A 128087-nucleotide genomic window follows, 5' to 3' on the forward strand; every position below is an offset into this window, starting at 1 on the left:
AAATACATGATAAATAAGAGAGTTGAATTGTTTATTTAAGATTTTAAAAAATAAATAAATTTAATATTTGACTAAACTTAAGTTAAAAATATATATTGTCTATTCAAATTGTTTTTCTTGACATATGTTAATAAGATAAAAGGGTTAAATATTTTTTTTGTATGTATAAATGGTCCTTGTTCAAAATTTTTATTCTACTTTGAAAAGTAATGACTTTAGTTTTTCATTTTCACGTGGCAAATGGTGTCCACTTAAGTATATATCCTACTTACACGTCGAGTGGCACGTGTTTGTAATTTGTTGAATATTATATTTTGAATGAAAATTAAACGTTATAAAATACAACACATTTTAACGTTTTAATTAAAACAAACCATGTTAAGCAAATAGAATGAATGGTGAAATGGAAAGATTATATTGAAATTGAAAAAGAGTTTTTATGTGAAATCAAAAGATTTGGGTTTTTTGGTGTTACAAACATAGGGATTTTTTTTTTGGGAATTAGGGTTTTATAGTGTTGAATACATGAGAAAGGAGTTCCTGAGGTGTCGTCATCCTCATTTTCAGATATAGGTGTTAAAATAAGATTGTCTAAAAAGAATAGAATGTTTAGCATTTCGAGTTTTGAAGTTTAATAAACAATATTTAACGAAATATTATTTAGTGAAATATAGTGTATGGACAAAATGCATTTTTATTAAACACTTATAAGATAAATCATGACGTGTCACTTATAAAAGGTTAAACAATATTTGACAAAACATGTCTAGAAGAAAGAAGTAGTAAATACTATATATCTTATCAAATGTCATTAGTTTGAAAAGGCTTAGACTCGTACTAAATGCTTATATTACGAATCATGATTCAATACTCTATCAACGTATAAATTATTAAATGCATGTACATACTGCACGTGGATCAAAAAGGTGGTGTGAAATAGAAAGACATTCCTGTAATGTTTCCTAAAGCTTTATGTCCTACCATAGTTGTACAAGCTCTTACTACAAAAGTGATTATGTTCTTCCTAAGATGTAGAAAAGTACATATCTTCAAACGAGAAGCCACCAACTCTTAAGAAGGTCAACTCTCTTTGAGTAACAATCATCTCTCGAAGAAAGCTATATAAGAAGGATTCACACGAAAGAAAAAAAGAACTTTTGCTATCACTATATCGTTACATTATTATTCTCTCTATAAGTTTACATCGTCTGAGTCTCTTCATAAAACAAAAGAAAACTTTCAAGTTAGCAGATTTCATTGTATTGCACTTATTGTCTCATTGAGAGTTACTCAAATATGACTTGTAAACAAACATTGATTGTGTTTGGATATTCTGAAGAGAATTAGAACACTTGTATTGTTTAGCTCGGGAGAGTTAGACATTATAGATGGTTGTCTAGGGTTGATCATAATACTTAGATACCAGGAGTGGTTAAACACGGACTAGTCAGGATTGGCTATGGAAATCAAGAGTGGTTAATAATACTCGGTGTATACCAGGAGGGTTTGTACTCGTTTGTAATCCTGGATGAGATTAGTGGAACCTCTCAAGAGTTCTTGAGGGATACTAGACATGGATCAGGATTGAGTGAACCAATATAAAATACTTATGTTATTTTTTTCCCTATTTAGAACGTTTTCCTAAACGCTTGCTTGAAAACACAAGCATTTAATAACACTACGGTTTAACTAGAGTTATTAAACATTGTCTTTGCGAAAAGTTTTGAAACAGTATTCAACCCCCCAACCCTTTCTAGTCTTTTCTTGTGATTTCAATTGGTATTAGAAATAATCTTAAGGGTTAGTTATTTTCCAAACTTGAGGAAGGGGGAAGTTCGACTATTGGAAACGAGATGAGACTATTATGTTCACCAAAACAAAAACATTATTAATGTATTGTTTCTTTCTTTGCTCCAACATAAAATAATATCAATTTTTTTAGAGTTAGTGAATCTTTGTGTTGGATTAGCATGACTCATTATTTATCATGTGGATAATTGCTTGATATTTTACATAAAAATATAATCTATATGTAAACGTGTTTATTATAGCTTTAAGTTTGAGACAAGAGTTCGGTCATGGTCATGGTTTGCAATCCTAAATAATTGTTTAAATAGGCTTATGCTAAGCATCATTTTCATTATATAAAATTTTATTAATAAAAAAGAAAAAGAATAGGAAAAATATGGAGGGACCACGTCAAATTCATGATAAAATTACATTATACACACACGCAAAATACCTATTATGAAAAAAAAAACTAAGTAAATACATTTATGGAAAATAGTAAACTTATGTAACTATGGGTGGCAAAATGGGCCAACCAAACTCGTTTTAGCTTGACGCGCTGTTGACACGTCAAAAACGAGCTAGGCTAGGCTGGCCCACAATTCAAAAGCGGGTTGAATCGTAGGACCCGTCCCACAACAAGACGAGTTGACGAGTTGGCCCACCAGTTTTTATTTTTTTTATGTAGTCCTACACATATCAAAGAGAATAGACAACTTGCATATAAGATGATAAAGGAGGAGGAATATCTAAGAATGCTATGAGCAATAATACAATGCAGAAAGATAATAAGAAAAATCAGTACAACTCAACTCAATTAGGACAAACATAAAAAAAATTAGGGCTAAATCAAGACAAAATGTTGGAATCATAGCTGTTGTGGAAACATTGTTGTTGTGAGTCTCCTCTTCTGATCTCACTCTCCCTCGTGTTGAGGTGGTGGTCCTTGTCATTGTTCGCCTCCTCTGTGAGCCTTCATCCCAATCTTGTTGTCCCTCGCGTCATGGTGGTGGTCACTACTCTAAGTGGTGGTCATTGCTAGTGGTGGTGGTGGCTCACAATTTCTGTGTTTTGTTTACCCTATTTGACTATGTGAGAGGGTGTGGGTTTTGCCTTTATTTAAGTTAACAAACCCTACCCACCAGTCCATTGTGCAATAAATGAGTTTGTTATTTATTTAAAACCAAACTTTGAGTTGACCTCGCTTAACCCGTAGGCTGGCCCAATGGGTTGGCGAGTCAGGTTGTTCAGGGCTGACAGGTTAAAATGGATGATCCGACCCAATTTTTTTTTATTGGGTTAACAAGCTAACTTGTCGGGTCAGACCCATTTTGCTACCCATAAATGTAAGTCCAACTAGCTTAATAATCAAAATCATGAACATATCACAAGATTTATCATTAGCTAATTTTCTCAATTTCCAAAAAGCCTTTAAAACTCATCATTTCCTTTTAGAAGTCCTTCCTTTGATAGGTTTAGTATTAGTTTTCTTTGGCTTATCCCTACCAGATTTTTTTATAGTTTAAAGTGACTTGTCATTATCTTCAATATTAGAATCATTCCTCTCATCAAGGACCTTAGCCTATTTAAAAGCTAATTTCAATTTTACAAAATGAGTTTTCTTAGAAGTGAAAGAATCATGATCAATCAAAAAATTAATATAAGATGAATCAAGATGTTGTAAATCATACAAACTATTCACAATGACACCATTCAAAAAAGATATATTAGTCAAAGAATCAAAATTCATTACACCACTAGAAGTAAAATCATCTAGACTTTTAAAAATAATTTTTTTTTCTGCCAAGATAAATATTATCATGATTTCAAAAATTCGATTTAATTAACTTCTTTACGTTCTTAATGTCGAAAAATTAACTAAACTTTTTTCTATCAATTTTTATTGCATGATTTTCCACGAAGCACACTTCAATTCTAGCTGGCAAACATTTTCCCTCAATACACCGCAATCTTACGGCTTGCGTACGTTTCCCGCACCGGAGGCAAACAATAAGTTCCTTTAACCTTTTCATTTATTTGGATCAAATAATTGCTACATTTAAATCACCCAACTATAAATTTTACTAAAACATTTTATTATAAAGCTTCATAAAATAAAAATTTACATAATAATTCAATAAATTTATCAATGAAGGTAAGGGTAAAGTTATAAATATCTCTATTCAAAATTAGTCTTTGCAAAAGTTGTGTTTCCATATTGTTTTGTTTGAATTGGTCTTTTTTTTTGTTCCATAATATTTTTTCAATTTTAAATCAATATCCTTGAAAATTTATTCGATGGAAACTAAAAAATATATTTGTATATTGCAAGATCATAAATTAAATAAATTAATATTTTACATAAATTAAAGCTATATATAATATATTATAATGATAAAAGAAAAAAAATCATATTTTAGAGAGAAAAAATATGACTATATTTGAATGACAACAAAAATTTAAGTATACCAAATATTAGTAAATTGTTTTAAATATTACTAAAAATTGGATTAACGAATTGCTGGTTTTAATTACTTCACAAAAATAATGTCACGCTAAAGATGTCTCTACTGAATTATAGAAATATTAACTAAATATAAGGAAAAAAACATTATTTAATATATTTCCCTAAAACTTATAAAATTCATATTATTTAAAATCAAATGTTATTTATAAACATTGTCCCTTTATAACCAATTAAAATATATTTTTCTTATAACAGAATCGTATAATCATAAAATCCAAATCAGATAATATCTCCAATAAAATAATAATATGACGGTGTTAGAAAACTTAAGGTATTGACCATAATGTCTTATGAAGGTATTGACCATAATGTCATAGAAGCATTTTTTTTACCTATTTTTTTGTTAGAAAATCCATCACTATCAAATATTAAGTCAGACAATATTTCATACGTAACTGAAAAAATTCAAACATGATTTAAATATAAAGACTTTAATGTATTAAATTTTTTTATTTAATATTTTATGTATAGCTCATTAGTAAAATTTAATAAGTTTAGTTTAATATTATCTTTAGATTTTTAAATTTATGTGAGATTATATATTTAATAAATGATTAAATAGTGCTTTGATGGCTTGTGATGCTTATATTTAATAAAAAAACAAATTTTACTAAAATAAAATTTAAATGATACTAATATAATTTTAAAAAATTTAATATATAATTAAATTTTACAAAACTAAATGGTAAAATATGATATTTTCGTCAACTTTATATTTGTTTTATTTAAAGTCAATATGAGATCTTTAACAAACAGGAAAAAGACATTAAACATAAAAATTAAGAAAAATCTCATAACTATAATCAATGACATAATAAATTTAATTTATTTTAATTAAAATGAACTTTTAGTTACTTTTATATAAGATAATATATCTAATTCTTATTTAATTTTACAAAATAAATTTTAATATATATTATAATTTATTTATTTTTTTCACAAAGTTATATCTTTTGTTCCTATTTTATGTTTTTATGTGAGTCTGTCCGCGTTTATTCCGCGTTTGGTTATGACTTTAATAACTGTCACTATATAAGTAATTAAGTAACTTAATTCTCTAATGTGAAACTCATTTTGTCTATTAGGTAGTTCTTCTATTTATATTATTTATCTTTTAAAGATTAGGATGCTTCACTTAAATAATGTATATGATGTAAGACCCTTGATATTTAGTAAAAGATAATTTCTCACATCCTCACCATTAATGCACGCCACATCATTTCTCAGCCAGTAAAACCCACTACCTAATCTGATCCTCTCCCTCTCTGTCGTACACGGAAAAGCCGCGTCCATCATTTCTCTGAAACATTAAAAACGTACCAAACACTGCATGCACACACGCAACCTGTCGCGGGAGAAGCTTCCCATTTCAGAGTTCGGTGTGCAGGTGTCAACTTGGGAGACGTTCGTCGACCGAACGTGAGTTGACACAACTAGAACTTTTGAAAATTTCCTCTCTCACCTGCACCATTCATCTTCTTCTTCAGAACCCAACCTTTCGTTTCCTCCAACTTCTCTCTAGAAACCTTCACCTTCTCTCAGTAACTCATCACCTTCTTCTCCGACCACGTTTCAGAACCGTAGGAACGTTCCTGGTGTCGTGAGCTTCGTTTTGAACCGATCACCTCAACGTTCTGATACTGGTAAGTCTCTCTTCCTCGTCGAACGTTTTCTATCTCATGCAAAGCCAAATCCTGGTTGCATGAAGGGTTGAGTTCTTAGTATTTCTTGGTTTTTATGGTTAGATCGGGTTGGAAGAATTAAGTGATCCTGTGTGAGTAGAGAACTGTTAGCGGACGAACCAAACACCTTGAGTTAGGACGTTCACTTCTGATCCAGGTAAGGGAAGCTTATTAAATTTAATTCGTATGTTTGTCTTGTATTGTATGAACATTATGTGTGTCGCATGAAGTATGAACTGTGTTATTTGATTTTTGGTATATGATCATAAGTATGAAGTGTATATTGGTTGAGTATGCATTGTCGTACGTTGTTGTACTGCATGAGCATAGTATATGTTGGTTGAAATGTATGATATGAGTGATATGTGTGAATATGAAATATACATGCTTAGAAGTAGTGAACGTAAGTGAAACTTGAATATCAAATTCCCTATGATAATGTGTGTCCGACATTAAACGGTTCTCGACCGTTTGGTGTTCCAGTAAACTTCTTTGAATTGGAATACTTTCATTTGGGAAGGATTCTGGTCGAGTATGAGTTATGTAGATCTTTTCCTTAAAGCTCAAAATGAGCAGTGTCGATCTTACACATAGTAATCGTATTGGGTAGTGCTCGGTCTTACACCAAGCGCTCTTACTCTTTTCTTGAAAAATCCTTGAAATACAAATCCTTCATCTGTGTCGACCGACAGTGTCGAGCACCCTTGATAATACAGATCATCCATCTGTATCGACGACAATGTCGAGCACCCTTCGTAATACAGATCATTCATCTGTGTCGACCGTCAATGTCGAGCACCCTTCGTAATACAGATCATTCATCTGTGTCGACCGTCAATGTCGAGCACCCTTCGTAATACAGATCATTCATCTGTGTCGACCGTCAATGTCGAGCACCCTTCGTAATACAGATCATTCATCTGTGTCGACCGTCAATGTCGAGCACCCTTCGTAATACAGATCATTCATCTGTGTCGACCGTCAATGTCAAGCACCCTTCGTAATACAGATCATTCATCTGTGTCGACCGTCAATGTCGAGCACCCTTCGTAATACAGATCATTCATCTGTGTCGACCGTCAATGTCGAGTACCCGTACTCGATCGTCCTCGTTATAAAGAGGGCTGAAAGTTCAATATTTACGTACTCGGACTGAAAGACAAAAGTGAGAATAAAAGTGAAAGGTTTTGAATGACGAACATTATATGAGATGATTAAATGTTTATGATTGTTGTACGAGCGTTCCAGGGAGGAACGACTCACATATGTTGAATGTGGAATTTGGTAAAGTATGACTGTGGGCATGCTAATGCTGGCTTGGTCCATCCTGATATTCCGTGACACTCGTCTTCATGTAGAGGAGAGTGGTTCATGTGTGGGAATGGCAGGAGGTCCTTAGTCCATAAGTTAACATGGGCGACGTAAGAAACGGACTAACCTCGAGTGGCAGCTGTCGAGTGTAATACAGTTACTACACCACTCGGGTGCAAGGACGCCTGTAGCTACACAGATTCATACAGTCCGGACGGTCAGTCTAGTATCAGGAATTGATTTGAGTTAAGGGATTGATTTAATTATATGTTGTGAAATATTTGATATGTTGATGTACTATGAAATGAATGATTTTACTTGAATTAAATTCAATAAGCTTACCCTGTGTTCTCTTCTTTGTGTTGTCGATTGTCTTTGTATGTCCGTCTTGTCCTTGCGATGATCATCCATGTGGATGGGAGCAGATGAAAGTGAGCTGCTGGAAGAGGCGCTGGCAGAAGAAATTTCGGAAGATGTCGATCCGGTTGAAGTAGGGATTAAGGTCGAGCCCTAGAGTGCTCGACATGTGGTAGCTGTTAGTATTTTTGTTTAGTCTTAGAATTTGGATACCGTCGGCTACATTACATTTTGTATCTTAAGCCGCTCGACGTTTTGGACCTCGTATTTTCTTTGTAAAGACTACACTGTTTTAATGATTAATGTAATTAATTCTGATTATGGTTATCACTATATTTTGGAATGTTACAATATGTTAGATGAAAAAGAAACTTCGTGACGAAGGGAAACTTCTCTATTATTTTATCGATGATACTGGAAATAAAACACACAAAAAAAATTCACAAATTTTTAAATAATTGTTTTATTTTAAATTTTTAAATATCTCCTAAACTTGGTTGTATCTAATTAAAAATATTTACATTTTATTAAATGTGTAACTTTTTTTTATATTTTGTGTAAGCATCGTGATTTACTGTATTGTTATATTTTACTAAAAAAATATCTAAATAATGACTAATTTGAATGATAAAAAATAATTAGTTTATACTAATTTATAACTTTAAAATTATTAATAATTAAAATAGTTTTTAAATTAGTCATTATAGTAAATGGGTTTTTAAATTAATTACTAATATTATTATCAAGATTTTAGCTTCAAAGAAATTGGTTTTTAAATTTGTCTTAATTAAAGACCAATTTGTTTGGTTAGTGATAGTAAACAATTTTAAACTATTTTAGTTATCAATAATATAAATTAATCACGTGACCAATTACTTTTTATTATTACAATTGATCATTATTTAAATATTTTCTCAGTAGTGTATGATTTCTTATCTTGACCCACTAACTAATATATTAATTTTTTTTTATTTTTTCTAACTCGTTTGTCAATTTGTTCTTGAACGAAGAGCAAGTTAATTGAAAAGTATAAAAATATTAGAAAGAAATTAATAAATGGGTTGGAGATGTAAACATAGTCGTATCCTTGACAAAAAGTATTGTAAATCCTACATTAATTAGAAAGAACACGGGTTTACAGTATTTGCAAACATTCTCTTACAAACCAACTTTATAGAGTTGAGTTAGATTTAAAATCCTCTTTTAATATAATATCATAGTAATTTATTATTTGTTAGACATATTGTATCATTACTATTGAACCACTCATTAATATATAATCTCACACTATATATATATATATTTGAATATAATGAAGATTTGATATGTATGAAAAAATTTTGGTGCTAAATTCTTTTCATATTCAAATTAGGGATGTAGGATGATTTCATTCACGAACATAGTATGATATATTTCATGTGTTAATTAGCTTAAAATGAATATTAATGGTACAACTATATGTAGTCCTGATTTAATTACAAATATTGGTATTTTTAGATGAAGTTGAGATAAATATGTGAATATTTTTTCAGCTATTTTAGGAGTGCATACTTATATTTATATGCTAAGTCATTTACGCTTTGAAAAAACCTTGGAACGAGTACTTTCAAAGACTTTAATCAGAAAATGGTTCTATTTTAGTCTATCATTATTTATAAGATTAACAAATAATTCTTTAAAATCTTAAAAGAAAATAACGTGAATGCTTGTATTTTTTTAAACATATATAATTCAAAATTTCAGGAAATCATTGTACCACTTAACTAATTTTGTTTTTATTCATAAAAAAACCATATATATATATATATATATATATATATATATATATATATATATATATATATATATATATTTTAATGTTTTATTTCGTATTTATTTATATATTTTTATAATAGATATAATTAGTATATATTTGATTATTTGTAATTTTGTATAATAAATTTGGTGTGATATCTTATGCTTTTTATTTTTTTATTTAATAACTTTTATGTAATGGTAAATAATTGATAAGTCATATGTCAAAGTTCATATACGTATAAAACAATTTATACAATTTTCCTCACATATAAAAACTTATTCAATAAATTCAATCAAAATATCGCAAATGAAATAAATGTTTTACTTGGTAGGAAAGAAAAAAGGGCAATGTGATGAAGAATCATGTCAGAAAACTTAAATTATTTCTTCAAATTCCCACTCAAAATTCTTGAGTTTTTGTTTCATGGCATATATAAGTCCACATTGTCGTGCATGTTTCCACAGCTAGTTGCATATCTCAAGCCCACAGTTTTTTTCACATCTCTTATATCTCATGGCTCTCAATAGAATTTAAGAATCTATGTTTAAATTTTAATAACTTTTCATTTCTTAAAGTTTTATCACTATTATTATAATTTTTTATATTTTGTAGGATTTTTTTAATTCTTTTATAAATATTCACATGAAAAATTTCATTAATTACAAAGTAACTATTTCATATAGAATAACAATAATTATAGTTATTAATATATTATTTTGGAAAAGTAAATCATCATTCTAAAAATGAATAAACTCTAATGTTGGCATTCTCTTATATTTTGATCCGTGATTTTAGTTCTATGGTCAACTTTAGACTTTGTGTATGTTTTTTTTATATTTTTTTTTATATTTAGCTATTTCATATTAATATCTTCAATGAAGATACTATATTTATGACACTTTACTAAAAACAATTAAATTTATGATTCAATTGAAAAAAAAAATTGAATAAATAAGGTATTTGAGAAATTGATGGTTTGACTAAAACTATATTAATATAACATTATAATATTTACTACAACTAAATTTTTGTTTTCAAAATTAATACAATATTATCTTCATAAATGTTTTACAGTCTTACTCATAAAAACTAGTAATATATCACATAATAATGACATGTATCACATATAATAATAATAAAAATATTATTTAAAATGACTTTGAAATTGTTGCAGGGTTCTAGAAGTGAAGTCAAAGAGAAAAATAAAAAATAATCAACAAAACCAAACCATCGACATCATGTGATGTAGGAAGATAACTTTCCACACCAGTCACGTTTGCAAAATTGATATTTTTAGCATTCTAGTTTTATAACAATTGTAATGAGAAATAATGTATGCATTGCTTGATAGTATGCACACATAATTATTAATAATAATTTAGTTTGCCTCTTAAAAAAATGATTGATATCTCATTTATAACATTAATTTAAGATGTTTCTTTTTCAAGTTTATGTTATTGTAGTGTAACATCCTCCATTCAATATAGGCTTCTTTTCTCTTGTTGCACTTGTTTGTCTTTATACCCATACTCTTTCCTCCTTCAATTTTACCAATAGTTCTCACATTTCTATATCATCTACAATTATTATATGTAACCACTAGTATATGTTCACCTTATACAAAACAACAAAGGCTACAAATTAAAAAAGAAAAGAAACATAAATGACTAAAAAAAAACTGAAAATCAAAACTAAAAATAGAAGAAGACAAAACAAAATTCAAAAGATAAGACGAGACTCCAATACATGTTAAACGATACATAACACTAAACAATAGATGATACATAAGACACTAGACTATACAAAACACTAGACATTAAATGAAAACACTACTAGATTATACAATAGACATTAGATGATACAAAACTCTAGACATTAAACAAAGACACTATATACTAGATTAAACAAAAATAACTAACTTAGACTATATTAGACTTCCCTCAAGTTGAGAACACAAGATAAGAAGATTTGTTGGAAATGCATAGGAAAAAAATTGTTATACTAATGAATTTTTAACATTTTCTATACATTTTTGACCATTAATAATAGCTGTTTTTTTTTTGTTACACAAATACATATATGTCTATACTATTTGTGTTGGAAATCCAAATGTGAGTCTAAGTTCTACATTGGATAGAAATAAGAAAGTAGACCAATATATAAAGGTGAAAGACCCATTAACTCATTGCCTTAAGGTTTTGGATAGAGAGTAATGTCAATCCTCTATATGGTTGGACTCATATCTCATTGGTGTTTGTGTCTCTCCGGTAAATTTCCTCCTTGATGACCCAACAATTTGATGAGTGTCTTGTTAAATGGTTTTCCAAAAATAAATAATTTGGAACTAAAGATATAGTAAGTGAATATACATGTATATTTTATTAATACCAATTATAGTATTAAGGTCAATTATGATTATATTACTAAGTAAATAAATATATTAAGAAAAGAAAATATTTTGACTTTAATAAATAATCTAAATCAAATCGATTAATATATCAATTAGTAAGACATTGAATAAGGTCTTTGTGTCAAACTTTATATATTAGATGGAAAGAATTACTCTAATATAGAAGTTGAGGTTAGATTATCAATACTTATGATGGGCTAGGTGCCACTTTTTTATTATCATATTAAACCTACAGAATTAATACCTATCCCATTAGAAACACTTTTGATGATATAATATCTACCTATTATACAAAATTTGAGACAAGAACCTTCTTTTCTCTAAATTTATGCATAAAATAATTCTAATTTAGGAAAAAATCTTTCATTCTTTTAAAATTTGATGGAAAATTTAATTCAAACACTTAAACATAAGTTTGAAAGAGTATTTTAGAAAAACTAGTAATTCTAAAATTAACTTTTTTAAGTAATAAATATAAATTGTTAATATGCTACTTTCTTTGTGTTTAGTGGAGATTCGAATAGTATTATTTGCATCGTGCAATGGTTACCCGATGGAATTGACCGAACACATTATTGAATAAATGATGCTATGATACATCAGCCAGATTAATAATTCAAGTGTACATAAAGTATTTTGAATTATAAGCACCATCATTTAACAAACAGTTATAATATGAATATAAAAAACCTACTTTAATTTATTAAAAAAAAATCAACATCATAATATTCATATTCAAATACTATATTTAAAATAAAAGGCAACAAAATTTCACTAATTAAGTGAAACAACATTTGTTTTTGGTTTATTTTCCAATTAATTCATTTTTTTAAAGCAGCACAGGTCCTACATTTTCTTAAGAGAGAAATTTGATACGTTTACCAACTAATGACATTTAAAAATAAAAGCAACTTTTAACTTTTAAATGTGTCTACCCACTAACAAACCTAATATTCTAACCTAATCTCTTATAAGATAGAATATTATGATTAAATTATTACTATAAATATGGGATAAAATTATTATTAAGCTTTAAATTATCTTACACAAACATAAAAATTATTATTTGTGTTTTTCTAATTAATGCACAGCAAATTTATTATGTTTACAAGAATTATCTTGAAAAAAATAAATCACAACAAATTTCTATCGATCAATGATACAAAATTATACTGAAAATACATAAAAAAAACAGCTTGTATCGTTTATTTATTTGTCTATTTAGATATATAATCTTACTCTAATTATAAAATATAACATGAATTTGGATTCTCATCGCTGAAAAGTTGTGGTGCATAGACATAGTGAATGATGTAAGGAACATTATCCTTAACCTTAACCTCATCTTTTGGGTGTCCTTCACGAGTTTCTATTATTTTGGTTGTTTCACCACCTTTTTCCTTGGTTGATTCACCAGATTTTTTAATACTATTATCTTCACCATCTTTTTTCTTGGTCGATTCACCATGATCCTTCTCTTTGCCCTTCTTTTCTTCCTTTTTCACTTCCTTTATGGAAACAATCTCCACATTCTTGTGAACCCTCTTTCTCAAAAAAGACTTCAGTTTCTCCACTTCAATGGTGCCTTCCACTGTTACATTCTGTGCTTTCTGATCCGTTTTCACATCGAAAATACCTTCATTAATCAAATCAAAAACCTTAACCTTAGCTTCTATGGTTACATGGATTCATTCAAATGTTATAATAATTAATACCTTTGTGCTTTATTAATCTCCTTTTTAGGTCAGCTTCACATTTGTCACAATGCATGTGAACTTTCACCGAGATGATGCGGATCATTGGCTTGAAACCACACATGAAATATGTTCAATTAATTTAGTAGCCAAGTAGTCCCAAAAGTATTTCAACTATGAATTGAATAGTAGATTGTTTTGCTATTCTTTTTATTAATGGCTATTTTTGTTTGACTACTACTAGTAGTTTAGAAGAATTTGATTAGATGGTATTACCGGTGTAATTTTTTTATTTCTTTTTACATTGCAAATTGTCATACATAATAATTTTGTTAAATTTTTCAATAATAACTACCTAAATAATAGTTTTGTTATGTAAGTCATGGTTGAATTATCGTTTGAAAATTAGACTTATTCAGATTGATGACAAATAACCAACTTGAATAATAAAGTCATTAGAGTGATTTAAAATGTAAGATCATGATATTTCACTTGAGAGTTGGAAGAAAAGATTAAAAAAAATTTACTATTGAAAAAAATGTAAAACATGTTCCTTATGTCATTCCTCTTATTTTCTTCTTTGTGAAGTATGTGTCTTTGTGTATCATTATTTCTTATATTCCATCTCTCTAAGATTTGGAGATTATTATCATTATTTTCTGAACCAAAATGTATTAGTGAGATTATGACAAAGTGAAAATCAATTCTAAGAACTACAACCAAAGTTTGCATGTATAAGATTTTGTAGCTATATGTGATATCTAAGTTAAGTAGATTAATATATAGTAATCTTGATATGTAATTTGGTTTATGAATAAGGGAGATTTTACTAACTTTGCATAGTTTTTGGATAATTTATTTGATGAGCACAAGAAAAAGAATCAAGGAAGCTATCTTTGGAATATTATATTATTATACTTTGAATCTATTTGGGAAGTGACTAACTAGTGCAATAATATCTCATCAAGATTAGATGCAATGTTCAAGCTAGAAATTCTTATTCAAATTAGAAATTCAAACATAAATCAAATTTATTTTCTTTCATTTAATTTTACTTAGGTGAAAATTCATATATTTTAAAGTTAAAAAATGTCATATATATATATATATATATATATATATATATATATATATATATATATATATATATATATATATATATATATATATATATATATATATATATATATATATATATATAAGTATGTCAAATGCTTTGAAGATATTATTGATTAATGAACTGATATTGAATATATGAATTTAAAATTACATATTTGATTGAATTGATATATGATATGATTGATTAGATGATTTGTTGAGTTATGTATTTATGAATGATTTGTTAACCTTGGTTTAATATTAATTAAAGAAACATACAATAGAATAGATATCATAGTTTTACTAAATGTCTAAACAACACATTAGTATCTTAAGTGGTATAAAGTTGAGGAAAAGCTTATGACACATTTTAGATTTTATCTGAGAAAAATATTTTTTTTAATTTTCTAGAACTTATAATTAAAATATTCAGTTTATACCATTTCCTAAAAAACAGATAATAAAATTATAAAGAAAATACTATGCAAATCAAATAACAGAACTTGTCAATGTGATATACCGAAATCTAATCATAGGTTAGACGAGTAGATATTTATATAATATGATTATAAGTTGGACGAGTAGATATTTACACAGATGCCGTTTTCATATAATTTTATAATTCTTTTTCATACAAGAATAAAGAAAATAAAGAATGATGAACCTTAATCTATGAAAGGACCATATAATGAAAAGTTACGGTGAACATAGTCAACACGATAAGAAATTTGATGATGAGAATAATAATAATAATATTTTTTTCAATAATGATGATAATAAATATTATTAGACCTATTTAAATAGGTTTGGTTTCACATATCAGTTTTAAAAACTCGCAAAATGATTTAGATTAAGTTAAAAAAATATGTTTTGAATTGAACGGAACTATTTGATCAACCCATTCTATAAAATAATAGATTTTTGTAAAAACAAATAAAAGTAATGTTAATTTTTTTTTTCAAATACATGGATCTGTTATGATTTTGATTTTTAAATTAAGAGAAAATAATTAGATAGGACTGAACTCCAATTTATTCTATGTCTCAATCAATCCATATTTTGATTTTTAAATATACGACAAAATAGTTAATTGTATTGTATTAATGACATAGCACATCATTTTCCAAATCATTATATAAGCGATGCATGAGAACCGTCAATAATTTATCGTGAATGAAATGAGAGAAAAAGAAATGAAAGTGGAGAATTTGGTGAATGGAAAATTATATTGATAAGTTAAATATGCTTTAAGTTTTAATATTTTACATAAAATTATATTTGATTTATGTCTTTAATTTTGATATATTTTTTTATTCTCAAACTTTAAAAATATTGGATATAATTCTTTTAATTTAATTATTTTAATGTTTTAATTGTATTTTGCAACTGATATGAAAATTATATTAAATGATATAAATAACTTAGATACTAATATGAGATGTATCAATTGTTATAATATGTCAAAAGGCTTAAACAACTTAAATATTAACATAACATTTGATTCGTCAAAAAATTTAATGTAATTAAGTTAAATAAATTATATCTATTCTGTTTTTAAGTTCAAGATCAAAACCTATTAAAGTTTAAGGCATAAAAAAATTCCAATTTTACATTAAGATTAAGAAACTAAACATATTTATTTCATTCATAGTTAAAAAAAAAATAAATGTGGGCATCACAAACTTTACGAAATCATAATTTGTCTATTTATATGAAATAATTAAATGACTCAATCATTTATATTACTTCATATTTTATTGAAAAATGAACTATGATTATAATATTAAAAGTGAATTATAAATGTTTAAGTAAATCACGCTTTTTTTTTATGAAAGTACAATATTAAAAGTAAACTGTTAAATGGAAATATTGGAATAATATTAAAAAAATTTAAATCTTTGTTGATAATATTTTTAAAATTAAATATAATTTATACCTTATCTTATTTGTATAAAAAAATATTTAAATACCAAAAAATAATGCAAATAATTTAATTTAAAATATATATTTAATTTAATTTAATTATGCTAAATAATATTTCCTAATTTTAGCGCTAAGCAAAATAAATACTTAAATAAGAGTCAGAACCTACTTTTTAAAGACAAAAGAAATATTACTAATATATCATATTTATTTTTGTGAGAACTTAATATACATTTAAAACTTGACTATACTTTATATATTCTTTCATTTGTTGAATGACTTGTGGTATAGATAATTTCTTTTATAAATTATATCCTAACAATGTATTTTAGAACGTGATGTTTAAGTTGTATATGAAAATTGATTACGGAATTTATAATACTTGATCATTTAAGTATAACTATTTCTTCTGTTTAACATATATAACTGTAAATTTTCTACAACAACTTTATTTTTTTAATATTTTTTACATTAAACATATAAAAATAGAATTTAAAATATATGTAATTTTTATTACTTTATCATTTTTAATTTAATATGTAAAAATAATTCAAATTATTTTTCAAAATTTTGAGATACGATTGTCACAACCTTCTTAAAATAAGTTAAATTTAACTATTGACTTTGAAATATTAATTTCTTTCTTTGTCTCACTCTCTATTTTCATTTACAAACCTTTAAACTCCTTTCACCACGCCTAAATTAATAAGATAAAAATTATTTCTAGTAGTTTAAACACGCAAACCTTGAATATGAAAAAAAGGAAAAAAGAAAAACAAAAATTTCCAGAATGACTATGATTGAACGCATATTATAAGTAAAGAATTTTATACAATTTTAGTTTATAGGTGTTATCTGAATATATATATATATATATATATATATATATATATGGAAAATTTGCCATCTGAAAGATTCTCCATATGAAAAGTCAGCCGTGAATTTTTTCACACGTGCAAGCATTCACATTTTGGGGAGTTCAGATTAGATTTTAAGAACCAATTAATATTATTAGTTGAATTGATGTAGATTTTTAATTATGTTTACCAATTTAAACTAAATCAATTTCATCGAGGATGAGTGAATTCAATTAGGATTAATAGATTTTGATTAAAGAAAGAGATAGAATATGATATTTGACCATATGAAGTCAATGAATGTTGGTTTTCATTTTTTATTTTTTAATGGACATTTTTTATATTTTATTTAATGATCTTTTACTTATAATATGTTTTTATACGTTTAATAGTTTTATATTGTTTAAGAATAAAGCTGTGTAAAGTAATTTAATTTTTTTTCTATATATTTAAGAATAAAACTATAAAAAAGTTTCAACTTTAAAGTGAATAATATTTCAAAAGTAATGATTATCTAAGGATAACATTTTTAAAGTTAAAATATGTAAATCATTAAATTTAATTCAAGTCAAAATTTTCAAATTTTAATTATTTTTGTTCTTCTGTATTGTTTAATTAAGTTATCATTATGCAAAGAAATGTTAAAAATTCAATGTATTTTTATAAATACGAGTTAAAAATTTGGCTATATATATGTATATTTTTTTATACGAATTACTCTACTTAACTTTCACGCGTATGTATTATTATTATACAATTACTTTACGAAATTTAATTTTGAGTAATAAATTTATTTTTCATCAAATTATTAAAAAGAGAAAGAATTAAGCGTAATTAAAAATAAAAAATAGTATTATTTTAAGTTTATATTGCAATTGTAACAATCTAACAAAACATTGTGTTATTTTGCCTTTCGTCTTTGCTGAATAATGGGCTCCGAGCCCAAATGATAAAAGATAATCAACAAAGAAATTCTGATCTCAACAAGGAAACAAAATTAAAAAGAAAAAGAAAAGTACATACATGAAATATTATAAATATTGTTGATATTATATTTAAAATTAAGTATAAACTTTTTTATCTCAATAAAATGTGATGATATTAATAAGATTATTCACTATACATATTATAATTCTTAAAAATAATACCTACAAGTGTTTAAGTTTCATGAAAAGAAGAAAAAAAAATTCTTATTTTTACATGATGCTTATTTATTCAATTTTTTTTTATTTTCTCATCAAATAAAATTTTATTTACACATCTTAAAAGGAAAAAAGAAAACTTACTTGTTTGATTTCCTTTGGCTTTTTTTCCATAGTAATGATCTCCTTAGGTTTGACTTTTGGTGATATTAATTCAACCTTTTTCTTGCTTTTCTTCTCTATAAGTTTCAAGATTTTCAAAGGCTCTATTTTCCCTTTTGCTCTAACTTCTCCTTTCTCAATTTCTATTTCCACACTTTGCACCCCTGTTCGATAATCACCATAGAATAAAATTATTATCTCTCATATCATTAATGCAATAATATTTCTAATATAAGTGAGTTTGTCAAAACCTCTTTTAAATTTTTATTTAGTACATATAAAAGATAGTTATTATTTAAATAAATTCATTTTTTTCTTCTATTCTTGGGAAAATTCATTATACTTTAATGCTGATCTATATTTTTCAGACATTAAATGAATTCATTTATTCATTTATTTAATATTTTAAAGTAAAAAGTAGGGAATTGTAGGAGGATTACCCCAGAAGATAATCTTTCAATCTTTTTTGAGGGTCTGATTTATTTATTTTTTAAAATTTTATTTCAGTTTATTTAATTGTAGTTGTAATTTTTGAAGTTAAAGATACATGAATAGTTTTTTTATTGAATATACTATTATTTTTTACATAGTTTATCCGTTCTGGTAGTATAATCTTTTAAAAACAAATCAAATTGTTGAAATTCTTAATTCCAATGAAGTATTACTTATTTATTTTCTAACTTTCCCCAAATCATTAATATTTGCATTTACATCAAATAAAAAATAATTCATTTATTCAGTGAGTTAAGTTATTTCTATAAAAACTCAGTAAGAAAAAATAAGTTATTTTAGTAAGATTATTTTAATAAGTGACACGTGTATTTTTTTGTATAAGAAAATATTAATTGTAATTATTATGATATGAAATGATAAGCATTAACTAAATTAAACACGTGTATTTATCCTGGAGGGAAAACAGTAGTGGAATAGAAAACTTCAGAATTAGAATTTTTTATTGATTTATTTTTATTGTTCATCTGTTTCATTTTTAAAATATAATGATAAATACTGATATTTCTGTTTTAAAATATATTGAAAAAATCAATATAACAACTGTGTATTTTGAAAGCTAAAAGGAAATAGTATCAATAAACTAGAAAAAAAAACTACATGGTATTTTTCATTAAAAAGGATACCATATTTTTTAAATAAAATAAAAAACAAACTTTTGAGACAAATTAAAAAGGAAGAAAGAGTAAAACATTAGTGAAATAAAAAATCATGAAACTAAATTAATTTAAACATAAACAAAATTAGTGTAGAGGTAAAATATGTTTTAGGATATGTTAATTACCTTGGGTGATCATGAGATGTTTCTTGATCTTGTTTCCACATTCCTTACAGTGAAGATTAACTTTGTAAATTGCAGTGATCTCTTCTTCCTCTTCTTTCTTCTTTTCTTCTTTTCCTGCTGCCATTTTCTTTTCTGCAAAATGAAGGGTTGCAGAGAATCAAAGAAACCCTAATTAAGAAGAAAAAGTGGATCAAGATCACTTCAATGTTACATATATTAAAATTATTCAAATCTGAAATCACAAGTTTTCTTAACATTTTTTTGCAGGTTTAGTTAATGGTAGCTCACCAATTTCTTGAAACTTGTTACATGGTTTCACCCAATTTTGCAATTGGTAGTTGAGAATATTCAAAGTTTCAGTAGTTGAAATAGTTGTATAAATATTATTAAAAATATACCAATTATACAAATTTTCTTGTTAGCTTAAACAAATTACACTTTATATTTAAAAAAAGAAGCTAATTAGATGTAGACACATTAAAGTATATACACTATCAAATTAAACACTATGGAATAAACATTCAATTGTATATAAAAATATCAGGCAATTGCTTCCTCACCTCATTAATTTTCAAAAATGAACATTTTATCTTTGTAAAAGTGACTTTCAGATTATTAATTCTAACAAATTTTTCTGGAACAAAATTTCCAAAACATAATTTTCGAAACAAAATTTTTTATGTAAAATGTTTTAGACTCGTGAAATATATTCTGGAATACAATTTTTCAAATACTTCCCGAACAAAACTTTTCGGAATGAATCGCAAAAGAAATTTTTCTAACAATTTTTTTACAACTTTTTACGTAAAAGAAAAATGTTCTTTTCACAATTTTTTTTTACAATTTTTTTACAACACTCACGTAATGACTCATTATTTGTCCATTTTAAATTCTTTTTTAAAAATAAATTCAAATAAATAAATAAAATAGTGACACATGATCTATTGTGAAAAACTTGTTATGAAAAAGTTGTTATCACATCTAATCGTACATAAAATATGTTTTGGAAAGAGTCCAGAACAAATGAAATATTTTTCGAAAAAAGCATTCCAAAATGAGCTCTTTAAGCATTTTCTCTCTTCTTATCCTCTGCAGTAATGGTCCGGTGGAATAGTGTGGTACAATGGTAAAAGGTATTTAAGCATTTTCCTTGTATTGTGGGGTGCGGCAAAAAATTTGATGGGGTGCAAGATGCAATTGCCAAAATATTATAATCCAAGATATAAACTTAATAAAACATTCCAAAGACTCACCCTATTCATACAACTTCATCACTTGAGTGATGAACTTGTTTTGAGTTACAAATTATGCAGACAATTTAAATATAATTTCATTAAAATGGAACTGAATAAAACCCTTGTTCATGCACTATAAATGAGGTATTTAAATATTGAAGTCATGTCTCAAATATTGCAAGTCTCGATTGTTGATTCAAAAGAACTTATATAACATGCATTAACTCAAGGATTCTACACTTATTACCTATCTAAATTTGGTACCTTTTTCTACCAAGTTCTATGGTCACAAACACAAGCTCACTTCATCAAATCTTCAGAGATTCATTCTAGGCACCACACAATGTGGCATTCATTTGGCAACTGTTCCTCTATTCCTAGCTTCCACGGTAAGTGCTGAATGAGAATGGAGCAAGCAGAAGAGGAACATGAAAATGTTCCCTTTTTTGTGAATCCTTGATTTCAAACACTATAGACACATAAGGAAAGAAACCATTTGGGATGTACTTCCCAGTGTTGAAACTTATCCTGTATATTCCTGGATTCACATCGTCAACTATGCTCAGCAGTTGACCGCTTCGGCCGTCTTGATCCGTCGTCGATGACCCCTGAAACACCCAATTGCCTCCGCCTGTGGCCCCAAATGTCGGCCGAGGCTGAACACCCCTCCACAGCTCCAGAAGCACCTCAATACCGGCGGCCGGAGAGCCCCGCGACACATCCAACACATGAGTGGTAATTGGAGGGCGAGTTCTTGCAGGATGTTGAATTGGTTTACCTGATGAACTCTCTGAAGCAGCAGTCACATGACTACTGATGATGCTAATGCGATCTTCTAGCATTGGAAAATTAGAAACCAAGATTGGTAACTTGTTGTAAACATCATGATGTAAGAGTTGCAGAGTTTTGAAAATTCAGACCACAACATTTTATAAACAATAAAGGAGGAGGGTTTTGTTAAGCACTCAGAAACCAATTTACCATCCACAGATACCACATGCATCACAGTTAGAAATATAAGAAATATCTTAGGAGAAAGTTACTTTGATTTTAACAAATATATATATATATATATATATATATATATATATATATATATATATATATATATATATATATATATATATAGTCTTTGTGTTGCATCTCTTTTAGAATGATGACAAATGATTGTTGAACGGGGTGTCAGCCTAGCAGAGAGATGTCATAGTTCAAAATGGTTAATAACAGGCCACAATCGCATGATTCTGACACCAGTTAATAGTTAACATTAAATCACTAGTATCCATGATTTGAATATTGTAGAACTCAACTTTTAATGCACTGAAAGAATGAATGAATGAAAAACTCAAATATTTGATCATTCTACTTCTGCACAAAAAGTCATGACTAGTGATGAATGGCTGATGATATGCTACATTTCAATTAATGAATACATACAGCAATAAGCAAAACCAAATTGAATAGTTGAAGGGTTGTCGGGGAAACACAGTGAACACAGTTATATCTTTCCTATGCAGATTTGAATATCAAAAGGGGTTCTTAAACTGTAACCAAACATAAATCAGGAAAGAATATGGAAGTACCTTCTGCCTTTTTAGCAGTGGAATAATTGCCAATTTTAGAAGAAATGTCTTCTGTACTTGAAAAGAGCTTTGCAAGGCGTAGTTCTGTAATTTTCATTTGCTCTTGAGCAGCAATCTCAAACTCAACAATGGGCCGGTTTGTATATCGTCTCTGCAAAGTGTAAAATGAATTAATTTAAATTTAAATGAAAAGTCTTATATCAACATTTCATAATAATTTGGGTTCCTAACCAATGTAGGAAATTGGAATGATTGAATTTGGCACATAAGAGACAACAAAAGAAGGAATATTCCCCACCCGTTGAATAAGAAGCTCACAAGAACTATCATGCTCAACCTTCTAAAAGTAATTAATCCACAGTGTAACCTTAAACAAATCTATGTTCATAACATAATAGCTCAACAAAAATTCACCCAAATAGACATTAATCAAGAATAGAAGTTAAATAAATAAAAAGTATTGCCAACAATAAACTTTAAATTCAAATTTACCTTCAGCTCAGCAAGTATCTCATCAGTGGTTCTGCCAGATGCACAAATGAGAAAAACAAACCCAAACTTTTCCCTGTACCGAGCATTCCATTGAGATAGTTCCTGAAAAATGACATGCAGATAATTAACTTCAATTTATTAACAGTTAACATTGCAGTTGAGGTCCCCCTCTAACCATAAATTTGCAGCCACATCCAAAACCAAGTTCTGTTAATGAATGCCTAATTTCCACCACAATAATAATAAAAGCAATAGTAAACCACGATGCAGATTCCACAATGAAGGATGCTAACCGTGTGAAATATTAGCAAAGAAATTAAAACTCTTCGAAAGAAGGTGCTTTTCAATTCAATATATTAGACATGGTATGTTCAGTATTATGATAGCAGACCGTAGATCGATCAGGTTCCAACCATATATTTCGTAGTACAACAAAAAGCACTAAAATATTAGTAATATTTTGAGTAGCAGCAGCAAGCAAACCTGTAAGCTGGAACCAGTTGCAGTAGATAAAGCAGTTGATTGCTCTCCCTTACTCCAACTGCATAAAACAGTTCCTTATTATTTCTAACTAGCAAATAGGATATACATTTCTTTACCCTTCTCATTGCGTAAATCACAGCTGAAGCCACAGACAAACACCACCCAGATGAAGGGAAATTCACAACATTCACTCAAGGTTCTCACATCAATGTAAAATGGAGAGAAAGCAACCCAGATGGTTAAAAACAGGAACAAAATTGATGGACTGAATAACCGAACTGACAAACTCCATAACTAACTTAAAACTCAACCTTTTTGCATCTAATTCATTTGTTTCGCATCAAAACACAAAACAGAATGCATCCAAACAGGAGCAAAATAGCAGGAATAACTGAACTAAACTGACAACTCCACACGTAACTTAAAATCCCAGATACAGATTTCCCGTAGTCAGGGATTTAGAACATTCACTCTATCACACAATTACAACTTTTCGATGAGCATTGGTCGCCTCATATTTTATCTAAGTAGATCAGACTTGAAATATGCATCTCAGATTGAGTAGTCCAAAATTCATCCAACATTCCAACCTGAAGTCCTGATTGCAGGGAATCCATTACCTAACACATGCACCCACTCAGAGAAAACCACAATCATACCTAACTCGTTAGTTTCACGAGTTGAATTCCTATGGTAAGTATGAATTTCCACAATATCAATCAATCAGAAATCATAGAAGTATGCGATTTTGAAGATAGCATAAAAGTAAACTATTAACCATACATGATGATTTATAACTGAATGATAATGTAAAATCTCTGTCATGTCAGTCCATAGACTATATACGCTCGGCTTCATCCCATACACAAAATAGACCACCCAAGTGATTAAAAAAGAGAGTAAATAGTCTATATCCTAACTATCGTGTATTAGAAATTCTCTAACTTTTACATTAACCACTTCAAAAGTCATGCTAAATTTCTGATCGGAAGGGATCAATAACTGAACGTGAACTGACAAATCCCAAGTGAAGACCCAAAGAACCACCAACCCACAAAGACAAAAACACACCCTTTGCACTAAAAAATCAAATCTTTCACAGCAAAACACAAAAAGTAGAGTGACCCAGATGGAAAAAAGAGATTAATTCAAGTACTGAACTGAGCACTGGCTTCAGAGGCAACAGATGGAGCATGGGTATTCCCGATCTGAGGGTGGGCAGAGAAGGCCTGAAGCCAACCGTTGACATCAACGTTGTTGAACCAAACATCCCTCGCCACAGAAACAGCGTGCTGCAATGAACTGAAAGGAGAAGCCAAAACCATGTCCTTGGCGAATTTGGTGCTTCCACAGCACGATACGAAGTCTTTCTCGTCGAAACTGAACTCCATTCTTCAAACACTAATCACTCTGTTCGCTTGTGTTTTTGACAATTATATTGGAATTGGACTGTTTTTATGATTTGTTTGTGGGAAGAGAAGAGAAGAGAAGAGAAGAGGATGTGACGCTGTGTCAGCACTTTAGTCTTGTTCTTGCGATGCAAACAAAAAGCCACGTAGAAATGTTCTTTTGGCCAGCACAAGGGGAAAGTGGTAGTGACACAAATTCTTTTTCTAATGCGGTGATTTTGAAGTTAAAAATTATCTTTTTTTCTTTTATTTTTCTTAATTTAGTTTCTCACTTTTTAAGTTTAATCCTTATTCTATTGTGGCATGGTTTTTAATATTAAAAATCTTTTGAATTGACATTTTTTTATTAGAGCTGAATGGGAAATTTAGTCTTTATAAGTTTTTGTCGATTTTGAATCTAATCCTTTTAATATTTATTAAATGGTTTAAATGCATTTCAAGCTTAAAATATTTGTTTAATTTTAATTTTGAGTACCCAATAACAATTTCTTTTAAATTAAGTATTTAATAAATTATTAAATTTTGGTTAAATTCTTAAAAAAATATTTATATTTATTTTGTCTTTATTATTATGAAAATGTGTATTTGTATTTTTATTACAATAAAAAATATATTTATTATTTTTATAAATAATTAATTAAAAATAAAAAATACAATTTAATATATATATATATATATATATATATATATATATATATATATTTATAAAAATAATATTAAAAAATTATATAATTATTATTGTAGATCTTATTTAATAGTAAACAAAAACATTATACACGTGATAATCAACTCCCATAAGAAACAATCATATAACAACTATATTATAATCATCCATAAAAACATGTATTAAGTATAGAGAGTTATATATACACACTAACAAAAACTAGAGTTTGTTAAAAGAAAAAGATTATACAAGACAAGATTTTATCTTAAACTATGTTACTGTATCACCCTTACCCTACATTGGATCAACTGAGACATCTTCATCTGCTTACACCATTAAGGTGATCATTGCAGACAAAAAGAACAAACAAATAAAAAACATAGAAGAAAATATAAATTAATGTACCAAAAAGAACAATCATACAACATGTATAAAGATATTAACACAAAAACATGCATATCAACAATCATAAGACATATAATTATTCATATTAGACTCGATTATTCGGATACATGTATTGATATCAGGCTCTAGCGAGTTATACACTTGTGGTAACCTTTACTACTTTACAGAGTCATTGCCAATGAGTTTCACTTTACCACATATAAGGTTAACTCATTAACATCTTTGACTAAGGTAAAGCCCCTAGACTAGGACATTTTGCTCTTTCACCATATATCTCACCCTTCTTTACTTGAGATTGGATGATCATTAGAGTGATAGGATAATTCCCAATACGAAATCCATATATCCATATATAAACTACTGAAATCGCCACAAGAAACTTCTCATTGAAATTCCTTCCACAACATTTACCACAACCATATTGTCACTCTATACAATCATCATAATACATCTCCAATATACATATAAACCATGGTGAATCTATCTCAAACAAGTCAAAGCATAAGGAAATTGCAACATATGCACTATAGTGCTTAAAGGTGGCGCTCAACGCTTGACCTTTTGCAAAGGATGATGCTCAACGCCCAACCTTTTGCAAACGATGATGCTCAACAACAGTCTTGGCACTCAACACCAAACCTTTCGCAAAAGGTAACACACAATGATAGTCTTAGAGCTTAGCGTCATTCTTCTTGCAAAACATCATTCTCAGCTTCGTCCATCTACCGCTCAATGATCTAGAAATAAAATTGTTCTAAACCTATAGTAGACAATGGCGTTCAACGGTGCTCTGTTACCGCTCAGCGCCAAAGCATTCACATTTTCCCGTACTCAACAATATAAGATTGGCGCCTACCAGGGTAAAGCTGAAATGCTCTCAAACTTGCACAATGAACTGACACTCAAAGTTAAGTTGCTCCCGTTCAACACTATATTAGATATAAGTAAGTGAAAACTTAGTGATTTATGAAAATAAAACTTATTCAATTGATTAAACTGGTATTCCCTTCTTTGAACTTGGGTCAAAAACATTTTTTAATGTTAAGACACATATTAATTGGCTTAATTGACCAAATTTTCATTTTCCCAATTCAACTCAACTCAACCAATTCAATAAAGCAACATTTAAAACAACCAACATCATCTATTCAACCAATTTCAATTAAACCAAACATGTAAATTAAAGTTTTCAAAACATCTATAACATTAAAACAAGACAATTAGATTCCCTTACTTGAGAGACAACCAAAAAACTTTAGAACCTTATAAAGCTTTTTGGCGTTGAGCGGCGCTAAGCAGCCATGTGTTGCACTGAGCGCTGCAAAGTTAGAGAGCCTTTAGGCCTTAGGGCATTGAGTGCTAAAAAGTCAGAGAGCTCCTGTGCTGTGTGGTGCTGAGCGGTACTTCGTGCGTTGAGCGTTATTTCTTCTTTGCAGGTCTGGAACCTTTCCTCTTTGGGCGAGAGGTGGGGCTTGCTGGGCAAACATGGTTGCATGAAAACTTGCATTAAGTGCCACAGACGTGCATTGAGTGCCCCTTGCTCCTAACCCATTGCATGTTTTTGTGTCTGTTTAAATTAGGTCACTTCGGATTCTATGCATTTGTATTATTATATTAATGATGTTTCATGGGCTGAGATCTAAATGTGAGTAGGTATGGTATTTATTCATGCATGATATGGTGTTTATTCAATTATGATCTAGTAATGATGATGCGTTCGTGATAAGGAATGTGCATGATATTTGTGTTTGACGTAATTCCATAAATCTATTGGATAGATTCTATGGTGATGTGTAATGTATTGATGTAGGAGCTCTAAAATGGGGATGATTTTGACACTCCAATCTTAAGTAGAGAAGGGTAAGTCATGTCGTGGAGAGTAGTTGAAGGTCTTTAGTCTAGTGATTGTTTCTTGGTCATAAATGTTTGACTTATTAACCTTGGTGCTTAGTAATTTGATGTAGGTAGGTTGTTTCACTATACACGGGGTGGGTTCCCCAAGAGTTCAACATCAATACTTGTATCCGAATGGTCAAGTCTAGAAATGATTGTATATCCTAGGATTGATTGATTTATCTGTATTATATTCTTACTTCTATAAAGGTAAAATATGATTGTTTTTTGTTCCTTTTTGTTTGTTTTTGCGTATGTTTCTTCTTGTTTGCAATGATTAAGATGTGAGCAGCTGAAGATGTTCTAGATTATCCAATGCAAAATGAGAGTTGTGATGAAGTATAGAGTAGGAAGTTTAGTTTCAATGTATATTGATTTTTGTAAAACTCTATTACACTTTTAATTTTGGTGTAATGTAACTCTTAATAGTATGTATCTTGTAAATATAATATTATGTTAATATAGTTGAATCTATAAATTTTCATAGTTTATATGTTTCTTTAACTTAACTGTTATCTATATTGAATATGTGATAATTCTTTTGATAGTAGAATGCTATTTTTTTGTTACACTTTTTAACTCAAAAATAACATTTCCAAATGGTGTTGTTTTAACTTGACACAAAATTGTTTTTATCAATTTAAATTTTTATAATCAAGAAAAAAGTTTTAAAACTATGAAAACACCATTTTTCTTAATCATTATTTGATTTGGTAAATGATTGAAATTCTAATGAAAGGTTCTTTAACATTTTTAAACTTAAACTTTTAGAAAAAAATTCTATTACATATTTTCAAAAATATTTTATGTCAATGGAACATATCTTAATTATTTAAGCGCAATAATCCCGCACCTGTGAATAATTGTCTTTACCAAATGCAACGCAAGAAAAATAATTAGATTTTGAGGTTTTATTTTAATAGAATCACAAGTCAAATATCATAATTAATGTCTCCACATGTGGATGTTTAAAAACAATGAATGGAACATCCAAGTTATGGCTGATCAATTGTTTGATAAACACTATAGACTAAATAAATATAATAAAGTTTCTCACATAAATTAAAATTAACGTATGATAAGTTAATTCTTTTAAATGTTTAATTTAAAAAAAATAATTTTAATACATGTATAAATTAATATTAAATACAAATAAATTTATTTTATTTTATTTAAACATCTAAAATTACACAAATGTTAATGAATGCAACATTAAGTTATGCTAGCTAAGTCTTATTTTCAGTCATTAAGATTTTAGTGGAAAGTCTCTTAAAAGTTTTTCATAATTAATTCTAGTGAGAAATTTATCCTCTGTTTCGTTAAAAAAGAGGAAAAAAATAGAGTACACCTTTTGTTTGAAAGTGAAATCAAACAGATAAAAATGTTTGATTTTAAAGAAAAAAAAGTAAAATAATTCTTTTTAAATTTACTAATTTACTCTTAAATTATTCTTACCTCTTTTAATTTAAATTAATTTAACCAATTATCATATAACCCTACTAAATTACGTATGAGAGAAGATCAGATTGATTTCTAAAGTGTTATTTCATCCCAACATCTACACTAATTGCAGATAACATGCAACAGATAACATGCAAAGGATAAAGTAGTTTTTCATCTCTTATTATGAAGATAATGTTTCTTCTCTTCACATATGAAAGAGAAATCTGCTTTTCATGAAACTCACATAAACTATTTTCACTCGAAATCACTTTCTGTTTATTTTAATTTCTTACAGGATTCTAAAAACAGTATTAAACATATCTCATTAAGTGTTTGCTTAAGAATTTATCCAAAGAAGTAGCATTAAGCATAGAAGCTAGTATTCTTTGGAAATCTTTGAACGTTCAATTATAAATTTGCCTTCCTTGAACTTCTGTCTTGCCTCAGAAGCTTGAAGGTATTTCCAACCTAATTCTTCACCACAGTTGCTGCAGAAGATGCCAGCAATGGTGTACACACCAGTTATCATATTTCTCTCTTGCTTTTGCCCAAACACAATGTTCCTTGCATGAGAGAACAGAAATGCTCGCCCTGTTTTTGCCTGAATACCCAAAGGGATGAACCACTAGCTATTCAATTTTTAAATATCGCCAAATACTTAGGTTAAACTTTTCAACCATTCAAACATTATCAGATTTCTTCATAAGCTTTCAGGAAAATAAACGAAGTAAATTCATTCTTGTGTAAATAATCTTATTGTCGGATTATATTACATGTAAGAAATCTACTTTCATCTTTATTTTGCTTCTTTTCTCTCTGGGTGTGGAGTAGCACTGTAGTCTCCACAGACATTTCCTGTTTTTATTACAAAAGAAGTAAGTTTATAAAAAAAGTTTATTTCTTTTTCCTTTTGAAGGTAACCTTTGCTACCCTATTGATTAAAAGAGCCACCCTGAGTGTAAAAGTCGTAACTTTATTTCAAGGATGTTATGAACAAAAGATTAAGCATACATACATGTAGGGTTGTTGTCCTCCATAACCATAAAAGTTTGATTCTTTTTAAGTATAGAATTCAGTCAATAGTTACAAAAGTGAAAAATCTCTTGTATTTTTATCTGAAATCTAAGTTGAATTTTTGTGAAAGAGACTAATTGGTATGCAGAAAGATGAGGAAAAGACGAGAAAGAAAAACAGAACTACTCTGGTTTTGGGAAAGGATAAAAGAAAGAGAAAATGAATAGTTTTGGTGTTTTTTTCATCTACAAACAATCATCTGCATCCAAAGACAGAAACAAAGTGATGAAGAGTTGATTGAAGCAAAAAGTAAAAGATAAAAAACTGAGTTTGATGAACAATATTACCATATAGCTTTTGGAAAGAAGTTCAGCACGATAAGCAATGGGAGTTTGGCAGTTTCTGCAGCTGTAAGTTGCACGTGGATCCATTGAAGTGAATGAAATGAAAAAGATGAAGTTGTGAGTTTTCTTCAACACAACCAATGGGTTTATATAGGAAGAGAGAAGAGGCGTGGATAAACATCCTAGTGACGTGGTCAACACAGTGTTTGGACCGAACGATATGAATATCTGAATTGCCTGCAACGCTCCATAACGCGCTTTCACGCACTCAACAAACCATAAACGTCTGATGTAATCACATCACCTTTTTTCTTTTTCTTTTTATCTAACTATATATTTCCTTGCTTTTTAATAACTTTTATAAGAGACTTGTTTGTTCTTTTATTGCTATTATTACACTTTTATAATATTCATTCTGTAAAGAATCAAATCATGTCATTATTACTGTAAATTTATATATTACATATTCAAAGTTTTTCAAAAATTTTAAATATTTTTTTAAATACAAATGTTTTTCCATTAACGAGGAGAAATTGTTGAATATATAAACAAATAAATATTTTGTATCATATTAATCAAGTTAAAATTAGATATTAATCATTCAACTCATTTTTATTATGGTTATATAGTCTTACATTTATTATTATTTTTTAATATAATAAATTTAGTATCAACAACAATATTTTTTTTCTTATTCCAAAATCACCATTCTTATTACTAAAAACCATCTTTTATCTTTTAAAACATAATATTATTTCATTATGATTCCGCAGACTAGAAACCTCCTTTAACTTTTATCGTTTAAACCTCATTCTTTATATAAGTATGAGAATTTAGTAGAGTCAGAATGACTTTATACCAAAACACCCTATACACTACACTTTATAATATTGTCACTTCTCCATAAACATAATCATATTTATACAATCCATCAAACATATATCAATATAATAATTTCAAAGTAGTTACTATCTTTTATTTAACCGGTTTAGGACTTCTAAACTATGTTCTTTTGATTATTAAAACCAAAACTAAAATTTTTCTTTTCAAGTTAAAATTATCATCATGATCCTAGCACACGGTGTTGTTGCATCCTATTTTTGTGAAGGGCGACTGTAGGGAGTAGGCTTATAAGCCTTGCATTGATTTTGAGGGTTCCCTACTTTTTCAACCATCGTACTAGTTCTTCTCTTAATTTATTTTATGATGAACAAAGTTCATTTTGTGTTCACACACATATAAAAATAAGATGGAACGATGTTATTAACACTTTACTGAATAAAATTAATTTTGATAATAGAGAAATAAATAAGAATGAAGTTAATAACACTTTACTTAAATAAAATAAATATAAATATAAATAAATGAAAATAAAGTTATGAGTATCTCACTAGATAAATGAAAATAATAACAATAAATAAAATTATAAACATATCACTTACTAAAATGATAATAATAGATAAATAAAAATGAGTTTATAATAAAATGAAAAAAATTATAATAAATATATAAAAATAAAATTATAAACATACACTAATAAAATAATAATAATAATAAATAAATAAAATTGAAGTTATAAAGACTTTACAAATAAAACAAAAATAATAACAATAAATAAATAAAAATGTGTTTATCAACACCTCATTAATAAAATAATAATAATAGATAAATACAAATAAATTTATAAACACTTCACTGATAAAATAAAAATAAAAATAATAAAAATAATTTTTTCAAACTAATTTAAAATCTTAATCAACAGAGAAAGAAAAAGAAAATAGAAAAGAGTCTGGAAGAAAGATTAATGGATGCAACTGCCAAAATCCTCTTTGACATTGTACAGAAAAACTATATTATTATTAAATTATTATTTCAATTTTTTTCCTATACACGACATTTAATAGTAAAATCATCATTCACTATTTAAATATTGTAATAGTATTTTATATTTGACAATTTATGATAATTGAGAGAAGAGTTGTTCTTTGCTCCAAATAAAAAAAATTATATTTCTCAGCACATAGTGTAAAAGTTTGAGCTTAATCCAACTGTTAATGAATTTATAATCGCATTGTTACTAAAGTAACTCTAAATAGGAAATTGTTAACGTTAGTTTAAAATATGAATTTTTTTTCTGTAACCATATATCTCTAAATAATAATCTTGATGTTCAAAATGAAATATTATGTATTAAGAACTCTGATTATAAATTTCATCCTAAAAACGAAGCAAAATATATGAAGACCTAACTTTTATATTAAAATATGAAAATTATTTCTATTAAGTATAGTCAAACTATTACAATTATATATAAAATATTATTTATATTATAAATATCCAAATGTTACAATTATAAATTATTTTTTTATAAGAGCCAATTATTTATATAATACAAATTCTTTAAATTAAAAAAAGTATATTTTTATTTAAATATTTTTTAAAACTTAAATTTATTTTATATGAAATATTTAATTATTAAATTTAAATATGATTAATAACAAACGTGAAAATAAAGATGTTACATAGATAATATTTAAATGAAAAATTACTAGAAGTTTTTTTTTAAATAAAATTATAAAAGAAGTATATTTAAAAGCATTTTGTTATGCATGTTTTAGAAAAACACTAGATAAAAAGTTTATATATGTGATTATGATATATTTTCAATTAAAAAACAAAATATTTATGAATTTTTCTATATATTTATCATTTTATTTATTTATACATATTGTATGGACTTTTAGATATATTTATTATTTTATTTATTTTTACTTAAATGTGAGATTTCAAACTCTCCTTAAGTTCTTAACCATCTTCGTAAGTTGAATCATAATTTTTAAAAGTTGATGAAATAATTTCTATAAATTAATTTAACCTTTTTATGTTTTTTAATTTTAATAAACTTTATCCAAATGAAAAGAAATCATATTTTCAGTAATTTGATTCAAAACACTAATCTGAACCGTGGGATCGTGTTGTTACTAGCAGCGAAAGCGAACACACGTGATTTCTAATGCACTACATCCATTCCCACCAAGTGCGCACTTGATAGAGACAACGTTAGGTGCCACGAAAGATCACACAAACATTATTATATACCAACTTTGACTTCTTTTGCTTTTATATTTTCATCCATTTAACTAATTCTCTATTTTCTTTTATATTTTCCAAATTAATGACAAAAGAAATGTTATTAACTCAATAACAAATACAATTTACAGTATCATGTTCACAAAATTGACAGTGGAAATCATGATGATAAGAACAAAAAACAAGGTAAAAGAGAGAAAGACTAGTGACAAGAACCAAGCAGCAAGACGAAGAGAGAAACACTATTTAATAAAATATTTGAGATGAAGAGAAAAATATACTCTGTATAATTTATACATATATGGTAAAAGGGATATAAAAGAAGGAAAAACAAAAAGGGAAAATATGAAGTGGGTTGAACTTCCTTATGCAGGCATAGCAGGCTCAGAGATCCGTCAACTTGCACACAAAACTACATCATAACCTAAAGTTAATCAGTACAAACGAAATTTAATTGGTGCAAACAAAATTTAATCTTGGGGGAGCCGACGTCTATATGCATTAAGACGTCGATGGAGGTAGGAGCTGACGTCTATAAGGCTATTTTATTTACAAAACTGTCATCGGTCATTTTTTACATTGGTTATACTGTTATGAGACATTGTACGTGTGACATTATACACAATTTTTATATTGTGTTGTCCTTTTCAGATGGACGGACATTGTCAAGCACGAATTCAATTTTTTTTTCGTTAAAAGTTGTCAACATTGAGCGACTCCAAGAATGATAGTTCATATCATCAAGAACCAGCAAAACCAAAGTAGTGGCTTCTTGCTAAGGTGAAGGCAAAGGTAGATGTGTATGAAGCTTTCTTTTGCCATAAAAATGCCAGAACCATAAACAAAGAAACATCCAAGAGAAAGAGAATAGGGTAAAAGAAAACCAGAGTTACAATATCAAGCTCAGAAGAGTTCTGATACCATAACACAATAATAATAATTGTTATTATTTTTTAACAATTTTGAAATTTAGTTCTCACATTTTCTTTAATTTTTCTTAAATTCAAATTACCTCCATATTCATAATATCTTTTAAATCACAATTTAAATTGGTAGATTCATTTTTTTTGTATTGTTAACATACAAAAGATTAAGATAGACGATTATATATACCAAATTCCGCATCAACAAGACACCTAGAAAAACTAACACCATCATGTGGATTAAAAGTAAAACAACGATATTATAGACAGTGATAAGTTAGGATCACCATTTATATGTTACAATTATACCATCAATTAAATAAATTATTACATGAAACTAAATATATAATTTCACATCAAATTTTCAAATGTTTTTAGGTATTTGTTCTGCCAAGTAAATGTAGAAATGTCTCATAGCTCCCGTACGAAACTTGTTTTCGTATATAGATTCTAGTGTTAAAACTTCACCATCATTAATATGGATAGAACCAGGTTTTGGATAACAACTTGACATTCCTACTAGGTAACCATTTTCATTTCCGGCTTCTTTTTCTGTTCCGTATTTTGGATTTGAAGTGCATAAAACTCTTCCATCCTAAATTAAGGAAAAAGATAAATTTTGAAAATATGCATTAAAATTGTTAGTTTACAAAGATACAAAATTTTATCAACAAATTTTATTACTAATGAATGTATGAAGCACATTAACTTTAATTGTAAGTTTATCTACATGATATAGATGATGAAGAAAAAAATATCAAATATTACCTGTCCATATAAAGTAGCATTGATAACACCTGTATGCATATGTGCAGTGCCATATATAAGATAACTTTTTGTCATTGGGATGCTTGCTTTCTTAACATGAGGAGAGTCACTCTTATGATTTCTTGGGATTGTATACTCTGCCTATAACAAATTGAGAAATTTATAATACTCACTTACCCAAGAAAAAAGTAATTCACAACATAATATTATTGTTTGGAATATAAGTGAGTTTCAAAAGTTTGTTTATCATTTGTAAAGTATAGTATATATTGAATGAATCATACCTGACAATCATGAATTAGTGTTGAACCATTTGATCTTACACGATCAGTTGAATCAAGTATATAGAACTTAAGAGGTACCTGGTGTTCATCCCAATCAACCCACCTTATTTTATATCTCAGTGAAAGATTTCTCGTTAGGTCATGGAAGTCATTTTTTAATTTGCATTGTAAGTTATCTTGACAACAAAAGAGTCCTCCTTTATAATTTTTAGACAATAATTGACCATCAATGCCCATTGTGACATTATAAAAGTCCTTTGGGATATTTAAAAGCTTACATCTACACTCTGAACAACATTTTCTATCATGTGTGCCACGTGTATCAATAACTATGATGCTAAATAGCTCTCTTTAAACCAATGCTTTGTTTTTGCAGGATTACCTAATTCAACTGCAAAAGGATCGGGAAGATTTGAGGATGTTCCTCGTGACTGTGCTCCCAAGCCCCAATAATGTGGAAGCAAAAAACCTTGGCATGCACCATCATTTCTTTTGTATTCGATACCATTGCGAAGGTCGTGGGATTGTTTAATGTAGTCCAACATGCTAATATTTTCAATATATTTTACAGCAAACCAATGGTGAAGGTAAGTTTCATATAAAGGTACAGAATTACCATCTTCATCAACTACTTCAACATCAAAACTCTTGACCCCCACTTCGGAAAATCAATATCAAATAATGTTTTCACTACAACTTTTTCTGGTCCCACTTCAATCTTTTCAGATAAAAAAGTACCTGACTGAATATAATTTTTATCAGACTCTAAAACAATTGAGTATGTGAAACTCGGGAGCAAAACCATTATTGATAATAAAATGATTGCTACTTTAGATATAGTCTTCGTATTAATCTGCATATAAACAATTAAGACTAGTCATGAAAATATGTTTAGAGGGTTATTAACTTGATAATTTTATAGATAATTTAAACAAATGTGGTGAAAACACGTAAATCAAATATGATTGAAATGAAAGAATGAAGTAATGGAACATTAAGAATAAAATTTACATACCATACAAGAAAGAGGAAACAGGGTAATCATGGTGATTATTTGGTCTAAGCTGAAGATGTATGATTATTTGAATTTTAAAGCAAGATAATTATTGTTTATGTGAAGGTAATTGCGAGTTTTATACATTGTAGATGGCTCAATGGTGGTATATTAGGTGATACTAAATTTTAAATCCAGGTTGAATATCGTCTTTGGTTTAATGTCTCCTTAAGTTCCTATTTTTGTTCAGAATTTGAAATAGGTCCCTTTATTTTTTGGCGTCTGAATTAGGTCCTTATTTTTGTTAATTTAATGCAAATAAATCTTTTCCGTCAATTTCATCAAACGGCGTTAATGAATGTGTGACGTGGCCTTACACGTGTCAATACTGTCCTCAGGCCACGTCACACATTCATTAACGTCGTTTGATGAAATTGACGGAAAGGATTTATTTGCATCAAATTAACAAAAATAAGGACCTAATTGACACGCCAAAAAATAAAGGAACCTATTTCAAATTCTGAACAAAAATAGGGACTTAGGGAGACATTAAACCTATCGTCTTTTGTTGGATATATAAGGTGTTTTCAGTTTACTTTAAACCCAAATTAAGATTTGTTAACCTGGTTTTACAGATCTACAGAAACGATTAGGAAACCTTTATAGTTATTTGTAGGTTTAAAAATAAATTGATTAGCAAATTTGGTATGGTTTAAATCTTTTTATAGGATATTTTCGTACGTAGCAATATTTAGGTACTGAAAGTTTTAACTTAAATAATCTTTAAAAGATAAAAATGAAAAATACCAAATATATAAATGATATGAAAAATGAAATATTTACTTTAGATTTACTTGAATATGTTTGGAAGGAAAAAAATACAAAAATATATTTTAGTACTTTAACTTTATTTTAAAAAATAATTTTAATAAAAATAATAAAATAAAATAATTAATTAATAGGTACAGAAGAAAAAAGATGTAAAAGAAATTTATACATTATAAAGTATTGAGGATCATGATAATTTTTTTTTATCAATCTTTAGTATTTTATTTGAAGATAAAATTACACTTTTTATATAATTTAAATTTATGGAAGTTAAATATATTTTAAGAATATTATTATGATATATCTCGATAAGAACATATAAAACATACAGTAGAATTTATATGTGTTTTAAAATAATGAGACCGAGTATTTTAATTTTAAAATAATTCAATAATATAAATAAAATTTCTTAAACTCGTCTCATTATCTAAAGCAGTCGCCATCTATTTATAACTCTTTCTCTGAGTTCCCTTTTCCTTCTCTCTACAAATTCTAACTCCTCGATCATTTGTTTGACGATCAAGAACTGTCCAGGAGATCACTGTAGTGCAATCTCCATTATATACTGATCAGTTTCTATTCTAGAACAAGTAAGTTTTGACTATTTTTTTCTTTCGTTCTTAAGTTGAGATCATGCATGGTGATTCCTTATCGTATGTGTCTTATGGCTCTTTTCTTAGTTCATTGTTGATCAGAGGTTCTAAGAACTCTCTTTCATCACATTTCTATGTTCTGTAAGTGTTCTTAGGATTCCTAGAGCTAGAAGCAAGGTTGGTGAGTTGTTTAGAGCTGTGATAGTTCTCTCTTAAGGTAAGGAAACCTACTGACCTTTATTTGCTTTGATATGTATGATTTATGAGTAGCAGTAAATTATGTGTTTTGGTTGAAAGAGGGACATCAATTTTAGTATAAATTGTAATGGAATGATTCTAACTAGTTTTTGGATGCTTGATGTTGTGAATGATATCTATGGAATGTGATGATGATGCTTAGACTTGCTTTGGTTATGAATTTTCTATGGTATTGAATGTTGGTGGTGTTAAATGTTGCTAAATTATTGAGAAGGAAAGATTAGGTGGAGTAACATGTCTTTTTGGTCTAAAATGGAGGTTTAAGAGGTGAGATTTTGAAGAAGTGGTTAAAGAGGGAAAACTAAACTTAAGGGTATATCTTCTGGTCAATTGGATCTTGTTTGAGTTGTGAGTTAGTAGATATGTAAGCTAGAATAGAGTGGTATTCCATCTGTGGTGTTTTAGATGGTTTTTAAGTGCAAATTGAAGGTCTTGAGTAATGAGATTTTAACTTAGATGTCTTGAGGCAATTTGGAGTGATTGAGGTCTGTCTTTCAGTTAATTGTGACTTGTTCAGACCCCTAAGTTGCTTATTTATGAGTTAAAATAGGTAGAATTGATTTAAAGTTTATAAAGTGAGATTTTAGTTGTTTTAAGGTGGAATCTTGTTGTAGAACATGTTGGAAACTAGTTTAAGTTGGTTTATACACATTTGGTTAGGTCCATTTTAGTTTAGAATTCAATCTAGGAGTGTTAGAAGTTGGTAAAAGTGTTTAGCATAAGTCATGGGGTTTAGGGGTGCAAATTCTACAGATTTTGGTGTTGTAGAATTATGTAGAGAGGCTAGGCAAGCAAGGGGAGCTCGCTGGGCGACTAAACGACTCAAACAGTGCAGACTCAATTGAACTCAATAGAAAAAAGTGTTGTCCAAATGAGTCAACATAATATAGTAAGGCTTTAGACTTCTATCAGCAATAGACCAATCAAAGTAAAGCATTACATAAGTCAATGCAAACACAACATGGTACTACATGATTATTAGACGGGTCAAAAGCAACTCATGAAGATGAATTTTGAAAATTCTTATTAGACGAGTACTTCCATTAAATGACCAATGGAAAAATGACTAGTCGAGTTAAGTAAAGGCAAGACTAAACCAAGTGAAGTTAAATGTGAGAAAGAGAATTAACAAATCACAAGGTGATATGAAGATCAAGTCTAAATCTATCAAAGAAATTTGAATGTTGAAATTGATTATCAAATCAATTAAGAAATTATCAAATTAAGAAGATTGCACAACAAGGATCAATATTATTTGGAGATATTTTGATTAAAGATTTGATTGAAAAGATATAAAGGGAAATTCTCTCGAATTGAAGATATGAATAGTAACAAATGTTTTTCAACCAATCACGAGGAAGAAAAAGACTTTCTAGGTTAAAGAATAAAAGAGAATCTCCAAAAGAGTAAAGCCATAACAATATAAAGTTTGAAATTGAAATTGTTAAAAATGACAGATAAGGAAATAAGCAATATTTCACAGGAAACATGAAGATAGCATCAACGAGAGCATATCATCCCTCCCCTCCTCTCTCTAATGTTTTCCTATATTTCAAAAATTAGTATCAAGATTTTCAAGATAAACGCCATAATTTCTAACTCATCGTTCTAAGTGAGATAACTCACGCATATATATATATATATATATATATATATATATATATATATATATATATATATATATATTTATTTATTTATTTATTTATTGTAAGTTATATCTAAATATATGTAATAGCATTTTATATGTTTTTTTGAGTTAAATATTCTCTATTATTGGATGAATTCTAATTGAATGCTATAAAATTAATTATATAGGACTATTTATTTTATTAATATAATTTTTTTATTAATTTTTTTGTATGAATATATTTTTAGATTTAACTAATCTATTTATTTTAGTAGAATAAGACCTATATTAAAATTGTAAAATTATTTATTTTGTAATATTTTTTTAAGAAATAATATTTTTTATGAATTTAATAATATATATTTAATAATAATATTATTTGTTATCTTTTATCAGCGTATAAGATAAGATAGGCTTGATGTGCGCATGTTTTTATACTATTAATTAAAACATATTTATTTTTCCTGAGTTCGAGAGTATTAATTCAAATTCAATTTTCTAACCGCCCGTTCAAATTAAAAATCAAGCATCTGAACTTTTATTGACAGGGATAAGATTATTTAAAATCAAACTTGTAACTGCTGCCTACCAGCCTAATCCAATCCAGATAAGAATTGGACTTATGGGTCCAAAGGCCCATCAATCCGATAGGCCCAGTAACTCACATGTTAAGGGAGGGCCACCACCACAAGTTGCTCAATGCATTTCTCCATTCCCATTGGTAAAAGTTTTTTCTCGTGTTTTTTCTTATGAGTGTTGATGTAAATCAAGATGTATTGATCAACGTATTTTCCACCTCCTCACTTTTTAAAAACTCTTTTTTTAGCCTTCATCTCTTCATTTTTCTCTTTCAACTATTTATTTTATTTTTTAACAATTTTTTTATATATAAAAAATATTACAAAAATTATTAAATTATGTAAAATTCACACAAATAAACATTTATAATGTTCAAAAATTAAAATCTACAAAAAAATAATAAACTAAAAACAAAACAAAAAAATTAAAAATGTTGAAACACGAAAGCTTGAACGATGTGGGAAATCAATTCAGCTTTCAACGGATCTCAACATCCGGACGGACGAATCTCAAGTTGAACAGATTTCTCACATTCGTTCAAACCTTCACGTTTCTCTTCTTTCTCTTACACAACACACCACATACATCTATTTACAGAGCACGTATATAAAAAGAACAAAAAAAAGGAAGCTTTAACCACAAAAATATGCAAGGAAAGAATAAACGAAGAGACAAAAGAAAGGGGTGAAGACTCTGTGTGTATGAAGAAGAGAGGAAGAGAGAAAGTGAAGAGATGGGGGCTGTATGTGTGAAGAAGAAAAGAAGAAAGAAAGTGAGGGGATGAGGGCTGTAGAATTAGGGTTTTAAGAAAAGGTAAATAAAATTAAATGGTAAAAATTAAAAAATTTTAATTTAGGACATTTTTATAATAAGAAAAAATTTAAAGTGTAGAGAGGAATTGAGTGGTGGAAGGAGTAACTCTCCAACAGTGTGTTTGCTTGAATGGAAAACTCTGTTCAAGAGAAATTCTGAGCGACATTTGCGAGATATTCGTGTTCGTTTCGAGTGATTAACGAGGAAGAATTCGAGATGATTTGTGAGATTGATGTCTTTTTGGTATCTCGCTGAAATGTGATGATTTGAGCTGATTTATTGAAAAATGTCATCTTTACCCTTAGCTTTTTCATCAAATGCCATCACTTTTTGTTTGAAATAACTCATGCCAAATTGAAGTATTCGATTCCAAGTAATCTATAAGCGCGTAGAAGATATAAAAGTGGAGGCTGTATTTGATTATGTGTGGATGAATTCGGTTCCATCATGTTTTGTGTTGCAGCATATTCGGTCCCAGCTGTTGGGATTGGGTTCCATAGCCTTGAAAATTGCTTCAACACCTCGTATTCGGTTACCAGACTGGGTGTAACCGAATACACTGCTTCATACTTGATTCCAGTGCAAGAGATCTTCGTTTTGATGGCTTGAGATCTTCCTTTTGATGGCTATCTCACTTGTTTCTTTGGTTTTGCAGGTGAAAGAAGGACCCGTGCGCGTTGTGGAAGGGGTTAGCCGTAGAGGATTTAATCAAGAAGAGAAAACCCAATTACTCTGTATTACGGTGATTGAAAAAGAGAAGAGATTGGGGAAAGATTTTCCCTTACGCGACCCTAATCTAGGTTTGTTTCTGAAGAAGAAGAGTGTGTGAAGTCAAAGGAAAGTGAAAGAAACATTGTCGCAAGCTTCATCAAGCCAACCCAAATATGATGCGTGAAAAAAAAAAAGAAACCCCAATGAGAAAAGGGAATTAAATTTAGAGTTTCCTCTTAACGTATTCAATTAAGATATAAAAAAATAATTATTAAAAGAAATCCTAAATGCTACAGCTAAATTATATAAATCCCTTTTTCCCTCTCTTTCTCCATAATTGTTAAAAAACTGAAATAAAATAAAAAAAAATCCGTGACATACTAAATTATTTTTGTACAATATTAAAATTAATTTTAATAATTAATATTAATTTTTACTCTTTATGAACTCATTTTATAATTAAATATAACATTAACAAATATAATTTTATATTACATTAATATATAGGGACATTTTGGTAATCTTTAATTCTTATCCATTAAACAAATTTTTTTATCTATCACATGAATCAAATTTTACATTAATTCTCATAAACTTTACCTTCAAATTCACTCTCAATTATCTCAAAATTCACTAAAAAACAAAAAAAAAAATCATCCTTAAATCTTCTCAAATTCATTCAATGACTCTTTGTCATCTCCCATAAACACAGCGAAGAGGTTTTGAACGCTAAAGGGGAATTGTATAAGAAATGTTTTTGCAATCACAACGTCAAAGAGAGCGTAGACGCAGCTTTTCTCGGCGGTAACCAAAGGAAAATCAATAAAAATATTAAAAGTCGCGTGCCAGGCACGTGGTGAAATGGTTTAGTTACAAAGGCACCAACCACCACATTTTGGGTTCTCTCTCGTTCTTCCACGGGAACACAGGAAAAGGTCCAGAAGCAACCTTCCCTTGGCTGCCATTATGGCTTCCTTCTCCGAAAGCGATCACCAACAGGTCTCTCTCTATTCTCTATCGTGTGTGTTGATTCACAAGTTCCGCATAAACTTCACTTCATTTTCCTGCATCAGAGAAAACACTTCTTTTTGTTCTGAATATTTTGTGAATTTCATTTGAATTGAAGGTAAGCAACGATTAATGAAGTGAAATTGTTCAACTAAGCACCAAAAACACCTAGACTAACCGTATCATAGCTTTGTCCTTGTTATTGTTGTAGTTTGATACATTAGTAAAATGATATTTTTGTTTTCAATTTTTCTTTTTAAATTTATTTTAACTGTTTTTCGTTTTGTTTGGCAGATTCTGGTGGAGCGTAAATCACATGCGAGAATTCTGACCCTAAACAGGCCTAAGCAGTTGAATGCCCTCTCTTTTTATATGGTACGTTTTATTTGATGAATTGTCTTTTGCGTTGGAGCAATTACTGTAGAGTGGATTTGCTTTTCTGAAGTGAGAAAGGGCAGAGTAAGTAATCTCAGTTGTTGATGAAAGCAAAATCAAATAAGTGGGTCTTTTTTCAACAAATTCGTGATTTGTTATGTACATGAACATCAAATTGATTGTTGATTTTATTATCAATGATGGTATTACATTTGTACCCTCTAAAGTAAGTTCCTCATTTTAGAGCATCTGGATAGTCTAAAGGAATTCGATAATATGGTTTCACTGATTAGGAATTTTCAATATAAAACGCCTGAAACTGTGTGTTGACATGAGAATTGATATTTTTTTTCAAAAAATATTATTGATTATTTCTTGCACTGCCTATGTCTTTTCTGATTGTTTATTTACTGCTCCCATATACATTAGGTTGGCTCAACATAAAAGATAATTATGTCTCTGATACCATACATTAGGTTTTAAGGAGTAAAAAAGTACAATTCCAATTTCCTATTTTCTTACTTTTTCTGCAATATTTTTCTGTCTACTTGTTAATTGTTGTAGGTTTCACGTCTGCTTGAAGTTTTTACTGAGGATGAGGAAAATTCTGATATTAAATTGGTTGTCGTGAAGGTAATCTCCTTTTAGTGAGCAAATTCAGTAGACTTTTATTTTATTCTATGGAAAGGGAACAAAACAACCTGCTATTGGAATTGGACTGAAAGGGTTGGCTGAAGAATATCATTCTCTAAAAAAGTTAATCTGTCCTTTGGTCCTCAAATATTGTTTAGCGCCTAAAAATAATTTAAAGTGATTCTTAAAATATTCTAAATTTTGTAGGTACTATTTTTTTTTTTAAAAAAGATTAAAGTAGGTGTGCAAGGGTATATCACTATACAAAACTTTAATACCAACCAATTTGGCACCCTAGCAGACCAAAATATCATTAAGAAACAAAAGAGAGTGAGGACTAAATCGAGCCCACTAAAACTTAAAAGTTCTACCGTTTGACAGACCAAAACTTTCTCTAAAAGAGTGCCGTGTAACAAAAGACGGGAAATCAACCCACCAAACTAAATCCTAAAGAGTAATACCATGTACAACAAGTTTGTCAGCTATTTCCCTCTCTAATAACGTATGGAACCCTAAAATGCTTGATGATCTTCAGGCAATTTTCCCATTTGTTTGAACTTCCAAGGAACCAAAGAAAATGCTTAACAAACAATATGGATTTATCTCATCATGTCAATATTAATTTATCTGCATTATACACATGTATTTCCATGAAAGGTAACTTTAAAACTTGTCTATATAAACATTTATATTGTAATAATTAGACAGACACAATTTAAATAAAGGGAAAAAAGGTGGTTATGAAAAAAATTAAATAGATAACGGGTAAGTGTACTACCAAACCTTCATTACAATAGTGCATAGCTGTCAAAGGGATTGCTGTCAATACTTAGCGTACTACTCCACCTTCATTACAGTTGCACTCCTCCATTGCCATGTAATCTAGAGTTTGATCATTGAAAAGTTTGAACAAGAGAGGGTGCACTATTGCATTTCCATAGTTCAAAGGGGCCTATTTGATATAAAACCATTCATACGGATTATGACAAAAGTGAAGGGGGCAAGAGTGCAAGACAGTCACTACCTTGTAAAGTTAAAACTTAAAGGATACTGTTGGAATTAGCTGGAAACATTGTACATATTTGTAAAATTGGTGTGATAGTAATTATTGTTTTGCTTTATGTGCACTTGTAATGTTGAGTATTAGGATATATACTATTTACATTTAGCAGTTTAGGCACCGGAAGACATGAAATATTAATTTTTTTCAGATAAAGTCATCTTCGTATGAGTCAATCTTGGCAACCTTATACCAATAGTAGAAGGTCAAGTGACTCAAGTGTACTCCCCCCACATATTCCCTAGTGTCTTGAATTTGACAACCTTTAGTTTTACTTTTATTTTGAGAATTTAAATTATCAATTTGAAGAAGATTTTCTGCATGAATCATGAAACTAGTTGGTTGGTAACTGGTTGCTGCTGAGTACTTGGATTTTTAAAGGGAAGCTTTTAACTATTGACCTTCTTTGCCTCAATATATTTTTTACGTCCTCTCTGGTGTTTTTGCTGAAAATTTTCTGCCTATAATGACTATTTGTTGGTGAAAATCTGTAGTATTTTTGTTGGGAAGTTATGATAGGTGAACCAAGAAGTAATAAAAACAGCTACTTTGTATGAATTTTGGTGTCGCCAGTTGTTCCTTAATGATAATACTTTTTCAGGGCTTCCATTTTTCTAAATATTCCAGTTTTATCTTTTTTTGAATCTTTGTTTTTAAAATATAAGAGAGGATGGAAGTAGCTTTCTATATTACATACTCATTGCTTAGTGACAAACTTCTATTGCTCAAACAATTCATGTAATGTATGTAAATTCATGTATTCTTACTTTAACAACTAGAAAGAGAAGTTATGGGTGGAACAAAATTATAATTTTGTTGAGCAAAATTTTTCTTATTTTCAAAGAGAAAATATTGTTTTTTCTGACTCTACCTATATCAGGGAAATGGAAGGTCTTTCTGTGCTGGTGGTGATGTGGCAGCCGTTGCTCGAGAAGGAAGTAAAGGTATGTTTTATTTTGGTTTCTTAATGGATCACATAATTTGAAAATAATATATATTGTCCTAGACTTTTACAATATCATTTCATATTACATTCTTTTATTGATTTGATCATATTTTAGTTTTATAAATTTTATTTTGCCAATTATGAGCTGTTGTTAATCCCATGTAAATGTTTTTATTGTTGTAGATTACTAGGCATTAAGATTATTAGTTACTGCAGGCAAGGAACTTTTAAACGTCCATGGCCAGAATTGTCATCAATAATATTCATATTTTTTGCTTCAAGCCTTTTTGAATCAAGTCGAGCCTCAGATGCCATGATTTGATTATGTTAGAGATATGATTTGATTATGTTTCCCATTATTAGATTAGATATTGATTTTGTTCCTTATTATTGTATCTTTCCTTCCTTATAAGTAACAACACTCTTGTACAAAATACATGAAATTCATTATATTCCTTCTCGGTTTCTAATTTTTCAACATGGTTCTATAGCAGTACCATCCTTTGTAACCTGTTTTGACAATTATCCTTTCAACATGGTTCAATACAAACAATTTTGAATAACTGATTCCTTATCACTTATCATGAGCCATTTCAGAAACTTAAGATGTTGGGTGAAAGCACACAAATGATTCCTATTGTTTTCTTCTTGTGAAAGTAGAATTTAAGCCTAATTCAACGTTGCAAAATTGGTTTAACAAGTAAGGTTTGAACCCACATTTATATCATAATTTGGTCATATCTCTAGTCTAACACACCTCCTTAAGCTGAGAACTAGACATCTTGAGTGTGGGAGTAGAGGGGAACGCTGGTGACATGATAGGTCCAACAAACTTGACTGTGTGTGTGTGTGTCTCAAATACAAAAGGATACAAAAGAATAGGCCAAGGCCACGTATTTTATTACATTTAACATTCTCTAATGTATTCCTTAATAAATTTATTTGTCTTTCCTTGTGGTAACCTCGTGGTGTGTGTGTGTGTCTCAAATACAAAAGGATACAAAAGAATAGGCCAAGGCCACGTACTTTATTACATTTAACATTCTCTAATGTATTCCTTAATAAATTTATTTGTCTTTCCTTGTGGTAACTTCGTGGTACATTATGTGAAGGCTTCATGCCTAGGCTGAATTAATAAAAAAAAAACCTGTTGGTACATTGTATTGTAACAATTTCTATAATCTTTATGAGAGGGTGGCTATATTATGTAGAATATTTTGTTGATTTTTGAAATTCTTCATTCATAGTATAAAAATTCAATAATTCTAAATGAATTTTCAAATATTGTATTTAATTTTAATGCAAAATTATTAATTTTTATTTTCTATGAAAATAGGTGAATGGAAGAGTGGTGCAAAATTTTTTCGTACTGAATATACAATGAATTACGTTATGGCAACATATAGTAAGCCCCAGGTAACTCTTCTTGTTTACCATATACCTTTTCTTTTTTGCGTTATGACTGATATACATACATTTTTTTCTTACCTTTGTTTGCAAACATTTGAAGGTTTCCATTCTTAATGGAATTGTCATGGGAGGTGGTGCTGGTGCTTCTGTACATGGAAGATTTCGTGTTGTTACAGAGAATACGGTACTCTTTTGTTGAGAGCATTACTATGTAAATGTAGTTTCAAGGAAGATAGAAAATTTTATTTCATAATCTTTAAACTTTGAAAAGATTGAGATTTATGAGAAGAGTTTGGTCATAGATTTTCTAACCAATCTAAATACAATTCAAATTAAAAAAAAAAATAGATATAGGTAAGTCAGGAAAAATAAAACAAAAAGGGATAAGATCAGTAAAAAAAACTGATCATATCTACCCTAAGCGTTCTAGAATTAAATTGTTTTATAATATATCCTAACAACTTCTATACATCCAAAGTTGGTACAAAGATATCCATCACATCCAACTTCCTTACAATAAATTCAAATTTAGGCCGAAGCTACCATCTGGTTAAATTTCTGCCCAATGTTGTGACAAATGGCATATTTAAATTTAGGCTGAAGTTACCATTAGATTACTTCAACAACCTTTTCCTTTATAAATTTCCTATCAATCATCACATGCTTAGTTTGGCATGCTGTATGGCATTTTGTGCTATATGTAATTGCAACTTTATTGTCATTATAGTTCAATTTGTAGATTCATAGGCAAATGAAGTTCTTGAACAATCTTGTTTAGCCACATTATCTCTCACACCCCTTTCGTCATTTCTTTGTATTCAGCCTCTGCAGTCAGCACCTCTCTTTGCTGCAGCGTTATTTTTATTTTTTCTTCTCCAAGTGAATAGATTACCCCACACAAAGGTGGAGTAATCTGATGTTGACCTTTGACCTCTAACAGATATAACCTGGTAGCATCTGTGTAAGTTTCAGTAGTATGCTGGTCAGTTATTTTGAAGTACAGACATCTGCCTTGAGCACGTATGGGGATGTGTTTCTTGTTAGTTTTAGACTTATCTTCTTTTTACCAAGGAATTTGCTTTCTATCCAAAACAAAAAATGGTGATAGCAAGGAAGATTCGGTGTACACCTTTCTGATTACATCTAAGCATCCAAGTAGTCGTTGACCTAAATTTTCTGTTTGTACTTCGTCACCTATATGTTCTAGTGTTTTCAGGTCTTTGCAATGCCAGAAACAGCTTTGGGTTTATTTCCTGATGTAGGTGTGCCATATTTCTTGTCAAGACTGCCTGGCTTTTTTGGTATGAATGCTTTATCTCAGAAATTTCTACAAATATAATTAGTCCTAATTGGTATCCTTTATATTAAGGTTACTTAATTTCTCTACATTTTAATTGTTCTCACCATTTGTAAGTCCTACATTCGTTTGGCATGTTAGCACAGGCATCATAATCCTTTAATTTACAATTTGAACATTTTGATATATTTTGGCTATCTATCGATCCATATCTTAAATGAATTTGTATCTTACTATACGTGACCGAATCTATGTACTTTTTATTATTGATATGATTCAAGGATTTATATGTTTTTCACCATTTCTTTTGAAAATTTTTAAAAGAAGTTATGTGAACTCAAATTTTTAAATGAAAAGCAATTTGAAAGAATACTTGTGATACTATTTTGTGTGAAAACTTGCTATTTTGACCTTTTATAAGCATTCTCAAACAAACCTTTTCCCCTGTTTTCTCATTTCTATTGGAAAACAAATTGCAGGAGAATATGTTGGTCTTACAGGTGCTAGGTTGAATGGTGCAGAAATGCTTGCTTGTGGTCTTGCAACACATTTTGTTCCTTCATCGGTATGCCACCTGCCACTAATTATGGGCTCTTTCTGGCAAGTAGTGTCTTTTGTATTTACTTTGCCTAAACTTAGTCGTAAAAATTTTGTGCACAAATCACTGAAAAATTTACTGCAGTTTTGAAATAAAATTGGTCAACCAAATGTAATCTGACCTGGAGATTGTTTTCCTATCAAAATCTAATCTGGGGATTGAAAGTATGTCGTGAAATATATATGGATCAATTGTAGGAAGTTAGAGATTCTTTTCGGATTTGGTGTCAAACTTTATTACCCTCTGATTGAGGGAGTGAATGCACCTGCTGAGTAAGGCGGCAGTTGAAGTAATGCCCTTAATTTTATGAGCTGTTGTTTGGTCTCTAACAGATTAAGCGTGAGTAGTTGAGAATCAAATTTCTTTCAATTTGGGTCAATTGTTTTTGGGATTGCTCCTGTCTTCTCTTTAAATGCATTTACTCACTTATTTTAAAATTACAATAAAAACCGCATTATAATTTTAAACTTATCCTAGCTAGGTACTTGGAGATATTTTTTAAAGATTACACAAACCTTGTCTCAATTTAACTTCTGATTTCAATCAGTTATGGTGGATACTCTTTTGGAACATTATTATGCTTTTATAATGCATTATAGTTCTTTCTTATTGTATTTTGTTATATTTCAATTCCCCCTCTTATAATCATTTTATACGCAGAAATTGTCTTTATTGGAAGAAGCATTATGCAAGGTAGAAACCAGTGATCCAAATGCAGTGTCTGCTATTATCGATAAGTACTCAGAGCAACCTTTCCTAAAAGACGACAGTGTTTATTACAGGTTGGTATGCATATAAATAAATGCAATGTAGTATATACACAAACATACATAAACAATCAAAGCCTTTGGACGATAGATAGATGGATAATTTAGCATTCACAACAACAGGGGCAGCAACCAAAGTCAATTCTCACTAGGTGCAGTCAGTCACATGAACGAAATCTTGAGGTTTAATTCTAGGTTGTACCTCATGATTTCACCAAATGTCTTTCTTAGTCCAACTCTAATTATTGAGCTGTAATGCACCCAATTGACTCTTCTTACTTGGCCTTCTACTGGTCTTTCTTATCATATGCCCAAAAATCCTAGACGAGTCTTTGTGCTTTTGTGTACACATACCTGGGAAAGTGTGTATATGTATGTATGTATCTATGCATGTATGTATGTATTCATGTGCATGTGTATGAGTGTTGCTTATTATTTTTCTAATTGTATTTTGGTTAGTCTCTTTCTATATTGTATGGTTTTATTACATCCCTACTCTCTACATAATGGAGTGTGATTTGTTCATGATGGACCATACTAAATGAATTGGTCATTTTAATTGAATTTCATTCCTATGGTACAGTTTTCTCCCCTACCTTGATGACTAGAGGTTTGAACTTTAAACTCATGACCTCCTACAACCTACCTAAATCCACACTGCTAACCCATTGCTAGTGACCCCTAATGTAGTTCTTGTCGGGTTTTTTTGTCTTTGCCAATTACAAAGTCTATCAATTAGTTACTGCATGAACAAAATCTATCAATTCGTGTTGCGGTCTCTAGAGTCTCATCAGAAATTAGTCAAGTGTATACTGAACAACCTCAAAAAGGTTTATTTCTCATGGATTATGAATCAAACATTTCAGAAATACACAAACTACTAAGAAAAGCCCAACGGGAGAAAAATGACACCCAAAGAAAGATGCACATACTAGCAATGATAACTTCCTTAGCTGGGAGGTCTCGAGCCTAATCACTACCCAAATTGTTTTTTTGTTTCCCTCCTTATAATAATTTATTTCCCCTGTAACAACCTCTCCACTCAACTGAATCCTCTGTTACATTGCTGCCAAGCGTCTGATCTGTTTGTGTTAGTTGTGACAGTTACAACTTTCACTGGATATCCTATTGTGTAACCAGGTGGTAACAGTTCTACCACCTCACAAGGAAGCCGCCGCACTTCCCTTGTATCTGTCAAGTAATTTGATTTAGTTTCAGAACATTTGAGGAGCCTAAATTCTCTTCCTCTGCTTTTCATTATAGATTTGTGTTATGTTTTCTTTCTCAATAATTGAAACATAACACACTGGCTTAGTCTTGTACATTTCTCATTTATATCTTCTTGTGGTGGCTCATTGCAGGATGGATGTGATCAACAAGTGCTTCTCAAGAAAATCAGTCGAGGGAATAATATCTTCTCTCGTAAGTTGTGAGTTATGCCTTTGAAAGTATCTGATTAAAATTCTTCAGCACAATGAAGGATGATCTTTTTTCTCTTAGCTACCTGAATTTTGTCTTGCTGTTTTAGGAGGTAGAAACTACAAGTAAGGCTGATCATTGGATTTCTGAAAGTGTTCAAACCTTAAAGAAAGCATCTCCAACAAGCCTTAAAATCTTTCTTAGATTGGTATGTGTCCTGAAGGAATTAGAAGTTATGTTTCATATACATTCTAAATTAATTTCTCTTTTATATGGTCAACTGTTCCAAACTTCCAAGTATATTTGTAGTGTTTTTTCTTTAATATATAAAGGAGTGAATTCATAAAGATAAAGAGGAGATAATAGCAACGAGTTAAAGGATAAGAATACGTCGAAAAATGGAGGGAGAGAAAATGCTTTACACCCATAAAAGATATTGTTTTTAACTTAGTTCAACTTCATATCCCAAGTTGCCATCCAAATTAGTTTTAATCAAATCACCGAAGTTTCAACATATATTGAGGATATCACTATTCTTGCTCCTTTATTTCTATCAAAACTAGTAGCTAATAGACAAAAGTTGGTGCAAGGCGAAGTGAAGAAATTCATAAAGGAACAGTCATACAACAATATATGAATAAGGTTAATCCAAGCCGTAGATAGAAATAAGACTTTTTCAGGCTTGGTTAGTGCTTGAAATCTTCACCTTTCTTTTGTAATTTATTTACATTTTTTAAAAGTACAAATTCTTTTACTGGGCCTTGCAAAAACAAACTGAGAAAAGGATAAACAAAAAAGCACAATAGGAGTTGAATGGATTTTTAAAACTTTTTGCAAATGTTGAAATACAGGCTCAATTGAACAATGCTTGAAGGAAACACTAACAACTGCACTAGTTGCCCAAGTAATCATTGTTGTCATTTCATCATCATCATAGTCATAGTCATAGTCAGTCATAATATCATATTGTAATTATAACAACTTCTATCTTTTCCTATTGGCATTTTCAGATTAGAGAAGTTCGGCTCCAAGGTATTGGTCCAAGCCTTGTTCTTGAATATAGAATTGTTTGTCATATTCTAAAAGGACACTACAGCAAGGATTTCTTTGAGGTATCTGATAATTCTTATCCATGGTTGTTTTAGATTATTTTTCTTTCATGGCTTGCTTATTGTTATGCTTTACTGCAGGGTTGTAGGGCTATACTTTTAGATAAGGACAGGAACCCCAAGGTGGGTTAACTACTCTGATCTTTGACTTTGTATAACCGTTTCTCATTTTATCATGATCATTCCTCCACGTAAATTGATTTTCTTGAAAAGTTGTATTTTAGTTATCACATTAAGATATCCTTTTCAGTGGGAACCTTCCAAATTGGAGCTTCTCAGCGATAGCGATGTCGACCGTTACTTCTCCAAACTTGATGATGAAGAATGGGAAGAAATGGAACTTCCTAAAAGGTTAAAAAATCTGCCTACATATGCTATTGCAAAGCTGTAAAGCTTAAAAGTTCTCATATTATCAAGCCAAAAGTATTGAAGACAACTGTCACACCAATCAATGGATTCTCGAATGTTTCAATATTATGTGGCAGTTTATGTATAGTCACCATTGCAATTGATAAGATTTTAAAATATTAAGGGATTGTAGAACATACAATTATTAAGAGAAAAGTTGCAATGCAACTATGGGGGAGGAGATAAAGACTCTGTAGAGAAGTCATGATTTCGATTATAATAAATGATGTCTATTTTTTGTAAACTAGTATCTCTATTTTAAATATGTTCATCATGATGAAGTGTAAGACCATCATATTTCATGAAGCTTAGACTTTGCATTAGATCTTCTTGTCTTATGCGACTCTTGGACAACATTTTTTTATTGTTCGTACAATAGAAAATGCAAGTCTCTATACGAAGCCATAAAACAAGACACGAATTCAGTTTGAATTTTTCAAATTGTTTTTAGAATCATTAGCATGTTTATTCATGAATCATCATAAAGGTTGACACAACAGACCAATTTCTTGTGGTATGCTAAAATGTAGTCAATACAAGAAAACCATGTTTAGAGAACTAAAGGTGCTTTGAAGAACAATAACTTTAGTGTAGCAAAGATCCTTTAACTAAAACGTTACCAACTTCTATTACAATTCTGATATATAATAGAGGATTAACACGTAAGTTATATTGATCTTTTCAAGACACCCATATTGATTGATGAAACCTTTTTATAGTTTCTAAAAGAAAATTGGGTATAACCCAATGCTAAATGAATCAATATAAAAATAATTATCTATTTTGTTTATTATATTCTAAAATATATTCTAAAATATTTTTCCCATTTGAGTGTTCAAAAGGTATTTCTCAGCATCTTCCCAAACATGTTGACATGTCAACCCATATAGATTTGCCTAACATGTCAACCCAACCCAATGGATCACTTAAAAACTTGTATAAGGTCAATCCAACTTATTTTCTAAACACATTGAAAATTTTCGATTCACTCAACTGTGTATCGGATTAATGAGCCCTTTTGCTCACTTTAAAAAATTTAAAACAAAAGTAAAATGTGTATTTTTAAAATTTAATTCATATTAATGAGATTAATTTTAATTAAATACAAAGTTAAGAATTATAATACATGTAGGTAATAGATTTTATTTAAAAAATATACAATTATGATTTTGAAAAAGTAATTGATTTTTGTATGATCAAACTTTTATTATACACTCTTCAACCTTCCTAGTCAAACCACGTATATTGTAATGTACTTTATCCCCTGCAATTCCTAATTCCCTCTCAATATTCACCAAACTATATGCTATTACGAATCTAACACCACCCTTTGAAAATGATTTACTCACAAAGAGATAATGAAATTTATATATTTTTATCTCCAACAAAAGATTTTATATATTTTTTGTGTAAATTTCATTGAATAAATATAATTTATTCAACTAATTTTCAAAATATTTATTCTTATTAACTCCTTCTTACTCTAAATTTTTAATTCTTCTACTTTCATAAAAATAGTTAAAATTGTATTTCGATAATGATAATTGGACACAACTTTTCTATTTGAACTTCTAAACTAGTTCTTTACTTACTGTTTCGAGATGTAGGATCGAGGTTAATATCTAACATCAAGTCAAATATTTAGGGTCCAAAAGTTGTTTTCAAATCGAAGTTTTATCTTAATCGTTCATCCAAACCGTTCGGAAGGTATTTGCACAAGACATTGTGATGCCAAAGTTAGCTCAACGTTGTCAGTTCAAATATTAGTGGACTAAATACAAATCATCTACCTACTTACTCCAAACCTATATTTATAGATTTTGGAATGGCTTTTTATTAACAACGGCCTAATTACGGCTCAATTGTGGGTAATCACACTTTGCTTCTAAGTTTATTAACATTAAGATTAATCAATAATCGTCCAATCTTACTGATGGCTCGCTCACAGGTCGTTTCAAGGGTTGACCATTTGGTCCATGACTAACTAGGTGGTGATATAGTTTACAGGTCCTCAAGCCCAAGCCTAGAATGCTTGTCGAAAGGGTTTGAAATTGAGTGAATAGACATTGTTGTCTATGACGTTTAGGAGTGTTAAGGTCTTTGGTCATCCGCTTGGGAAGCTCCTAGACCGTTCGGCTAACTGATTGGATAATTCTCACATTATTTAAAAATATGGCAGTTGATAGGAGGGCACATGGCACTTCAAATCTCGTGCCAAGCAAGGGAGGCCTTCATGGCTATAATAGGGGTGGACCTCTCCTATCATTTTAACATTTTCTCTCGTACTTTCTTTTGCAGACTAATCATTCTTCAAATTCAAGGTAATAATCTCGATCGTTCAATTGTCTTCATTTGAGGAGTTAGAGGGAAGGAACAATTTAGGATATGCAGACGATCGAGATGGACACGAATTCAATTGGCAGCGTGACCAATGTAGATACAAATAAGGTTGTACCTGCCGAAGATGTTGAGGCCAACATTGAGTTGGAAATCAACTACTAATGATGGGGATGTGGTTGCTCAATCTCTCTTGTTCATTTTGGGTTATGTGGGTGAGTGACGAGGTTGAGGAATACGTAACATGCTTTGCATAGGATGCTAGCTGAGGTGGTGGAGCGAGCGGGCTTACTTGATTGAGTCTACAGAGAGCACCAAGATGTTCAGCCTGATCGTGTGCAAGGGAAACAAGTAGGTATATTTATGAGCTCCCTTGCCTCCTTCCTTCCTGACAGCTCGTCATGTGTTGTGGACCAGCTAACCACTATGATGAGGTGTTTGGTAAGCTTTATTTATAAATGTGTGAGGAATGCTCCATGTTAACATGCTAAATTTTATCTTAATTTTCATAAATAATGACTTTCCATAATATAAAATCAGAGGATTTGTTTAAGAGAATAGTCACTTAGCATGGCGTTGTTAGCGTTAGTTCTTCAGACACTCAGCTGGCGAGTCATCCAACCTCCAAGGTCCAATCTTACTAACGACTCGCTCATATATCATTGCAAGAATTAACCATCCAATTATAACCGACTGCCTAAAAGATAATACGAGTACACTTACTCTATTTACAAGATATAGCAAAGTTTTAAAGTTTAAGGAAATTAAATAAAGTATCCATAGTAATTACATTTACTTTAAACAATTTAACGGTCTCTAGAAAATGAAATCGATGAAGTTGATATGATAACTAAAATTGGTCATTGTACAATTACAGTATTAATTATCAAAATATTATTTTTATAACTCTGAATTTCTTCACTGTCAATTTTCTCGTTGCTAACGTGATGAATGATTGTTGATGATGTATTCTAATAACATTACCACTTCTAGAATCAAGTGTTCTTTTGTCATTGTTTATCTTTCAGCACTTCCAAAACCAATACGTGTTCATGTTTCAATATCTTATGTTTCTCTACGTTCATCACCAACCACAATATTTGTCACTTTTATTTTTATAAACTTTAAAATCATCCACCACTTAAAAATAATTAAATTTATGTATAATAAGATATTAAATTAAATAACATAAAAGTAAGAGTATGTTATATAATTTGCAATATTTTCTATTCCAACCTTAATTACAGTGAGATGATATATTAAGGACAATAGTTACATCCAATATATTATTTGTTTTAAATCTTAAATTTTTCATAATTTTATTTTTAAAAGACATCTTAAAAAATAAATAAAAAAGGTATATTTTGATCTTAATGTTTAAGTGAGTAAAAATATTAGATATAGTGAAAGTAGTTAAGGATTAAGAGTGTTTTCATCGTCAATATTCTGACTTTAAATTTAAGATGGTATTGTTATAATCAATTATCTATTTAATATATTGTTTGTTTTAAAGTTTAAAATTTCTTCATCATTTTCTTCTTAAAAATATCTATAAAAGCTGAAGAAAAAAAATCATATTTAAATTTATTTGATTTTGACTTTTAATAATGTAAGATTATTAAGTGTATCAAAGTAATTATAAATAAATTTATTATTACCATACATTAATTTAGTGTTAATTAGTGTTAGTTTTCACCATTGATAGTTTTATTATACAATATTGGTAGTGCAAACATTTAATTAAGACGATCCTAGTTTATTTTTCACCATCTTTATGAAATAACCTGTCATCAATAAAGTTCTTTTTTTTAGCCATAAATGTTTTCCCTTAAGACAATATAAAATATTGGATGTTTACAAGGATGAGCTAACAAATTACGTTTCTAGAAAAGAAAAAAGAAAAAATAGATTACGAAATCTAAATCTATCACCAATCAAAGAGTTATCTATTTCCCTCTTTCTTCTTTGGTCAAATTTCTCCACTCAAAAATTTTTCTTTATAAAGGATTGGGTAAATTAATACAAGTCTCTGCCAGTTATATTATTTTCAGAAATTCCAGACATAACAATAACTTATGATAATAGTTTTTCTTCTTCAAAAAAGATATATATATATATATTTTTTTTTTCAAATTTTTGTTTACCTTTTCATTTTATGATTTTTTTTATAATTTATTTAAATATACTTTCATAATAGTCTCAATAATTAACACGGCTAAACTCGTGATTCTCCCTCAATTAGTGGGGAGATAAGAAAAGCAGCTTCTCTGTCAAATCAGAAAAGAAAGATAAACCAAAGAAAGAGAAATCATATCATCCAATAAAAGTAAAGCACAATTATAATAATTAAGCCACACAAAATTACAGAATAATGGAAAATTAATAAACTAAAACAAGCTATTTTGACAGAGAATATACAATAAAAAAAAATACCATATAAATCATTGCATGATTTAATTAAATAAAAAATTTATCATTAAGTCAAATTGAACCTATAATCAATTTTCCACTTAAATTTCAAAGTAAAAGATAAAGAATCGTTACCTAATTCTTACATAGGTGAGAGTTAGCTAAACCATGTGTACATACATATATATATATATATATATATATATATATATCACCTTCTCCTTTATAAAAGCTTCTATTTACACCCCATTTGAGAATTCATCAACACTACCTCAAGAAATCTCAGAATCAAACATGTCTTACCCCATCAAAACTATCGTCGTTTTGGTTCAAGAAAACCGTTCATTTGACCACATGTTGGGTTGGATGAAGTCCCTCAACCCGGAAATCGACGGAGTCACCGGTTCGGAGTCAAACCCAGTTTCCACCTCGGAGCCAGGCTCGAACCGGGTTTATTTTTCCGACCAGTCTGATTTTGTTGAACCGGACCCGGGTCACACGGTGGAGGATGTGTACGAACAAGTTTTCGGCGAACCGTGGAGCGATTCCTCGACGACGGAGAAAGTGTCGCCGACAATGGACGGGTTCGCCCAAAACTCGGTGAAGCAAAAGAAGGGGTCAACCACGGAGACAGTGATGAACGGGTACAAACCGGATCTGTTACCGGTTTATCGAGAGTTAGTTAAGGAGTTTGCGGTGTGTGATCGGTGGTTTGCTTCGGTTCCCGGTCCGACCCAACCGAACCGGCTATACGTGCACTCTGCGACGTCGTATGGGTTGACCACTCAGGATACGCAGAAACTTATTGGAGGTTTGCCACAGAAGACTATATTTGACTCTTTGGACGAAAATGGGTTCAGTTTTGGAATATATTACCAATACCCACCATCCACACTTTTTTATAGGTAACTCGCTTTTCATCTGTTTAAATGCAATTAAAAAAATTGAGTATAGTTAAATTTGATTAAAATAATTTTTTTAAAAATTTTTAAGTTAATTGAAGTTTAAAGTAAATTTTGATTTCAAGTAAATCCAAAAAAAGTATTAAATATATCGATGTAAACTTAAAATTGATTTGAGTGTTTCTGTTAATGAAATTTAAAGATAATTTTACTCTATTTATTGTTACTAATATTAAAAATATATTTCAGAAACCTTAGGAAAGTGAAATACCTAGACAACTTTCATTTGTTCGATCCAAAGTTCAAGAAGCATTGTGAAGAAGGGAAATTGCCAAACTATGTGGTGATTGAACAAAGATATTTTGACTTGCTATCACTGCCTGCAAATGACGACCATCCGTCGCATGATGTTGCAGAGGGACAAAGGTTTGTAAAAGAAGTGTACGAGACACTGAGAAGAAGTCCTCAATGGAATGAAATATTGTTTGTGATAACATACGATGAACACGGAGGGTTCTATGATCATGTGCCAACGCCTGTCGATGGAGTTCCAAACCCAGATGACATTGCAGGTCCTCCACCATTCAACTTTCAGTTCGATAGACTTGGTGTTAGGGTTCCTACTATCATTATTTCTCCATGGATTCAGCCAGGAAAAGGTATGATCTATTTATTCTTGGCTTCTGGTGATGTCTCAAAATATGTTATGTTGTAGTAATTAATTATTTATGTTGTATACAGTGTTGCATGAACCTTCTGGGCCATTCCCAACATCACAGTATGAACATTCATCAATACCAGCAACTGTGAAGAAAATGTTCAATCTTCCTCAGTTCTTGACTAAGCGTGATGCATGGGCTGGAACATTCGAAAATCTCTTATCTCTCACCACTCCCCGTACCGATTGTCCAGGTCAGAAATCTTTTATTTTCTACTTTCAATATATTATATAAGATCGTTTTATTTATAGAAATAATTTCTAATTATAATTTTGATATCATGTTGAATCTAGACAACTTGATAAGGTGATGTTTTGTATCTATTTCTATATTATAAAATTAGTTTTATTTTTAGTCGACGTGAAACTTTTAAGAATAAACTAGTTTTATAAGATTAAATTAGATTTAAAGTTTACATTTTAATATATTTTTGACGATTTTTGTTTCCATCTTGACAATTTGTATTACAAATTTCAGTGAAATTGGCGGAGCCTATGAAACTACGAGAGGGTGGTGCCGAAGAAGATGCAGGACTGAGTGAGTTTCAAGAAGAACTGATATACATGACAGCAACTTTAAATGGGGATCATAATAAGAGTACGTACCACAAACTGACACAGAATTTAACTGTTTCAGAGGCAGTTAAATACTGTGAAAGTGCATTTCAAACGTTCTTGAAAGAGTGTGAGAAAGCAAAGGAAAGTCGAATTGATGGATCTGAAATTGTTGATTGTGCAAAGCCACACACAGCACCACAATCCAAAACTTTCTTGCACAAGATGTTGTCTTGTATATTGTGTAAAGATTAGATATCGAATATCAACTTTACATTCCTCTCATTATATTTTCTATTAAATTATTTTTTATTCCTCTTTTACTTCTTAATTAATTATTTAATTGACTATTATTGTAAGGGATGATAAAAATGATGATAATAACAAAACTATACATTGAGTATAGTTTCATGAATTTGTATAAAATTAATTGACTATTATTGTAAGGGGTGATAAAAAAAATGATAAAAGCAAAAGTATTGATTATAGTTTCATGAATTTACTATAAATATTGTTAAAGTTAAAATGGTGTGTTTACAGGAAAGGTTTAGGGAGAATTAGACCACCTTGATAACAATAAATTATATTCAAATAATATCTTTTAAATAATTATGATATCATAATAAAAGAAATGAATTTTAAAATTTTACATTTGAATTTATATAATTGTTATTTTTAAATTAACTTTAACATTTATATAGAAATTATTAATATATAATATTATAAAAATATTTTAAATATAAATTTATAAATCTATATAAATTTATATATAATTATTTGAAATATAAATTCAAATAAAAAACAATATAAGGTTTGATGTAATAAAATATCAATATAAATATATTTAAAGTTTTAAAACAAATTTTAAATAAAATTTAATATAAAATATAAATTTAAATAAATTTAATCTTCTTAAAAATATTTAATATTTAATAAATTTTAATTCAAAAAATAATATTTATATAAAAGTTAAATTAAATTGTAATAAATAAAATTATTCAATTTTAGAAGATTGAGACTGAATTAAATTAAAATAATAAATAAAAAAATCGAATCGAAGATCTAGATAATGATTTGCGTTGTGACCAGATACCAAAAGAATTTTTTTTTCGAAAAATTAAAAAATTAAAAATCAAATGTGACACATATTTTTTAGTATAATTGTATCATCCCAATTATACAGTAGCATATAATATAGGAAGTCCACATTCTTCAAGGTACCTCATTTACCTATGTTCACATCCAAGTGGATGATCATTACAATAAAAACACAACACAAACAACAGACAAACACAAGTAGAAGGGTGAGCTAGATATACAAAAATCATGTTATAACAATCACACAACATGAAAGTTTAATTCAAAGTTAATGAACCATACAACATCACTTGTTACACTTTACACTTGACTCGTCCGGACTTAGAATGATTGTCGAGCTATGACGGATAATGCACTCGCGGTGGCCTCTATTGCTTTGCAAAACCATTGCCAATGGGTTCACCCTACCACACTCACGAGGTTAGTCCGTTATCACTCACCTTGGGCCATATTGGAAGCACCCAAGACTAGGACCTCTTGCTACTACTCACGACATGGTTCAATCCTCTCTACTTGAGAATGATTGACCATTGTAGTTTCAGGATAACTCCCAAGATTGAGCTTCCATGCAAATCATTCAAAAACACACCAAGGACACCACCATGGATCTTCTCCTTGAAGATCATGGAATTACGTCCATAACATAGGGCACCACCATGTAACCTCTCTTTGAGATCCATGGAATTACGTCCATCAACCATACTGTCACTTTGAAACTTAACTCAAGACATGAACAACCAAATACCATAATATTATCACATTGAATCCAAACATATAACATCACTGATCATACAATATCATAGATACTTTTACACCATTCTAATAATCAAAACATAGTTCAAAGTTATCACAAAACAAGAATAAAAACAGGTTCTGAAAAAGTCGCTCAGCGCACCAAACTCGTTGTGCGAATAACAAAAACAGTGGTTTTTACTCACTCACATTCGCGCAGCGCACCAAGCCTATGCGCTATGCTAAACTCCATTCGCATAGCACACTAAGTCTGTGCGTTAAGCTAAACTTCATTCGCATAGCGCACCAAGCTTGTGCGCTATGCTAAACTAAAAATTCTGATACAAATTATCAGACCCTAAACCCTCACATAGCACCCCAAATTCGCTATTCGAATTAATCTAGCATTTTCCAGGCAACCACCAGTCGCATAGCGCCCAGATTCGCTATGCGAATCACCAAACAGAGAGCAACCCTCTCTAGCCATTCGCACAGCGCACAACCTCGTTGTGCGAATGATCAAACAGAGAGCACCTCTCTGTGAGGACTCGTTATGCAAAAACATTCGCTTAGCGAGTATGCATAATCTGTAGAATGCAATTTTTGCAGAAATATGTAACTCACACACCTTTTTCCATTTTTAGTCATTTTCCCCAACTTCTAACACCTCTAATTTGTGTTTTATACTTAATTAAACTAATCTAGATGATTATAAACATTCCTACACTGATTATTAAGTAATTAAGACCCAAATTCCTTCCTAAAACACTAATTTCCTCAACTTAGGGGCTCAAATCCAATTCTACTATTTTTAACATGTTTTAGTCCTGTTTTATGTTCCCAGCAAACCACATTGGACCTATCTAAACCATCTTAACCCTCCTCAAACACTCTAAACCTCATATACTCAGAATCACTACCTCACTTCCTCTCAAGTTGGCTTAAAACCCTAACAGAACACCAAGTTTTCTACCTATTCAATGTTACAATAGATTTCTCACCCCAAGCACTTCAATATATAAAAATTACAGCAATTAGATAATCCAGAATAGTTTAAAATCATCACACTCCAGTCCCACAGTCATACAATCCAACACATGCAAATAAATCTTCTCAAATCAAAACACAACATCAACAACATAGTAGTACAAAAATCCATATACATACACCACATGCAACCAATTTAAAAATGTATTCTAGCTCCTTTTACCTTAGCGATACGCAACTCACTCACAGACGCGTCTCTACAATACCTTGCACTGTGAAAATGACTCAACAGGACCCTACGATTCACCATTCAGAGATCAAGAACGATTCTCAAAACTTAATTTGAGATAGAAAGTGAAGGAAGAACCACTAATCACATGCAAAGTAGAATATTTGCATGTTCACAACCCTAGAAACCATAGAGAAAGAGAAGAACACTCACCAGCTGAAACGAGAGAGTAATTGGTGATACTTGAAGCTCTCAGCGTCAGGAGTACCTAGGCACCACCTAATCGGACATGCAACGACTGAATGAGAAGGAGTGATAGAGAGAAGGAGGATAAAATGAAGAACAAGTGGTCTAGAGAGATAAGGACTGAGCTAATGAACCAGCTGTTGGAAAATTTGTTTTTTAAGCTTAATGGATTTTAAAAGCCTGACTTCATTAATCCAGAATACCTATCAGCTCTTACCACATATTTTCAGGTTCTCACAATAATACTAAAATATCCAATTATTATATATTTTAAAAAACAAAAAATCATGCATCAATCAAAATATGGGAAAAGAATGTATCTTTTCTTATATAATTAATTTGGATTTATTAGTCTCATAATAATCAATTATATTTTTCAGAAAAGTATAATCCAAAAAATATTAACAAAAAAAAAGAAGTGATTTTTTTTTTTAAATTGTAAGGGGAGTGTCATAAGAATGAAAAGGGTTACGTTGAGAAACAAAATAAGCTATTGCGTGCTACATTTCAATAATTACTAACTTACTAAATGCACCCCTACTTTAACAGAAAATGTCTAAAATACCTTTTATTAGTGTATAACAACACTATTGCTGCTGTTAAAAGAGAAAGAATGTTATATAGGAAGAAGAATGCAGAGAACATTGAAAAGAAATTTATGTTTGAAAGAAAATTTTTGTTTTAAAATGTATTTTTTGCGTTTGAGAAATTTTGTTCTAAATCTGGAGTTCTAAAAGACTTATTCTAGAATTCAGTAATTTGAAAATTAATTTTAAAAAAGATAAAGTGATCATTTTAAAAATTTAATTACTTTTAAAAAAGATAAAATGATCATTTTAAAAATTTAATTACTTTTAAAAAAGATAAAATGATCATTTTAAAAATTTGGTGAGTGTACGAAGAAATTATAGGGTGCAGGAGTAAAGCTGAAGCCCAAAATGAAAAAAAAAAATGAAGTTAAGAGGAAGCCCAAGTTATAGGGATAAATAATGAAAACCTAAGTTTTAAGGAGCAGTGCGAAAGAAGAGCAGAGCAGAGAAGAGAAGCCGCAGAGAGAAGCGGAAGAAGAAGAAGAGAAGAAGAGGAGAAGAAGAAGTATGGGGCGCGTGAGAACGAAGACGGTGAAGAAATCTTCACGGCAAGTGATCGAGCGTTACTACTCTCGGATGACGCTGGACTTTCACACGAACAAGAAGCTTCTAGAAGAGGTGGCGATCATCCCCTCCAAGAGGCTTCGGAACAAGATCGCAGGTTTCTCCACCCATCTCATGAAGCGCATCCAGAAAGGTCCTGTTCGCGGCATCTCGCTCAAGCTGCAAGAGGAGGAGCGCGAGCGCCGCATGGACTTCGTTCCCGACATCTCCGCCATCAACACCGACCACATCGAGGTCGACAAGGAAACCATGGAAATGCTCCAATCCCTCGGTATCAACGACGTCTCCGGCATCGTCCAGGTCGACCCTGTCCCTGTCCAACCCACCTTCGCCTTCAACAGGAGGTACTGATCCCTCCTCCGTCGTCACACCAAGGATAAGGAATTTCGCTTTTGCTTTTTATTCATGCTTTTCGCTTCCTATTTTTCCTTTACGTTGTTGGTACTGTCGCTGTTTTAAGTCAGACCCACTTCTAGCTTTTCGATTATATCAAATTATATACCATCTGTTCTTCCCAATTTTATTTATTTTTTCTTTCTGCTTTTACTCTTAATTTTAATTAATGGAATGTTGTGGTGTGGTAATTTTCGATCATTTGGGGGAATGGAGTAAACCCTAATTGCATTCGAGTATTGAATTTTGATTCGTGGTTAGTTCTTAAAATAAAGAGGATTTTTTCAAGAGTCGTCTGAAACAAGCATATGATCGCTGAAATTATGGTTTCATTGCCCAAGTTCCTAAATTTTGAGGGCCAAGAAAAAAATCATTACCTCACTGAGTACCCAATCAACATGTTTCTTGTAATTGTATTTTAAGTATTTTAAGCAGATCTTTGTAATTGTATTTTAAACAGATCTTTGTAATTGTATTTTAAGCAGTTGTGATAGATCTTGCTTAGTGGAATGAATATTCGGATTATTCATTTGGTTCATTTTCACAAATTTCTTATTCAAACTTTTTGTTATGGGCATGTTTGGCAGAAACTAGTACTATCGGTTTTCAGAACATGGCAGTAATGCATTCTCTCATATACTGCACGAACCGTCTAAAATGTTTACCTTAGATATCATATCATGGATTTTTATATTCAAGTAAATTTTTATATTTAACTCTTTCTTATAAAATATTAAGATGAATCAAATTATGAATCAAGAATATGAAACAAAGTAGGGATATGTTTCAAAGTTATAAAAGACTTCTAAGAGTGGAAAAATTATGATTATATATATATATATATATATATATATATATATATATGATTTAAATATTTTTTTATTTCTATTTTTGTTGAATTTTTCAATGTGAGACTATTTTTTTAATGGTCAATGTGGTTTCAACTTTTATAATTTATGTTTAATTTGGTCATTTTTTATAATATCTAAATCGTTACCAACATATTGTATACGTAGGCTACCATGACACTATTTTTGGTCACGTCGCCACTCTCATTTGTTGATGCTGACAATCGCCCATTTATGACAATAAGCAATATAAATGTTCATCTTCATCATGCTTTCACCTACCATATTCGTCCATAGCACCGCATTCATTGAACCACCATTCTTTAATGAAAACTCCAAATCGCGAGCCATCATGAACCGCAACAGTCATCAATCGCAGATGCATATTTGCTCTGCAGTGTTCCCTTCACTATAGCAATCGCGCCATCACTTTTCAAAATCACAAGCATCTAAATTGAAACGCGAGCCCAATGCACAATACACACCATATATCTGCAATGAGGCCACAAACCTACAAGCCCATCGCGAATAATGAAGACCAACCACCACAACAGTGAGGAACAAACTAACAAACCCAAATAGTAATATCCCACAATAAAAGTCCTAAATCACTCCACCCAAATCGAAATAGAGATTTGGAAATCACAAGCACAAATCGCGACACCACCATACAAAAACTTGATTTTTGGGAGTGATTTTGGATTTGTACTAGGTATGGTTTACAATTAGGGCTTTTGTGAAGATGGATTCACATTTTGTGTTGGAGGCACGAGGTGGTTCGTGATTCCTCTTGGCTAGTGATGCACTTGCGATGGTGGTGGAATTTGATGCATCACGATGGTGGAGTAACGAAGTTGCTCTGGTGGTGGTTGAAATGGTGGGTGCATTCACAGTGGTGGAGGAATAAAGCAATGTCATATGGCCACATAAGCAACTATACAAGACGACCACATAAGCAACAATCCAATAGCTAATTCAAACATTGTCCACGTATACATTATGTTGTTAACGATTTAGATGACGTTATGAAAAAATAATTTAAAAGATTAATTTTTCTATATTATATTTTTAAAAGTGTAAATATATGATAGTATTGTAATTTAGATCAATAATACTTACAAATTAAATTTCAATTATTAGTCATAATAGAATAATTTAATGTGTAAATATAATAATTGTTTTAATTTATCTAACTAAAAACATTAACTAATCAATTAAAGTTTAGAAAATATTTTATATAGTTAAATATCTTTTTAATATATATAAACACATTTTAAAAATAAAAATTTTAAAAAATTAAAAACAAATTAAAAGGAAGTGACAGACCAATTCATTCTGGTTTGTCAACTAGTCGAATGAGGGATAGATTGTTATTAGTGACTCATTTTTATTTGACAGACCAGTCTAAACCAATCCGTTTTTGACGAGTTAACTATGAATCAAGTCAAAATGAATCAGACTGACCATTTTGTCAATCCTAACACAAATATACTACCTTTTGTTGTCCAAGTCTCCCCTACGGTAGATCAACAACAGACCAACCCGTTAAAAACTTTAATAACAAGGAGAAAATTGAAAATGATGAGAGAGGGAAAGTGAATGAGAAAATAGAATCTTGATGTTTAAGTTGTTTTGGCGTTGTGGAATGTTTTGCACTTACGTTGAACACATTCAAGAACCAATATACAATTGTTCTTGAACTTCTGAAATCCATCTTAAGGAACATTTTGCTACCATTACTAAAGGCATGTTAGTGACGACCTATGCTCCGTTAGTTATAACTTATTTGTTAATCATGCTATTGATATGATGTAGATGAAAATGTGTATGAATATTAGGTTCTATTCAATTAAGTTTAAGCATCAAAATCAAGCTATATATAATTTGTTTATAAATTGATTGGATGAGATGATAATACATGAATAATAAATTTCTGTTATTTTATAAAATACACAGACTTAATATAATGTCCAAAACTAGAATAATTATTGTAGATATAAACAAAATAATAATAATAATAGATGTCATAAAAAATTATCCATTTTAAATCTAAAACATAAATATATCTTATTAAATGAGAAATATTACCGACATGCAACAATAAAAATAGTTCTTATAATTTTAACAAAAAATATTTTTATTAAAAAACAATTCTAGTATACATAAATTGAAAAATAATCACCAAACAATACATTGCTTCTAGTCCAGTTAATTACACTCAAACAAAAATGCATAAATTTGTAAATATAAAAAATTTCAAATCCTAACAAATTTTAAATCATACATCATTAATCCAAATGTATAACCAAACTCAAAACAAAAGTTAAAAGCTCTTACAATGTGTTCTTGTGTATATCCAATTCCTATAACATCAACAGTTACTCATGCAGTGTTGAATCAATCTTGTTGGAAAAACCTTCTTAACTTGCTTCCAAAGATGCTTGGTGATGCTTCGAACCATCACATAAACAGGAAACTGAATGATTGCAAAAATAGTGACAGGAAAGAAAGCAGCACTGTATATCAATGTGGAAGTCCAATTCTTCCATTCCAATCGAATGGTCAACAACATGGTTGCACTGAATGCAAGCATTGTTGTCATCAATGATAAGAACAACAAAGCAAATCCCAAATTCAGTTTTCTTGGGAGAGACTTGTGAAAATCCCATAACTCACATGGAGAAGTGAGAATGGAAAGGAAGACCACCACTGAAGCAAGTGAGGTAGCAAGAGCCACAACATCCATGATGGTGAAAAAGAGAAACTCACTTGAATGAAGAAACACAGGAGTGCCATTTTCAGTTCCACCTGGAATGGTGTATGCAGCAGCAAATACAACTGTGGCAACCAGAATAGCAACAGTGGAACATGATTGAGCTGTTTCCTTCAACCATTTTTGTGCCTCTTAAAGCATTCCATCATGCTCAATTTCTAACATGTCTTCTGGTGTGTGTCCATCTATGTCAGAGTGCATGTTGTAATGTTTAGGTGTGAATCTTCTCACAGTCTGAAAATACAATAGTTACTTTCTACTCATTCATTGCAAGTATATTAAGGTTAGATATCCCCATAAATATAAGAAACATATGAAATAAATATCTTATTTTTTATATAGAATTTTAGGTTTTTCATGTTTTTGGAAAAAGAAATAAGTGTGATGGTGTCTAGGAAATCCAAATATTAGTAAGGATCTAAATTCACTTACTAAGATTATTTACCTCCCTATATTGAAAAAGTTTTTTTTTTTTTAATTAAATCTTGTCCAAATTCCATGACTTTGGTCTAATATTCTTATTATCCCTGGTATCTTTATCTTTTGTTTATGGGTTGACATTCTTTAGGTGATGAGTAAATGTTAAAGTTACTAACTTTGTTGAGAAGATAATAGTATAATAAAGTGATGCAAAACATATATATATATATATATATATATATATATATATATATATATATATATATATATATATATATATATATATATAATAAATAAAACTCTAATAATGAAACCTACTTCCATACCACACACTATATACTTTTTTCTATATATATTTATTAGGTCCTTTAACAAAATGAACTTGAATTAATTCAAATTTTTATTTCTAATTAAATAAAAAACAAACTATTTCTTTTTTCTAAAAGTGTTTCATATACTAAAGTTATTTTTATAATTTTAACAAATATTTAATAGGTTAAAAGGAGAGAAATAAAAAGTTAATTTTGTACATAATAATAATAAAACCATAAGCTGATATGTGATTGAGTTAAGAGACTAAATTTTAGAGTTTAAATTTATGGGGTTTTTTTATGCTGTCTTGCTGAGGTTTTTATAAAATACATTGATGTAAAGGGTTTTAAATATATTTTAAATATTAAAATCAATATTTATCAATATATTATGAAGAGATATAATAGAAGAACAAGAGTAAAAATTTAATAGAAAATATAATTTTTTAAATTAATAGTGTCCAAATATATATGTGAAGTTGTAAAATGTACTTACATCATACCAACGCAACTCATCTTGTAGATGGAATGCCACTCCAGCTAAGTGTTCTGCTTTGTAATAATCCATTCTTGCAACTTCATGCAAGACAGTTCTTCCTTTATCTGTGATTTGACCAACCAATGATTCCATTGTACCTGTTCTTTCTATTATTTTAAGGATTTTCTTCTGTCGATACTTAACAGCCCTGTGCATAAATTACACTAAACAAAATAAGTATGATAATATTGAAAGAAAATTGTTATAATAGTACTACTTTTGATCCATTCTTACATTGTCAATATGTTCTGCTTATTCTCAGTGACATGATATATAGAGGCGGGATACACTTCAAGAAACTTTTTAACAATTTCTACAATTCCAGTTTTAGCTGCTATGAACAATGCTGGGCGTTCTGGTCTTTCTTCAGTGTTCTTGCGCCTCTCTTCCCTTTTCTGTACACTTACTCTTCTCCTTTTTGCCACATTCAAAGGATCACGTGGCATTGTAATCAACAATGTCCTATTATACTCATTGTTTGATACTTGCCATGATAAGTCATATGTTACTAAAGTGCTTGCTAGTTGTTCAGCCAACTTATGTTTTTTCTTTTCCTTCCACATGTGGTCAATTCCTTCAAACTCTGAAATGAAACATCAAAACAAAAAATTTATCATAATGAAATAATTGGTGGAATATATGATATAACTAGTTGGTAAAGGATTATAAAGATCAATAGATTAATAAAGTGAACATGTTAGTTACAATTTAATATTACATTACTTTTATCAGCAAAATATTAATATTATGTGGTTTTTTTTGTTAGAGTTTTACTATAGAAACATAATGTCAATGAGATCCGAACCTAATTATATAAGGGATTAATACCATTTTCGACCAAAAACCTTAAAGTAATGGATTAATGGGTCTTTATTCTTAGATAATGTTCAACTTTATTATTTTTACCTAACGTGAGACTACTCACACTTGATTTCCACCATATTTAAATGTTGATGTAATTGGCAAATGGACAATTGCAGAAAAGAACAAAATTTTCTTTAGTTGCATAAATATCCTTTTCTTGGATAAGAAGACTATGCACCATTGGAATTTTTTTATTTGCTACTCTTTTATTCCAAAAATCATGTACAATCAAATAAAATATATATGTACATTGAAAATTCTACATGAATTAGGATAAGATTAAGTTATAGTATATAATAGATTCAACCATTACTTTATAAGTTGATTTTGTAAATTTGAGTTAAGCTTAAAATTCATTTTTTAATATGATATCAAAATTATGTTAGAATCTATCTTAATAAAATTTATCACTTGTTAGATCTATTTGTTTTGTTTGTTGTTGGACCACCGTAGATATCTAGTCTTACATTTGAGTTGTAATATAAGGGAATAATGTTGGAAATTCAAAAAATTAAATCAAATTATAGTATATAAGTAAGTGTAAATCAATTTGTAGAACTTAAGTTTATTTTCTAATATGAAATCAAGTATATGTTTGGTTAACTGAGAAATGGAACCTTTGAGTAATATTATGCAAATTTATGCAATAACAAAGAATGTGAATAGGATAAGTAGTTGTTGTCATGCTAAAAATATAAACTTGTTTAGAGGAAAATATATTTAGTTTACATAGATTAATTTTGAAATTATTTTAAAAATTAAATGTCGTTAAATTATTATTTATTGTTAAGTCTAATAATGAAATATAAATTTAGATTATGTTTTAGTTTTCGATTAATTTAGTGACTAATATAATAAAGATCATTTGACATATTTTATGAAGAATATATACAAAAATAAATACTTAGTGTTGATGATTAATTTTATATTTTATAACTTTTCGGTGTGGTTAGAATATTTATCCTATTTATCATGATTATATTATATCTAGGTCACCTATTTATCATGATTATATTGTGTTTACCCTATTTATGATGATTATATTGTGTCTATGTTAGACTATTTATCATGATTATATTGTGTCAATTTATTTTTATAGATAGAACATAGGATCAATTAAGTTTATTTTACAATTTTAATTCTCAAGTGTAATTAGTTAAATATTATAGCAAGTCTTACAAATCAGTTTTTTTAATCAATTTTATATTTTCTAAGTTTTCCCTTTCTAATTAGTTAATTCTCATCATCATTTTATAGCCATGCCAATCAGTTTTTTTTTTTAAATTTTTAACTTCTATTAAATTTGAAGAATTTTTTTTTAACTAGAATATTGCTTGCTTAAAGTAAAGTACTTTGTGGTGAAAATGAATAATGATTCATTCAAAATAATGGAATACGACAAAGCTTGGAAGAAATACCTTTAGCCAAGCGTTTCCAAAAGCTGTAGTTTATCTTTGAAACGGCTGAAATTTATATATATTCTAATGTTATAAATAAACACAAATAATATTTTAGAAAAAACAGAATATAATTTAGACTACTACCAGATTTCCAGATTTGAGGTTCATTCTCTTTGCCATTTTCTTCATCCTTCTTTTGTTTAAACAAAAGACAGTGTTCATCGTCATTATCATATTCATCAGGAAGCACTGCAACACAAATCAATGGTGAAACAGTGATAAATATTGCAACAGTTTAAGAAAAAGAGCAAAACTTATTTAGAAATGTGTAGCATTATGATAAACTTTAAAAACAGATATAGGAAAAGTACAGATATATATGGCGCTCTTCACAAGTCCGAGGTGAATATGGCTCCGAAAAACCTGTGGCATTTTCGAAAGTAATTGAAGACTTGTTAATTGCTTTTCATCCCTTTCCAGAGCAAGTGTTTCATCTTTTCTTTGCAGCCAAATTGCAACATCTGCATCCAATAAGTATACACATAAACTTTGAGATTTTTGTAACTTGAATACAAAAATAATCTCTTTCCACACAAATGCACCAATAACATATTTAAATAAAAGCATATAAAAAAACATGACTCAGGACTTACTACATCCACGGAATACTTAACCATTTAATATGTTTTTGACAAAAATTACAAATCATGATATAAAACTATCTAAGTTATCTGGACATTCAAGCAATAATTCCTCTCAAATCAAATATTTACTTTTATAATAGTTTTGTTTTACTATTTCTTTATATTATTCCATGTGAAATTTTGATGAATACCAATTGAAAATTTATATTCTAAAAAATATAACATTTAAAGATGTGAAACTAGTTCATAGCATAAATTGGTTTTTTTTTTAATTTATGGAAGTAGGCAAATTTTAGACATAAATTACAAAATTAGATAAATTTAAAAAAAAATTACAAAATAAATAAGTCGTGCAATCTCTATTTAAAGTCTGTTCTCCGCACGATTTCTACTCTGACACCGTTGAAAAATGATAACGACTTCAACCCAAACTATTGAAGTCATAAGGGAATATTCAACTTTAGTTAAAGTTGAATTCAGTGTTGAAGTTGTTAGGGAGTAACCGACTTCCATTCATCAACTGTATTAAAGCAAAAGTAGTATGAAAGAAAAACGATTTCAAATCAAATCGTGTGTGAAGAACTTATCTATTTTCATAATTTTTTTTTAATTTGTCTATTTCAATAATTTGTCTAAATTTTGCTTAAATACGTAAAAAAAAAACATAAACTGAAACAATATAGAAGATTTCTATAACAACATAGAAGTTTTCTTTTTCATGAAATGATGAATAGATTTTAGGGTACCAAGATAACTAACATAAATTTAAAAGTTTACTAACGTGACTTTATTTCAAACTAGAGACACGCTTTCAAGTAAAAACAAAAAGTATCAGAAATTTACTCGAAACACAGGCAGACACGCAAGTATAGAGAGAAGAGAAAGACATACGAAAATGTTGGCCAATGACACTCGCATGAAGAGCGTTGTATTTGTCAGATCGACGAAAATGTTTTGGAAGATTGTCCATAGCTTCTACACGCTTAGCCATATACTTGAGAATCTTGAGCTTTCCATGCATGGCAGCGACGAACAAAGGGGTTTCTCCTCTGTTGTTTCTGAGCTCTAGCAATGGCCTCTGCTCCTCCATTTCTTGTGGCAGCAACTGATGTTCAAATCTGAACACAACCTCAGCCATTTCCTTCGCCTTTTTGGAAAACACGATCTCATGCAAGACGCTGTTTCCCTCACCATTCTGTTTGCACAGAGCATGCCACCTTTCTGCTACGGGCACCATTTCTATCATCTCTCTCAGAAGTTCAGGGTGGGAGCGAGTTGCAACATGGATCGCGTTGTTCCCTAACAGGTCAAACTGCGTGAGAATGTTTCCCTGATTTTCCATCATCCTTTTCTTGAAATCTTTCCACCGTTTTTCCATGGCTGCTTTTTGAGCTTCTTTCATTTCCTCACAAAACAGTTTCGTTTCTTCCATTCTGTTCAACTCTCCATTCTCTCGTGCCTGCATTTCACTCATTCTATATCACTTGGAATATGTAAGTTCACTCTCTCTCCACATAGACATAATATATATATATATAGTTGAGTATTTTTTTTCAGACAGAGAGAATCAAAGAAGGAATCATGCCACAGTATAAATATATAATGTGAGAATTGTGCATGTGACAAATAACAATTTTACATATTAAAAATTAAAATATAACTAATAATTACGAAATTGTTTTAAAATGATTTAATAAGTTATATTTATTATTATTGTTTTCATAATAAAATTGTATATACAAAAATAGATATTCAAAAATAGATGAAAAGAATTAAACATGTTTCAGGGAAAATAAAATTCAAACCTAAGTTTAAGAAAATTAATCTTCAATATTTTACTCTTTGGAATAGTTTTTTTTTTAATCTCCATTGTTTTAGAGATCACAAGATGGTATATAAGAAATGAGAATGAAAGAGTTGATATTAAAAGAATTAATTCTCTAGTGTAATGTATTTTTAATTATGTTTCATTTTATTACATTAATTCCAGTGTTTGCCAAATTAAACGTCGTTTCAAATGCTTAGAAACGTGTAAAGGTACACTATATCAGGGTAGTGAAGATTTTGACGCTTAGTACTTTTGTATGCTTTTTCTTTTCTTTATTCTTTTAATTTTTATTCTTTTAATTTTTATTCTTTTGCAGATTTTTCTTAGAAAGAATCTACCTTTACAACACACATTTTCCTTTATTTTTATTTAACAGCTATATATGTAATAAAAAAAATATCGAATCAACTTTAATAATAAAATAAAATTTAACAAAAATGGATGTGGACTGGGAGTATAAATGTGAAAGCTGGAAAGTTATAACAACCGTCTTTTCTATATATCTTCTCTTTTATTGTGTGTGATCTTGAATTTGAATTTTTCAATTAGTTTCACGAAATACTGAGAATTTCTTAAAAGTAACAGATAAATTATCAATAACAAAATTTTTATAATTATTAAATAACAGATAAATTCTCTGTTAAATTTTCCTTTTCTGACGAAAATTCAATTTGATCTGCCATTTTTAAAAACATTTTGATATGCTTCTTTTAACAGTGGAACTCCTTAAGCTTATAATTTTTTACACTTATTATTTACTAGTAAAGACAGTCAAAATTTATTGTTATTTTAAAATTAAAAATTGAATTAAAACATTTAATATTTAAAAGTTTTAAACTTTTCTATAGTTGGTGAAAAAATAAAATATATATATCATTAAAAATTAATGAGAACATGTGTTAATTTTTTTAATCGTAATAAAAAATGATAAAATTATTATTTTTATTATAATTATAAAAATAAATAAACTTTATATTTTTATTATAAACGAATTTTATTTATTTTTGTAAAAGAATATTTATTATAAATTGATATTTTAATTTAATAAGATAGTTAGATTTTAAAAATTAAATCTAATAAAATAGTTGTTAAATTTAAAAAAAGTGTTAGTTAAAATAGTAAAATAATTACTTTAATTTAAAAAATTATTATACAAAAAGTAAAATAAAAACAAATATGGACAAAGAAAAGGAGGAGCGTATAGTGGAAGCACATAAATTAAATAAATAAATCTAATTATTTTCAAAATCATTTTATTAAAATCCTGTTAAATGTAACATAACAAATATGTTTTAATTTTTCAAAAGCTAAAAATATTTATATTTTATTAATATTTCCAAAATAAAATATAAATAATTTTGAAAGATTATATATATATATATATATATATATATATATATATATATATATATATATAAAAACTTAAATTACTTCTTAAATGAATTAGTAAAACATTTTCTTTACAAATTTACATTATACATTGTGTAAAAAGGATTTATAACGTGATTATGTTCATGTTGAAAATAGTAAAATTCGATGTTAAAATTGTATTGTGACATTTTTATAAATATTTTGTTCAAATTAATGTTAAATTTATTCATAACATAAGAGTTAATAGACTTAGATGATGTCGAATTTTCCTACTATTACGGTGTACTTCATTTTATTATTGTGATAGTTATTTAGGTTAAAATTTTCATTCCCTCTAATTATCATAGGTTGGTATTTTCATTTGGTAGTTATTATTATGTTTTTTAAAATACAGTTTTTGTGATTTTAGATTAATTTTGAGTTTGTAAACTTTAAATTGTTATAATTTGCTTATGGAACTCGAAAAAAAAGACCTTTCTTTAATGAAAGTTGTTGGAAATAGAATAACGAATGTTATGGAATTTTCAAAAATTCATAATTTAGGATATGTTTTTTATTTTCTTATTTTTTATCTATGTTTTTATACTTTATCATATTGTATTATATATTAATTTTTTATAATTTTAATGAAAAAAATAGTAGCGAAAAAATATACAATACAAATTTGTCATATGTTATTTCTATTATAAACATCAATTAATCGTATGTTATAAATACAACAAACATTAATTAATAAATATTCAAAAACAACATACCTCAATTTGATATCTCTCACTGTAATTTTAACCTTTCAATATATAGAACATAAAAATATAAAATAATAGACGATAAATATTTTTTGTTAGCATAAGCAACATGAAACAAACCTTATCCTCATTAAAGAAAAAAGAAAAGATATTCTAATGATTTTGTCCAAATAATCATGTGAATTAACTTTTTTTTTTTTGAAAAGTTAAGGACCTACAAAATAACTTTAATAATTTTTGTCAAATCATGTGAATTTATACGACCCCCATTTCATAAAAACAATGTTATTATCTTCCAAGCATGACATTCACGATTTTTTGGCATTTAGTTTATTGGATCATTATAATTATATATATAATCCCTCCATTAACACCCATATTTCTCATCATTTACCGTGTTTCTTTTATCATTCTTATATTATTTACAGCATAAATAAGTTAAGTCCTCTAAATTACCAGCATAATGTACATATCACTGTTTTCTGTGGTCCAATTATTTTCTTAATCAATTTATATACACTCTTATCAGTATGTCTGTATCTATATATATATATATATATATATATAATTTCATCGACATTATTATTCAAATACTTTAGAATTTGGTTTTAAATTTTATACTAAAAAATATATTGAAGAAAAACAAAAAATTTTTAAAAAATAATTTTTTTAAATTAAATGAATTATCAATTTAACCCGGGAAGTGGGTTATCCATTTTGACAATTTTATAAAAGAAAAAACCATCAAATACTTTTTAACAGATATCTATGAATTATGTTAAGTAATAAGTTACTTTTATAAAATGTTACTTATAATTAATAAAACTATTATTCTCTCAAGTGATCTTTTCATAAAGACTAGTTGATTTTTCGTATTATATACAAGTTTTTAAATTTTATAAAATCTCTTACATTTTCTAAGACTTAATAGATAGTTTATTTTTTAATAACATATAATATATGAAAGACTTAATTATGGTTTTAGTGGTTTAAGACATGTAACAATAATTTTGATCCTGATTACAAAATAGTTTTGAATTACAGTTGAAATAATTGGTTTTTACTTTTACAGAATTGTTATTTCCTTATATGTTTAACAATAAATAACTTTCTTTAAGTGATATTCACTGCGATTAGGTAACATGTTAGCATGTTATGTATATTAAAATTCTGAAACCAGTTTTAGTTTTCTATCTTACAATAAAATTTACTGATTTTATATTTTTGAGAGATACATATCAAACAAATTAATTTATAAAAACAAAAAGAGTATTTTTAAGTTAAGAGTTATGAATAAAAAATAAATTATTTATAGGATCGAATTCAAAACTCTTTATTTTTCTTATAGTTAAGTTATCAGCATAAAATATTCACATATTTAAATTTTATTAAAATTAACATATAGTCAGGTGTATGCATATATGTACGTTACAGCTTTTTTATCACCGAAAATATTTAATGTAAGAACGTACAACAACTATTTTCTTAAAATATTTTACAAATTTACTTTATTTACTAAGATAATATTTTATTGTCTTTTTTATCATTACGTTTAAAAAATGAAAAATCTATATTAGTATTAGAAATATTATTAGTTTTTTTATGGGATTTTTTTTAAACATTAAAAATTACTATTTACACCTGACATTTCCATAATTTTCATTAATATTCACAACTATTGGAATTACATTGATTTTATTTTATTTTTGTAAATATTGGGACTATATTCGGTTTAGAAAATCATTAAAAGAAAACATTGAACATTTGTTACTACAACTAAGATAAATATTAAACAATTTAAAATTACTTATAAGAAGATACATCTCCGAAAAAAAAAAAACCATTTCCGAAACATTATTTCTCTTTATTTTATATAGGATTCCATTCTTTTCCTCTAAGATTGGAGACAACCGTACTCCAAAATAAAATAATTGACGATTATTGTCTTTAAAGGTGGGTCTCAAAACCACTTTAACAATGTTTATTCAAAAGTAATGTTAAATTTATGGAATCAAAAATTATCTATAATCTCTACTTTATAAAAAAACGTGTTGTGGCATGTTGTTCGAATATGCTTTTTTATTTCATCTAATTGATTCGAGTATGATAACATTTTCACTGACATATACTCCCTCCACCACCATCCGTTGTTTCATTGTTTATCTATTTTATTATATCCTTGTTTTTCAACATAAAAAAGAAGAAAAGTAGAATTTGTAATACGGTTGAGTTACTTCTCAATAATTTACATAGGTTATATCAATAGTGTTTCGGACGAGGGGTTGACAACTATTCTTACATTTCTTCATTAACATTATTTTTGTTTCTATTACAATAATTCTTAGTCTTTCTCTTTCAAGCGAGTGAATATTTGTCAAAAACATTTTAACGCTTAAATTAGTTAAATTTGTTTGATAAATTATTAGAGTAAAGTCTTAAATTTACAATAAATGCAATCACTTACCTCTTCACCTTATTTTTGTAGTTATAGGTTTTGAAGTTGACTTTTAATTAGGGTTGACCCAATAACGGTCCAAAAGTCAATAAATATGTTTTACCTATTTTTACTTGTTAAACATGTTGGATTTGTGATGATGGTTTTAACAATAGAATCACTTATCAGTTCAATAAGAAGCCGTCCAGTCTACAAAAACTTAAGATTGGGAAAATCTTCAATGTTCTTTTGGAAACTTTGACCGAACGGTAAACATTCTATGAAAGGAGCAATCTAAAGAAGACATAGTGAGTGGAATCAATTGATCCTTCTGGAGGAGAGGATATTGCTATTTAGAGGTTAGAGATTTCAAAAAGTTTTTTGCAACAAATAATTATAAATGAGATTAGAGGCAATGCAATTTTACAAGCAAACAGAGAGAAGAAAGCAAGTTTTACATAAACTGCGCTTGACACTTGAACAAAACGTTTAAAGATTGGAAGCAAGGTTACAAGCTGAGAAGAATCTTAGAGATATACTGGAAGTATATTTGAGTATGTCTTCAAAACAACTCTTCAATTCACGTGCAAGTCAAGATCAAATTACAAATATCTTCACGAAATTGCTATCAACCAAAATTTTCAACACCCACATGAAGTAGGATTAAGGGTGGTTAAATTTTTTGAGGAGTTTTGTTAAATAAACTTGCAACTTCATGCAAGACAGTTCTTCCTTTTTCTGTGATATGACCAACCAATAATTCCATTGTACCTATTCTTTCTATTATTTTAAGGATTTTCTTCTGTCGATACTCAAGAGCCCTGTGCATAAATTACACTAAACAAAATAAGTATGACAATATTGTTGAAAGAAAATTGTTTTGACACTATTACTTTTGATCTATTCTTACATTGTCAATATGTTCTGCTTATTCTTAGTGACATGATATATCGATGCAGGATACACTTCAAGAAACTTTTGAACAATTTCTACAATTCCAGTTTTAGTTGCTATGAACAATGCTGTGTGTTCTGGTCTTTCTTCAGTGTTTATGCACCTCTCTTCCCCTTTTTGTACACTTACTCTTCTCCTTTTTGAAGCAATCCTAGGCAAAAATGGTGTCTTGAGGCCTTGAAGTAGTCTCCGAAAGTTCCTGAAATGTTTTCGTTTCTTTCTTTTGTCCAGAACTTCTGTCAGCAACATCTTTGTATCTTTCTGTCACGTCTTTTAAAGCCACTTAATTTCATTAATTCGCTCAGCGCACATGTACTGGTGTACTATGCGAATTTTCTTAACTGTTGCACTTTAACTCATGTTATTCGCTTAGCGCACAGGTACTGGTGCGCTATGTAATAATTCATTCTTGCAACTTCATGCAAGACAATTCTTCCTTTTTCTGTGATTTGACCAACCAATAATTCCATTATACCTGTTCTTTCTATTATTTTAAGGATTTTCTTCTGCCGATACTCAAGAGCCCTGTGCATAAATTACACTAAACAAAATAAGTATGACAATATTGTTGAAAGAAAATTGTTCTGACACTATTACTTTTGATCCATTCTTACATTTTCAATATGTTCTGCTTATTCTTAGTGACATGATATATCGATGCAGGATACACTTCAAGAAACTTTTGAACATTTTCCACAATTCCAGTTTTAGTTGCTATGAACAATGCTGTGTGTTCTGGTCTTTCTTCAGTGTTTATGCACCTCTCTTCCCCTTTTTGTACACTTACTCTTCTCCTTTTTGAAGCAATCCGTGGCAAAAATGGTGTCTTGAGGCCTTGAAGTAGTCTCCGAAAGTTCCTGAAATGTTTTCGTTTCTTTCTTTTGTCCGGAACTTTTGTCAGCAACATCTTTGTATCTTTCTGTCACGTCTTTTAAAGCCACTTAATTTCATTAATTCGCTCAGCGCACATGTACTGGTGCACTATGCGAATTTTCTTAACTGTTTCACTTTAACTCATGTTATTCGCTTAGCGCACAGGTATTGGTGCGCTATGTAATAATTCATTCTTGCAACTTCATGCAAGACAATTCTTCCTTTTTCTGTGATTTGACCAACCAATAATTCCATTATACCTGTTCTTTTTATTATTTTAAGGATTTTCTTCTGCCGATACTCAAGAGCCCTGTGCAAATATTACACTAAACAAAATAAGTATGACAATATTGTTGAAAGAAAATTATTCTGACACTATTACTTTTGATCCATTCTTACATTTTCAATATGTTCTGCTTATTCTTAGTGACATGATATATCGATGCAGGATACACTTCAAGAAACTTTTGAACAATTTCCACAATTCCAGTTTTAGTTGCTATGAACAATGTTGTGTGTTCTGGTCTTTCTTCAGTGTTTATGCACCTCTCTTCCCCTTTTCGTACACTTACTCTTCTCCTTTTTGAAGCAATCCGTGGCAAAAATGGTGTCTTGAGGCCTTGAAGTAGTCTCCGAAAGTTCCTGAAATGTTTTCGTTTCTTTCTTTTGTCCGGAACTTCTGTCAGCAACATCTTTGTATCTTTCTGTCACGTCTTTTAAAGCCACTTAATTTCATTAATTCGCTCAGCGCACATGTACTGGTGCACTATGCGAATTTTCTTATTTGTTTCTCTTTAACTCATGTTATTCGCTTAGCGCACAGGTACTGGTGCGCTATGTAATAATTCATTCTTGCAACTTCATGCAAGACAATTCTTCCTTTTTCTGTGATTTGACCAACCAATAATTCCATTATACCTGTTCTTTCTATTATTTTAAGGATTTTCTTCTGTCGATACTCAAGAGCCCTCTGCATAAATTACACTAAACAAAATAAGTATGACAATATTGTTGAAAGAAAATTGTTCTGACACTATTACTTTTGATCCATTCTTACATTTTCAATATGTTCTGCTTATTCTTAGTGACATGATATATCGATGCAGGATACACTTCAAGAAACTTTTGGACAATTTCTACAATTCCAGTTTTAGTTGCTATGAACAATGCTGTGTGTTCTGGTCTTTCTTCAGTGTTTTTGCACCTCTCTTCCCCTTTTTGTACACTTACTCTTCTCCTTTTTGAAGCAATCTCTGGCAAAAATGGTGTCTTGAGGCCTTGAAGTAGTCTCCGAAAGTTCCTGAAATGTTTTCGTTTCTTTCTTTTGTCCGAAACTTCTGTCAGCAACATCTTTGTATCTTTCTGTCACGTCTTTTAAAGCCACATAATTTCATTAATTCGCTCAGCGCACATGTACTGGTGCGCTATGTAATAATTCATTCTTGCAACTTCATGCAAGACAGTTCTTCCTTTTTCTGTGATTTGACCAACCAATAATTCCATTGTACCTGTTCTTTCTATTATTTTAAGGATTTTCTTCTGTCGATACTAAAGTGCCCTGTGCATAAATTTCACTAAACAAAATAAGTATGACAATATTGTTGAAAGAAAATTGTTTTGACACTATTACTTTTGATCCATTATTACATTATCAATATGTTCTGCTTATTCTTAGTGACATGATATATCGATGCAGGATACACTTCAAGAAACTTTTGAACAATTTCTACAATTCCAGTTTTAGTTGCTATGAACAATGCTGTGTGTTCTGGTCTTTCTTCAGTGTTCTTGCACCTCTCTTCCCCTTTTTGTACACTTACTCTTCTCCTTTTCGTCATATTTAAAGGATTTCGTGGCATTGTAATCAATAATGTCCTATTATACTCATTGTTTGATACTTGCCATGATAAGTCATATTTTACTAAAGTGCTGGCTAGTTGTTCAGCCAACATATGTTTTTTCTTTACCTTCCACATGTGGTCAACTCCTTCAAACACTGAAATTAAACATCAAAGCAAAAAATTTATCATAATGAATAACATTTTTTAACTAGAATATATTGCTTGTTTAAGGTAAAGTTTGTGGGAAAAATGAATGTAATAATTATTCATTCAAGATAATGGAATACGAAAAAGCTTCAAAGAAATACCTGCGATAGGAGACGGAGGAACCGGCGATAGGAATGATGAACAGAAACCGTGGAGGAGAAGGGTGGAATTACCCTCTTTTGATGGGGCGGAACCACTGAGTTGGCTCAATAGAGCCGAGAGATTTTTCAATATACAGAAGGTGTCCAGTGACGAGGAGAAAGTCGAAATTGCGTACGTCAGTATGGAGGGGAGTGCGGCATATTGGTTCACCTTTTGGAGGGAGAAAGCGAGAAATCGATCATGGGAAGGGCTAAAGGCAGCCATGATCAACCGGTTTGGAGGAGTTTTTAGGGGGACGGTGTTCGAGAGGTTGGCGACTTTACGCCAGACGAGTACGGTGAAGGAGTTCGTTCGCGATTTTGAGGTGTTGATGGGGCAGACGAGGGGCATACCTGATGAACAAGTACTGGGTTACTTCCTGGCAGGATTGCGTGACGATGTAAAAGTCCAGGTGCGAATTCAGAACCCATCGGAATTGATGGAGGCGATGCGGATTGCTCGGGATGTCGAGGGGGCCCTCATGCAAGCGCAGGGAGGATACGGGAATGGGGTCAAATTTAACCTACTGGGAACACGATCAACGGGGGGCGTGCTGCGATCGGAACCCAGTCGAAACACGACTCCGCAAACGGGGAAAGCGGAGAGCACAGGATCGGTGAGGAGAGATGGGGCGATGACGCATGCAAATGCGAGAGTGGGTGCACCCGCGGGGAACGAAAACAGAGGACGGATGGTGAGAAATCTACCATATCCAGAATTTCTCAAAAGAAAGGAGGAAGGAAGGTGCTTCCGTTGTGGAGGACCGTTCGCGCCAGGCCATAGGTGTACTGAGAAGAGCCTACGAGTGTTGCTCTTAGCGGAGGATGAGGAGGAAGATGAATGCGAAGAAGTGGGAAGCCTGGAAGAGAAACCCATGGAGTTATCCGCCTGCTCCGTTGAAGGGCTAACAACACCCAAGACCCTGAAGTTGAGAGGACGAATTGGAGAGAAGGAAGTAGTGGTGCTCATAGATAGTGGCGCAAGCCACAATTACATCAGCCGGAAGTTGGTGGAGGAGTTAGAACTACCGACAATTGATACGCGGCCATACTCGGTTAGTTTAGGGGACGGGCACAAGAGGGTGACGCGTGGCCGCTGTGAGAAAATTAGAGTGGAATTGGGAGAAGCCATAGTTGAGGAGGAGTTCTTTGTCTTCGAACTAGGAGAAGTGGACGTCATTTTGGGTGTTGCATGGCTGGAAAGTTTGGGTGAAGTGAGAAATAATTGGGGAGAGATGACCATGATCTACAACGTGGAAGGTAGGAAGATTATAATACGGGGTGACCCAACGTTGGCGCGACAGCTAGTGGGGCCGAGAACATTATCCAAGATAGTGGATGCTGAGTCATGGGCATTAGTGTGGAGTTTGAGTGTGGTGGAGCAGGAGAGAGATGACGGGTGGAGCGGTGATTTGACGGGTGAGCAGAAAGCAAATATGGAGGTGCTGCTGCAGGCGCACTATGGCGTTTTTCGAGAAACAAACGGGTTACCCCCATCACGTGACAAGGAGCACAGTATTACACTTAAGGAGGGAGTGGATCCTATAAATGTTCGTCCCTATAGGTATCCACACTTCATGAAAAGCGAGATCGAGAAGCAGGTGGCAGACATGACAAAGGCGGGGCTCATCCGACCCAGTTCTAGCCCGTTTTCCAGTCCCGTAATATTGGTGAAGAAGAAGGACGGTAGTTGGCGTTTCTGTGTGGACTACCGAGCCTTAAACAGGGCCACCGTTCCGGACAAATTTCCTATTCCAGTTATAGAAGAGCTGTTAGACGAACTGAAGGGGGCGAAGTACTTCTCTAAAATTGATCTAAAAGCGGGGTACCATCAGATTAGAATGAATGAAGACGATGTACCCAAGACTGCCTTCCGCACTCACCAGGGGCATTTTGAATTCATGGTGATGCCCTTCGGACTAATGAACGCGCCAGCCACCTTTCAAGGAGCGATGAATAAGCTGTTTCAGAACTATCTCAGGAAATTTGTGCTAGTCTTTTTTGATGATATACTGGTGTACAGCCCCACATGGAGAGACCATTTAGAGCAGCTGGAGTTGGTGCTAAGAACACTGGAACAGCAACGTTGGGTAGCCAACAGTAAGAAGTGTGAATTCGGGAAGCAACGAATCCGCTATCTGGGCCACCAAATTTCTGCACTAGGGGTCGAAATGGATGGGGATAAGGTGCGGGCAGTAGTAGAGTGGGGCGAACCGAGGAGTTTGAAGGAGTTGCGGGGGTTCCTGGGCCTCACAGGATACTACCGGCGTTTTGTGTCGGGGTATGGAAGAATAGCGAAACCACTGACCGATTTATTGAAGAAGGGTCAGTTTGCGTGGTCAGAAGCAGCAAGCACAGCCATGGCCAAGTTAAAAGCAGCTTTGACCACGGCTCCCGTGTTGGCCTTGCCCGATTTCCAGCAAGCTTTCCACATAGAATGTGACGCTTCAGGTGGGGGCGTAGGGGCGGTGTTAACTCAGGGGGGCAGACCCATTGCTTTCTACAGCAAGGCATTATCTGCAGGATCACTGAGCAAATCAATTTATGAAAAAGAATTGATGGCTTTAGTCATGGCCATTCAGCACTGGCGTCCCTACTTAGTTGGGAGAAGGTTTATTGTTCATACGGATCAGCGAAGTCTGAAATACTTCCTGGAGCAGCGGATAGTCACCCAAAATCAACAGAATTGGTTGGCTAAATTGATGGGGTATGATTTTGAAATAATCTACAAGAAGGGAAGCACAAACAGAGCGGCGGATGCTCTGTCTAGGAGAGAAGAGAGTAATACGGCAGAAGGGGAGTTGCACTTGCTATCCAGGCCATTCTGGCCAGATTTTAATGAAGTTTTGAAGGAAGTGGAGGAGGATGAAGTATTGAAAAGGCTGATTGATGAGATTAGGAAGAACCCCGAGAGTCATTTGGCTTATACAATGGAGAATGATAGGTTGCACTACAAGGGTCGCATGGTAATATCGGCAAGTTCAGCATGGATCCCTAAGCTGCTAGCTGAATTCCACGTAACTAAAACAGGGGGTCACTCGGGAATTTATCGCACTTATAGGAGAATCGCCCAGTCACTATATTGGGTGGGTATGAAGAAGATGGTGACCGAGTATGTTGCTAGGTGTGAGGTGTGTCAGCAGCATAAATACTTAGCTGCTTCTCCTCAAGGGCTGCTACAACCTTTACCAATTCCACAGGTTGTATGGGAAGAGGTGAGCATGGATTTCATAGTTAAACTTCCAAAATCACATGGCCATGATGCGGTTCTGGTGGTCGTAGACAGACTGAGCAAATATGGCCATTTCATTGCATTGAAACACCCTTACTCGGCCAAGACAGTAGCAGAAATATTTGCAAGGGAGGTCGTAAGATTGCATGGGATTCCAGTGTCGATTGTTAGTGATAGGGACCCCATATTCTTAAGCATGTGTATGGTAGGGCCCCTCCATCGTTTAGCAGATTTATCCCTGGAGAAACGGCTGTGGAAGCGGTGGCACGGGACTTGATGACGCGTGACGAGGCACTTACACAATTAAAATTTCATTTGAGTAGGGCCCAAGATAGAATGGCGCACCAGGCCAACAAGAAAAGAAAAGAGATCAGCTTTAAGGAAGGTGATATGGTCTATTTAAAAATTAGACCTCATCGTCAGGTCTCCATGACGACTAGAATACATCCCAAGCTTTCGGCCAGATATTTTGGACCGTATCCAGTTGTGCAGAGGGTGGGAAAAGTGGCCTACAAACTCAAACTACCAGATTCAGCTCGTATACATCCAGTATTTCATGTGTCTCAATTAAAACAAGCAGTGGGAGACAAATTGGCAGAGAAGGAATTACCTGTAGAACTACAGGCAGAGGGGCCAACCTTTTGGCCAATCAGGATTATAGAAGAAAGGCAACTACAGCAAGGAGAAGATGTAGTACACCAGGTTCTGGTCGAATGGCAAGAAGGTGGAAGAGAGGGAGCTACATGGGAAGACAGATTGGTCATCCAGGACCAATATCCAGAGCTCAATCTTGGGGCCAAGATTGTTGAAGAAGGAGGGGGTAATGATAGGAGGCTGAGAGTCTATGAGAGGAGAAGGAAGAGTCAATAGAGTTAGTTACTCTAACTGTCTTAACAGTTAGAAAAGGCGCGGGATAAACTTGTATAAAAAGGAAGTAGTTATCTGTTGAAGGGGACTTTTGATTACTTACATTCTTTGTACAGGAAACATTATTCCTGTGGGGGAGGTTAGGCTCCCATAGCTACCTTGTACTTGACTTTCTTACTGTGAATAAGAAGAGTGGATGTTATTCAGGTTCAGTTGAGTGTTAGTGCGTTTCAATTCTTAGGTTTCAGTGATTGGAAACCTAACACATTATGATAAACTTTAAAAATAGAGATAGGAAAAGTACATTTATATATGACGCTCTTGACAAGTCCGAGGTGAATATGGCTTCGAAAAACTTGTGGCATTTTCGAAAGTAATTGAAGACTTATTAATGGCTTCTCATCCCCTTCAAGAGCCAATGTTTCATCTTTTCTTTGCAACCAAATTGCAACATCTACACCCAACAAGTATACACATAAACTTTGACATTATTGTAAGTTGGAACTAAGGGATGTTAGTCAAATTATGGTTACAGTAGTAGTTATCTTTTGAATAAATCTACCATAATTTTAGGAATAGTGAGTCAGCGTAATATACGCCAGTTTCTTTTAAGTTTTTTATTCTATTCTGATGTAAGGCTATTTAATAGTCAGATTTACGTTTTCAATAACAGAGTGTGATATTTCCTTTGAGCATTTATTTCTTGCATATTCTATAAGATTCCAACAAGGGACACGTTTTCAAATTTACTTCAAACAGACAAGAAAGTATAAAGAGAAATGAAAGACATACGAAAATGTTGGCCAATGACACTGGCATGAAGGGCGTTATATTGGTCAAATCGACGAAAATGTTTTCGAAGATTGTCCATGGCGCCTACTGATAGCTTTTTGGCAAGTATACCAAATCGTTTCAAGTAATATAGAGTAAGTTCAAAGTATCGTTCTCTCAAGGGACTTGTGCAACACATGACAATTCTTTCTTTTATAACTCAATTAGACATCAAAGTGTACAAAAAACACAAGAAACTCTTTTTTGGTATTTTTATCAAACAGTTAGTGTGCAAGGAATTATATTTAAAAGAAACTTTGTTAGAATTGGGTTCATGAATCATATGAAGATAAAACTCTGTACAATATATCATTATTTCATTCAAACATTGACATCAAGGCATACTAGTCTTAATCCCTTAGCAACTAGTTCTAAATTAATATATCAAAATGTTAATCCCTTAGTCAATTTAACATACAATTTGCATTAAATCCGATGTTAAGAATGACCAAGTTATTGAGTCTATCTCTAGATCCCAAATCACTTGGGTGCTCTATCTATGTCCATGTTCAAAGTTACTTTCCATTAATCAGAAACATTCAAATAACATTATATTTTCATACAATGATAGTAAATTCAAGAAAGAGCATATGAATGAACAACGATATATTGAATAGGAAAATTACATCAGAGTAAGTTCATTACATCCAATTCCAACAAAAGAAAAACTACTCCTAGTCATCTAAACGTACACATTTGAAGCAATCCCTTGCAAAAATGGTGTCTTGATGCCTTGAAGTAGTCTCCGAAAGTTTCTGAGACGTTTTCGTTTCTTTCTTTTGTCCGGAACTTCTGTCAGCAACAACTTTCTATCTTTCTGTCACGTTTTTAAAGTCACTTAATTTCATTAATTCGCTCAGCGCACATGTACTGGTGCGCTATGCGAATTTTCTTAACTGCTGCACTTTAACTGATGTTATTCGCTCAGCGCACTGGTGCGCTATGCGAATTTCCTTCTTCTGGCAGTGCGAATTTTGGCTTTCGCTTTGCGAAAATTGGCTGACAAAGTCTAAATAATACACCTGTACAATATTTTACATAACAATCTATTACCTATTACAATTTTCAATGAAAAACATGAATAATTACAAGATTGAGTTCATTTATAAGTATAAAAACAACTCTTTTTCACACTTATCACCTACACGCTTAGCCATATTCTTGAGAATCTTGAGATTTCCATGCATGGCAGCGACGAACAAAGGGCTTTCCTCCATCAGCAACTCTTCAAATTTGAAGACAACCTCATCCATTTCCTTGGCCTTCTCGGAAAACACAATTTCATGCAAAACGTTGTTTCCCTCCCGATTCTGCTTGCACAACGCAGGCCACCTTTCTGCTTCAGGCACCATTTGTATCATGTCTGTCAGAAGTTGAGGATGGGAGCGAGTTACGATATGGATGGAGTTGTTCCCTAACAGGTCAAACTCTGTGAGAATGTTTGCCTGGTTTTCCATCATGTATTTCTTGAAATCTTCCCACCTTTTTTCCATCGCTGCCTTTTGCGCTTCCTTCATCTTCTCAGAAAACATTTGCGTTTCTTGCATTCTCTTCAACCCTCCATGCGCTAGTGCCATTTCATCATTCTATATACTCACTGGAAGTTCACTCTCTCTCCACTCCACACACAGACATATTCGTAATGAGCAGTGGTACGTTCACAGGCCCACGTGGCATATACATTCCAATAACACGGATTTTTTTAAGTTTCTTTTCCAAAACTAACCTTTTATTTTTAATAAAAATTAAAAAAGATGGAACCCACATCGTGTTATTTGAGTGTAAAAGTAAAGAAATTGTGTCAAAGTATCTTTTATCATTCGTAATATATGTATATAAAATGGGAGAATTGTGCAGGTGACGAATGAATTTTACATATTAAAAATTAAAATATAACTAATAATTACGAAATTATTTTAAAAAAATTATGTTTTTTTATTATGTGTTATTCATTTAATTATGATTTAATAAGTTATATTTATATTTATTATTATTATTATATATTCAAAAATAGAGATTCAAAAATAGATGAAAAGAATTAAACATGTTTCAAGGAAAATAAAATTCAAACCTTAGAGCATATTTAAGTTTAAGAAAATTAATCTTCAATATTTTAATCTTTGGAATTTTTTTTTCAATCTCTATTGTTTTAGAGATCATAAGATGATATATAAGAAATGAAAATAAAAGAATTTATATTAAAAGAATTAATTATCTAGTGTAATGTATTTTTAGTTATGTTTCATTTTTTTAAATTAATTCAAACAAAACATGAGAGTCAACTCTCAATCTAACATTTTTTATCCAAGAAAGTTATATATAGATGATTGCATGAAGAGAAGACACGAAGAATACGTGCATATAAACAAACTTACTCTTATGTTGTCTCTCTTTCTCTACATCGTATAATGCTTTCGTTATCAAATTTGTATCTTGTTTGAAAAATCATTTTGATTGTTTTATAAATTCAGAAGTGAATTAAAACACCTTGTGTTTAACCTAGTTGAGTTAAATGATCTAGTCAATTAACTAGTGTTGAGACCAAGAGTGATTGATACTCGTTGTAAATCATGGGTAGTGAATCTCGTGTAATCTTTGTTAAAGATTAGTAGAACTCCTTAAAAGATCTTAAGGGAGAACTAGACGTAGTTTAGGTTGAAACGAACTAGTATAAAAATATGTAGGTTAATACTTTGTCTTATAAATGTTTCCTAAAGCTCTTTAAACACGCAAGCATATAACAACTATTGTAGATCGTCTAACACCTAAAAAAGTTATTAAACACTGTTTTGAAAAAAAGTTTTTAAAACACTATTCAAAGCCTCCCTCCCCTTTCCTTTATAATGTTTTCCGGGTGTTTCAATAATTCCTCAACTTAAGTCAAACTGTGGTATTTTTCTATGCCAAAGAAAATATACTATTGACCTACTGTCGAAAACTGGGCTGCTTGAAAGTAAATAAATTGATACATTAATTGAACAAAATCATAAACTATTTCAATGCTCAAATTCAGCAAGCATAGACATAAGGAGATATCAAAGGCTGGTAGAAAAATTAGTTTATTTGTCTCATATACGTCCAGATATTATCTATGCATATAATGAATGTTGTTAGTCAATTTATGCATGAGTCACTAAAGTTTCATATGAATGTTATTAAGAGGATTTTGAGATATTTGAAGTTCACTCCTGAAAAAGAAATTTTGTTCTCAAATTATGAAAACTTAAAAATAGAAAAATACAAAAAATGAATAATATTAAAACAATAAATAATAAAAATTATTAAAAATTATTAAAATAAATAAAAAACCACAATTACACATTTTGAACGTTCTTGGTACAATCCTACTAATAATCTAATTGTAGTAATTTTTTTAAAATATGAATCAAATTAAGACACATAAAAAAAGAAAGAAACCGATTTAAGATTTTCTTAAAAAATAAATAAAAACAAATGACATTTTTATCCTATACTTTTTTAATGTTATTCTTTTGTTATATGCTTGTAACATGATACGATGAGTTGATGCTGCAATGTAACCAAGGCAGAAGATGCGTTGGACTATAATGTGGGAATGGTGAAGGTGGATAAAATTGTACAGTTCTGAATCGTACACATAAAAAATATACACTTTTGGTTTCTCATTTTTGAAAAGAAAAATATGATGTTAGTCTTCTTAATTTGTACAGTAAAGATTATCCTTTCAAAGCTTGTAATACCAGCAATAAGCGCTTTTCTAGACACTAAATGAAGAAAGAGCTCTTATGTTGAATTGATGGGAATATTGGCTTTGACGAACCAAATTGTTTTTTTTTTCTAACACAAGCAATCGCCACCTATCAATTTTCTGAAAAATGTGTTTTCTTCCTTCGCCAACTCTCTTCTCTTAATATATTCAAAAGTAACTTGTAACAGTACTGATATCACAGCACTGATATAGCAGAAAAAAATGATACTTAAAATATGCACCAAGTAAAGAAATATAGAATGAAGGAATACTCTGAAGATATTATTATTAAAACTGAAATATTTTAGGAGTAATTCCTATGACGGTCAGAGTAGTGTTCCCAAAACAGAGAGCATGAGAAAAACTTTTCTCATCAGAGAAAAAGAACGTTGCAATGTTGCAGAGAGAATGCAAAACAGAATATCCAATTGACTCTCTTTTCTCCCTGGAACATCGAATATAATATTATGCATTAAACCAATAGAATTCCTCCAGCCTGAAGTTAGTTATTTTGTTTCTTGTAGTGTTTCTCACTCCTTGGTGAGCTGTATTAGCACTGGACCCTTCTGCCCTTTCAACATGTGTTACATAACTCTTCTCTTAATAAATTCATATCAACATAAAATTGCTACAAAATATTTATAATAGTAACAGAAGGAAATATTATGCTACATATCTTTTTCTTTTTTAATGGTTTCTGACTGACTTGCCCCTTTGTTTTCCTTCTTTAGGCACGTCTTTTTTAGTTGGTGTGTTTGGTATGTTGCATGTACCCATGGCTTGAAATGCTAGCTGGATTGTGCAGCCTCAAATAGTTCTTGCCACTTCTTAGTTTCATTTCCAGGACCTTCCCCCTAAAATGTATGCAGTTTAGCATCAACAATATGCACAGATGAGGAATATATAACTAAAAGTATGATTGGCTAACAAATATGCACTTTTTATTTACAGTATATTACAAATTATAGTTAAAGTTATATTAAAATACATGCTCAATGCAATAGCATTCTTTCTTATTAAAAATAAAAAAAGATGTATCATCTTATATAGCCGATGCCAAAAGTACCACTTAAACATTACCTCAACAGAGTTAATTTCATATACTTGGTTTTCAGTGACTTCAAGATCTAGTGCCTGCACGCAAGCTTCAGCAACCACAATTCTGCTGGCTTCGCCAACTAGTTTATCACCTGAAAGCTCGTAACAAATTTTTAGAACTTTAAATAAAAATAGAAGTAAAAAGTATAACATAAATGAGTCATTGTCATGTATCTGAAATGCGAAGGGAAACACAAATAAGGTAAACTAACTTTCTAGTTTCAATATCTATCTCACGTGTAGTGATGAAACATATACATCCAAAAAAATGCCTATTCCCCAAGCATCTTGTACAATATATTTCATATAATAAGTGGGTACGTATACAGTGCCAACAAGGGTAGACATGTTTCATGATGTTAAATTATATTTATGATATGTTATAGTATAAGCGTTAACAGTTTGCTTTTTTGTTCTTCAATATACGAGCCAAATCACACGATATGGTGATATCCTTTGCCTAGAGTTGAATTACCCTTAGCCTGACCTGATCTCTCACCTTTCCTATGTGCCATATATAGATTCCTTAGTTATGAGAAAGTACTCTCAGAAAAAACCATTTAAATGTAACAAAGAGTTCTAAAAGATCATTTTTAATGGTCATGAACATAGTGCATCATTCCACACAAACCTTAGTCATTTTCCTGCATTTTTCCTTTATATAGTTCCGGCTAAATTAGCATTTCAGCCATCCTCCTTCATCTTTGTTGAAGAATTTACATCTGAATTGTCTGTGTCTCACTTGAAAGAAAGTTCCTCTCAGTTTCCTAATTAACAATTTGTCACAGTTCCACTAGCAGCACGTGATCTACTATTAGCTTCACCACCACGGATAGTCCCTTCGCTTCCTATTCTACCTCCAACAAAAAAATGCTATTCCTGATGGAAGTAAGCAACCTTGCATCTATCCAGCTAGCTCCTTTGTTATATGATGGCTTATGACTTCACTCCAATTGAAGCATTGATTTCCTAGATCTGTTAGGGTTCACAACTGAAACTCTTCGTATTCAACTCCACACTCTCACTGATTCAATCAGAATTCTTATTACACTTTAGGGCAGTAAACATTGGTTGGTGAAATAATCAACCAAACTGTTCCAACAGTAAAAACACCAGAAATCTTTTTATGCCATCAGCTATGGAATTCAATTTTGGGCTCACCTAGCAGCAGTTACTGATCATAATAGACGTGTGAAAGAGTAACTAACGGACATCACTTGTAACAAGACCATCACCCAGTGGTACATCTAGATCTCTAGCCAAGGGTAATTCAACACAGCTCAGGCTCCTGCTTCAGTAGACCAAAAATGGTGGGAATTTGATTTCTTCTTTTGTCTTTGAAACAAGCTACACTCTAGCTAGCAAGTCAAATTACCGATTTTCTAGAATGCTAGTATATATATTCAAATATTCAATCTTACATCTGGAATATCTTGCTAATTGATTCAGGTGACCATTGCTTAGGAAATTAACAAAAAAGAAAAAAAAAATGTTTGAGTTGTTCCACTGTTATAAATGAGTTTTACTCATACCTTGACCTACAAGGACTGCTCGTCGTTGACCAGCTGTTGCTTTGAGCAAAGTATTTAGATCATATGATGTGTATGGTCCATCTGTCAGCCTTCCAGGTCTAAAATGCATGTCATATGAGAAGACTTCAAAATTTTAAGACGTACAATTTAAATTAAAAGTCCACCACCTTTATGTTCATCAAGTGTTAACACTAGGTTTGGAACACGCAAAAAATTCACCTTACCTTATTATGGTAAATGGAAGGCCAGAACTCCTCAGAAAATCCTCCCCCATCTTCTTATACTTCAGGACACCAAATAGGTTCATAATGCTACATGAAAAAGGAACAATGACAAGTCCATGACAAAAGTTTTGGAACATAATAAGTTTCATCAAATAATTACACAATCAATCTTCTGGAAATGTATATATTAGTTTCTCACTATAATTTTAGAATGGTTCTATTCTGAATTACCAGTAAAATAAATTCTACTTTCTAGCAAGCCAACATACAATACCACAAAAACTTCATCATTTAAGAGCAAAATGAGGTACGCTTACCTCCATGGCAATTCATTGGATTTGGTCACACCTATTGATGACACAAGAACAACTCTCTTCACTGAGGAAGGCAATGCAGATACTAGATTCTTCACTCCCACCCAATCTTCAAATTAAAAACTTAGTCAAAATCAAAATCAAAATATCGACAAGTGCATGAAAAGTAGATGATGATTATGTTTTAGGCAACTTTCAATAAAAGGCATCAGTATTATGCTTACATTGTCCACTCTGGAATCTTCAGATAACTAATCTTCTATTTCATTCTAGTTATGACATCAAATGCTGCAATATATGCATGACATGATTCTTACCAACCCTTTCTGGTGTATTATCATCATCCCAACGCCTTGAAGGAAATGCTGTTGTTCCTGTGCAGCAAATCACGTGTGTGACACCCTAAAAAGAAAGTAAATAAAAACAACAAAAGCAAAAGAAATGCAAATTATTTCCTACATTTTCTTTGACTGAAATGAATCATCAAAATGAAAATAGTTCAGATCAAAACAAGTATTATTATGTAAAATACTCTGAAAAGCTTACCTCAAATATAGACGGATCCAAATCTTCCTGGTTCCTTGTGTCACCTTTGAATACCTGTTATGTTCAGAAGCTCGATATAACTAGAAAACAAATCTAGAATGGATGAAAACAAACCAACATAGTTTGTTGCTCCTCAAAGGGACAACTTTTTTTATTTTTGGATAACCATCGCAATTATTTTGGCACCGTAGTGAGACCCTGAATTATCTCCAGAAGCTTTGGTCTTCCGGATTTACTATGAGACTAATCCTCTGTCCGAAGATTAGTCACACTTAAAACTCCTAAAACCTCTACAAGAATGTGTCTAGTAAGAATTGAATCCAAGTCCTACCCAACAGGTTCATTGTGTAATGTCAACTGAGTCACACCTGTTTGATATCCCAAAGGGACTACTTAAGCAGTTAAATTTTCATTTTGACTGCTCAATCAAGAGTAGATGGTGTACCTGCAGTTTCTCCTTGTCCTGTTCACCAAATAGTTCTGTGGCTTTCTCAGGATTCCTAAGTATCAACCGCGACTTAATATTATGCTGAATCAGTGATGCAACTACCAGCTGCCCTGAATAGCAAGGGAACAACTGCTTCACAATCTTCCCCAAGCAAACTATTGCCAAGAATTATATATGCATTTCCACATTTTATAGAACTAATCTTAATGCACAACATAACCCTAAAAGTGGGATCCCAAAAGGCTTACAAATACAAAAGGAAGGAAACACAAATAACAGAAGTTACTATTACACTCATGTTTATTTAATTGCAGTATTTCAACTACTTACAGAGAAACCTTCAATTACATTCTCTAAAAATGGGGTATCACTGACAATGGTCCTCCTAAGATGTTTGTCACCAGATTAGTCCCTCAAAATTGGCATTTTACCGCATTAGTCCTTCAAACATTTATCACCAAATTAATCAATTACAGGTTCAAATATCACCATTTTCATCCTTAAGGCAGAATAAAGGGTGAATCAACTATAATTTCTAATTGGCTAAGTGAAAAAAGATTTTATAGTATGTGCAACTTAAGATCATGACTACAATTTCTAATTGACTAATGGCAAAAAAGTTTGACACCCACTGTCCGTTTGATGGTTAAGATAGAATAAAATAATTATATACTAAACCAATGTAATAAGTTGTTTGATGTATCAACAAGATATGATCTTCTTATCCTATTGTCAATCATATCCTATCAATATAATGTATAAGATCGTGGCTTTCCCTCGTCTCCCACCGTCCCCACCCTCACCTTCATTATGAAGGCCAAAATCCTAATCATTGTCATCCCTCATATTCCATTCTATCCTCGCCACTAAAAGACCTACTAAGAGTGCATGCAATTTAAAACCATAATTGCAATCACATTGGTTTTAATAAATAAAAAAACTAAAATATATTTCCTCCATCCGGTTTATTTGTCCTATTTTAGAAAAAAGGAAAAGTTATATCCATATTTGGTTTTCAAAATTCAAAATAGACCTAATTTCTATTTTATCAGTTATATTCTTACTTTTCACCTGACAAAAAAAAAACGATAAAATATAAATTCTTGGTTCTCATAGTCTCGTCAATGTACAATTTTGTTCACTGTGAAAATTTAATAGCACATTTGGCAGTTCAGTTTTCCAAAATTAAGTAACTTTGGTCTAGATTATTCATATCTAACCACAACTGTGGTCAGAGAAACCTCAAAAAAATTGTTTAATTTTGAAAAACTGGACGATTCAAAAGTTTAAACAAACTTTTGCAGAAACCAAAATTCCACTTTGACAAAACTACGGAATCAAATTTTAGTTAAGCCTTAATATTGTCGAGAAAATTACAATTAAATTTCAACATACTTTGAGAGTAGCAACGTGTTTAACAAATAAATATGGTAACAACAACTTGAAAAGCAATATAATAAGTCAAGATAAATTGTGCGTTTACCAACGCCTCCGGAGCCACCGACAACAAGCACCAATTTGGAGGAAGAAGGAGTGTGTTGGGTTCCATTCTTCAACTCCGAGCTTTGAGTTTCAACCGCTTTCTCGTTTACAGCGTTCTGCGCTTTCGCCAACACTCTCCGTTTGGAAGCCGGAGAAGAGAGGGAAACGCTGTCACGGAATTTCCCGGAGAACAAAAGTCGATGCTGAGAAACACCGTGATGGTGCCGCCCGGCGAAGGCCAAAGGGAGTATGAGAGTTGCAGAAGCCATGAAACGCAGACACAACGTAACAGGTTCGTCTGGAGCATCAAGTGTTCCAGTTAGACACCACAATATTTATTTAATTATTTTAAATAAATTAAATGGGAACCTCAAAAGAATTGAACCTTGTTGGACATTAGTGACACGTGTCCACTCCTATGTTTTTACTTTCAATTCTAACTTCTAGGAGACACTGGTTGAAGTGGAATTAAATACTTGTAGGTTTTGAAAAATTTTGTGAGAAAAATATAATCATTACTTTCTGTCTAAACTGGAATTAGAAAATAGAAAATATAAAATTAACTTTTATATATAAAATAACTTGTTCTAAGATATCTATCTACAAATTACAATATTATATGACCGTAACTCAAATGTTCAATCATAATTTAAATTATCTAATAATGTTATAAGTAAACTTGATTGGTTATCAAGACTTTGTCGATCAAAAATAAGATAAGTATACTAACATTAATGTCAATTAACTTAAGACTAAAATTTATAAATAGAAGTTGAATGAAAGAATGTAGGTTAAGTGTTGTTGCATTAATTACTGAATATCAAATGTTAAACTAACTTTGATATCGAAATATTTTTTACAAATATCTTCTGAATAATTTGGACGAACGATTTAATATAATACTTGAATTTTTGGTCAACATTCAAATATTAGACGATACAACATAACTTAAACTATTGACATTGACACCACAATATTTAATTATTTATTTTTAATAAATTAAATGGGAATCTCAGAAGAATTGAAGCAAATCGTTTGGTTATTGCACATTTGTACCATGTGTCACACTCCTATGTTTTCACTTTCACTTCTAGCTTATAGGAGATTGTGGTTGAAGTGGAATTAAACTTCTAGGTTTTGGAAAATTTTGTGAGAAAAATATAATCATTACTTTTTCTCTATCGTATTAGAAAATTGAAAATAGAAAATTAATTTATATACAAAATAACTTGTTCTAAGATATTTATGTACAAGTTACACTATGATCGCCATTCATAATTCGTATGGTCAATCATAATTCAAATCATCTAATGAGTTATAAGTAAATTTGGTTGGTTATGAAGTAAATTGGTCGGTTAAAAATCAAATACAGATATTAATATTAATGTTGATCAACTTAAGACTAAAGTATAATTATATACTATTAGTTCTAATTAGGTCAACATTAGTCAAAAGTTCATCCTTAAATCTATAAATAGAAGTTTAAGGTAAAGAGATAGGTTACGTGCATTTTATGTTGCATTAATTATCGACTGTCAAACGTTAAACTAACTTTAGTATCGGAGTATCTCTTGCAAATACCTTCCAAATGATTTGGACGAACAATTTGATATAACATTTGATTTTTTGGTCAGCATTCGAACCTTAAACGACACAACATAACTTAAACTATTAACCTTGACTCTTATTTGAAACAACTAGTAAAGTTAAAAACTTACTTACTCATTAGAGAATTATATAGTGACATCAAGTTCAAAATCTAGGATTTTTCTTCTTTTACTTGTGCTCTTATTCTAATAAAAAAAGTTACAACCCTCGAATGGTGCTCAAGTTTTAAATAGTATCAATTGGGTCCACATTTTTTAAGATGTGATGCAATTTAATATTTTCTGTTAGTATAGTATTGACGACATTAACTTAGTGTTATGTGTCAATCCATGATATTTTTTTTTTTAAGTTTTTTAAAAAAAATTTAAAAAAAAATTGTCATGTGTCAAATGAGGATCCTGTCACGCAGTGAAGATAGTGTGATGTGGCAGTAACAGTGTCACGTATCATTGTAGGGAAAGTGTTATGTGAAAAATCTCAATTTAATCATTTTATTTGTATTTTGTTTTAATTCAGTCCTATTTATTTTTTAAAATTGAAGCAATTTCACTCATCTTCAAATTAAGACAAATTTAACGTTTATATATATATATATAATATATATATATATATATATATATATATATATATGCATAATGATATTTTCTTTAAAATTGATATTTTCATTAAAATTTAAATTTTATATAAATGTATGTAATGATATTTTCATTAAAATTTAACTTTTCATCCCGACTCAAATCTTTTTGGCATGCCAATATCAAGCTAGAATTAAATGGGTCGTGTTGGCTTGTTTTGTCATCTCTAAATGTTATAATTGTTATAATGATATTTTTATTAACATTTTTAATAGGATTTAGTTTATTTAGATTAATATTTTACATTGAATTTTATTTATATTTTGTTTTTAAATTTTAAATATATCTACTTTAAATTGTTATATAACTATATTAAAATTTTATATTTGAATTTATAATATTTTTTATTTTTAAATCAACTATAACATTTGAATAGAAATTATTAGTATATAAATATTTGAAAGAAAGTTTAATAAATTTCAATGTAAAATATAAATTTAAATAAATTTAATATTGTTAAAACTATTTACTAAAAATATTAATTTTAATGAAAACATCTTTATATATTTATATAAAAGTTAAATTTGGTCTTAATTTGAAGAGGTGTGAAATTGCACCAATTTAAAAAAAATATAATTAAATTGAGACAAAATACAAATAAAATGATTAAATTGAGATTTTTCACATGACATTTTTTCGAACATTAACATGTAATATTGTCATTGTCACGTCACACTGTAAAAATACATGCAAGTGAAAGAAGACTTACATGCAACATATAACAAAAAAAAGACCAAGAAAAAGGATTGAAACTCAACTCATATAAACGAAGAAATTGATAAGTCCAAATTAAAGAGTTCGCCACAATAATAGTTTCAACAATCTCAATTATTCAATCAAACAAGTGGAAAGAAAGAACCCTCAGAGAAAAGTTAATAAACTCTAAAAAGATAATTTTCAAAAAAATTATATATTTTAAAATAATAAAACTAGTTCATAACATAACTATTTATATTAAAATTTTTTAATATTAAAATAATCTGAGTCTTACTGGTTTTAAACTACTATCATTTTTAAAATATCATTTTCTAGATATTTACAATAAAGTTAGTTTTACAAAGAACAAAATTATCATTTTAAAATTTATGGGTTGCATAGGTACTGAATAAAACTTTTAAAGGTTATATAAAACAATAACTAAAATATGAATTTTATCTTATTTTTTATTAAAATAAAAGTTGCATAAAAAATAAATAATGTCACATGTTTTTATCTTAGGGGAAATTTAGGCTTTTAATTTAGAGAGCAGTTGACAATTTCTAATTTCGGGAACGTTTTTATTAAGTTTTTACTTTGAATAGATTATCGATTTATGTTTTATACGGATTAAACTAAGTTTAAGATGTAGAGCAAATGGTGTCGTGGTGTAGTTGGTTATCACGTCAGTCTAACACACTGAAGGTCTCCGGTTCGAGTCCGGGCGACGCCATTTTTTATTTTATATTTTTTCATTTTTTTAATTCTTTCTCTATACTTAAAGTTGTTCAGGAAGAATTTGGAGTTAATACAGTAAGAACATTTGCTACATTATTTTGAAAAATAATGAATATATATGCATGTGTTATAAAGTAAAAATATATATTACTTTCTATAATCGTAATTGATCAAGATTTTAAAGTTCCAAGTCGTAAAAATAAAAACTTAAACTGATATGCATCATATGCATAAATTAATTTATATAATTCTTATACATTAATTTACTCGAAGTCAATGTATTTTACTTATTTATAAGTTAGGTTTATTTTATGACTAAGTTTTTTCTTCTTATTTTCATCTTTTATATATACTAATAGAAAAAACTTGTTCATCCATATCCTATGTTATTTTAAGAAACAATTTACTATCCATCATATATTTCATTTCCTTTTATATTACTTTTTAGACTGTCGATTACATTTTCTTAATGGAGAACTTATTACCTTTAATGAAATACCTGTTTCTCCAATATAAAATTTCTTTTTCTTATTAAATATATTAATATATATCACATGGTGTCGTCATTATTGTTTCAAACAAGTGTTTAAATAATATTAAAAGTAATAATTCATTTTAAAATTGTATGAGTATTTATATCATATACCATTAATATAAAATTCAAGTGTATAACATTTTTTACTGTATAATGACAGCATAAAACACTAGTTTTATATTTTTAAAACTTGACATTTTTCTTACTTTCTTGAAAATTCACTATTTTTCAATCTTATAAATGATAAAACACACTTTCATATAAAATTTAAAAAAAAAATGCATTTTCTCACTTTTTGAAATGAATATAATAGCAATATAAGCTTTGAAATGTATGTTTACCGGTGAAATTGGTCGTTTAATTGTAAAAAAAAATGTGACTTTTAACAATGTACAGTGGAACTCAATGAATTAATCATACATATTATTATGCTATATTAGAGAAAGAATGAAGTATACTTATGTTTGGACCTATTTTCAAACATGTGAAAGGATAAATCATGTTAAATTTTAATCTTTAAATCTTTTATTGAAAACTTTTCATGTCATTTGTCATTTCATTGTCTATTATATAAAATAGACTTTTTACATAAAATTTTATTTTTTATATTAGTTATATGTCCATAATAGGTTTAGACAATATAAAAAATAAGTTAACGAAAAATAAAAAATAATTTAAAGTAACATATTTATTGTTTTCATTTTTCTCCTTAAAAACACATCCACAATACTAGTCTTTTTCATTTAACTTCGGTAGTTTCAATTTACATAACATATATAAAAACCTACACATAATTTAATATTTATAACACAGCAATCATATAATATTATCAAATAATATGATAAGAAAATAAGGATACAAGTTACTTATTTAAAATAAAAGTGTTATTCATTCACAATACCTTTTTACCTTTGGTTAAATAATTGATGTTTAAGTCACAATTCTCAATGTTTTTTTAAAGAATGAATACTATAAACTATGACTAAAAAATGTAGAAAATTTATGATATATTGTAAATCTTACTTATAATTTATTAATAACTAACAAAAGAAACTATAACCTAAAAAGATAAGTTAAATTTTATATCTATTTTAAGAGTATAGGTAGTTTGCCCAAACACCACAATTTGATTGTCACTTATTTCGCATGGTCTTTGTTATAATATAATTGATGTACCCGCAAAAATCTTTCTTTACTGAAAATCATATTCTTTGATTGTGACTTCACCTTGATAGTTTCAATAATGGAACAATTGATGTCACTTGCAAAATCTTACTTATCATCATTTATGTTTCAAAAAGTTTGGTTTGTTCTAGAAAACTTATTTCAGAATATATTCATTTATTAAAAAAAAATTTATTTTAAAAAATTTCTCCTGAAAATCTCATTCTGGAAAAGTCACTAGTACAGTATATCTTCTAAAATATTTATTCTAAAAAAAACTTGTTTTGAAAATCATGTTTCTGAAAACTCATTTTAAAATATATTTAATTTATTATAGAAACTTGTTCCAGAAATTGTACTCTAAAAAAATTGTTCTAAAAATCATGTTTGAAAACAAGAATAAGAAGAAGTCGGCTTTATGATGGACAGAGTAGTCATTTTAAAATGTAAGGAGTGCAGTTAGAAATTCTAGAGCTACAGAAAAAAGCCTTTAAACATATGTAAAAACATTAATTAAAATACGAATTTTATCCCATTTTGTATTAAAATATAAGTTGCACGAAAAATTTAGAAACAATGTCATATATAGTAAGCTTTATATTTACATCTAATGGTGTCGTGGTGTAGTTGGTTATCACGTCAGTCTAACACACTGAAGGTCTCCGGTTCGAGTCCGGGCGACGCCATTATCAATGATACCTTTTGTTTGTCATTTCTTTCTTAATAATAAAGTGCAGAGAAATATTTTGATTTAATACAACAAGAACATTCGCTATATTGTTTTGAAAAATAATGAAAATATGCATGCGTTTTAAAGTGAAAATCTATTTACTAACTGACTTTTACTTTCAACAATCATAAATGATCAAGATTTGTAAGTTCTCAACACAAAAATAAAAAACTTTAATTGATATGTATAAATTAATTTATACAATTCTTATACATTAATTTGTTAAAAATTAATGTTTTTTTTACTTATTTGTTAGTTTTAATTCATTGAGTTTTTATTTCTTATCTTTATATTATATATATATATATATATATATATATTAGTTAATACTACAACTATCAACAAAGTCATTCACTCAAGTCTGACTCGGTCTACCATGAGTTTATCATTTAATGAATCCATCCAACTCGACTTACTTATTAGTGAGTTTAAAATATTTGAATCTGACTCAACCTACTACATATTGACAGATTAAACGGGTGGACCCACTTAATTATAAATTTTTTTCTTTAATCCAAAAACAATTTTTTTATAATTGAAATCTAAATAAATTTAAATCCAAATGTAATCTAAAATCACAAAAATACAATACAATCCAAACATATTTGAAGAACATTTGCGGTTTCATTTTTTTAATATAATTTAATATTTATAATTTATGAATGGGTTAGTGAGCCAACCCGGCTCACCATAGATTCAACTTGGGTGAGTCGGTTCTTAGGTGGATCGGGTTCACTTTTGGCCCATGCCAAAATTTGTCATTTTTTTAACTCAATCCAACTCGAACTCATGGTGGACCAAGTTGCTCGCGAGTTTTAACCCATCTTGACAAATCTAGCTAATACAAAAACTTGATTATCCATATCCTAAGATGTTAATTTAAGAAATAATTTACTATCCATTATGTATTGTATTTCCTTTTATACTATTTTTTAAACTATCGAAAACTTAATTTTTCTATGAGAATTTATTACTAATATAAAACTAGTCTATTAGGTTTGTCTACTTACTTTTGACCCATAGGGAACATACATAAATAATGATTGGTGACATACTTGTAATTACTTGTTCAATATTTATATCTATTATCCTAGTAATATAGGTAAATATCAAAATTTACATTGGACTAGGGTAAATTTTGATATTTGTCTTTGTGGATAATATATGTAAATATTAAGCAATTAATTACAAGTATACGATCAAGTATTTTTTTGTGTATGTTCCCTATAGGTTATACATAAATAGACACACATGATATTTACGTTTGTTGCTCCTTGATTATATGTAAACTTTGATATTTCTATTTCTTACTAAGATAACTAGCGTAAATATTGAGTTTCCTAAAATCCTAGAAACAACGTTCCACTCCTCGTAGCACTGTTTGCGAGAGGTTTTCAACTATAACACATACCCTACAGTGACAACAAAGAACAACAACAACCAAGAGCAATAACGATGAAAATTGCAGTGACAACGCAAACCATGATGGTTCTTCCACTAAGAATAGTGAAGGCGATGCAAACCACGATGGTTTTTCCACCCAAGTGCAGTGTCGAGGCGAAGCAAGTTGGTTTTTCTCCATTTCGCTACCATTTTTTTTTTCTTTTACTCTTCCATTATGAGTTTTCTCTCATAAATTTTGGTATATTAGATGTTTTATGCTTATGTAATTTTAGGTTTATGAGATGGAGAAGAACTAGAACAAGAAGTATGAGAAGGAGAAAAAGAAGAAATAGGAGAACGAGAAAAAGAAGAAAAGGAAGAAGAACAACAAATTAAAAAAATTAAAAGAAATTTAGTAAAAATCTCGAAAAAAAATTAAAAAAATTTATGTTTGCTATAAATGCAACATAAGTAAATTTACGTCTTCAAAAATTATGCTTAATCTACAACAAACATAAAAATCCTAAAATACAAACATAAAATACCTTTAGTGATAGCAACCTCATCAAGTTAGGTTAGGCCAAAGCATGAAGAAATGTTAAGGTGATGATGAAGGTGCGGAAGCAAGGTGGATAATGGGTGAAGAAGCTCACAACCTTGGAGTTTAGAAGTTGATGAGGTGGTGTTTGATTATGCTCTTAGAGAAGTTAAGCCAATTGTAGAGGAAAATGAATAAAGGTAACCACATGAGATGCTCTAGCCTTGAGAATATAAGGGTGACACATCTCTATTTATAGGCTTAGGGTGTCTCCAATTTGTAGAAGCAAAACTCTAAAAAAACAAACTTGACCTAACTTGGAGACCAAGGTGAAAATCCTTTCCAATAGGAGGAGGACATGTGACCATTACCTATGGAGAATCTTCTTCATTCCTAGAGTGACATGTTGTCACTACCTATGAAAAATCCTCTTCAATGTGATCATGACGCATGGCCACACTCACAAAGGTGGAACATCCCACACTATTGTTCACCAAGCTAGGTTAAAACTTTGACCAAATGGTCAAGACATGCTAATGGACGTCCACTTGGGTCAACATTGGTTGGCCTAAGTTGACCAAAAACCCTACTCTACTTGGTCAAAAATACAAAAGTCCAAAAATAAATCCTAGATTACTTGACCTATAATACAAAGCTCAAAAGAAAATTCAAAACTACTTAACCTATAATACAAGGCTTAAATTATTAATACTCTACTATAAGCGCCATGATGACCCAAGAGAAAGAGTTTAGACCCACTTTCAATAGATGACTTCAACCCTTCTTGAAAGTAATTTTCCATGGCTAGGGGGTATACATCGCCTCCCTCTTGAAAAGATTTGCCCTCAAATTTTCAACTTGTCTTATGGCAACATCCCCTTCCTTTTTGGAGATGTTTGGTTTTCTTCCCCGGGAACAAATAGCCTTCTACAAAGAACACAAGATAATATGATTATTAGTAGAATAATTATATAAAGTTTGCAGCTCCCAAGGATTATACCCCTTTGATCAATTGAGTTATCAAGGTTTTGGAGTTTAGGAGCATGTTCCTTTAAGCACTTATTTGCCTTGTGTTGAATGCCTGTGTTTTTGGAGTGATGTCTTTTTTCAAACACAAGTTTTTATTTGGCCATGTCTTTCCATTCTTCTTGAGGAAGATGGTAAGAATACCTATTTTGTTTCTCCACACGAGCCTATGGTCCTTAACATAATGACTCTTTTGTTGGGGGACTCTTTGGACTTGCGTTGGTTTCTTTGAAACTTAGAACATTGACCATTGAAAGTGTCTTATTTTTCTTTTTATCTTTATCTTTTTCTCTTTTATTTCTTATTTGTGCATGATCATTTTCCACTTGAGAAGGTCTGCGAGCATGAAGTATAAAGTTTCTCTCATTGTGAGTGATGGTTATTTCATTAGTATAACCATTATGTACGGATTCTTTGTCAAATAACCAAGGCCTTCCCAACAAAATATGACAAGCTTTCATAGGTACTATGTCACATAGCACATTATCTTTATAATTGCCTGTGAAACCTTAATCATCACTTGTTGATTAACTATACTATTTTCTTATCATCATTAACACATTGAAGTTAGTAAGGTTATGATAGTTAATGCTAACTTTTCAACCAACCTAGTGCTACAACAATGACAATATGAATCACTATCCACAATAAGAGGACATTCATTTTCTAAAACTTTGCATCTTGTGTGAAAGATGTTCTCTTTTTGTGTTAGTTCTTGAGAACTAGGTTGATTGCAGAGATCTCTTATTATCATAAGTTATCCTTCACAATGATGGACATATTGTCTCTTGGTTGTGCGAAGCTTTTCACTCTCATTCTCAGTTTCCTCATCTTGGCTACTATAGACATCAATACCCCTTAAGAACATGGTCCTTTTGGTGGGGCATTGTGATAAAATGTGACATGTAACAAGACACTTAAAACACTTAATTTTACTAGTGAGTGTGAGATGATGTTCCCACCCTTGGTCTTTCCTTTTCCTCTCTTCTCTCTTCTCTTTTCTTAGATTCCTAGATGGTTCTTCTTCTTCAACTTGTTTACCCTTTCTCTTGTAGTCTTTCTTAATACTAGAGTTAGAGTGGAAAGTTTTCAAACCTTTTCTCAAGAGTTTTTGTTCTAACTTTATGCAAATTTGTACGAAGTCATTTAAGTCTTGGTAAGGCAACAATTTCACTCTATCTCTAATCTCAAGTTTGAGACCACTAAGAAACTTAGATATGGTTGTCTCTTCCTTCTCTCTAACACCTGCCCTCATAATATAGAGCTTCATTCTTTGTATATACTCTTTTACACTCATGTCTTTTTGTTTGAGCCTCTAGAGTTTCTCTCTTAGCTCCCTATGATAGTAGGAAGGCATGTGCTTTCTTCTCATGGCACTTTTCAAGTCATTCCAATAATTGACTTGAGGAAAATTGGAGAGTCTTTTCTCTCTCACTAGGTAAGTCCACTAATATATGGCATTTCCTTGGAAGCTTTATGCTACTAGGGATACCTTTCTCTCTTCACTTAATTTATGAAACTTAAAAAGTTATTCTACTTTTATTTCCCAATCTAAGTAAGCTCCAACGTCTTCCTTCCCATAGAAATAAGGGAGGTTTATCCTAACTTTCTTGGTTGACTCTCTCCTTCATACTTCCTTCTTTGCACTTTAGGTTGATAGTATTGAGTAGAAGGCCTATTGATAACTCCCTAGTTTATTTTTCGATGGCAGTGATCTCGATGACGTTTGGGTCACTTGATCAAGACAAGCAGAATCTTGTGGTAGTCGGTCGAAATTGAAACTTCAGCAATAACGACAGTGACAAGTGGAAATGAACTTTTTTCAAAAGAACCTTAGAGTCTAGAAATCATATTGAATGTAGTGAAACATTATGTATGAAATCAATCTTCCTTGTGTAGAAAATACACACAAAGTACCTTATTTATAATGAAAGAAATATGAGTTATGTCCAAAATACAAACTAAAGAATAATAACAAAACTAATCATATAAGATATATAACAAATAACATCATTCATCAAAACATCACGAAGTTAATAAATTTTTACATAAACTATTTAAGATCTTTAACGTTTGACAATTAATATTAACAATTAATGCAACAGTAAATGTATGTAACCTACCTCCTTACCTCAAACCTTTATTTATAGGTTTCAAGGTAAGTTTTTTATTAGCATTGACCTAATTATGACCCAATTGTATGTAATCATACTTTGCTCTTAAGTTGATAAGTATTAAGGTTAATGTATTCATGATTGACTTTATTTGTTTGGTGGTCAGCCGGATTCATTAGTAGCCTTTTAGAATATCTGAGTTATGGTTGACCATCCAGTTTGTGACTGACCAAATGGTCATACGGTATAGAGACTAAGACTTTTGTCAACCTGAATTTATTACATTTTCATTAGTTGAATTTTTATGTTACATTGAGTGATCAAGAACGTCTTATTAATTAAAACCTACATTAGCCAACTTTGCAAGGACATATCAAAATAACTAAAGAATCTAGTGTTTTTAGACTCTTTCGTAATGTTATAGTGTGTGACCTAGGAAAGACTCATTCAAGATGCAACAAATTTCATATATGCATTAAATATTAGTATTTATTATAGACTTTACGTGCTTATTAGGTATATGGTTTGTGTCTTAGGACATCATAAGCATATTGAGGTCTTTCTTACAATTAATTCAAGATGTGTTCTCCATTTGACATACCAACTTAATCAAATCAAACAAAAACAAGCAGTGAAATATCAAGAGGAAAAAGTGTCAAAATATTTAAAAAGTTCATTTTTTTTATTTGGTCTTTTCATTTTAGTATTCATTATTAGATTTGGCTAGGATATAAAACCCTTACCTATTCATGTATCTTTTTTTCTTATCTTTCCCCATTTACTTGAAAAAACAAAACAAAAAAGTATAAGAGAAAAAAAAATAGAAGAATTCAATAAAGATCAAGGTCAAGTAAGAAGGCTTGTAACTTTTGTTTTTCCTATTTCAATTCTAACTCATATATACATCCAAATACACATCCTTAAAAGGAAAATACAAAACTCCTTACAAAATCACTCTTGAAAACAGAAAAAACATCCTAGTGAACTTTTCTCGTACCACTTTGTCCCTTTTCTAACCTAATTAACCAATTTATCTACTCATCTCACTATTATGTCACATCTCATATTCTCATGCATGCATCAACCTCTCTAACCCTAACAATATTATACATATGTGTTGCATGCCACATGTTTGAACATTCACCAATGCACACTATATCACTTGAGCTTGATTCCCTCTAACACCACCACCACCACCACCACGCATAGAAATCCTCATCCATCAAGATTTCAAAGGCAATTTTTCTTCACTTTCTTAGGTCTGAACTACTTCCTTGGACTTTCTTGTTACTTCTGGCCAACTTCTTCATAATAATAATGTTCTCAGCTTTGTTTCTCAATCTCAACCGCTTCTCCAAAACGAACATGGCGTTCTCCACCATCTTCATCAGGAGCACTTTCAGCACCAGGTTTTGTCACAATATTTGTTAGGGCAATATTTTCAGAAGCAGGAGCAACCTCACCATGGTTACCATTACCAAATTGGTCATGGATGGGTTTAATAAAACATCTATACATATAAATGAGAAGCCAAAAACACCATGGTATTGTAACCAAGGTCATGCCAGCAATCAGATAGAAATAAACCAATCTTGAATCTGAATATATTAAATACATACAAAGAAAAACACCTCCTGCAGCAGTGCATGCCAGAATCAACCCATAGATGAGATATACTCTAACATCTCCATTTCTATCTCCCATTGAAAAGGAAGATAATGATGATGAAGAAGAAGACGATCAATCAATCTATATTTACGCCAATCTCTTTCTTGTTACGTTTTTTCTTACATAATTTTGCAGAAATTTGAGAATGGTTTGTTGGGAATCAAACGTTAGCAGTTTCAATGAAAGGGATAAATTTGAAGCGTTGAAATCGGAAGATATATGCTTTGTTGGACAAGCAAATGTTACGCTTCAATAAACTGAATGTTTAATATATGTAACTTTTGGTGTTAAATAAAAATATACAAACCGTGTATTCTTAGTTTAATCTCAGGTTTCTTATTATTCTTTTTTTGGTGTGTAATGTGCACTAGCAGCTTTAGAGTATTTAAAAAATAGCAAAAGAATTGATATAATATAAATAATGTATAGGTTTTTAAAATACATATTAGCTTGATGGAGAAGGAGAAAATAAAATAGGAAAAAAAAACTTCTTAAAAAAATTAAATTATCTTAATTAGTTACAGATATAAAAAGTTTTAAAATTTTCTCTACGTTTTAAATTTTCCATTTCAAATTTTTTACTTCAAAGGGTGATATTATTATTATTATTATTATTATTATTATTAAAAATATGAAAATGAGATTTCTATAGTTTCTTATATTGTTACAACATTAATTATCAAACAAGATAGAAGGTAATATGGATATGGATATTCTCAATTCAAATTTTGAATTTAGCACTCCTTGTTTTGCTAGAAAGATAATGAACTAATAATGGTAAGATTGCTCATTTTTTTTAACTCAAAATCAAATTTGAAATTAGTGTTAGAAATAAGAAATTTAAAGAAAAAAAGCAGAAGGATTTTTATTTATTCACTTTTTACTTCAACGTTGTTTTTGAATTTAGTGCCCAAGCTGAACCCTAAAATATACATAAAAGTGTTTGTTCACTTTCAAGTTAAACCCACAGCCAGCCACACAACACACAACTTGAGGGCAGAAAGATGACGTAATGTTGAGTTTAGAATATTCTTGATTGATGGGAAATGTTGAAACTGAATGTAATGCTACATGAGAGCTGTAATCTGACTTTAATAGGCCCCTTTAAAGTTATTTGGGAACACCCATTGAGAACAGTTCTCACATATTGGATGATTTTAAAGTGAACACGCTTTTGGACAAAAAGAAAAGCTTCATGACTAGCTATTTAAAACCATTTCTCAGGTCTAATAAAAATATATATTTATAAAATAAAATATTTTGTAAAATTATTTTAATGATATGCATAAAATGAAAAAGAAAATAATAAGTTGCAAAATATATGAGGACATAATAAATAAAAAGTCTTCTTATATATAGAGTTGAGAGTTAAAAATATAGATTATTAGATATATTTCAATTGTTAAATGTATGACTTTTTTTTTTCAATGATGATGTATGGTTATATGGTTCAGTTTTATTTTTGTCTTTAACCAAAATAAGAAAATGATGATGAGTTGTATTTGTATGGTTTTAGTGTCAAAGGTGTGTTTTGATCCTTCTACGAGGAAAGTTGGAGCAAATATGATGCAAGAGTTGCTTAGTTAGGAACTAAGGACCCCATTCTAACTCATGGATAATGATACTTTGATAACATTTTTTTTACAATATTTTAACACTATCTACGTGTCATTCTATGATTGGTCCATGTTGGTGTTTATGATTATTATTATTGATTGTAGAGTAATTTTGGACCAATCACAGAATGACACGTAAATAATGTTAAAATGTTGTCAAAAAAATATTGTTAAAGTATGATTATCCTTAACTTAATGTAGTAAAAGACAAATGCCCCAAGACAGAAACACGAGAATGCATACATCTTTTGACTGCCTGTGACAGTGACAATGACAATGACAATGACAGGGATAGAGTAGTGTCCATCCTCAAAAGTGTTTGTTAACTTTTAACACCCACACACAATGTAGGACTTAAAGAAAATAAATAAATATCATATATAAATTTAAGTAGAGGTGACAAATAAACTTTATTTTCAATTATAATGAATCAGATAAAATAAATCCATTAGTTAATGCATAAAAAAAGAAAATGTTTTTCTAACAAATTTTTTGACAACAATATATATGGTAGTTTGTATTAGTCTCTCAAATATACGTACCAACAAAATCTTGACACGTATATTATTTTAAAAAATTATTAAAAAAAAGTTATTAATGATCCTTAAAAATAAAGTTATAATGGATTCAAATGAATCTATTTAATAAAATTCAATCCAATACATTATGACTAGCTTTACTGAACTGAGGAGGCGAAATTTATATTAACAATCAAAATACTTGTTTGAAAGACAAATTGAGTTACAGTAATGCATATGAGAATTTTGGAATGCCTGTGCAAGTGACAGGGTCTGGATAGTACGTCACGCTAGCTTCCATATGACACAAGGAGTGTAGAATAGCATAGAATCTTCACAAAATTATGTAGGCCATACCCGTGTCTACCACACATAGCACTAACGATAATAGCATGTGGACTTTTGATGTTCTTTTCTGCTGCAATCTGGCAACTACTCCTTTATCCTTTTCTGAGCCACGCTACCACAACACAACATTTACTTTCATATGACTACATGAGACTTGTGTTCGTTGTGAATTTATTCTTTAGGTTAATTTGTACATACTTGTGTTCGTTGTGAATTTATTCTTTTGGTTAATTTGTACATTGAGGAGATTTGAGGAAATTTGAGAGGATTTGAAGATAAATTTTTTTATCGTTTATTTGAGTGAATTTAGAGATAAATAAAAGTGAATTTGGAAATAAATTTTTTTAATTTGTCACATCAATACAATTTTATACTAATTCTTACAAATTTTATTTTCAAATTCACTCTCATTTACCTCCAAATTCACTCAAATAAACGACAAAAAAATTTATTTTCAAATTCCCTTAAATCCACTCCCTTAAATCCACTCAAAAAAAATGACCTAAATGTGTTTGTTTTAAGTGATTTAGAAGTAATTGAAAGTGAGTAATTGCGAGACAACTATCTTTTTTCATTCTCTTATATATGGTGCGATTTGAGGGGATTGTAATAGAAATATTTTTTTGCTCCCAAAAAGCATTTATTTATCTTTGCATATGTCAGTGCCACAACAACAAGGCACACTTATCAAAAGATCAACCCACTTTTATTTCTTTCACAAAACTTCTTATAATTATATTCCACCTTTTTTTCATAATTTTATTTCTGTTTCATTTCTACTTTTAATTGGTGAGTATAGATTCATGATGAACTCCATAGAAATTCATGTCCAAATCATTCATGCTTAATAATAATAATAACAAAAAAAATAATAGCTTAATTTGAAGCGTTTGAAATCCATTGCAGAAATTCGAGAATGGTTTTTTTGAAATCAAACGTTAACAATTTCAATGAAAGGGATAAATTTGAAGCGTTGAAATCGGAAGATATATGCTTTGACAAGCAAATGTTACGCTTAATTTATGTAACTTTGGTGTTCAATAAAAATATACAAACCATGTATTGTTAGTTTAATCTCAAGTTTCTAATTCTTTTTTGGTGTGTAACGTGCACTAGTAGCCTTAGAGTATATAAAAAATAGCAAAAAAATTGATATAATATAAATGATATTTAGGTTTTTAAAAGACATTAACTGGATGGAGAACGAGGAAAAAAACTAGGAAAAAAAGAAACTTCTTAAAAAAAATTAAATTATCTTACTTAGTTAGAGACATAAAAAGTTTTAAAATTTTTCTCAACGTTTTATTTACATTTCAAATTTTTCATTTCAAATTTTTTACACATCCAACTCAAAGGGTGATATTATTATTATTATTAAAAGTATGAAAAGGAGATTTCTATAGTTTCTGATAATGTTACAACATTAATTATCAAACAAGATAGAAGGTAATATGGATATTCTCAATTCAAATTTCAAATTTAGCACCCTTTCTTTTGCTAGAAATATAATAGTACCAGTACGGACCAGACGCCAAATAGGCCGGACGTCTGTACTGGACCAAACACGCTACTTTGGTTCATCATCGAAGGTTTGACGCAACAAACCGGACGCCCAGGCGTTCGAGATCACGCGACCTTACCCCGTCAACCGGATACACTAAAAGGCCGGCCGAACATGCCGTTTGCTACACATGTCGCCCATAGGGGTCGGTTGGTCCACAAGCCGAACTTTAGGAGCCCGACCGGCCACACTGCTAATTAACCAGGTTTAAGGTAAGTTGAGGTTAAGAGCTATTGGGCTGAATTTGGGTCTGAATTTGGGTCGTGATTAACTTTTCACTAATCCCAAGCCCATAGCGAAAACTATAAATACAGATCTAGGGTGAGTGGTAGATAGGTTGCATTGACTGCACATTTATTACTGTTCGATAGAAAAACGCCATTGCTTTCAATTGACTTTGACATCAAAAAATCTTTCGCAGGTCTCCCACCCGCGGATTGAGGAAGAAATGGAGGAGCGAGTACGGAGGACCGGACACACTAAATACGAGCAGAGGAGGATGTAGAGACTTTGGACGACACAGCCTACACCTCCGAAACAATAATGAACTAATGGTAACATTGCTCAATTTTTTAACTCAAAAGCTAATTTCAAATTAGTTTTAGAAATAAGAAATTAAAAAAGGGGGGGGGGTGCGCAGAAGGATTGTATCCTTTTTATTTATTTACTTTTTACTTAAGCGTTTTTTTTAAATTAAAGTTTGTTTTGGTAAATTTTTAAAAGATTTAATTTTATTTAAAACCATTTCTAAGGTTTAATAAAAATATATACTTATAAAATAAAATATTTTGTAAAATTAATTTAATTTACATAAAATTATTTTAATGATATGCAAAAAATGAAAAAAAAATACTAACTTGAAAAATATGAGGACATAATAAATAAAAGATCTTCTTATACAGAGTTGATAGTTAAAAATATAAATTATTAAATATTTTCAATTGTTAAATGCATGACCTTTTTTTTTTTAAAATGATCACGTGAAGACGTTAAATAAATTGTAAGGTTTACCATTATGTATGGTTATATGTTCAACTTTATTTTTCTCTTTAACCAAAATAAGAAACTGAAGATAAGTTGGATTTGTAACCTTTTGGTGTCCTTTGTTTTAGTGTTAAAAGGTGTGTTTTGATCCTTCTAACTAGCGTGGAGAAAAAGCTACCAAGCTAAAGCTAGGAGGAATAAGACATGCAGCAAAAGAAGAATGTGTTGGTCTTCGTGACAGTGCCAGGTGACCAATGTTTGCTGACTTTCAAGTAATGCTCTCACACACACACATATTCATTAATTTTGAATATAGTAAAAATCATTTATAAAATTAATTTTTTTATGTTTAATAATACTTTATTTTTAATAAAAAAAAATGAGTTAAATTTTAAATATAAATCAAGTATAATAATAAATTAATTAAAAAAAGATAAAAGTAATAAATTAACGTTTTGGTTTGTCACAACAACTTCACAACAAGCAAAGAAAAGGGTAAATTTAGTAGTTTAATCATTGTCATTCTGAACTTAGATATCAAAAATTGAAATAAATAATTAACTTGTCTTATAACTACAGATCACTTCTAATTAATCTATAAATATATTTACTATAGCCGTCTAAATGGATCACAATCCGCGGGCCAATCCGGTCCATCACGAGTTTGAACCGGATTGGGTTTGAAAAAATTTGTATTTTTTTTCGATTCAAATTTCAATCCAGCTCATTTAAACCTGACTCATGCGGGTTGAACCAGTGGTGAACCGGGTTGGTCCAACAATCCACCAACCTAATTTTATTTTATTAAAATTTAATTTTAATTTTATAAAAAAATATTTATTATTTTATTTTTGCTTGAAAAAATTATTTAAGTTCTTTATTTTAAAATTAATTAAACATCTATCTTGGGAGTGAAGTCGGTAATTAAGTGAGACAATGAGTCAACCCGTTTACCCACCATCCCGTAGTGGGTCGGGCCGGGTTCGAATTTTTCTGACTCGTTAATAAATGAGCCGAGTTAGATTGACTCACTAAATGACCAATCCGTGGTGGGCCGGATGGTCCCTTTTGACCGCTCTAATATTTACGTTAATTTTGGGAATATATTCAATTATTAAGAAGAAAAGGTTTAAACAAGTAAAAAAAAGTTTCTACTTTAAAACTATGAAATTTTAAGGAACGTTTACTTTTTTTCCAGCAAAAAACTTATCCTCCTTCACTGTGTTAACGCTAGAACCAATGACGGTAACGATCATCGTGGTAGTGTTGTTAGAGCTCCTCCATATTTTATTACATTGCTGGTAAATGCCTAGTAATTCCTTTCTCTCTTCCTTTTTGTTTTCAGAGTTAACTGACAACATTATTTTTCAAGGCAGTGGAATCGGGCTGAAGCCATGAAATTTCAAATGAATGGTTGGTTCGTTAACACAAACGGAATACAGTACATCAGTAACGTTTCTGTCTTCGTTGGCAACCAATTTGGGATAGTTAATACAAGCGGGATTGAATTCATGAATAACGTTTCTTCTTTAATTGGAAAGAGCTTCGTTAACACTAACGGCATTCAATACATCAAGAACGTTTCTGTCTTCATTGGCAACCAATTCGACACTTGTTCTAACTTTAACGTCGATAGCATGTCTTTCTCACAAGACATGTCCCTGTCGCCAATGGTGGGTTCTCTGTTTTACTCTGTAGTTATCATCTCAAAAACAGCTTGAATTTCATTTCTGTTTTTGAATGTTGTGTTTGCAGAGAGAGCAGCTTAGAGTGCCAGTAAAGATTTCAGGGGACGGCTCAGGAAACAGTTGCAGAGACAAAAATCAAATCGTTCATCAGGTGAGTAAACTACTTTGTGCTCAACGCTGTGGTGTTAATGTTATACCCAAATAAGTGTTGGTGCTGCTGAACAGGGGAAAGCAAAGTTGCAGCGTTTTATAAACGGAAAGAACATAGAAAACAGAGATTACAACAAGCAAGTTCACTGGCATTCTCAGGGACAGAGATGGACAGTGAGACGCCTCGGTCTATATGCCAAACTTCCCTCTTTCCTATGGGATATTGAAACAGACGAGATCAAATTAAAATATCAGTGTTTTTTCAGCTACCTTTTAAACAAAGCTATTACTAAATCTAAGAAGAGTGATTTACTGATTTATTAGTGAGTTGATTTTGGGTTACAGGCTTTAATTAATCACAGATCAACCCTTTTTGTCGAGCTTTGCATTAATATGATATATGTTCTTTTTACTGCCTGTTTTTCTGAAACTCTCGCACGTTATTAATTAAATCTAAAGGCAGCCCCAGTGAAAAAGCATAATAATAATAATCTAAGTAAGGGGATTCTTAATTTATTAAAATTTAAGACACTATTTATTTGTTTTAAATAAAATCAATTAGTATTTTTTTTACTTTGTATTTTATTACCACAAAAGAAGTTTAAATGCAAATTAGAAAAAGACGAATCTTTGTGTGGACCAACCTTACGACAGAGCATAAAATCTCTACAGTTGATTTAATTTGACATTCAAACGATAATTGCGGTAGGTCCATTATCCGACTTTTGTTTTCTTGTTTCTTGAGTTTTTTATTGCTATTGTAATGGATTAATTGAGTGGCCAATTTCATGTTGTTTTTATTTTCTGTACATATTTTAGGGTTTCAAATGTGTAACATCTTGAGCATCTCAAATGTTTCCTTAATGGCTGTGAGACCCTTGATAATTAGCAAAGATAATTTCTGACACCTCTCCACTTATGCACGCCACATCATTTCTCAGCCATTAAAACCCACTCCCTAATCTGATCCCCTTCCTCTCTGACATACACGGAAAGCCGCGACTATCATTTCTCTGAAACATTAAAAACGCACTAAACACTGCATGCACACACGCCACCTGTCGCGGGAAAAGCTTCCCATTTCAGAGTTTGGTGTGCAGGTGTCAGCTTGGGAGACGTTCGTTCGAACGAATGTGAGTTTAACAAAACCAGAATTTTTGAAAACTCTCTCTCTCACCTGCACCATTCATCTTCTACCTCTGAACCCAAACCTCCATTTTCTCCATCTTCTCTCTAAAGCTTCCAACTTCTCTCTACGGTAAATCTCACGTTTCTTCTCCAATCACATTTTCAGAACCATAGAAACGCTTCTAGTGACGTGGGCGTTATTTTGGACCGAATAGAAGTAGGATCTAAGCTGGTAAGTCCTCTCCTCCCGTCATTCGTCCTTTAGGTTTCATGCGAACCAGTTTCTGGGTTCATGCATGAGTAAGATCTGAGTTATTTTGATTTTTGTGTATAGATTAAGTGGAGTTAGTAAGTGAACTTGGAGTAGAAAGCTATTAGAGGAAGCACCATAACCTTGCATTAGGGCGAACACTGCTATCCAGGTAAGGGAAGCTTATAAATTTAATTTATACTGGTATGAATTATGAACGTATGATAGGAACTGTATGGATGATAAATTCTGTTGAATTAGTATGCATGAATGAGCGTTGTTGATCTGGATGAATAGAGTATATGTTGGCTGTGATGTATGAGTATATTTGATACGTATGAAAATGAATGATTAATGTGAATTGTATAAAGTCTGGAAATTTATGTTGATTTGAAAATTATAAAGTATGAAGTGTATGAGAAATATTGAGTTAAGATAGTTGGAAAAATCTGGAATCCTGTTAATGTTGAGAAAATCTGAAACTTAAATTATTCCCTATAATAAATGACGCTCGTCACTGTACGGTCTTATACCGTTCGGTTTTCCTAGAAATAACTTAGAATGGAATTCTTTCATTTGGAAGGAACTCCGCTCGAGAACGAGCGTCCCCAAATTGAATGTCTGAGCGTTCGGTTCAGCTCAGCTGTGTATAAATGTCTTAAACTTTAAAAACGTAACGTTCGGTCTCATACCGAAGCGTTCGTTCTATATAGCGCTCGGTTTCATACCGAAGCGTTCGTTCTAAATAGCGCTCGGGTTTCTCCCGAAGCGTTCGTCTTAAATAGCGTTCGATCTTATATCGAGCGTCCGTCCTAAATCGCGCTAGGTCTCATACCAAGCGTTCGTTATAAACGGTGTTCGGTCTCATACCAAGCGCTCGTACTGATTGGATAATATCTGATAAAATAGCGTTCGTTCAAAGTATTAAATATTCATTTTCTTTACGTTCGTTCAATTCCTGGCATTGGTTTTCATATGCAAATCTCTTCAAAGATAATTCTAAGTGTTCTTGACCCTCCATTGTGCATTAAATCTGGTCCAAGTTTTTATCACAATTATTTTCTAAGTACCAGTACCCTTCAAGTCGAGTCAGTTCATTTAACTGGCCAAACAGAAATTATGTTCGTTATATAGATTTTTCCTGAGTATCCAGTAACTTCATTTGGACGTTTGTCCTAAGTTTTCAGTGGACTGAGCGTTCGTCATTTTTGACTTCTAAATCTAAAGATGAAAAAGATGATGAAATATGATAAATTAACATGTGAACACCATATGGAACGATACTATGATATTGGATTTTGGACGAGCGTTCCAGGGAGGAACGTCTCATTTATGTTGAATATTGAATTGGTAAAGTATGACTGTGGATAGCTAATGCTGGCTTGGTCCATCCTGATATTCCGTGATACTCATCTTCATGTAGAAGGGAGTAGTCATGTGTGGGAATGGCAGGAGGTTATATTCCTTAGGGGTACTTTGGATAGAGCTAACCTCGAGTGGCAGCTGTTGAGTGTATCCCAGTTACTACATCACTCGGGTGCAAGGACGCCTGTAGCTACATGGTTCATACAGTCCGGACGGTCGTCTAGTATATATATATATGTATATGTATATAGTTCTATGTTACAGTGTGTTAAATTGTATGTGGTGTGTGAATTTAAATGTTGAATGTGTATGTTGAATGTATGAATTAAATATTACAAGCTTACCCTTTCGTTTTTCCTTGGGTTGTCAATTGTCCTTGTACGTTCGTCCTGTCTTGCAATGATCATCCGTGTGGATGTGAGCAGATGGTGGAGCGTCTCTTGAAGAAATGCTGGAAGAAGAAAATTTGGATGACGCTAATCTGGTGGAAGTAGAAGTAAAGGCCGAGCCTTAGAGTGCTCGTTATATTAGGTTGTAAATGTTTAGTTTATTTTTGGACGTTCGGTTAAATGTTTTGTAAAACCGTTCGTTATTCCGCGTTCGCTGTTTGAGCTATATATTGAAACGCTGCAACTTAAGCCGTTCGGCTTTTGAACTCTGTTAATTTTAAAGACTGTACTGTTTACTGTTAATCGTAATTAATTCTAATTTATGGTAATTACTGTATTTTGGGATGTTACAATGGCCATTTTTGTTTCAATTTTGGTTTCATTATTTTGCAAAAAAAAAAAAGTTCATTCAAATTAAATTTATCCTTTAAAATTTTCTACTATTTAATTACTTTGTTTTCTTATTTTTCTACTTTTCTTGTTAAATTTTTTGTTACGTTTGAAATATACGCTAACATCTTTATTTCTATCTCCCATTGAAAAGGAATATGATGATGAAGAAGAAGACGATGAATCAATAACAATTCTCTATCTATATTTACGCCAATCTCTTTTTTGTTACGTTTTTTCTCACACAATTTTACAGAATTTCGAGAATGGATTGTTGGGAATCAAACGTTAGCAGTTTCAATGAAAGGGATAAATTTGAAGCGTTAAAATCGGAAGATATGTGCTTTGAAGCAAATATTACGCTTCGATAAGCTGAATGTTTAATATATGTAACTTTTGGTGTTAAATAAAAATATACAAACCATGTATTCTTTGTTTAATCTCAAGTTTCTAATTCTTTTTTGGTGTGTAACGTGCACTAGTAGCCTTAGAGTATTTAAAAAATAGCAAAAGAATTGATATAATATAAATAATGTATAGGTTTTTAAAAGACACATTAGCTGGATGGAGAAGGAGAAAATAAAACAGGAAAAAAAAAACTTCTTAAAAAAAAAATTAAATTATCTTACTTAGTTACATATATAAAAAGTTTTAAAATTTTCTCTACATTTTAAACTTTAAATTTTCCATTTCAATTTTTTTACTCACCCCAACTCAAAGGTGATATTGTTATTATTATTGTTGCTATTAAAATTATGAAAAGGAGATTTCTATATAGTTCCTGATATAGTTACAACATTAATTATCAAACAAGAAGGTAATATGGATATTTTCAATCCAAATTTTGAATTTAGCACTCCTTGTTTTGCTATAAATATAATGAACTAATGGTATAAGATTGCTATTTTTTAACTTGAAAGAAAATTTCAAATTAGTGTTAGAAATAAGAAATTTTAGAAGAAAAAAAAGCAGAAGGATTTTATCCTATTTATTTATTCACTTTTTACTTAAACGTTGTTTTTAAATTAAAGTTTGTTTTGGTTTTAAAATCATTCCTGACGTCTAATAAAACATATATTTATAAAATAAAATATTTTCTAAAATTAAGTTAATCTTGTTGCAAATTCCACATTAACTAAAGGTTTAATATATAGGTTCGGAGGTCCCTATATTTGCGGGTTCGTTTCACTTGGGTCCTCCAATTTTAGAAGTGATCAATTATGTCCCTAATTTAACAAAATTGAGTCAATAATACCCTTTCCGTTAAATGCAAGGGAATCTGAATGCAACTGCAATTTTTAATTTGCATTCAGATTCCCTTGCATTTAACGGAAAGGGTATTATTGACTCAATTTTGTTAAATTAGGGACCTAATTGATAACTTCTAAAATTGGAGGACCCAAGTGAAATGAACCCGCAAATATAGGGACCTCCGAACCTATTAAACCTTAACTAAAAGTAAGACCAATTCATGGTTTATAAGTGGATGCAAATTCCACTCCTTAAGTCGATTTTGTAGGTTGAGTTAAGCTTAAAGTCCATTTCTAACATAATATCATAGTCATGCTTAGAGCCTATCCTATTGTTTTTTGGCCATTATCGGATATGAAAAAAGGAAAAAAAATATATACTAAAAAAAACTTCTTATATAAAATTGAGAATTAAGAACATAGATTATTTGATATATTTCAATTGTTAAATGCATTACCCTTTTTTTCTCATTGATCATGTGAGACGTTAAATAAATTTTAAGCTTTACCATGTATGGTTATATGGTTCAATTTTAATTTTGTCTTTAATCAAAATAAGAAAATGATGATCACTTGCTCCATTGAGGGCAGTTCTCACATACTATTGAAATATAGAAGAGCTGAGTCTTCACAAAAGTTATGTAGGCCATACATATGTGCCACACATATAGCATTCGGATTTGTTGTGTTCCTGTCGGCTGCAATCTCGCCGCTGCTCCTTTCTTTTTCTCTGAACATTTACCTATATAAATAATACCTCATAAAAGTATTAGTAATAGTAGGATTATTTTTCTTCTTCTAAATATACCATTATTTCTCACAATTCCCCTGTAACTAGAAAACTTCTGTATAATATATTTATTTTGAAAACAATAGATCGTATTTCATTATAAAGAAATTTTTGATTTAGAATATGATATTTAAATATAACAAAAATTAAATATATGATAAAATAAGGTTGAAAAAATAATTTCTTTAGACTGATTCCATTAAAATTGATAAAAAAAACAAAGAAACTGTAAAACAAATAAAAAATAATTAGTCTGTTTAAATATTTGAACCGATGGAAAACTTCTTTCCTGTGTATATGACCAGATAAAAAGGAGAAAACTAAAGAAGAAAATAAACCTTCCATGCTCTAAAATGAAATTAATACAAGAGCAATTTTCCCTCCACCTCCACTTTTTCAAGAGTTCGAATATCGTTTTAAACATCGGTTAAGTTTTTTTTTTTTACTTAAATATATTAAAAAATTAAAAACTAATATTTTTATATTAAAAAACAAAGTAAAAGAAATAGAATTTAATATATATTAATATTTTAATATATAAAATATTATTTATTAAAATAAACAAATAAAACATTTAAGAAAAAACAACTTAAAACAAAAATGTGTTAACCGTATTTTCAAATACAGTTAACATTTTTTTTTTAATTTAAACAAATTATTAAAAAAATATTGTCTGTCTGTCACAGTGACAGGGAGTAGTGCCCAACCTCAAAAGTGATTGTTCACTTTTAACACCCACACACACGAACGAAGGACTTAAAGAAAATAAATAAATAAATTAGATGAAATAAAACTTAGAGGAAAAAAAAAGGTGTTATTTCTTTCTTAAAAAGCACACATAAATGTAGGACTTGAAGAAAAAAATAAATAAACTAGATGAAATAAAACTTACAGGGAAGAAAAGGTGTTGTTATATAATAAAAAGAAGGATATGTCTGAAAAAGTTTTATTAGGTTCCAGGGTGTGTGGAAGTTATATGTTCTTATCAGAAAGAAAAATATACTTCTTAAGTAATAATAAATATGAATAAAACAAGAAAAATATTCACAAGTAATATAAGATTTTAAAAATAACAAAAAACAAGTATTCTTACACCAAACCCTTATGATTTAAAACAAATACGAATGGATTAGACCGATCACTATTGGCTTAGGCCGAACATTATTGATTTAGATCGAACACTTACCGAACACCAATAGAAACCGATTACCAGTACAAGACCAAGTATTACCGGGATCGAGTGCTAACACTAGCATAACTACTAGTACAAGACCGAGCGCTTCTGAAACCGAGTGTTGGTAAATGACCGAGCACTACCAGGACAGTATGTGACCGAGCGGTCATTAACAGTTAAAACCTATGACATACCGAACACTGTTTACAATCAAAAGTTATGTCTAGACGGAATGCTATATTAAATTGAAAATCAATACAAGACCGAGCGGTCATTAACAGAGAATCCATAATAGCATAACTCAGTTAAAATCGTGCATTAGAGAAAAGTCGAACGGTCAATTAAAGACCCTCAACGAACTACATAACTCTGCAGAATAACTGCAGAATTATGATCAACACCAAACCTTACCAATTTCACTACAATCTTCCAATTTCTAATCCTCCAAACATATATCAAACACCTTTTTTACACTGGACTAAGATTGTTTAAACCTTTCTAACATCGCTAAGAGAATTTCATCACATATTTGAGAGTCAATTCTGCAGAAACATGAACTCAGTGACCAAGAATCAGATTTCCTATACAGACCAAACTCAAACCGAACACAATCCCTCTATTTTTAATATCACACATCCTTCCAATTTCACTCGATCACTGAATTAAAATCAAACAGAAACACCATCATCATAAACGCATCATCAATATCTCATACCAACAACACCGAATACCAAATCATTTAATTTCATACACATGCATAATCATCAAACAACATATTCATACATCAAAACCAAGTAATTAAATTAGCTAGCTTCCTTACCTCTTAACCGAACCGAACAACTCTACCCCTTCAGAAATTTGCTCCTAATACCAGAAGATCTCAGGAACCTACAGTTCGCCAATTTGCAGTAACGGACCAACCCAAAAATACCAGAAAAGTGATTAGAAATAAGGAGAAGAAGCTGATGAGCACATGCAACCAGAAATGTGGCTTGCATTTGTCAGAAAGTTTCAAAATCCTACAAGAACCCCAGAGATTGAGAGACTTACCCGTTCTAAACGAAACGCTGATCGGTGAAAATTGAAGTTGTTGATACCAGGGGTGATTAAGTGGGGTCAGATGATTGAAAAGATGAACTGAGATGAAAAGTTTCTAGAGAGAAGGAGGAGAAAAGAAGAGGTTGGAGTTTTAGAGAGATATAGATTCTGAGAAAATGGAATGAGCTGTGCTTTGGGAAAATTCTATAAAATGCTCAAACTCTTCTATTTGAGACATATGCCCCTCCCTTCCACATGTCATTTTCAGGGGTTTGACAATAATCAAATTAGAAATATAACCGAATTTTATTTTCAGAGACGGTAACTCGACATGTTTCAAAATTTTTGAATTTTTAACAACCATGCATTAAGTTCAAGAGTTTAAGATTATCAATGAATCAAGTTTTATTTCTAAATACAAGCATTGGTTAGACATTTAATTTCAAGTTTAGATTCTAAAGATATTTTTCAACACTTCAATAATACAAATCAAGCATGAGAATAACCTACGTCAAGCATTAAATATAAAAATTGAATACTAACATGAATTAGAAAAACATATATTAGGGTTCTAAAAATTAAAGAGATTTATAGGGAAAAAATGGAAACCAAATAGAAGATGTGAGCTCTCTCCCAAGACTCTTAGCAACTACTTCATGTTTCAATTGTGTCTCTCATTCGCCTCAACACTTGCAACTCATCTTCCTCTACAATCCCAAAAGAGAAAAAACCACCATAGATGAAGGAGAAAACCAAAGGAGGAGATGGTGAGCTTACCAGCACCACAAACTGTCTCCCAAAGTCTTTCCTAAATACCCAAGGTGATTCTATTCATGTAAGATTGATAAAAATCAAAAACCCTAACGAAAACAAGATTAAATACTCACTTTCGCGTATCAAGGTTGACTGACTCGCGCAACGACTTTATTCTCCCCTAACAAGGCCTAAATATCAATGATTCTTAACTTGTAACTCATTGGGAGTCGTTATGCTGCCAAACTCGTCCAACGAGTAGCCAGCTTGCCAACAAGTCAGCCTAGAGCCTAATAGTGATTTTCTGATTATCCAGGGCGGTTCATGAAAATATAACTCTACAAGTGAGTCTTTTCTTCATCTTTGTAGTCCTAAGTGCAATTCTAGAACCCTGAAGTGAGTATTTGTCTAAAAATTATTATTTATTGTCCAATCATGCTTCCTTGAATTTCAACTTGTTTTCCTTTCAAGAATTGCTACGTATTTCCTATACATTGAAAGAAAGATTAGAGATAAAACAAACATATATTAACTAAAAGAAAAGAAAACATAAAAACACACTAAACTTTGAGACAAACAAGATAAAATTTATAAAGAAGTTGATTTATTCATGAAAATTTATATATACAAAAACACGTAAAATCAACCGTTATCATGATACAGTTAGTATAAAAAAGTTCTCTTGCTAAAAACATACATGGAAGAACCTACTACTTGATGCTAAACTTCTACCTAATCACAAACATAACTTAAATTAACTCATAATTTGAGTTAATTCTGCGTGTTCTAAACGTGATTCATGGTTAAATTTAAATAGAGATGACAAATAAATTTTATTTTCAATTATAGCGAATCAGATAAAATAAATCCATTAGTTAATTCAGTAAAAAAAGAAGTAATAATCTGATCCAAATGAATCTATTTAATAAAATTCATTCTAATACATTAGACTAGCTTTACTGGAAGTGGGAGGTCAAATTTATACTAACTTTTTTTTTCTTCCTCTTTCCTCCTTTCCTCTTTTCCCTTCCTTTCCTCTTTTCCCTTCCGCCGCATGTATGAGTAACCATAATATGTTACTTCCTTAAAAAAATAGTAAAAATTTGGGACACAATCAAAGGATAATAAAGGTAGATCCATTAATTTGTGTTAGTGCCTTGCACTCCCTACCTTCTACACCTTTTGACCCTCGTTTGTTTCTTCTGTCTTTCCCAACAAATTTCCATTCTTTTCTTTTTAGTTTTTCTCTTTCCTATATCCTCATTCACGGAAAATAAGTTTTCTATCTGGTCAAATATTTAAACAGACTAATTTTTCTTTTTATTTGTTTTACAGATTTTTGTTTTCTTTTTTCATCAATTTTAATGGAATCAGTCTCAAAAAGTTATCTTTTGGCTTAATATCCTATTTTGTCCTCAGTTTCGCTCGACAATGTCAAATTAGTCCATTCTTTAAAACGTGCGTCAATTACGTCCTTACTTAATAAAATTTATATCAATGAAATCACTTCCGTTAAATCCGTACAAACGGCGTTAATAGAAGAGAGAAAAATAATTAACGCTGTTTGTACGGATTTAACGGAAGGGATTTCATTGATATAAATTTTTTATTAAGTAGGGACGTAATTGACGCACGTTTTAAAGGATGGACTAATTTGACATTGTCGAGCGAAACTTTGGACAAAATAGGGTATTAAGCCTTATCTTTTCAACTTATTTTACGGTATATTGACTTTTTGTTATATTTAAATACTTTATTCTATATTCTTAAATTTTGAGTGACTTTAATTTTAAAATGCTTAAAGATAGTCGTCATAAATAAAGGAAACTATTATGTTTTATTAGAATCTTATGTTAAATGATCTGGATGTAAGGATGATATAGTCACGAAACCATATAACTATAAAAATCTCATTGAATATAATAATTGAATAAGAGAGTTGTATATGTGGTATGAATAGTGAAATGAATGTGAGAATAATGTGATCATCCTATCTGATTGGACTATTGTAATTCATGATGATGAAATTTGGATATTTAATTTTTAATGAACTTGAACATAAAAGGAGAGTGAGTCTATGTATAATATATACAATTGAAGG

The 128087-nt window shown here is 30.4% G+C and overlaps 8 protein-coding genes, 2 non-coding genes and 2 pseudogenes across 13 annotated transcripts; 5 read left to right on the forward strand and 7 right to left on the reverse strand.

The window, feature by feature from the left end:
- Positions 1-13056: 13056 nt before the first annotated feature.
- On the reverse strand, positions 13057-20200 carry LOC124845022 (Heavy metal transport/detoxification superfamily protein). The gene is made up of 4 exons (XM_047322042.2): positions 20044-20200; positions 18732-18913; positions 13589-13676; positions 13057-13509 (listed from the first exon to the last, which is right to left on the reverse strand). Exons 1-4 carry the CDS (start codon positions 20165-20167, stop codon positions 13118-13120), a joined length of 786 nt encoding a protein of 261 aa, XP_047177998.2. The 5' UTR covers positions 20168-20200; the 3' UTR covers positions 13057-13117.
- Positions 20201-21407: 1207 nt separating this feature from the next.
- On the reverse strand, positions 21408-25406 carry LOC124845021 (transthyretin-like protein). Of its 2 annotated transcripts, none has more exons than XM_047322041.2 (5): positions 24998-25406; positions 23837-23894; positions 23354-23455; positions 22862-23012; positions 21408-22110 (listed from the first exon to the last, which is right to left on the reverse strand). In XM_047322041.2, exons 1-5 carry the CDS (start codon positions 25225-25227, stop codon positions 21656-21658), a joined length of 996 nt encoding a protein of 331 aa, XP_047177997.2. In that variant the 5' UTR covers positions 25228-25406; the 3' UTR covers positions 21408-21655. The 2 variants fall into 2 exon arrangements, with proteins under 2 accessions (XP_047177997.2, XP_087951023.1); XM_088094897.1 differs by having other exon boundaries at positions 21408-22113.
- A 4394-nt stretch (positions 25407-29800) lies between these two features.
- On the reverse strand, positions 29801-31157 carry LOC124845020 (protein yippee-like At4g27745). The gene is made up of 2 exons (XM_047322040.2): positions 31012-31157; positions 29801-30251 (listed from the first exon to the last, which is right to left on the reverse strand). The coding sequence occupies exons 1-2, from the start codon at positions 31093-31095 to the stop codon at positions 30027-30029; spliced, it is 309 nt and encodes a 102-aa protein (XP_047177996.1). The 5' UTR covers positions 31096-31157; the 3' UTR covers positions 29801-30026.
- A 4228-nt stretch (positions 31158-35385) lies between these two features.
- On the reverse strand, positions 35386-37118 carry LOC124842559 (uncharacterized; annotated as a pseudogene).
- A 6078-nt stretch (positions 37119-43196) lies between these two features.
- LOC124845025 (3-hydroxyisobutyryl-CoA hydrolase 1-like) lies at positions 43197-53829 on the forward strand. 2 transcript variants are annotated; one of them, XM_088094513.1, is made up of 14 exons: positions 43200-43475; positions 43779-43859; positions 44424-44492; positions 46433-46496; positions 47835-47914; positions 48009-48092; positions 49125-49209; positions 49685-49770; positions 50464-50585; positions 51932-51992; positions 52099-52197; positions 53000-53101; positions 53180-53221; positions 53349-53829. In XM_088094513.1, exons 1-14 carry the CDS (start codon positions 43443-43445, stop codon positions 53487-53489), a joined length of 1149 nt encoding a protein of 382 aa, XP_087950639.1. In that variant the 5' UTR covers positions 43200-43442; the 3' UTR covers positions 53490-53829. The 2 variants fall into 2 exon arrangements, with proteins under 2 accessions (XP_087950640.1, XP_087950639.1); XM_088094514.1 differs by lacking the exon at positions 52099-52197 and having other exon boundaries at positions 43197-43475.
- Positions 53830-58469: 4640 nt separating this feature from the next.
- On the forward strand, positions 58470-60750 carry LOC148195616 (non-specific phospholipase C4-like). Its single transcript, XM_088094597.1, has 4 exons — positions 58470-59157; positions 59404-59813; positions 59896-60066; positions 60351-60750. Exons 1-4 carry the CDS (start codon positions 58547-58549, stop codon positions 60680-60682), a joined length of 1524 nt encoding a protein of 507 aa, XP_087950723.1. The 5' UTR covers positions 58470-58546; the 3' UTR covers positions 60683-60750.
- Positions 60751-64720: 3970 nt separating this feature from the next.
- LOC148195617 (small ribosomal subunit protein eS17y-like) lies at positions 64721-65391 on the forward strand. Its single transcript, XM_088094784.1, has one exon. It carries the CDS (start codon positions 64817-64819, stop codon positions 65222-65224), a length of 408 nt encoding a protein of 135 aa, XP_087950910.1. The 5' UTR covers positions 64721-64816; the 3' UTR covers positions 65225-65391.
- Positions 65392-68281: 2890 nt separating this feature from the next.
- Positions 68282-74586, reverse strand: LOC148195618 (uncharacterized; annotated as a pseudogene). The gene is made up of 7 exons (XR_015780927.1): positions 73956-74586; positions 72792-72941; positions 72565-72669; positions 72439-72483; positions 70391-70739; positions 70115-70304; positions 68282-69121 (listed from the first exon to the last, which is right to left on the reverse strand). The product of XR_015780927.1 is annotated as an uncharacterized LOC148195618 (transcript).
- Positions 74587-92376: 17790 nt separating this feature from the next.
- LOC124833110 (NAD(P)-binding Rossmann-fold superfamily protein) lies at positions 92377-98080 on the reverse strand. The gene is made up of 9 exons (XM_088094826.1): positions 97761-98080; positions 96275-96387; positions 95830-95883; positions 95601-95685; positions 95287-95392; positions 94970-95056; positions 94746-94843; positions 93196-93305; positions 92377-92969 (listed from the first exon to the last, which is right to left on the reverse strand). The coding sequence occupies exons 1-9, from the start codon at positions 98026-98028 to the stop codon at positions 92904-92906; spliced, it is 987 nt and encodes a 328-aa protein (XP_087950952.1). The 5' UTR covers positions 98029-98080; the 3' UTR covers positions 92377-92903.
- A 3277-nt stretch (positions 98081-101357) lies between these two features.
- Positions 101358-101431, forward strand: TRNAV-AAC (transfer RNA valine (anticodon AAC)). Its single transcript has one exon. It is a non-coding gene; the product is annotated as a tRNA-Val (tRNA).
- A 2316-nt stretch (positions 101432-103747) lies between these two features.
- Positions 103748-103821, forward strand: TRNAV-AAC (transfer RNA valine (anticodon AAC)). Its single transcript has one exon. It is a non-coding gene; the product is annotated as a tRNA-Val (tRNA).
- A 6428-nt stretch (positions 103822-110249) lies between these two features.
- Positions 110250-110630, reverse strand: LOC124843939 (Putative membrane lipoprotein). The gene has a single exon (XM_047320780.1). The coding sequence runs from the start codon at positions 110628-110630 to the stop codon at positions 110250-110252; it is 381 nt and encodes a 126-aa protein (XP_047176736.1).
- Between the last annotated feature and the right edge of the window lie 17457 nt (positions 110631-128087).

Source organism: Vigna umbellata, chromosome 7 (assembly GCF_029865625.1).
Source record: "Vigna umbellata cultivar VRB3 chromosome 7, Vumbellata_1.0, whole genome shotgun sequence".
Classification (NCBI taxonomy): Eukaryota; Viridiplantae; Streptophyta; class Magnoliopsida; order Fabales; family Fabaceae; genus Vigna; species Vigna umbellata.

Excerpts from the sequence above, each read along its gene's own strand:
- LOC124845022 (XM_047322042.2), bottom strand. The coding sequence starts at position 20,167 with ATGGCAGCAGGAAAAGAAGAAAAGAAGAAAGAAGAGGAAGAAGAGATC. Across the intron at positions 18,914-20,043 it reads ACATCTCATGATCACCCAAG|GGGTGCAAAGTGTGGAAATA; the intron begins GTAATTAACATA and ends ATTATCGAACAG. Across the intron at positions 13,510-13,588 it reads GAGATTAATAAAGCACAAAG|GTATTTTCGATGTGAAAACG; the intron begins GTATTAATTATT and ends TGATTAATGAAG.
- LOC124845021 (XM_088094897.1), bottom strand. The coding sequence starts at position 25,227 with ATGGAGTTCAGTTTCGACGAGAAAGACTTCGTATCGTGCTGTGGAAGC. Across the intron at positions 23,895-24,997 it reads GCCTCTGAAGCCAGTGCTCA|TTGGAGTAAGGGAGAGCAAT; the intron begins GTTCAGTACTTG and ends TGTTTTATGCAG. Across the intron at positions 23,013-23,353 it reads AGATACTTGCTGAGCTGAAG|AGACGATATACAAACCGGCC; the intron begins GTAAATTTGAAT and ends TACACTTTGCAG.
- LOC124845020 (XM_047322040.2), bottom strand. The coding sequence starts at position 31,095 with ATGGATCCACGTGCAACTTACAGCTGCAGAAACTGCCAAACTCCCATT. Across the intron at positions 30,252-31,011 it reads TTCTTTCCAAAAGCTATATG|GCAAAAACAGGGCGAGCATT; the intron begins GTAATATTGTTC and ends TTGGGTATTCAG.
- LOC124845025 (XM_088094513.1), top strand. The coding sequence starts at position 43,443 with ATGGCTTCCTTCTCCGAAAGCGATCACCAACAG. Across the intron at positions 46,497-47,834 it reads TGCTCGAGAAGGAAGTAAAG|GTGAATGGAAGAGTGGTGCA; the intron begins GTATGTTTTATT and ends CTATGAAAATAG. Across the intron at positions 50,586-51,931 it reads GACGACAGTGTTTATTACAG|GATGGATGTGATCAACAAGT; the intron begins GTTGGTATGCAT and ends GGCTCATTGCAG.
- LOC148195616 (XM_088094597.1), top strand. The coding sequence starts at position 58,547 with ATGTCTTACCCCATCAAAACTATCGTCGTTTTGGTTCAAGAAAACCGT. Across the intron at positions 59,158-59,403 it reads CCATCCACACTTTTTTATAG|AAACCTTAGGAAAGTGAAAT; the intron begins GTAACTCGCTTT and ends AATATATTTCAG. Across the intron at positions 60,067-60,350 it reads TCCCCGTACCGATTGTCCAG|TGAAATTGGCGGAGCCTATG; the intron begins GTCAGAAATCTT and ends TACAAATTTCAG.
- LOC148195617 (XM_088094784.1), top strand. The coding sequence starts at position 64,817 with ATGGGGCGCGTGAGAACGAAGACGGTGAAGAAATCTTCACGGCAAGTG.
- LOC124833110 (XM_088094826.1), bottom strand. The coding sequence starts at position 98,028 with ATGGCTTCTGCAACTCTCATACTCCCTTTGGCCTTCGCCGGGCGGCAC. Across the intron at positions 95,057-95,286 it reads TCCAATGAATTGCCATGGAG|CATTATGAACCTATTTGGTG; the intron begins GTAAGCGTACCT and ends TTTTTCATGTAG. Across the intron at positions 92,970-93,195 it reads ATGAAATTAACTCTGTTGAG|GGGGAAGGTCCTGGAAATGA; the intron begins GTAATGTTTAAG and ends CATACATTTTAG.
- LOC124843939 (XM_047320780.1), bottom strand. The coding sequence starts at position 110,630 with ATGGGAGATAGAAATGGAGATGTTAGAGTATATCTCATCTATGGGTTG.